Raw genomic sequence first — 144,179 nt, 5'->3', positions numbered from 1 at the left:
AAGAGACCCACGACATGACACAATAGGTCATCCCGGAGGATTATTGAGGCCCTTGTGTATCTTGGGAAGAAAATAGAGATAAAGTAAAGATGGTTCAGTAACCTTGAGATGATTAAGGGTTTGTTCATCAATAATGCCTTCACTCTTGGCAAGTTCCAAAAACCCATCCATCTCAGCCTTGAACTTACAGCTCAGATCTATAAAGAGATGCGTATAGAATCTAGCATCACAAAGCTGTCTTTTGCCCTCTTTCTCATAATCTGACCAATTCATCACAATTGAACCCCCTTTGTCTGCATGTACCATCACCAAATCTTTCCTACTTTTAAGTTGAAGGAAAGCTTCTTTTTCACCAGCCTCCAAATTATCTTACATAAAACCATGATCACTATTATTAACAGAATGTAGTTCCCGGAGCACACATTTTTAAAAAGTTTCTACATATTTATTCATTGGTGCCACAAACTTAGAAGCATGAAATTTAAAGCCACACTCTTCTGAAACATGCTGTGTTGTATTGTCCCCAAAGAAAATCTTAAGGTTCAAAAGTCTACAAAAAGATAATAGATTCTGGACAAAATCATACTCAGACACACAGAAGCTGGGTATATAGTTGAGAGCTTTATTAAGCACTTTATACTCATTCTCTGATAAAATAGCTGAAAAAATATTTACGACATTGTTTGTAACAATTTTGGTTCCAACAGTTGTAACATTGTCTCTATAGTAACCTCAGCATTTATGTTTTCTGCCCCCACCCCCCCATTTCCTGTTGTGCCTAAAGGGGCTTTCTTATTACAAACCATCTCATTAGAAATTTTTCATTTGTGAGCTGGTGACCTTTGAGAATGTTCACTCTCATTGTCAGTATGGGAAGGAAAATCTTCCCCAGGCCCGTCACTGCAAGGCTGCTTAAGAAAAGACTTTCTTTTCCTTTTTGATCTGAGCACCTGGTTTCTATTGGTAACAAACTTAACTTTTCTGGATTGTTCAAAAGGGTTCCCTGAGCTGTAGTCCTGTTGATCCCTTCTAAACTTATTGATTTTCTTGGACTTGAACTCATTTTCCATTGTTAATAAATCACTACTTAATTTACTCAAACATTCCTTATATTCAGGTTCATCCTCCCACTTTTTAGCATCCTGACACATTTGTAATACTTCCGTATTCAAAATATCAATTCTACGCTGATGGAAAGTTTGCAAGGCTCTAACAAACTCCATTATAGAGTTTTGTTGTATTTTAGACCATTCTTCCAACAATTCTGAATCAGGTTGGCCAACAAGGAGTTTAAGTCTAATCCTTAAACCCCCAGGTGTAATTTTTCCATGTATGCTGAAAACAGCCTACTATGCCAAACACTGGACCTCAACACCTTCATTTTTTTATAAATGTTATCAAACTGTAAACGACACTCTTCTTTAGTATTTTTAACTGTCCTATTATCCACTTGATTAATAGCTAAAGATGTAAATATGTGAGTGTCGTTTTTATCAATAGATAGTCCTGTAAGAATAGTGATAAGATCCATGTTGAATGTAGTCAATAAAATAAGTAACCCACTATATAGATCTCAACAGTTGTAAATAATAGAGAATTAAATATATATATATATATATATATATATATATATATATATATATATATATATATATATATGTGTGTGTGTGTGTGTGTGTGTGTGTGTGTGTGTGTGAGACCTATAGACTGTATATCAATAATGGTTGAAACTTGTCACCTAAAGGGTTTCCAATCTATTGAATCAACACTCAGACACCAAAGCTGGTATGAATGGAAACAAATATTGATGCCAACAAAGCAGTTATTATCACAATCTAAACAACCAAAACCTGAAAATTGAGTCAATTAAGACATATATAAATGGTTAAAAGAACAGTACAAGTCCTACTAGGAAAACAATATTTTAACTTGTTCAAATTAGTAACATGCACTCAAAGAACCCCAGTCCTTACCCAATGTTAATACAACTTAGTGTCATATAGTCATAAAGCTCCTCGAGGCCTTCACTTCAAATAGAAAAATGCACAAAACATATGTTGCACAACAATAGATAAAAGGTCACACATTTAAAAAACATATAGCCGATTTACAAATCGAAAATGAAAACAATGTGTGAGCTTACATTGCCCCAATATAGTCAACCAAAGTCAGTACCTCAAAGGCAATGCCCACTATTTTGTGCAACTTTGAAAAAAATCAGAAAGCAACAAAGTCTCAAAAAAGTCACCAAAAGAGCCCAATACAATTGAGCTGTTGTTGTATCCCAACTCCAGCTGACTAAATAAAGATATCCAAGTACACCAAATTTGAAAAATAGATAGTCTCAGCCAACCATATAACAGCGTATCGCTAACACACTAAATCTAAAATAAATTAACAAAAAGCTTGTTTATATGGTTGAAAATAGGCAAATCACATGTTGTGCATTAATATACATCAGACCCCAGGTTGAAGGAACGTATAACCAATGTCCCAGTATATCCGAACAGTAGTTGAAACAATATTGTAGTGCACGTTGCCCCAATCCCTTGGAACAAAGTCTCAAATCCAAACACTGATTATAATAGACCTTGAAACCGTTAAGGAAAGTTCCAAATTTATTCACTGATGTAATATTTTCACTCTCGCTGACTCACAAAAGTTGTGTTTAATAACTCAAAATAGAATAATTAAGGCCTCAGCCAACCATATATAATGCGTGTTGTCCACACACAAAATATAATACATATTGCCCACAAGCTGGAGATGTAATAAAAAACTGTACAAAATGGTCATGAATTCTTCAAAAAATATCCATAATTCCACCTTGAATAACCCATTAGTGTTAAGAGTCCCCACGATCACTTCTTGTTTCAAAATGTCAGACGATAATATCTTCCGTTGACAATGTTGGCAATGGCGATAAAACCAAAATCACAGTATGATATAATCCACAAAAGCAGCCTTATCAACAATATAAAGGCTACACAAAAAAGTCTCACATTATTAGCAACGGAATATGCCTGCACAGCCTTTTGGCCCGAAAATATTCGGCAATGAGAGCGAACTTCTCAAACGCCACCAGCGAGGAAGAAACTCAACCAAAACTACACAAAGACTCCTCGCACAGACAGCATCTGCAAGGATCCAAATATGAAAAAGCAACTCAAAAATGACCAGCAGAAAGGAGGAAATGCTCTTTATTGTCACAGACCTGTTTCGGTCACAATGACCTTTATCAATGTGAATAAATAACATATAAGTAATAGAAAAGCTGTTTATATAATCACAAGTTTTATAAACCACCAATCACAACCATACCTTGTTACCAGAAAAAAATGAAATATGCACACCATATCTACAAAAAACAAAATTAAGTGTAATTAATAAAACTGTGATGATTGCACATGTAAATATATACATACTATATCACTATATGTATATGTAAATCTATATATCTCTATATACATACACATAGCCATGAATAAAAGGAGTATACATATGTAAAATAAAAAATGAAAAATAAAAATATATAAACCACCATAACTCAAAGTGACTGGGAATTATATCATAGATGGTCATTCAAACCTGGGGGAAAAAGACCCCCTAAATGTATGAGCCACATTATTTCTTTCTTATTTAAAATTTCATGCCATTTATTCTTGGAAAATTTTAAACCTGCAACTTTGTCAATAATGATGAATGTAAGTGTAGCAGTTGTGTGGACTTGGGTATGTTTATATAAGGCATTGGTGATTACCTTGTTGCATATGTTACTCAAATGTTCAGAAATTCTAAGTTTAAAGGACCTAGAAGTCTGGCCTGTATAAAAGGCCGAACATTGAAACTCAGCAGGGTAAATCACCCAACTACTATTGCAATTTGATATAATACGAATATCAAAAACATTTGGTGTATTCTTACTTGAAAATTCTTTGGTTTTTAGAACATGTTTACAAAGTATACAGTTGCCACAAGGGAAACACCCATGTGGCCTAGTTGCCCCTATGGACATTTGTATTTTGTTGTTATGTAGTAACTAAAATGCCCCCTAAGGTAATTCCTTTCCTGTAGGAAAACCAAAAAATTTTCAAGTAATAATACACCAAAAGTTTTTGATATTTGTATTCTATCCAATTGCAATAGTAGTTGGGTGATTTACCTTGCTGAGTGTCATATGTTCGGCCTTTTATATAGGCCAAACTTTTAGGTCTTTAAACTTTGAATTTCTGAACATTTGAGTAACATACGAAACAAGGTAATCACCAGTGCCTTATATAAACATACCCAAGTCCACACAACTGCTAGATTTACATTCACCATTATTGACAAAGTTGCAGGTTTAAAATTTTTCAAGAATAAATGGCATGAAATTTTAAATAAGAAAGAAAAAAATGTGAATCATATGTTTAGGGGGTCCCCCCCCAAGTTTGAATGACCATCTATGATATAATTCCCAGTGACTTTGATTTATGGTGGTTTATATATTTTTCTTTTTCATTTTTTATTTTACATTTGTATACTCCTTTTATTCACGGCTATGTGCATGTATATATATATATATATATATATATATATATATATATATATATATTTACATGTACATATGGTGATATATTATGTATATATTTACATGTGCAATCATCACAGTTTTATTAATCACATATAATTTTGTTTTTTCTAGATATGGTGTGTATATTTCTTTAATTTTTTTCCGGTAACGGTATGGTTGTGATTGGTGGTTTTGTATATCTTGTGATTATATAAACAACGTTTCTATTAATTATAGGTTATTTATTTACATTGATAATTGTGACCAAAACCAGTCTGTGACAATAAAGAGTGTTTTCTCCTTTCTCTTCGTCATTTTTGGGTTGCTTCTTCATATTTGGAACCTTGCAGATGCCTGCCATCCATGCAAGGAGTCTTTGTCTAGTTTTGGTTGAGTTTCTTCCTCGCTGGTGGCGTTTGAGAAGTTCGCTCTCATTGCCAGATATTTTCGGGCCGAAAGGCTGTGCAGGCATATTCCCTTGCTAATAATGTGAGACTTTTTTGTGTAGACTTTATATTGTTGATAAGGCTGCTTTTGAGGATTATATCATACTGTGATTTTGGATTTATCACCATTGCCAACATTATCGACGGAGGATATTATCATCTGACATTTTGAAAGGAGAAGTGATCGTGGGGTCTCTTAACACTAACAGGTTATTCAAGGTGGAATTATGGATATTTTTTGAAGAATTCATGACCATTTTGTACAGTTTTTTATTACATCTCCAGCTTGTGGGCAATATGTATCATATTTAGTGTGTGGACAACACGCATTATATATGGTTGGCTGTGGTCTTAATCATTCTATTTTGTGTTACTAAACACTAATTTTGTGAGTCAGCAAGCGTGGAAGTATTAAATCAGTGAACAGATTTAGAACTTTCCTTTGTCTTTCATTTCTTCGAGCTGGGTACTTATAACGGTTCCAAGGTCTGTTATAATCAGTGTTTGGATTTGAGACTTTGTTCCAAGGGATTGGGGCAACATGGACTACAATATTGTTTCAACTATTGTTCAGATATATTGGGACATTTGTTATACGTTCCTTCAACCTGGGGTCAGATGTATATTAATGCGCAACATGTGATTTGCCTATTTTTCAACCATATAAACAAGCTGTTTGTTAATTTGTTTTAGATTTCGTGTGTGAGCGATATGCTATTATATGGTTGGCTGAGACTATCTATTTTTCAAATTTGGTGTACTTGGATATCTTCATTTAGACAGCTGGAGTTGGGATACAACAATAGCTCAATTGTATTGGGCTCTTTTGGTGACTTGGTTGCTTTCTGATTTTTCTCAAAGTCGCACAAACTAATGGGCATTGCCTTTGAGGTTCGGACTTTGGTTGACTATATTGGGGCAATGTAAGCTCACACGTTGTTTTCATTTTCGATTTGTAAATCGGCTATATGTTTTTTAAATGTGTGGCCTTTTATCTATTGTTGTGCAACATATGTTTTGTGCATTTTTCTATTTGAAGTGAAGGCCTCGAGGAGCTTTATGACTATATGACACTAAGTTGTATTAACATTGGGTAAGGGCTGGGGTTCTTTGAGTGCATGTTACTAATTTGAACAAGTTAAAATATTGTTTTCCTAGTAGGACTTGTACTGTTCTTTTAACCATTTATATATGTCTTAATTGACTCAATTTTCAGGTTTTGGTTGTTTAGATTGTGATAATAACTGCTTTGTTGGCATCAATATTTGTTTCCATTCATACCAGCTTTGGTGTGTGAGTGTTGATTCAATAGATTGGAAACCCTTTAGGTGACAAGTTTCAACCATTATTGATATACAGTCTATAGGCCTCACACACACACACAAACACACACACACACACACACATATATATATATATATATATATATATATATATATATATATTTAATTCTCTATTATTTACAACTGTTGAGATCTATATAGTGGGTTACTTATTTTATTGACTACATTCAACATGGATCTTATCACTATTCTTACAGGACTATCTATTGATAAAAACGACACTCACATATTTACATCTTTAGCTATTAATCAAGTGGATAATAGAACAGTTAAAAGTACTAAAGAAGAGTGTCGTTTACAGTTTGATAACATTTATAAAAAAATGAAGGTGTTGAGGTCCAGTGTTTGGCATAGTAGGCTGTTTTCAGCATACATGGAAAAAAAATTACACCTGGGGGTTTAAGGATTAGACTTAAACTCCTTGTTGGCCAACCTGATCCAGAATTGTTGGAAGAATGGTCTAAAATACAACAAAACTCTATAATGGAGTTTGTTAGAGCCTTGCAAACTGTCCATCAGCGTAGAATTGATATTTTGAATACGGAAGTATTACAAATGTGTCAGGATGCTAAAAAGTGGGAGGATGAACCTGAATATAAGGAATGTTTGAGTAAATTAAGTAGTGATTTATTAACAATGGAAAATGAGTTCAAGTCCAAGAAAATCAATAAGTTTAGAAGGGATCAACAGGACTACAGCTCAGGGAACCCTTTTGAACAATCCAGAAAAGTTAAGTTTGTTACCAATAGAAACCAGGTGCTCAGATCAAAAAGGAAAAGAAAGTCTTTTCTTAAGCAGCCTTGCAGTGACGGGCCTGGGGAAGATTTTCCTTCCCATACTGACAATGAGAGTAAAAATTCTCAAAGGTCACCAGCTCACAAATGAAAAATTTCTAATGAGATGGTTTGTAATAAGAAATCCCCTTTAGGCACAACAGGAAATGGGGGTGGGGGGTGGGGGCAGAAAACATAAATGCTGAGGTTACTATAGAGACAATGTTACAACTGTTGGAACCAAAATTGTTACAAACAATGTCGTAAATATTTTTTCAGCTATTTTATCAGAGAATGAGTATAAAGTGCTTAATAAAGCTCTCAACTATATACCCAGCTTTTGTGTGTCTGAGTATGATTTTGTCCAGAATCTATTATCTTTTTGTAGACTTTTGAACCTTAAGATTTTCTTTGGGGACAATACAACACAGCATGTTTCAGAAGAGTGTGGCTTTAAATTTCATGCTTCTAAGTTTGTGGCACCAATGAATAAATATGTAGAAACTTTTTAAAAATGTGTGGTCCAGGAACTACATTCTGTTAATAATAGTGATCATGGTTTTATGCAAGATAATTTGGAGGCTGGTGAAAAAGAAGCTTTCCTTCAACTTAAAAGTAGGAAAGATTTGGTGATAGTACATGCAGACAAAGGAGGTTCAATTATGATGACTTGGTCAGATTATGAGAAAGAGGGCAAATGACAGCTTTGTGCTGCTAGATTTTATACGCATCTCTTTATAGATCTGAGCTGTAAGTTCAAGGCTGAGATTGATGGGTTTTTGGACCTTGCCAAGAGTGAAGGCATTATTGATGAACAAACCCTTTATCATCTGAAGGTTACTGAACCATCTTTACTTTATCTCTATTTTCTTCCCAAGATACACGAAGGCCTCAATAATCCTCTCTGTGTCGGGTCGTGGGTCTCTTACTGAGCCCATCTCTATATATCTTACAAAATATCTTAAACCCTTATTACAAGGTGTTAGAGCTAGAATTAAAGACACAACTGAGTTTTTCAACATCATTGATAATTCCCAATTAGAGGATCATTGGCTCTTGTGTACATTGGATGTGACATCACTGTATACTAATATCCCCCATTTGGCTAGATGTATGGCATTGGAGTTCTGGCTTTTAGTATTGAAATTATATAAACCTGGTTTTAATACGTTCTTACTAGGTTTGGTAGAACATGTGTTAACTAAAAATGTTTTCCTCTTCAATGGCGAATTTTATTTGCAGATTAAAGGTACCGCAATGGCAGCTGCCTTTGCCCCTCTATACGTGACCATTTTTATGGGATACTTTGAGCATCATGTCATTTATGATAGGAATCATAACATCTTTATGGATGAGATAGATATTTGGCGTAGGTACCTGGATGACTGCTTGTTGGTTTGGAAATCTGATGTGACATACTTACACAAATTTGTCAACTACTTGAATGAAAGTAAATGGGGTAGCCATTTTACTGTTGAAACTAATAAAAAATCTATCCCCTTTTTGGATGTTTTGGTGACAAAACAACAAGATGGTTCTTTGGCTAGTACAGTATATAGGAAACCTTTTCATTCCAATTCGTTTTTGCACACCTCCAGCTGTCATCCAGGTCACATTACGCGCAATATCCCTAAATCCCAATATATGAGAAATAAGACAATATGTTCTTGATAAACTGATCTCACTATATGTAATAATGATCTTACCAACAGGTTTATTGAATGTGGATATTCAAACAGGCATTTATTCCAGACTAAGACCATTGTCGATGGTATGTCTAGGGATCATTTATTAACTTATTGTGAGTTCAGGTCTGGTCAGATCCCTAAAATTAGATTTATTACAACTTTTGGTAAAAATATTTCCTCTTTTACCAGGGTTATACATAAATACTGGGACATACTACATACTGATTAACATCTAGCTAAAATATTGGATAGTAGATGTTATTTTTACTACAGGAAAGGAATTACCTTAAGGGGGCATTTTAGATGTTATAAAAAACATCCATCCAGTGGATTATATAACAACAAAGTACAAATGTCCATAGGGGGAGCTAGGCCTCATGGGTGTTTCCCTTGTGGCAACTGTACACTTTGTAAACATGCTCTAAAAAACAAAGAATTTTCAAGTAAGAATACACCAAAAGTTTTTGATATTCATATTCTATCCAATTGCAATAGTAGCTGGGTGATTTACCTTGCTGAGTGTCAATGTTCAGCCTTTTATATAGGCCAGACTTCTAGGTCCTTTAAACTTAGAATTTCTGAACATTTGAGTAACATATGCAACAAGGTAATCACCAATGCCTTATATAAACTTACCCAAGTCCACACAACTGCTAGATTTACATTCACCATTATTGACAAAGTTGCAGGTTTAAAATTTTCCAAGAATAAATGGCATGAAATTTTAAATAAGAAAGAAAAAATGTAGATCATATGTTTAGGGGGTCTTTTTCCCCCAGGTTTGAATGGCCATCTATGATATAATTCCCAGTCACTTTGAGTTATGGTGGTTTATATATTTTTATTTTTCATTTTTTATTTTACATATGTATACTCCTTTTATTCATGGCTATGTGCATGTATATGTATATATATTTACTTATACATATAGTGATATATTATGTATATATTTGCATATGCAATGCCTTCACTCTTGGCAAGTTCCAGAAATCCATCAATCTCAGCCTTGAACGTAGAGCTCGGATCTATAAAGAGATGCGTATAAATGTTAAATATATAAACATTGACACTCAGCAAGGTAAATCACCCAACTACTATTGCAATTGGATAGAATACGAATATCTAAATCTTTTGGTGTATTCTTACTTGAAAATTCTTTGGTGTTTAGAACATGTTTACAAAGTGTACAGTTGTCACAAGGAAAACACCCATGTGGCCTAGTTCCCCCTATGGACATTTGTATTTTGTTGTTATATAATCCACCAGATGGATGTTTTTGTAGTAACTAAAATGCCCCCTAAGATAATTCCTTTCCTGTAGGAAAACCAAAGAAATTTCAAGTAAGAATACACCAAAAGTTTTTGATATTCAAGGTAATCACCAATACCTTATATAAACATACCCAAGTCCACACAACTGCTAGATTTACATTCACTATTACTGACAAAGTTGCAGGTTTAAAAATTTTCAAGAATAAATGGCATGAAATTTTAAAAAAAGAAAGAAAAAATGTGGATCATATGTTTAGGGGGTCTTTTCCCCCCAGGTTTGAATGACCATCTATGATATAATTCCCAGTCACTTTGAGTTATGGTGGTTTATATATTTTTCTTTTTTCATTTTTTTATTTTACATATGTATACTCCTTTTATTCATGGCTATGTGCATGTGTGTATATATATATATATATATATATATATATATATATATATATATATATATATATTTACATATACATATTGTGATATATTATGGGCCGGATTCATGAAGGCTTGCACGGATTTTAAGAGTAGAGTAAGACTCCAGACAGCCAATATGTCTGCCGAGTGATCCAGGAACAACCGGCAAAGGCGTGCATGAGAGCTCCTAAAACGACCCTTGCACGGACAGTGTTAGGTTATGCAAATTACCTCATTTGCTGCTGAAAGCTATGCAAATGAGGTAAATTTGTGATCCAGGAAACACTAACCTGTCCGAGTAAGAGTAGTGTTATTTGCAGAAATGTACTCCGTTGGTAACTGAGTGCCGTTCTGCAAATAGCAAAATGAAGCAATGACAGCTCCAAATAAAGGATGCATCCAGTTGAGGAAGCATGCCAATGGCCAAATATAAGGCCATTGGCATTTATATGCGTTGCAAAATAAAAAAAAAAATTTCCCCCCAATCTCCGATGTTTAAGCGTAGTGCAGCACCGCGATAACGTGCGGTGCTCTAAAAAACAAAAAAAAAATAAAAGCCAAAAATAGGCATTTTATTAAAAATATCCATCTGCCATGCAAGAGAATGGCAGGCTGAAGACAACATGGCTATTGAGTAGTGGTTGCTAAGGGGGAAGCTCAATCTGAGAGATGTAACCAAGCATTAGTAGGCAATCCTATGCAAATGAGTATAAGGATAGTGAATCCCAATTTTCCCTGCCATGTGGACCATGTCCCTAGAGTGTAAGAGTAGGATTAGGAGAGTAACAGAGTAGAAGATAGGTAACATCATGAGGGGGGTATGAATCAAAGACTGTAAACTTATTGGAGCAGAGTGGCATGTGTTTGCTGTGAGTTACCCAGGACTGGAAGAGGCGTGTCTACAGTTGTCTGAACTGAAACCCAGAAACCGAAGGCATACGCCGTGGCTACCACCAAATTTTCTTGCAAAGATGCTTACACTGTGTGCGCGCGTGTGCGTGCCTATAAACCCGTTTAAGCCTGTGTGCGCATGTGTGCGCCTGTGTAAGCCTGTGTAAGGCTGTCTAAGCCTGTGTGCACAGATGTGCACCCGCCTAAGCCTGTGTAAGCCTGTGTAAGGCTGTTTGCACGCATGTGCGCGTGTTTGCGCTTGTTTGCGCGGCACTGCTCCCTGTAGAAACAGAAAGGGAAAAGGAAGGAAAAGTAGTAGTATGAAGTTAACCAAGGAGAACTAGCAGAGCTGCCAGGTGAAATCAATCAGAATCAGCCAATTACACAGGCAGTACACTAGCCCAGCCCAGCCCAGCACTTAAAACTCTGCAAACAACATTACCCCATGTTTTACTCAGAAACACTGCAACACTGCAGTATACAAAGAGAAGTGAAAACTTAAAAAGCTTAACTGAGACAAAAAATGTTAGGGGCTGCCATTGCTATTATAAGGCAACATTTGCAAGATGCTGAGGGTGGTGCCATTGCGAATGTTGCTGAGCAACCCACAGTGAGGAGACGGAGAAGAGTGTACAGACCCAGGGTAACCTACCAGGGCCTATATGAGCTGGAGATAGTGGAGTGCTATACAGTGGACAGAGAGCTCCTGCAGCAAATTGTTGAGCTGTGCAGTCCATGCCTCACACACAGAACCAACAGAGGGGAACCCATCTCAGTAGAAACCAAGGTATGTGTTGGCCTAAGAATACTAACAACAGGTACCTTCCAGAGACCAACTGGTGATATGATGGGGATTTCACCGGCATCAGCATCCAGGGTACTGCACCAGTTCCTGAATGCCATGTCAGCACATGTCAGTGATCATGTATATTTCTCCAATTCCCGTGAGGTATTGGCCAGCAATATGTGTCCCTTCCAGCAATTAGCAGAATACCCTGAGGCAGTGGGTGCAATTGACTGCACGCACATACACATCAAAGCACCAGCCGATGAGCGGGGTAGGGCCTACATCAACCGCAAGGGCTTCCACTCTATCAACTGCCAGGTTGTGTGTGATGCCCAGGACATAATACTGAATGTGTGTGCTGGCTGCCCTGGAAGCTACCACGATCACTATATCTGGCATCTGATGCAGCTGTACCAGACATTTGCCAATGGGGATATCCCTGACGGTCAGGTAGTGGGGGATGCTGGATACGCACTGGAGCCATGGCTGATGACACCCATCAGAAATGCACACACACCTGAACAAGAACTCCATAATGAGGCACACGCACAAACACGAAATGTAATTGAGCGTGTGCTTGGGATGCTCAAGTCACGGTTCCGGTGCCTGGACACATCTGGTGGAGCCTTGCAGTACTCACCAACTACATGTACCCAAATTGTCATGGTATGTGCCATGCTACGCAATATGATCCTGCAAAAACAGCTGCAAGCATGAACAGCATGGGGCAGGGCCAAACAGCCCCACACCATTGCCAAGGCCTGCACAGGCACAGTGTGACTCGGAGGAGGAACAACCTGAGCCTGCCCCAGTAGGCAGAAGGAAGCATGCCCAGTATGCCTTGGCCTTGGCAATGAGGCAACGCATAGCACATGCACTGGCTCAGTAGGAACTCTGGAAATGATACCTCTCTCTGACTCGCACATAAAATAAAAGGGATGCCTAACTTGACACTACCTGTTTCCAAACATGTATAGGGAGTGTAGTATGTGCATCCGACATAGGCAGCCCTGCAGCACCACCGGAGGCATGATTGCCATGTTTTAAGCAATATAAAGCAGTTCTAAGCAGCATTTACCAATATTTAGTATATGTAAACAAAATTGCCCATGCCAACTAGCGCAATGTTGGGCAACGTTGAGCAATGTTGGGCAAGGTCGGACAAAGTTGAGCAAAGACAGGTAAACATGCTCATATTAGCTTTACTGTCCCTTAAGCAGTCTGGTCTGCCCAGCATGAAAATAAAAAGCAGTGACAGGGCTCGAGCCCAGGATACTGTGCACTATAGTCACAGTACTGAACCACTAAGTCATGATAGCATTTTGGTAGCATAGACACAGCAGGACAATTGTACAGTAATACAAACACAAAGAAATGCTGTAACATGCCCCTAAAGATGCATATGGGTAACCTCCCCCACAGGCCTATGCAGACAGAGAACATCAGGTCAGCCGGTGTGATGTGGGCTGTGTAGGCTATGAAGTTGCAATCTAATATATGTGGCATTGGACGCTAAGAAGTGTAGTACAGTAGTATGCCTCAAGCCAGTACAATAGGCAACAGTACAGACTGAAATGGTGTACCGTCCATAGCAGTGCAGGCATAGCAAATGTGTATGTGTCAGGTGAACCCCTCATCGTATGTACACCCATAGTAACAATCAAGTGTGCCCCTGGGTAGAAATGTACAAAGAATAGCTGTCCCCCCTGTATGTAGAAATGTTGATAAGTCTATGCAAAGTGTCTCATGGAAGCCCTGCAGGCACAGCATGATCCCTGTTGATCTATGACACAAAGGTGAGGCCTGCTGTAAAAATACAACTTGATTTTCCATACACATATAGTATAAATGTCTATACCGGGCGTGCTCACATACTCCAACAAATGTAATGGATTTCATTCAGCATCATACTAAAAGGTCAAACTGGGCATGCTCACACACTTAAAAAACGAAGCAAATGTCAGGCAACAACATACTGAAAGGTCGTACTGGGCATGCTCACACACTTATGCCATATACGGAGGTGATAATAAGGGATCTATGGACAAATGTGGATAGACATCTCTACTTCCAGAAACACATTCACAAAGTTGTCAGAAGATCATGCTATGTGTTCACACAAACTGCCAAGGTCTGTGCATGTAGGTCAAAGGAGGTTCCCAGTACTCATCAGTCAACAGACCTGTCAGAGAGTACCACAATACACTTGCAGTGAATCTGACTAGGCACGTTCAGCAGCCAGAAAGACCACTGAAGCACCCTAACAAGAGGATTACTGGCCTCAAACAGTTGCCCCATGCAACAAGACTGAATGTAACCCAATCTGTACTCTGTTGCATATGGTCTACTCAGGAGATCTCTGCCCAATAGACAGGTCCATGTCATGGCTACACTCAGATTTGTTCTGAGCTACAGCTCAATGGCACTAAATATACAGACCCAACTGATAATGCCAACATCCTGGCAGATAGGATCAGTGTTAACTGTACCCCCCTCTCACCCATGAAAGGGCACATCTCTATAATGGAAGACTGCAAAGTTGCTGTCATCATGGCTGTACAGGTAAAAAAACACTCTCCAAAGCCAGTATTACAGCAGCCATGGGACCAGATAACTTTACAGGCTGTGTTCCACACAAACCACAGAACGAACAGGCACCACACTGATGTACCATGTGCAGTCATAGCCTCACCTTATGCTTTCTGCCTGTTGAATGGTGCACAGTGACGGTTATCCCAATACACAAGGATGGAGACACCACAGACCCCAGGAACTAACGCCCCATTAGCCTGATGAGCCTGCTCTTCAAGGCCGTGTAATGCATCATCATACAACATATAAAAAATTACATTTGTAATCCCCAAACCCTGAACCACAACCATGTTGGGTTTGTAAAATGCAGATCATGTCACCTAAACCTGATAGATGACATTGAAGCAGTCAACAGAACCGTCGACAAGGGTAAGGTGTTTCACACAGCCTATGTTGATCCTGCCACAGCTTACAACACCACCCCATACTCTGGAAATATAGATAAACCCACTAAACTAGGTATACATTGCTATGTCACAAGATGTGCTGCCAACAGGCTTACTGACAGAACACACACTGTGAAAGTAGCATACTCCAAGTATGACTTTGGACCAGTGATGAGTGCAGTACCACAAGGTCCAGTCCTGTGTCTTTTCCTGTTTGGTATCTACTTCCCTGAAGTAAACTTTAACATGGAAGGTCTGTGGCTACTGAAGTTTCCAGAAGACTGCAAACTAGGAGCCATAATTGTAAACACTAAAGATGTGGACATCCAACAAAAGGGCCTCACTGAGACAGATGGCTGTTGTCAAAGCCATGGGCTCTAGCTCAATGCCAAAAAGTGCATTGTCATCCCCTTTGTTAAAAAAACTCTGTAGCAAAGAACGACAACATAGGCATTAGTATACTTAACACTGAAAGTGTGACAAGAGACCTTGGGTAACAAGTGGACACTGGACACAACTGTGATAATCACATCCCCACAGTAGTCAGAAAACCCTGCTATGTGACACACCTCCTCACAAAATGTGTCTCATGCAGAATAGAAGAGGACATTGTTCCCCATTACTCATCACTCACTAGAACTATAATAGAGTACAATGCCACTTTTACTATGTACCTCACAAGGCAACTACAACAACTGGAAAGCCTGCAACAATACCTCACAAAGAGCATTAGCAGCCTGAAATACATGCCATACACAGACCATCTCAAAATGCTCCATCAGTACTCCCTTGCATATCGCCTACTCAGATGTGTTCACTGCCTAACATACAAAGCTATGTCAAATGCAGAGCTGTTGGACATGCTCCACGTAAAACACTCACAATCCCTCTGACCTTTGGACCCAAAACCATGAGTGAAATACAAAAGGAAGGGGTGTACCCATTTACCTTATGGATACCTACACCTTCAGGTTAGTGGCACAGCATGAGGCCATGGAGACCATGCAAGTGCAACTAACATTGGGTAAAGCTGCTCATCAGATTGTAGCCTGCTACAGATCACCTACCTTGTCACAGGAACCTCATTCAGTATTCCTGAGAACAGTGGAAAATATAAAGGTCCTATCAAACACAATTATATGAGGTGATTACAACTACCCAAACATTGAGTGGGAGAATTACTTGTGTACAACGTCCTTTGCCCAATGTTTCCTAGAGTTTAAAAGCTCTAACACCCTGGAACAGCTGGTCACCATGTCCACTAGAGGCGACACCATACTGGACATGATCATCACCAACATGGGGTACCAGTGTTCCACAACAGAGATAAACCCTCGCTGGTAATATCAGATCATAACGTAATCACACTGGACATCCACTTCCCGCCCCCCCCGCCCCCCCAGTCAATGAAACCACCGTGAAAACATTTTCAAAAGCAAACTGCAGATGTCCCAAGACAAAAGTAGAAAGTTCCAAAGACCTCTTGCTATAGGATAATGGTATACAATCTGCCGAATCAGTTACAAGTGCATCCTATGAGCATCTACAGGGATGCATGGATCGAGACATCACAAATAAAACCAATATGCACTCCACCAAAAATAAGAAAACAATCTGGTGGTTGTTGCCCATAAATAAGCTAGACAACAGAAGGAGGAAACTAACACCTGATAGAGCCAACTTCACTAAAGGAAAGGCATCACTGATCATTATTAGGAAGAAGCAATGATTGCTCATAAAATAATTCAAGGACACTTTCAAAATACAAATTGCCAAGGACTGTAAGAACAACAACCACAAAGCCTGCGGTAGCTATACCAGACATGTAGGTGTCAACTTCCAAATATGCTGTCAGCTACTGACAAATGGCAAGGAATACACTGAACCAACTTTCATTGCCCACATCCTGGGGGACAAGTTCAGTGTAAACTTCCCCCCATCACCCCCAAAAGGGCCTGTGTCCATCACAGAAGGATGCAGAGCCCCAGACGTCATGGACATGCAGGTAAAGACAGCTCTCTCCAAAGCCAAGAACACAGCATCAATGGGACTGGATGGTGTCCCAGGCTGCGTCTTACACTAGGCCCAAAAGCAACTACACCCTCACCTATCATTCACTGCCCAGACTCAATCGTACCACAGGGTATGTACCCAAAGAATGGCATGCACTAACAGTCATCCAGCTCTACAAAGGGGGTGCCACAACAGAACCTGGAAACCATTGCCCTATATATCTACTCAGACTGGTCTACAAAGTTATTGAGCAAATTGTCATGTAACCCATAAACAGAGACATTGGGGACCTCCAGACACTGGACTCTACACAACCTCGCCTTGTTAAAGGTAGATCCTGCCTCCTAAACATAGTTGACTTACTTCAAACAGTTACCAAGGACATAGATGGAGGAGAAAGTAGTCCACTCAGCCCACCTGGACCTCACTAAGGACTTTTTACACCATTCCCCACTCTGTCATCATGGACACGCTTACCAGCCTGAACATCAACAGCTATGTCACAGGATGTGTTGCCAAGTGGCTCATAGATCAAACACACATGTTCAGAGTTGCGGGTGCTATGTCCGACTCTAAGACAGTCACAAATGACATCCCACATGTCTTGGCCCTGGGACCCCACCTGTTCAGTAGACACTGCTCAGAGGTACAGGCAAGCATGGGAGGAGTATGGCTGAACAGGTTTGCAGATGACTGCTAACTGTGGTCCATAATCGACTCTATGGCTGACACACATCCTCCAGAAGGGGCTAACAGAGACAGATACCTGGTGTCAAAACAATGCCCCAAGAAGAATGCCAAAGTATGCATAGTCATCCCCTTTGGCTAAAACAAAGTGCAAATAAATTACCACATAGGTGGTACTCCAGTATGTATGGAGAAAGTCATGAAGGCCCTGGGGACACAGTTAGATAGTAAACTCTCCTTTGATGATCACATGGCCAAAGTGTTTAGACATTCCTTCTATGTAGCCCACCCAATGTCACCTAATGTAACCCACTTTGTCTAGTCTGATGATGTCACCATCCTACAAATATAATTGTCGAAAGCAAAACTCCCAGTAATGTGTATAGCGCATCGTGTAAGTGCATGCACCTGTAGTATCATAAACCAGTTAGATAGGGGTTTGAGTCTTGCACTTGACAAGGGTGTGTTTGTGTGTGATCTCCTTGGAGAAGAGAAAACTTATTGGAGAGTACTCAAACACCTTAAAAGTGGTATACTAATCTTTGTCAGGTCTGATGATGTCACCATCCTACAAATATACCTGTGGAAAATAAAACTCACAGCAATGTGTATAGTGTCTCATGTAAATGCATACTCCCATAGTATCATAAACCAATTAGGTAGGGGTTTGAATCCTGTGCTTGACAAGTGTGTGTGTGTCTGTTTGTGTGTGATCTCCTTGGAGAGGAGCAACCTTTTTGGAGAGTACTCAAACACCTTAAAAGTGGTATACTAATCTTTGTCAGGTCTGATGATGTCATCATCCTACAAATATACCTGTGGAAAATAGAATTCACAGTAATGTGTATAGCATGTTGTGTAAATGCGTACTCTTGTAGTATCATAAACCAGTTAGGTAGGGGTTTGAATCCTGTACTTGACAAGTGTGTGTGATCTCTTTGGAGAGGAGCAAACTTTTTGGAGAGTACTCAAACACCTTAAAAGTGGTATACTAATTGTTGTCAGGTCTGATGATGTCACCATCCTGCAAATATACCTGTGGAAAAGAGAACTCACAGTAATGTGTATAGCGTGTTGTGTAAATATGTATTCCTGTAGTATTGTAAACCAGTTAGGTAGGGGTTTGAATCCTGCACTTGACAAGTGTGTTTGTGTGTGATCTCCTTGGAGAAGAGCAAACTTTTTGGAGAGTACTCAAACACCTTATAAGTGGTATACTAATTGTTGTCAGGTCTCATGATGTCACCATCCTACAAATATACCTGTGGAAAAGCAAACTCACAGTAGTGTATGTAGCGTGTCGTGTAAATGCATACTTCTGTAGTATCATAAACCAGTTAGGTAGGGGTTTGAATCCTGCACTTGACAAGTGTGTTTGTGTTTGATCTCCTTGGAGAGGAGCAAACTTTTTGGAGAGTACTCAAACACCTTAAAAGTGGTATACAAATCTTTGTCAGGTCTGATGATGTCACCATCCTACAAATATACCTGTGGAAAAGAGAACTCATAGTAATGTGTGTAGCGTGTTGTGTTAATACATACTCCTCTTGTATCATGAAGTAGTTAGTTAGGGGTTTGAATCCTGCACTTGGAGAATGTGTGTGCTCTATGTGTGTGACACTGTTGGTCAATGGGTTGTGGTTTTTGCTTTTACTACTGTATGATATATCAGTATGACATCAGTATGTGCATTGCACATGTGAGGTAGCTGTGTGGCAAATACATATATGTACATGTGACCTCAATTATTGCATGTGTGGGAACCCTGCTTTCTCCAAGAACACATCTGTCATCTTTTCAAGAGTGTGCTGCTGCTTTCCAGACCTTAGGTCACATCTGTATGCTCGTGACAAGGCCAGCCACTGCAGTGATCCCTGGCCTAGGTCAACTGTGTCACACACACTCATTATGGTTTTTATAGAATTGTGTGAGTGAGGGTTTATGGCTGAGGTATATGTCAGACCTGATTAAACTCAGCAGGGTCTATCAATGATGGCTATTCATTATAGGTGTACAATAACCTTTGTGGATATGCATGCAGACCCCTTATTGCTTATGTGATCCACCGAGGGATTTAAACATACCTTTGGAAATGTGATTATCAAAGGAGAGATGACGTACCACTTGGATGCATGTACACATCGGTACCTGTTCTTCATGTTGGTGGCTACTACCTATGTGGTATTGTGGGGATACTATGTTCTGTAAAGGTGGATGACTATGCTTTGGTTGGCTTATAGCTTTACAGCATGGGTTTGACAACAGGGATCTGTCTGTGTGATACCCTTGTGGAGGATGTGTGTGTCATCTGGAGAATGCATTATAGGACACAGTATGCATTACCACACATGGACGGACATATCCCTACTGTGATTGCTTGTACCTAAGAGAGCTATATGCCAAACAGGAATGGTTTCAGTAATGGGTGCAGGTGAATACCACTGGTTACTGGCATAGTATAGTACCTGAAGGATCCAAATGTTACTGTGTGTCCTACATCTGTGTATCAGTTGTCAAGACATCATCTAACGATTGGTTATGGTCAGGCTGTTGAAGTTGTGTGTACTACCAGAAAGCAAAACAATGACAGATAGTAACAGTATCACCCACAGCACAGTGTCAAACCATGTCATGCACACATGTATAGTCAAGTTCCAAAATGTGTGTAGTACAATGCATACTGGCCAGCAATCGAGACTATGGAGTGTTCCTGTGTAATACAGGGCATGTCACCCTGTCCATGTGTCCACTATGCACGTACATGCAGACAGTGTACCTCCAGCATGTTCACAAATGTACACCTGCAAATCTGTGCCACACACATCCCACACATACTGTCCACTCTCTAACACATGCTGCCAATACTACACACATCAGCCAAGTGTCACGTGGGTGGACAATACACTATTGGAACTAACCCTGGTGTAAACATTACTACATTGACAATCATAGTTTACATGCATCAAGCTTGCTCAGCTACACCTTCAAGCATATCATTACACTCTACTGCTGACAACATGTTAACATTGCTATACTGCTATAAAGTCACCCTGTGCATCAGCACCATGGTAACCTGTTCCTGCATCGATGTTACAGGTAACAGGAGGTGGCACAGGCTACTTCATATGCACAGGGTGCGTTGTTGGTTTGCCAGAGGCCTACAGTGAGCCATAAAATCGACATGTGTGTGTGTGTGTGTGTGTGTGTGTGTGTGTGTGTGTGTGTGTGTGTGTGTGTGTGTGTGAGGGCCAAGAGTACTGCTATGGGCCAATGTTGATGTAATGTGTGAGTGTATGTGGTAGCCTTAGGTGTCTTGTTTATGTGTGTGTGTGTGTCTGCATGCACACAGTTCCACCATGTGGCTGCCATATACAGGTATTTGTGGGACAGCCACAGACTGTACCAGCCAGGCTTTACAGATCACTGTCTCTGGCCACGGATACAGTACCTGTGCCCGGCAGGGGTGCTACTGACACTATCAGGTACTAAGCCTGACTGGGTACTATCCCCAGAGGTAGATGGATGTACACTGGACCCAGGTCCCTGCTGGGTCTGTCCAGAGCCACGTGCACATGTTCTTCTAGGATGGTCTATGGACAGCCCACCCTCAACATTGCTGGGGCTGGTACTGGCACTACGGGAGCAGCTGTGACTTGAGGGATATCCACGTCAACTGCCAGCTGCTGATGTTGCTGGCATATGTCCACGTCGACGACTCAACTGTCCCTCACTGTCCTGACACATGGACATGATATTGCGGAGAACATCTAATGTCTCACCCCAACGTCTATCAGTGACCTCAGTGTAATGACGGATGGCACCTGCTAGGTCATGGATACTGTCAATTACGGTGGTGTTCTGTGCCCTCTGTGCACTTAGTCCTTGTCTGGTATACCGTTCCATATGTGCCTGTGCCTCCATGACAGCCTGGAACATGCGTGAGGTTGTAAGACCTGTGGCACGTCTGCCAGTGGCATGATGAGCAGCAGTGCTCCGACGAGAACCCCTGGACATCTGCCTATGTGGGACCCTTCCAGACATCTGGGTATAGCTGCTGTGTTGGGGTGCATGTGCCATAGATACCACACTGTCCTGGCCAGTGCCAGCTGTACGCTGTCCCTCAGCTAAGGGCATTGGTGATGGATGTATTGGCAGTATGACTGTGTGCATGGATGGGGTGGACACTTGTGTACTGTCGATTGTTGGCCCAACGACAGACCCTGGCAAACATGCCTGTGCCTCAACACACCTATCATCATTATCACTATCATGCTCAGTGACATCAATTTCCCTGCTGCAGTGAACTAGCCCAAAATCAGCACCAGTGAGAGGGAGACAGGAAACACTTTACAACCTGTACATGATGTCTGCATACATGCACACATGAACACATGCACACATGCACACATGTACACATGCACCCATGCAAACATGTACACATGCACACATGAACATATGAATGCATGCACACATGCACAAATGCACACATGCACACATGAACACATGTACACATGAACACATGCCCACGTGAACACATGCACACATGCACACAAATACACTCCTCACTAAAACAGACACACACACATACACACACACACACACACACACACACACACACACACACACACACACACACACACCACTAGCAATCCAGAAAATACTCAATAGCATGTGATGGTGGGGTACAGTATCACAAGCCAAATATTTATATCAAACGTGACAGCATGTAGGACGTGTGTTGCTCAACAGCATGCAGTGTGAGTGTAGACAGACCTTGCTAATAACAGTATATATGGCTTTGATGCATGTGTGTTTTGTTCAGTGATTGGCCTCACCCTGGAACGCAATGTGTACATGGACACAACATTGCTGTGCAAGTATTAATGTCCTGTGCACCATCACTCACAGGTATACATACCATGGCTGGATGTGTATCAGTGTGTCACATAGATATCCATTTCTGATTAGAGCATCTGTGTCTTTAGAAGATAATTGTGGACACAGGTTTAGCACATGCATGCTATGTATACACACAGGATGAGTGGTGCATGTATACCTGATGGAATACCATTGCTCAACATAGCCATTGTACAGTAGTTATGGTGAGTGTAGGACATATTGTGGACATGCCAGTGCCAGCCATGACATGGCATTCTACCACACAACTGCAACATTAAACATCACATATACACAATATGTGTCATGTGACCTATACACTCAATAGCATTACAAGACATGTGTGCCACTTTGTACAAATGATGATTGCTATGCATATTGTGTATAGGTGGATAAGTTTGCACACACACAACATTGAGGTGCATAGCAATTAATGATATGTGTAGTACTGTGGCCACTGTAACTGGATGGGGTGTAGTACCATGAGACATCACCATGCAGTATCATGTGGTCGCTCAAGGTTACTAATGTGTGCCAGACTGGCACATAGTCTGCTGTACCTGAACTGCAGTACCATGGCTACATTCACCATTTCACGGCCAGTGTTACATGGGTTCATAAGGTGCCCAATAGGGGGCATTGCCTAATGTGTTATGTGTTGAAGAGTGTCGCACAACCAAATGAGAGGCCTCTACCCCTCAGGTATATTATGTGTGCTGTGTGGATGACATTTGGGATACTGAAGTGTGACCTTACAGTGGGTGTCTGAATACACCATGTGTAGCATGTTAATGTGTACTGCGTATGACACAGTTGTGTTTGTTGTGTGCATGTGTATCGACTCTGCTTATCCAACGTCCACTACAGTGTTGCCACAATTGTGTGGAATGCTCTGTGTATTGCATGTGTTTGAGGCAGCTACTCACGTTACCGAGATGTGCATAGTCTCACAGCAAACATGCACAGCATGCATTATGCACTGGTGTGTGACGTGTACATGGCCTACACCTCACCTATGACATGCACATTTAATTAGCAATATTAAATGTAGAACACACTCACCAGCATGGGTCTGCTGCTTTGCTGTCACACCAGAGGGATCTACAAGGATATGAGACAGTTTTTCAGTGGCAACAACTGTGGCATTGCTACTGTGTGTTTGCAATCTTACAGTAGTACGACTGTTGACAGTCACAGGCCTGCATATTATATTCCAAATTCTTATTATTGCACAACACTAGGCACCACATCTTGTAACTAAACAGTACACATCTCACATAAGCATTATCTACCATTAGAGGTAACAGTAGTGTACAGCTTTGCCATGTTACCTGCATGCTCCATGTCAACTTGCTGGGTGGCTCCGGTCGCCATGATGATGCATGTTAGTTGTTGTTGTTGTTGGCCAGGAGCCACCTGGCTCAGGAGCAGCTCCTACACTCTGGTGAGGGGGGGTGGATGGCTACCCCACCACCTGTGGCAAGCTGTTGTCTATGGATATCAGACGCATGCTGCCGGACATGTCTAATTAAATCACTGCAGTGATGGCATACCTTCTCATATGTCCGGTGTGCATGCCTATGTCATTTACCCTACGGACAAGATCTTGCCACAGTGCAGTCCACTCATGCTGGTCCTGGCTGGTTCTTGAGAACAGCAGGGCGTAGTGCTGAACCATGGTGGCTGTAATCACTTCCTCCTCTGCTGGGCTGTATGAGGGATTACGATGGTGGGCCATGACCCTGGAAGACAATGAAACAATATATGTGAGCAAGTCAAGTGGCACACTTAACATTCTAAAGTACAGATATCATTTAACTGCCATATATAGCAACCTATTGGCTGTCAAAGGATACACACTTTCAATACCACATATCAGTGCTCAACCGACAACTGCTTGACAGTGCCTGGCACACTCTATATATCAAACCATGTTTTGCACAGCAACAAAGATAAACCAGTATGTAAGACTATACAACAGTACATGGCACACTGTGTGCGACACAATGCACCACCTAGCCACAGGAGGTATATATCAAGCTAATGCATAAAGTAACATGTAATCCATTGCAATGATTGTAAAATCCAGTCACAGTATTACCAGTATACCACACTAGTCATTGATGGCAAACCCCTGCCTAACATATGTGCTCATTCGTCAATATAGGTGGCATACTGCTGTACTAGACTATACATGTTGCTAGATACGCATCTATATCCTGTAACACACATATGACCGAGGCCATGGTACAGGCATACACACACACATCAGACATACATACCAGACACAACGGTATGGCAACCCACATGACCTTTACCTGTGTACCATACAGTACTGTGTGTCAGTAGTTACAAGACCTTATGCCTGAGGTATGTCATCTGTGAGGACTACGGGGAACAAACATGTGGGTGTGTATCGGTTCATAGGTAGGTTATAGGCTATTAGCCCTAGGTCCTATAGATTTCTAGCCATATGCTACGCTAGCCTTTGACACACAGGTAATTTCATTTCACGTGGCCCAGTCAAGCAGAGCCACAGAGGTGATTCCCAGGGTGTATTTCCTATCTCACATGCAATCCTCGGCTTTATATATGACGACTGCTAATTAGGAGCTTTGTTTGCTATTGATAGGTGATTTGTTCCAGAGTATGGCATGTCTCTGAGATAGGGATCTATCCCTCCAGCATGTGCTGTTTATTGAGGTGACAAGGTTTAGGTCCCTAGAGTGTGTAGCTCGTAGGGATTGTGATCTGTTTACGTGGAGCATGTCCAACAGCTCTGGGTTTCACATAGCTTTGCATGTTAGGCAGAGGTCACCTCTGGGTAGTCGGTATGTGACACAGTCTAGCTGTGGTTTTGTGAGACGGTCTGCATAGGGCATCTGTTTGAAGCCGGTATTACTCTTTGCGAGGCATGTCTGTGTCATTTCCAGTTGCTGTAGATGTCTTGTGAGGTACATACCACATGGGGCATTGTACTCTATAATGGGTTTTATGTGTGTGGAGTTGAGGGGAACACTGACCTATATTTCCCTGGATGACACACCTTTTGTGATGATGTGTGCCACATAGACAGATTACATGACTAGTGTGGCACTGTGACTATCAAAGGGGAGACTACTGTCCACCTGTGTCCCATGGTCTCTTATCACACCTTCGGTGTTAAGTAGACTACCACCTATGTGGTAGTTAATGGATACTGAGTTTTTGCAAGAAGGGATGCCAATGCAGTGTCAACATTGAGTCTGAGTCCACGGCTTTGTCACCAGGCATCTGTTGAAGTAAATATGACCCTGTCTCTCTCTCTCACTCTCTCTCTCTCTCTATATATATATATGTAGAAATATATATATATATATATATATATATATATATATGTATATGTATATGTATATGTATATCTATATATATATATATATATATATATATATATATATATATATATATATATATATATATATATATATATATATATATATATATATATATATATATATATATATATATATACACACACACATACATATAAACATCCATTGGTGTACATATAGATATACATATAGGCAGATATACAGTCCACCTTTCATGGTGGGAATATCAAGTATGGGAAGGTTGTGAGGTATACAGTTATGTCATAATATTGCACAGTGTTGTGCGGAATGCATTGAAGGTGTTCTCAGCCCATGTAGCTTTAGCATGCCTCACTGGCTGCAACACTGCAAACCTGATGAATCATACCCACAGCATTCAACCACTACATGTCATATACCAGCACTGTATGCTGTCTGGTTTGCCAAACACTACAACCTACACAGAAATATGCACATAACAACCTTCAACAACATATATATATATATATATATATATATATATATATATATATATATATATATATATATATATATATCCACCTTTCACAAACAGTTGCAGTATGTCCCTTGCTCTATGCACATGTACAGATGCTAATATATCTGACACAGACAGATCTCTCCGTATGTGTGTGCCCTACACACACAAGGACCACACTGTTGTAAGTCCATGTACCTCACGGCTGACCTGTTGGGCCTTGCTGCAACATGAAAAGGTGTCACATAAGCCCGACTAGCTTGGTCTGCAAAGCTATGGAAAGGATCATCATGGACATCATAAGAAAAGATATTGGGGATCTACAGACACTGGATCCCACCCAGTTCGGCTTTGTTAAGGGCAGATCTTGCCTCTTAAACCTGATCGATTTCTTTGAAACAGTTACCAAGGTCATTGATGAGGGGAAGGTGGTCCACACAGCCTACCTGGACCTCACAAAAGCCTTCGATTCAATACCCCACTCGGGCATTATAGATAAGCTCACCAGCTTAAATATAAACCCCTATGTCACTAGATGGGTTCCAAACTGGCTCAAGGACAGAACCCACATGGTTAGAATTGCTGGAGCCATGTCAGACTCCAAGCCAGTTACAAGTGGCGTCCCACAAGGCTCAGTCCTGGGACCTCTCCTGTTTGGTATATATTTCTCGGAGGCACAGGCCAACATGGAAGGACTGTGGCTGACCAAGTTCGCAGATGACTGCAAACTGGGTGCTATAATCGACTCTCCAGCCGACCCAAGCATCCTCCAAAAGGGACTTATAGAAACAGACAACTGGTGCCAGAGCCATGGTCTCAAGCTAAACGCCAAGAAGTGTATAGTCATCCCCTTTGGCAAAAACAAAGTGCCCACAAATTACCACATAGGTGGTAATCCATTAAGTACGGAAGAAGTAATTAGGGACCTGGGGACCCAAGTTGATAGCAATCTCTCATTTGACAACCACGTGGCCAAAGTGGTTAGAAAAACATTTTATATAGCCCACCTAATCATGAAGGGATTCACATCTAGATCAGGGGAGGTCATCGTGCCTCTTTACTCATCCCCCATCAGGCCCATAATTGAGTACAATGCCCCTTTTGGGATGTACCTTACCAGACACCTGCAGCAACTGGAAAGACCCCAAATGTACCTTACCAAGAGGATCAAAGGGCTCAAACAGATGCCATATACTGCCCGGTTAAAGAAACACCAGCTCTACTCAGTGGCATACCGCCTGCTCAGAGGCGATCTGTGCCTGACGTATAAAGCCATGTCCAACCCGGAATTAATGGACATGCTGCACCTCAGAAAATCCAAATCCCATCGAGCTACGCGCTCGAGAGACTTGAACCTCAACACTGAAATAAATAGGACATGCTGGTGGGACAGATTCATAACCCAGAGGCTCCCTTCAATCTGGAATAAAATCCCAGTCCAGGTTAGGCAGAGTCCTTCATTGACTCTCTTCAAGAGGAATCTTGATGAGTGGATGGGAGATAGTAGGTTTACCCTGGGTATCACTTCTGTGTCACTGTTAGACAGAGGCACAGTATACTAACCTCGAAAAAGGGCATAGCAAAATTAATTTAAAATGGGTGGCGAAAGCCAAACACACTCTGGCTAGGCTTATAAATGCCCTAGGGCAGATAGCCTAGTATGAACCTATGAACCTATGAACCTATGTGAGCACACAGTAATATTAGAGGGTGTATATATAGCTGCAAATGCTAAATTACCATATTTGCCTGGTACAGCTGTTGCCGATGCTAAGCTACATGTTAATATGACTATCATGCATTTGTTACTCTGTCACATCCATGTTTACATAACTGTATGCGCTACTCCCCCAAACAGACATTGTACACACTACTGTACAGAACACAGATTACATGGATCAGATGTTTGACATTTAATGCTGAACTACATATGTCGCAGTCATATCCCACTGCACAAAGCTACACACTGATTTCTCCATGGCAGTAGTTATGCAGGGCATATGTGCATAGATACGTACTGCTGCCACATATGGATGATTCGAACTATGTAGAGTACTCTTCAAAAACATCTACTGCATGCCAGTAAATACATATCTGTTACATACCTTCCTTTGTATGTGTTTGTAGTAGTCAGTTCCATGTGTTTTGCACACTTGGTTTTGTTTATATCTTATTTTTTTTTCAAAATATTTTTTTTTCAATATATTATATTTTTCAATATATTATATGTTTTCTATATATATTTTTTTTCAATGAATATTTTTTTCTATATATTGTTTTTTTGCAATATATATTTTTTCAATATATTTTCTTTTTTTCAATATATTTTCTTTTTTTCAATATATTTTTGTTTTCAGTATATATTTTTTTCAATATATATTTTTTTTCAATTTATTTTTTTCAATATATTTTTTCAAGATATTTTTTTCAATATACTTTTTTTCAATATATATTTTTTCAAATATATTTTCTTTTATATCGTTTTTGTTTCCTGTTGCTGTTGCTGTGGTCTGTGTCTCTCTGTGTCACTCTGTAATGCTCTCTCTCTCTCTCCCTCTCTCTCCGTTCCTGCAATGAAATGATTGCATGTGTGGACAGCTAGTACAGCCTTCTTTTATAGGTATCTGCACATGTGCATGTGATGGCCTCTGTACCAATTGTTGGCCACCATTTGGCAATTGCATGCAGCCTGCTGTGTGGTACTTGCAGTACTCACTGTCATAGCAACCAAATGCTATAAATTGCTAGGTTAGGTAGGCATATCCCTTTCAGCTTTCCAAAGTGGGGAACATGCTTGTTTGCTGTGGACACCATTGTGTAAGTCAGAAGGTTGGTGTACTTCTTGTATCTGATGCTAGGGGTGTAGCCAGTGATTTGAATGTTGTACTCAGACCTGAATGTTGCTACTTCCAGTACACAGTTGTCAGTGTAGAATTGTACTCACCCTTACAAATGCTAACAAAAGATACATGGGAGTATGTAGTTTATTTTCTACTTATGCAATTAGCTGCCATACATATGTAGTTATTGAGATGTTTTCATTTGGCACATGAACTGTTTGTGAACTGCTATACTGTGGATATTAATGTACTCACTTCTGCACAGTTTGTGTTTTTTTTTGTTGACATTAGCACAGGATGCTCATGAAAACTGGACAATTCCAGTACTGAGTATGCCTACCTGCATCCTTGCTGGACCTTGAACACACAGGTATTTTGTACATTTGGGTGGGGTTTGTCCTGCTATGATACTGAGTGGGGGTTGTAAAGTGCTGCTGTAACATTATTTACTGCTAAAATGGCTGGTTCTGTTATCAAAGTCATGTAATGCTATTCCACAACAACTGCTGGTAAAGTTCCACAGAACAGGTTTTGTGTTATGGCATTCCTATCTTACTTTTACATTCACTCATTCTGATGCATGATATATATATATATTAGCAATGACCTGCTGTATATCTACTGTGGCTTAGTGGTACTTCATGCAGTCTAGTGTGTCCAGAATCCAGGGTTCGAGACTGACATTGGTGTTTTATTTTGCTGCTGAGCAGAACAAGACCCTTCACATGCAAGGTGACTAAGGCACTTTTAAGCAGTTGTAAGTGGGTTTGCGTGGGTTTGCGCGATGCTTAGCAATACTTAGCTAAGCGCACACAGGTGTACACTCGCGCAAACCCACTAACTACTGCTTAAAAGTGCTTACTCCCACTACCCCCCGCGCTCATTTCTTTGAAAGAAAAGAAAATGGGGAGATAGGAAAGTGGTGAAAAAGGGGCACAAAGAGGGTAAGAGAGTAGGGAAAATAGCTCGGGATATGCAGGATGGGTGTAGGGAATGTCCATAGCTGTCCATTTCTTTAACAGAAACAGCTGTGCATATACTAGCGATTTGAAGGGAAATTTGAAACCTTCCACCACTGAGACTGGGGTGAGGACAACAAAGTATGTTGTACTGTCAATTAAATTTCAGTTTATGTGACCAGCAGACATGTGTGCAAAATGGGCAGCTATGTATGTGGCGTAATTTTTTTGTGGGAGCAGATTGCCCATTTTTTTTTTCAGGTGAGAGTGGAATGTGCGGTAGGGGAAGTAGGTATATTTTGGGAGGTAGGTTGGGTAGGTAAACATTACAGACAAACAAGATGCATACAGGGGCAGAATATGACACATGGGGTGGGTGAACACCATTGAGGGGGAAGGGTGTTTGGAAATCGCATGCCCATGAGCCCACAGATGGCAACAGTGGAACTGAGATCCCCACCCATGGGCAGTCACCACTGCACCTTCACAGCCTGGAGGGTGGCTGTGCTGGGGGCTGCATAGGAGGGGCAGGCTCACCTGTGAGTTGCGTCACTCTTGCCTTGAGCTGGTGTAGAGGATCAGCGACTGAGCGCTCGATCTCCCTACGCACCACAGCCCGGACCGTTTGGAGGGTGATAGGTGGCCCTCCTCCAGCCACGCTTGCACGGGGGGGATGAGCCCCATCCCCTGCAGTGCTTCCACCTGAAGGTGGCACAGGACCAATGGAGGAGGAGGTCCTGGGCTGGGCACTGGACCTGCTGGTGCCAGGTGCCATCGCCAGCTGAGGTGGGACAGTTGGGTCCACTGGGACCGGCCTTCCCATACATTCTGTGTTTACGAGGATTTAATGACAATATGGGTTAGTAATAGCCAACAGCATTCCAATTTAGTTGTAACAGCATACAGTAGTATTCCCATTAACCCAACACACCAGAGTTCCAACAGCTGAACAGCAAGCATAACACATGCATATATAGAACAACAGTGGACATTCCAACAGCATGCAGGATTGATTGGTGGCAACAGGCTACCAAGATTGTGGTATGTGAACAGGGCACATGCATCAAAGTAAATGCAGATATTTATAAACCAATAGGACATGTGTCCCAACAAATGTTATGAGATTAGACATACCCATTGAGGTGTGGAATTGCATTGTTTATGCACATATAGTAGGGTGTAAAATGATACCTCCATTAACAACTTATATATACTTATAGTTTACACTACATTCCTATTGACTGCAGTTATATATCCCCTACATGTATTATTACACTAGGCAATGTCCGTTAAATTGTGAAATGGGTTTTTATAGTTCTTGATATACCTGTCCTGTATCTGACATACAAACTGTCCTGGATGCAGATGTTACTGCTACGTATTTATATATTTCATTTATATTTATATATCTACATATCTGGATGTGTTCAGGTGACATTATCAGGTATATGTTAACAGCCCCCTACATTTCTAGCAGCACACTGACATTTCTGGGGAACACAATAACAAGCTACTCATGTGCCAGATTAACCTGTACATGCCGGCCATGAACCAACAGTTGAGGACTGTATATATGCTTAACAGCTACTGGCACTCCCTTCATCCACTTTATATAGGCCTACCCATGTGTGGGTTGACTGCGCTTAATACAACGGTACTATTTCTATAATGCAAGGGTACAACAACATATCGAAGAAAGTGACACGGACACACTCCAGGAATTATACCTTTATTAATTACATTACACACTTTTCTAGTGGCTCTCTCATTTATTTGATATATCAGTGCATAAAGAGGTCTTTTATTCAAGACATATTATACCTTTATTAATGGGTTACAACACCTTTTCATGCTGTCTCACTTATTTTATATAACAGTACATGCAGAGAAGTTATTCAGCACTTATTATACCTTTATTAATGGGTTACAACACTCTTTTTCAGGCTCTCTCACTTCTTTTATAAGACAACACATGCAGAATAATTACTAACCTACCTGGTGGTGCAGCCTTAGCAGCATATCTGCATAGGCTTGCTGATTCGCAGTATGGACACCTGCAGCTGTGAAGTAAATGAAGGGATATTGAAACATACCTATCCATAATATAGACTACAATAGCAATTCTTACATACTTCATTCTATGGCTACATACTCAGTAGTGGGGCATTTTCCATTTCACGGGCCTCCTGTATCCACTGGTTCAGTCGGTCCTCCTTGCGTCTCTTCAGGTCTGAGTAGCGGTGTCTAACCTGCTCACCAGTCTGAGGTATGCCTGTGGCACTAGTGAGATCATGTGCTAGACAGTTCTAGGCTTTGGCTTTGTACTCAGTGCCCTGAAACCTGGTCCTGCAGGAGTCTTGCATCATGATGATGGACGAGGAGCCAAACCATTACTTTTGAATCCTCAATGCCCCACTGTTGCGCTTGAAAACGAGAGCCCTCTCCAACACCAGCTATACTGTCTGCAGATGGGAGCTACAACCAGTTACGGCAATTATTCCCGCCTATGGAGCTTAAATATGCCTCATTTCCAGCACTTATTTGTGAGTGGCCGGTTTTGAAAAATCTCAGCTAAAAGCAAACCTGCTTAGCAATGGGTAAACTTCCATTGATATATATGAGTGTGTTGGAAATGCATCCATATTTAAAGCTGTCATGGCTTATTGGTTTAGTACTGTGATTATGATGCACAGTATCCCAGGTTCGAGGCCTGCCATTGCTTTTTATTGTACTACTGGCCAGACCGGATAGGAGGTGTGGCTGTGGTTAGCTGACTTTGCTTAACTTTGCCCAACATTGCCTGACGTTGCTCTACATTGCTCTACGCTGCTCAACATTGCCTGACGTTGCCCAACGTTGTGCTAGTTAGCATGGTGCACAACTCCGCCCGAACATTTTATGTTTGCGCTAGTTGGGGCGATGTGCAGCTCTGTGCAAAACTATTGCACTAGTTAAAGCAGTGCTAAGCTATGAGCAATTATACTTCACTGTGCTTAATACTAGTAAACTTTGCTTAACAGTGCTTCACATTGCTTAAGATACATTACTTATGCATTTATCAGTATGCATGACCATTCCACCTTCTTATATATATATATATATATATATAAAATATCGTTCACTACCACATAGGCCATTTCAATGCATTTTATTGAAATTTAAAAGGTAAATGTCAGGAATTCTTTTTATGCACACATTTCCTACAGAAAATAGGTAGGGGAGTGGCAGGACTCGAAATGGGAATGCCTCCTCTTTTTGCAAGGGCTCAACCACTATGCTATTGCTATTTGGCTTACTTTGCATATAAGTAGTTTATTATCCTCTTTGATGTCTGCACTGCTAACTGTAGCTAAGCAATGGGCAAACCCGCGCATACACGCGCAAATACGGGCAGCTATATCGGGAATAATAAAAAAAAAGAAAAAAGGAAAGCTTTACATTTTAAACTTGTACAGGGATTTAGAATGTGGGGAGTGTAGTGTTGGGTATGTAGACATTTGAGCGGACTCGCTCATTTCAGTTGACATTTGCAGTTTAGGCACTTGCAGGGGTGTGGATATTTGGACTGGTCGGCAGTCTGAAACGCCCCCTTCACTCGTGCACGCTCCGTGTTAGCCTTAGAATTGAGTCAGCACACCCTCATGAATATGCATGATGTGCTGACATCATACTCTTAGACTGCTGTTTCCGTGTAAGACTTAGTTAGTCTTACACGGAGGATTAGTGAATCCTGGCCTATGTATATATTTACATGTGCAATCATCACAGTTTTATTAATCACATTTAATTTTGTTTTTTCTAGATATGGTGTGCATATTTCTTTAATTTTTTTCTAGTAACAGGGTATGGCTGTGATTGTTGGTTTTGTATATCTTGTGATTATATAAACAGCTTTTCTATTACTTATATGTCATTTATTCACATTGATAAAGGTCATTGTGACCGAAACCGTTCTGTGTCAATAAAGAGCATTTTCTCCTTTCTGATGGTCGTTTTTGGGTTGCTTCTTCTAGGAGGCAAACCTCCATATGAAATATTTCAAATTTTGCTCTTTTCAACTTAAATAAGTCTTTTTCTAAGGCTAGCATTTTTTTTAAGACCAGCCAAATCTATAGCAACTGCTTCAGTCTCACCTTCATTAATGGTACAGTCCAGCAAAGGATTGCAAACATAATTAATTGCCTTCATCAAAGGATTCACTTGAATAGTACTTTGTTGCAATCCACCTGGATTATAATCCAGTTCTATAACATCTTGTCCTTCAGCCATAATATCCAAAGCTAAGGTAGCACACAAAGTCAGAATTAAAAAGCAAAAACACAAGACTGCCACCAAAGTTTAGAAATCACTTGTCCTGCACAAAACAAATCCAGAATAAAAAGCAAAACACCAGGACTTTGAAACGGCTGTAGAATCCAGTATAAAAATCTTTATTCGACACAAGCATTTTCGTGGGTAACCCCACTTCTTCAGATGTCTAATATATTTTAAAAACAGCTCTTAGTTTAAATATCCTCTTGAGACACATGATTAAAACCAACCAATACATTGTTTTGGTATGAACAAGCACTTTCAATTTAAAGCAACATCCTATAAGGTACATGCCATTAACTGAACTAGAAATCTGAACGTATATGTATACACTTCTAAAAGCCTGTTTGTAAAGTATCTAGATTGTAATTCAAAATTCCCCATAGCATTTCAGTTTGCAATCACAAGCACAGAATATATCCGCACATATTTACATTTTTCACTTGTGTTCTCCAAAGCACATACAAACCTATAACAAGAAGTCAATAATTTACCATACAAACAACTCCACAGCACATCTTGCCTAAAATGCTGCCTAGGCTTTAGCTTAGGACATTTCAATTTGCAATCACAAACAAAGAATATATCTGCACATGTTTACATATTCCACTTATGTTCTCCAAAACACATACAAACCTGTAACAAGAAATCAGTTATTTATCATGAGAACAATTCCACAGCACATCTTATCTAAAAAGCTGCCTAGACTTTAACTTAGGATGCAGGGGTATATATAATCTGCAAAAGAATGAAGACATTGTTATAGGACCTGTTGATAAAGCCAGCCTTATAGTAGTATTGAATACAGTTGCATACAATAGAATGATGCATGAAATGTTGAATGACGATAATTTTAATGTGAAAATTAAAGTTTATCAAGTCAAACAGATGTCCAGTAAGGTAGTCACTAAATTAAAGGAGATATGACAGAATGGGTTGATTAGTAAAGATGTGTTAGATTATTTTCTTGTTGATCATCCCACCACCCTGGCCATACAAGGGTTACCAAAAATTCATAAAGGTGTAAGGTGTCCCCCTATGCGCCCAATAGCATCTGGAAGGAATTGGTGCACAGAACCAGTCTCAATATACTTAGAGAAATTCTTGAGACCTAAGATTAACAACATACAGCATATTCTAAGAGATACAGAACATTTTCTGACTGATTTGTTTAAGTATACACTAGACTTTGAGGTGATACAGGAGACATATATGGTAGCCCTTAATGTAGTGTCTTTATTTACAGTGATACCAAACAATGTAGGAAGAGAGAGCATCTGTACTTTTTTAAGGGAGATGTTCATGGTTGATTCACTTACCATAGATCAAGTTAGTCAGCTTTTAAGCATTGTATTAGAGAACAATGTCTTTTGTTTTCGGGGGAGATCATTATTGGCAGTCTAATGGCGTAGCTATGGGCATCTCATGTGCCAATAGCTATGCCAATGCCGTAATGGCAGTTTGGGAAACCAAGTTTATATTAAAGGATCCATATGCAGACAGAGTTTATTTTTTGAGGAGGTTTGTGAATGACCTCTTCATTTTGTGGAGAGGAAACAGTGAAGAACTGAAGGAGTTTGTACAATATATTAATCAAACCTCTACATTTCTGAAGTTTACACATACATATTCTATGAAGAGAGAAAATTTCTTAGACGTTAGTGTTGAAAAGAAAAATGATGGCATTGTGGTCACTCATTTGCACAAGAAAGTATGCCATGTAAACCATTTATTAGCTGAAGATAGTATGCACTCCCCATATATTTTTCGAAATGTCATTCAGAACCAGTCTTATAGAGCTTCAAGACTGAATGTGACAGATGAAGATTTTGTCCATCAAGTTGAGCAAACTAGTAGTGATTTATTAGAAAGGGGGAAGCATATTAAAGATATACAGAGTAGCATTACGGAAGTGAATACACAGAGATGCTTAAAGGCTAAACCCTACTTCTCTAGGAGTGAAGACTTTAAAAAAGTACACAGTGAAGGGCAGAAAGATAATATTAGAGAAAATAAACAAACCAAAATATCATTTTACCACTCTAAAGATGCTTGGATGTATAAGAATGTGATAGAGAAACATTGGAATATATTGAGGCTAGATAAAAACATTAGTAGTCTAATAGATGTGAAACCCAAGTATTCACTGAAGAACTATAAATATTTGAAGAGACACTTATGCCAACCTAAGATCAATGATTGGAAGTATGGCCCTATAAGGCCAGTCATTGAAAAAGGTACAAAAAATGTGGCAGATGTAATTTTTGTAACTATATAGACAGCACCTCTAAGTTTGAACATCCAGATCAGTTAAAGACATATGAGTTTGACATCAATGCCACCTGTGATGCAGAGCATTTAGTTTAATTAGCCCATTGCACAGTGTGCCATAGTTTTTATGTAGGGAAGACAGACAGTCTCTGAAGGAAAGAATACATGAACACATTTATGCCATTCATAAAAAGAACAATGTGAATGGCTTAGCCAGACACACTATTAATTAGGATATGGAACATGTCTTTAAATTTCTAGTTATAGAGAGAACATATTAGAGTATAAGAGGGAGTGATCTACAGAACATCACTGAAGAGCTTGAAGCCAAGTGGATGGTAAGATTAAGGGCTGATAGAGCTCATGGATTAAATTAATATATACCCCTGCGTCCTAAGTTAAAGTCTAGGCAGCTTTTTAGGTAAGATGTGCTGTGGAATTGTTCGTATGATAAATAACTGACTTCTTGTTATAGGTTTGTATGTGTTTTGGAGAACATAAGTGGAATATGTAAACATCTGCAGATATATTCTTTGTTTGTGATTGTAAATTGAAATGTCCTAAGCTGAAGTCTAGGCAGCTTTTTAGGCAAGATGTGATGTGTAGTTGTTTGTCTGATAAATTACTGACTTCTTGTTACAGGTTTGTATGTGCTTTGGAGTACACAAGTGGAAAATGTAAATATGTGCACATATATTCTGTGCTTGTGTTTGCAAACTGAAATGCTATAGGAATTTTGAATTATAATCTAGATACTTTATAAACAGACTTTTAGAAGTGTATACATATAAATTCAGATTTCTAGTTCAGTTAATGGCATGTACCTTGTAGGATGTTGCTTTAAATTGAAAGTGCTTGTTCATACCAGAACAATTTATTGGTTGGTTTTAATCATGTGTCTCAAGAGGATATTTAAACTAAGAGCTGTTTTTAAAATGTGTTAGACATCTGAAGAAGTGGGGTTACCCACAAAAGCGCTTATGTTGAATAAATATTTTTATACTGGATTCTACAGCCGTCTTCAAGTCCTGGTGTTTTGTTTGCTATTTAAAAGAACAAGTTTATTTAATCCACTTCTCCATCCTACCATCCTTGCTTATGAAAAACTCTATATAGCTGATATACATACTTTTATTAGTAAGAAGAAACATAGATATTTCAGTTTGACCATACAAGAGTTTGAGTTATTGAATCAAATTAGAACTAACGATACCCTCCGTATTATGAAACCCAATAAGGGTGGAGGAGTGGTCCTAGTTGATGAAGTTGACTATATTGGTCAAATGGAGATATTTTATAACACAGATAAATACTTAGAAATTTCACAAAATGAAATTATGATAGCACACAGAAAGATTCAACTCTTTCTTGAAGATGCATTGTATCAGATGATCATTTCAGAAGATTTATTTAGTTTTCTTAAGAATGAACATCCACTTATCCCACAAGCCTTTGGTATCCCAAAGGTTCATAAAAATGTATTGAAGCCCCCCTTATAGAGTTATAATAGTGGCACATGACAGTTCAATATACCCCTTAGGAATTTTTATTGATAGACTGTTGAAAAGACCATGGCCTCTATTGATTACTTGTTGAAAGATTTATGGGACTTTTCTTTCAAAACTGAAGCAAGAATGGTTTATTTCACTACTATGGATGTTATAGTTCTTTTTACTTCTATTCCTCATAAAGAAGGACTTAGTTTGTTCTCTGAGACTAATAGAAAATTGACCAACTTGAGTAACACCATGGTCAATTTTGTTTTGGAAGTTAAGGAAATAATTCTTGATAATAATTTTTTTCTCTTTTGAGGGAGAATTTTTCAAACAGACTAAGGGTGTTGCTATGGGGGCATATTGTGCCCCCATTTATGCAAATTTGTTGATGTATGCCTGGGAAGAAAGGTATGTTTTTAATTCTAAATTTCAGTAGGAATGGGTGGTGTATCTGTATTATTTGGACAATATATTTATTTTGTATAGAGACAAGACTTTGATTACTGAAAAATTTACCTCTTGTTTAAATAATATTTTTTTCATTTTTTTTTAAATTTACTAGTACCTATTCAGATGTTAGCATTGATTATTTGGATGTTACTCTGTACAAAGATTTGAGTAATGTGATATTTGTTTCTAACATTTATAGGAAGGAAACATTTTCTAATAATTATTTGGATTACCAAAGTAGTCACCCTGGGTATACTAAAATGAATATTTTTAAAGGTCAGTTGGTTCGGGCTGCTCGAATGTGCTCTAACTTGGATATTTTCAGGGTTTAACTTGTCAAAATAGCCCAAATATTTTTAAAAGAGGCTTTCCAAGTGATTTAATCAACAGAATTAGTCACAATGTGACACAAGGGTGGGGTTCCAAGTTCACACCCTTATTAGGCTTGGGTAGGGAGAACTTCAACTTCCCTAGACATTATGCATACCAGAATTTCACTAATAACATGGTCTTAACATATGGTGAAGGTTCTAGAGAAATTAAGGACATTATGATGAAAAATTGGGTTATTTTCAGAATGAATAGTGATCTTATGCCATTACTAGGAGATAGTCCTAAATTCATGCATAGAATGGGGAGGAATCTTAAGTTCTTATTTGAATACTTAATGCCAATACTTCCCCATAACATAAAGGGCACCACAAGATGTGGTACTTGTTCACAATGTACTTATATACTAGAAAGACAAACTTTAGAATTACAACAGGTGCCTTTTTTGATATTTTTAAAGAATGGGAATTGTGCCACCAGAGGTATTGTTTACATAGCTGTATGTAACACATGTGAATTTTATTATGTGGGCAAAACAGAATGGCAACTTAGAAAAAGATTTTATGAGCATTTGTATGCAATTAGTAACAAGAACATGAACAATGCACTGTATAAATAATTACTGCAATGTCAAGAGTTTGTTAAGTTTAGGTTTGGTATTCTTGAAGTAATTCTGAAGAACCCAAGGGTAGGATGGTGGTAATTACAGACAGAAAGAAATGAATTACAGTGGCAGTTAAGACTGAATGCCACAAAACAGCATGGCTTAAATGAGAACATTTCAATTCTGCCTGTTTTAAAGAGAAGAGCTCAAATATTATAATACTAGTTTTTTAACTATGTTTATTTCAAACTTGGTTTTAACAAGGTTCAATTAATTGTTTTACATGTTAAATTGTTTAATTGGTTGGCTTATTTATATACATTTCTTGTATGTGGTAATTATTCTGAAGAAGTCCCAGAACTGCAGGGATGAAAGTGTTTAATCTTAATAAACTTGTTTGGTGGTTGTTGATTTTTAACTTCGGACCTTTTTACAGTCTTTGGATTACCTTTCTTGCTGCCACTTCTAGCCTTGTTTTGTGCTTTACTAATTTTGATAAACTTATTTGGCAACATGTAAATATTTGCTCATGACATTTTTTTCATTGAGGACTGTTTCTGATGTACAGAAAAAGTCAGTTCTTCCCATAAATGTGGTTTTCTTAGGTCGCATTGGCTTTGAGTATAAGTAACAGACTCAATACCCATATTTGTTTAGCTACACTGAACTGGGATCACTGACTACTCAAACAATGTTCAAACATATAAACTCATACAAATAAACATTCAAATTCAGTGTGCAAGCTAGTTATACTGTATTAACTTTAACCTGCTTGACAAATTGCACAGATTTAGTGCTACAGAAAACAAAAGACATGCAGCAATCTTAAGTATTACAAAGTGCAAACCCCTTATGCATCCCCCTTCATAACATGTAACATAACAGTGGATGTTAACACTTCTGAACTGTAAGTTGAATAGGTAATGCATAAGATCTATATAATGGCATTTAGCAAAAAAACTTCAATCTGAGGCATGCAGTTCTAATCGACTCATTCTGTCTTGCAAAAGAGCTTTCAGTTGCACAATGAAATTAACACAGCAAAACCATTTTAAAGGATATTACTGACTGATTTGTTTTGACAAATTCCCTGAATTAGTGAGGCACCAATGTGCATACATGCACAAACATTCCAAGAAGTTACAATAAAAAAAAATAGATAAACTTGAAACTTTCTTGGTAAGAATGAAATTAAACTTTGTTACTAGAAAGATAAATAACTGTTTATCTGATAGCACAACAACAATTTGAGGTGAGCAACTGAGCCTGATACAAAATACATTTCCTTTTCATTTTCAGTACCATAGTAACAAGCTTTCAGTTATAAAATGAACACAGGGCAACAAAATCATTACAGAGGATATTATCAACTGACTTCTGACAAGGAGCATAATGCAGTGAGACACAAATATCAGACATATTGTTATATACACAAACATTACAAGACACAAAGTAACAATAATTTTTCATAGTATAAATCCCTCAGGCAATCCTTGAGGACTTAGTGGAGTATCTGCAAAATATGATTATCTACATGAAATTTATGAAGTAAATGTGGAAGCTGGTGTTTCTGTAGTCACTTGACTGATTTATTGAGGACTTTACTGTTCCCTCTGCTTAATCTATTGACTGATTAGTAGTGATAAGAGCAACGTGTTACTGTAATTTATACAACAACGCCCCATTAATATTCCAAAACATGCACGCTGATTGGTCAGCGTGCATGCTGTAAATCAGAGTTATAGTAATGGAAAACGGTCCGGTCGCCCGGACTTTTTCCATTAGTATAACTCTGTTTTTACAGCAACGGAGAGCACAAGATCTCCGTTGCTGTTTAGACACTGTCTCGCTATGTTAAAGGAGTTTAACATAGCGAGACAGCTTTAAAAAAGCAACGGAGAATCTTTGTTGCTTTTTTAAAGCTGTCTCGCTATCTTAAACTCCTTTAACATAGTGAGACACTTTGTAAAAAGCAACAGAGATCTTGCTTTCTCCGTTGCTTTTTTCAAAACTGTTTTGCTATGTTAAATGGGTTTAACATAGTGAGACAGTTTATAAAAAGCAACAGAGATCTTGCTTTCTCCATTGCTTTTGCCCACAGCTCTTATGTATTGCGTAAGCATATGCATGCACAGTACATCAGAACTGCCGCAGAATACCAGACAGCTGCGGAAGGGCAGTAAGGAGGCATTATACAATGCCACTATTTAAGAAAAATAATGATTTTTTTTCTTAAATAATGTCATTGTATAATAGCAATAACCCACTTCTGGGTGTGGATAATGTTGGATTTACCCACGGTTGTCTTTGTTTGGCCACTCGGGCTTCGCCCTCGTGACCAAACCACACCAACCATGGGTAAATCCAGCATTACCAACACCAGGCGTGGGTTATTGCTATGATATTACATTCTTAAGTAAACAACCGGTGTCAGACTTCAAAAAAATAACTGCTTAACACCACTGCATGTTCTCCTTTAAGGAAAATTGGTGTTATACCAGTAGCTTACAATTACTAAGCAGTGTATGCTTAACCAGCTGATTTTGAATATTTTAGAAACTATGTGAAATATATAAGAGCTTCCTTCTTCTGTTCCACTCTCCTTCGTATGTTGGGGCTGTGCCATTCCTGGTGGCTTACAACATACACTTAAAGCTCTGCCAATTTATATTGCTATGGTTTGTGAACATGCATAGTACTATTAAACTGTGAGCTTTGGCCAGCTAAGACCTGCATGCAATCAACTGAACGTATAAGTGAAGTTAAGTAAATCTTTATCTGCACTTTTTTCAAATAATACACAATTTAAATTAATTTGTTTGTGTTGCATTGAACAATATCTAGCTGGAAGTTGTGACTCTGTTTTTTCATTTAATGCTTGTTAAAAACCTGCATAGCCAGTGATAAGTGGGGGTAGTTCACTTCATTGTTATTCAGTTTCTGTCTTATATAAGTGGTACAGTGAATTATTTTCTGCTTAAACTGTGAGCTTTGGCCAGGTAAGACCTGCATGCAATCAATTGAATGTATAAGTGAAGTTGAGTAAATCTTTATCTGCACTTTTTTCAAATAATACACAATTTAAATTAATTTGTTTGTGTTGCATTGAGCAATATCTAGCTGGAAGTTGTGACTGTTTTTTCAGTAGGTCCCCACCCACCTTCCCTGTTTTTGTTTTGGTGTTAATCTTGTTGGCTTTGAAACTGCCCACCCCTCTTGTAAATTTGCACTTGGATACTCCTCCTGGGTCCATCTCATTTGCTCACTCAAAAAAAAAAATTGCTCTTCTTTTTTATCTGCTTTTACTGTATTTGTGTTTCTTCCTACTTTATTTTGCTTTTGCGTCATCTTAAAAGTACTCAATTGTATTTATTACTGCTTGGTGTAACTCATTCTAAGCCTTTTAGTTTAAGCACTTGGGCTTCAGACCAGTTGTTTTACATTAAGAAGATTTGTGGTCTGCACTGTAGTGGCAGAACAGGTAGCTTACATCCTTCTAAGTTGGGAACTGCTGATTGAGGGCTCAGTGTCTGTTATTCTAAAAGTGTATTAGTTCTGGTTTAAGCACTTGGGCTTCAGGCCAGTTATTTTACATTAAGAAGGTTCGTGGCCTGCACTCTTGTGGGAGGAGAGGCTGGATTCTGCCCTTCTGAGCTGGGAATGTCTGGTTAAAGGCTTATAGTGCCTGCATATTTGAACTGTTTCTTACTGAAATTGGTACACCTTGTTTGCTGTAGCATAGACTAGATACAGGCCTGCTGAATTTAGCTTTGCTTGTATGCTTGTTGTTTGTTTGCTTGTTATTTCCCTGAAACGCTAATTCCACCTAAAACCCAGCTTTTCAGCACTTCTGTGGATCCCTAGTGATATCTGAATTGCTTACTGCACTTATTTCCTTGTTTCACTTGAAAAAAAGTTACTGTTTGTCGTTTTTGCATTTAAGTTACCTGTAACACAGCCGCAGGCCACACACTCAAGTGAACTAACCTCCTCTGTGTATTTAAAGTAATTTAAGCTCGACATTTCTGTTTCTAAAAAAAAAAAAAAAAAACACAAAAAAAATTCCTTGTTTTCCCACCTTTCTGAACTAGTCTAGTCCAGTTTTCAGGCTTTGCTGAATCCAGGACTTAGGTAAAGGTTCCTGTGCTGCCCATATCACACTTGGATAGTTAGGTGGCTTCCTTGTTCACTGTGAGAGAGGGAACTTTGAGCAGCCTATCTGTCCCTGTAGGAGTGGTCCCAGCCCAGCAACTTGTAGCTCATTGGCCATTTTTGGCTAATTTCTATCCTTTTTGATCTCCCTGGTATAAAAACCACTTAGCGCAGTTTTGTGCTTGTATACAGCTCAGCAGGCTCCTTGTGGTGCCCTGCAGTGTCCTAAATGCGGTCGAGAGACAAAAGAGAGACTTTGGACTTATGTATTGTTTTTGCTTGTTGTTTCCCTGAAACGCAAATTCCGCCTAAAATGTGGCTTTTGATCGCTTCTGTGGATCCCTAGTGATATCTGCATTGCTTACTGTACTTATTTCTTTGTTGCACTTGAAAAAAGTTGCTGTTTGTCATTTTTGCATTTAAGTTACCTGTATCACAGTTGCAGGCTACACACTCAAGTGTGCTAGCCTCCTCTGTGTATTTAAAGTAATTTAAGCTCTGCATTTCTGCTGTTTCTGAAAAAAAAAAAAAAACACAAAAAAAAATTCTTTGTTTTTCTGCCTTTCTGAACTAGACTAGTCCAGTTTTCAGGCTTTGCTGAATCCAGGACTGTGGTAAAGGTTCCTGTGTTGCCCATATCATAAAAAATACTTGGATAATTAGGTGGCTTTCTTGTTCACTGTGAGAGAGGGAACTCTGAGCACCCTATCTGTCCCTGTAGGAGTGGTCCCAGCCCAGCAACTTGTAGCTCATTGGCCATTTTTGGCTAATTTCTATCCTTTTTGATCTCCCTGGTATAAAAACCGCTTAGCGCGGTTTTGCACGGGTTTGCACACCATGCAGCGCTGTTTAGCTGCAGTTAAACTATTCCAGGCTCCACAAAGTCTGCACTTCAGTTTTTCCCTTGAAACTTGAAACACTTCAAGCCAGCACTAGAAATAAGACAATTTAAGACTGACATTTACTAAAACTCACTAAAACTAGCACTAGATTGCAGCTTGCACTTCAGCACTATACTCAGGAAGTATAAGGCTCTTTACTCATCCAATCAGCAATACAGTCCCAACCATCTATTCAGGCATGTTCAAGGGACAGCTTCAGGTGTGCTCTCTGGTCCAGCTGGTGAATCTGGGCATCCTGAGGCAATGTTACAATTGCCTCATGTACACAGACAACCCCCTCCTCCTCCCAACCAGCACAAACATATGTGAGAGATGCAGCTACACAGCCAAATTGGAGGCTAAGCTCTCTCAACCCACGACTGCATCAACCAGTCACAAGGAGAAGGGAAACACTAGCACCACATTACCAGACTCACATAGACCAGCCATAGCTGCACCAGAAAACAACTCTCAGAAACACGCAAAAACATACTCAGAGGCTCTAAATAAGAACCTGCCTAAACAACAGAGACCTCCTAAGCATACACCCAAGCAACCCAGAAACCAGGTAACACATACGTCACAACGTCAGTGTGCCAAGCAAAAACAGCCCCTAAGGCTAAACAACACACCTAACACACTAGTAATCAGTGATTCTATCATCAGGCACACAGACATCCCACTCACTAGACTGAACAAGGAGAGGGTTACCGTAAGCTGCCTGTCAGGTGCCAGAATCCGCCACATAACACATGCACTCAGGTCACTCCACAACAAGTACAAATATGACTCTGTCATTGTACATGTTGGCATAAATGACCTGAGACGTACCTCCCTGGACTACATGAAAAGAGACATGGAGGAGCTCTCTGACCATGTAGCCCAGGCTTGTATGACTCTGACTCTGAGTAGCATCCTGCCCTCACCCAAAATGATGCCAGCATACGAAGAAAAAATGATCAGTTTCAACAACTGGTTAAACTACTGGTGTCATTCAAAGGGGATCCAGTACTTGTCAGCCTGGGACGACATGCTTGACAAGCCACATTGCTTCGCCAGAGACGGCTTTCACCTGTCGCCCCTGGGCTTTTGAATACTGGCCAAGACTCTTGCCGCCGCAATACTGCCTTTTTTAGGCAAGGCTCAAAAGACAAACCCGCCTCCATAAACAACAATCATAAACAAAAACTGAGGGTAATGCTGCTCAACGCCAGAAGTCTAAACCTCAAAATGCACGCATTCAAGGCTCTCCTTAGTATGGAAGAAATCGACATATGTGCAGTGACAGAAACCTGGTTCAAGGCTCCAGAGAGCACCCCAGCACTACCAGGCTATAACTCCTACCATACCTTTAGGTCCCAAAACCAGGACCGGAACACAAAAGGAGGGGGTGTGTCCATATTCATCAAGAACACCCACACCTCCAGGTTAGTAGTACAGCACGTGGAATCTGAGACCATCCAAGTGCAATTGACAGTGGGTAAATTGACTGTTCAATTTATAGCTTGCTACAGATCTCCCACCTTGTCTCAGGACCCTCACGCAGCATTCCTGAGAACATTAGAAAGTATGAAGATTCTACCCAACACCATGCTACTGGGTGACTTCAACTATCCAAACATTGACTGGGAAAACTACTCAAGCTCAAACACCCTAGCCCAATGATTCCTTGAGTTTATAAACTCAAACGCCCTTGAACAGCTGGTAACCACTCCCACAAGAGGTAACAACATACTGGACCTGGTCATCACCAACATGGGGAACCTATGTTACACACCTGAGGTAAACTCGTCATTGGTAAGATCAGATCACAAACTAATCACACTGGACATCCACATCCCGACCCCCCCCCCACAGTCAAGGAAATAAAGGTAAAAAACTTCTCAAAAGCCAACTTCACACTCCTCAGGACCGAGGTGGGAAGTATCAAAGCTCCCAATCAAATGGAAAATGATGACCCAACGGCAGAATCCTTTACAAGTGCATTCTATGAACACCTTCAAGAATGCATGGATCGAGCCATCCCAAGTAAAACCAAGACCAACTCATCAAAAAAGAGGAAGCCAGTCTGGTGGACCCCGGCCATAAATAAACTTTACAACAGAAGGAGGAAACTCCTGCAAGATAGAACAAAATCCCAAAATAAGAAGGCATCTCTGATTAACATCAGTAAAAAACTACACTCCCTCATTAAATCATCCAAGGCCAACTTCGAAAGAAAAATAGCCAATGACTCTAAGGATAACCACAAGGCCTTCTTTAACTATGTCAAGAGTCTAGGGACAAACTCTCAGATATGCTCCGAGCTAGTGGATAATGGCCATAAATACACTGAACCAACTGACATTGCCAACATCCTGGCTGACAAGTTCAGTGCAAACTTCACCCCCCCCTCTCCACCAAAGGGGCTAGCACCCATCCCAGAAGAATGTGGTGCTCCAGATATCTCAGACACACAAGTAAAGACAGCCCTTGCAAAGGCCAAAAACACAGCATCAGTGGGACCAGATGCTATCCCAGGTTGTGTCTTACACGAGCTTCAAAATGAACTAACCCCCCCATCTCAAATCAGTATTCAAACTCAGCCTCTCTACAGGCTATGTACCCAAAGAATGGCATACAGCAACAGTCGTACCACTCCACAAAGGTGGTGCCACAACTGACCCTGGGAACTATCGCCCTATAAGCTTGACTAGCTTGGTCTGCAAAGCCATGGAACACATTATCATGGAGCTCATTAAAAGGGACATTGGGAACCTCCAGACACTGGACCCCACCCAGTTCAGCTTTGTTAAAGGCAGATCTTGCCTCCTGAACTTGGTCGACTTCTTCGAAACAGTCACCAAGGCCATAGATGAAGGGAATGTGGTCCACACAGCATATCTGGACCTCGCTAAGGCGTTCTACACCATCCCACACTCAGGAATCATAGACAAACTCACCAGCTTAAATATCAACCCACATGTCACGAGATGGGTTGCCAATTGGCTCTCAGACAGAACCCACACGGTAAGAGTGGCAGGCGCCATGTCTGACTCTAAACCAGTCACAAGCGGAGTCCCACAGGGCTCAGTCCTGGGACCCCTCCTGTTTGGTATATATTCCTCCGAAGTACAGGCAAAGGCGGAGGGTCTGTGGCTAACCAAGTTCGCAGATGACTGTAAATTAGGTGCAATAATTGACTCTCCAGCTGACACAGACATCCCGCAAAAGGGTCTCACAGAGACAAACACCTGGTGTCAAAGTCACAGCCTCAAGCTAAATGCCAAAAAATGCATAGTAATCCCATTTGGGAAAAACAAAGTATCTACAAACTACCACATAGATGGGAATTCACTAAGTACAGAAGAAGTAATTATAGACTTGGGTGCCCAAGTAGATAGCATGCTCTCCTTTGATAACCACATAGCCAAAACAGTCAGGAAATCCTTCTATGTGGCACACCTGATCACAAAGGGTTTCTCATCCAAATCCAAGGAGGTGATTGTGCCCCTTTACTCCTCACTCATTAGGCCCATAATAGAGTACAATGCCCTATTTGGGATGTACGTCACTAGACACCTGCAACAACTAGAAAGACCACAGAAGTACCTCACTAAGAGGATTAAGGGCCTTAAACAATTACCCTATGAAGCACGACTAAAAAAACTCTAACTCTTCTCAGTCGCTTACCATCTGCTCAGAGGTGACCTATGCCTGACCTATAGGGCCATGTCAAACCCTGAACTAATGGACATGCTTCACCTCAAAAAAATGAGATCCCTCAGAACCACTCGTTCTAGCGACTTGAACCTATGTACAACAATAAACAGGACATACTGGAGGGATAGATTCCTGTCCCAGCGACTCCCCTCACTCTGGAATAGAATCCCAATCCATATTCGACAGAGCTCCTTTCTGACCCTCTTCAAGAGAAATCTTAATGAGTGGATGGGTAATCATAAGTTCTACCCTGGGATCACTTCAGGAGCCCTGTTGACAGAGGTCCAGGTTACTAATCTAATGGGGAGGCGAAAGACATCACTCTGTGGCTAGGCTTATAAATGCACATGGGCAGATAGCCTAGTACTTACCTATGAACCTATGAACCTATGAACAAGAAAGTTGTTTAACTTTTCCTGTTTCATGTTGGTAGTTCTGCTGTCATGCTTTATTTATTCAGTGTATGCAATGTTGTTAATTTTAATAGTTTTCTGTTGAGTTTCTGTCTTATTTCATGACTGTGTGGATCTCACATGTAAATTAAATACTGCAGTGCTTTCAGTGGAACAACAAAGTTGACACTTCATAAATAAATTAATTTATTTTACATTTGATGTAGATGAGTAATGAGGACAAATAGTCATAAATTGTAGGACAAAATAACGGTTATAGAAGATAATGATTTGGACATTATTCAAAGAATCTCACAGCAGAAGCTTAATGCAACAATATGTTTATGTAAAAAATGCATAAGTAACTGGTGTGAGGAATGAATGGACTAAATGGATTAGAAATGAGCATGTGAGAGGAAAGGGCCAATGGAAAACTTGTTTGCTTATTCAGTGCTTAGAATTTCATATCCTTGAAAGTTCAGGGATGAGTGATCTTGAGACCGGGGGGTAGAAAAAAATAAAATCTTAAAGTGGGAAAACAAGGAATGCAGTTGATAACTGACTTAATATATTCAGATGATAGCTAACTCAAAAGTCATAGTGAAGACTGAAGTGGATGGTAGTCGAGTTCCACAAGAGATGAATGGAAAATAACAGCTAATGGTCCAAAGACAAGGAGATGAGGATGAAAATGTGAGGTTTGTAAATAGACAGGAGGCTTTGGTCACTGGATCTCAATCACCGACTGGGAATATAGTTGCGTAAAAAGTGTTTTAGTCCTGGACAGGCAGAAGGATGCTGGATAATTTTATAGATGGTAAAAAGCTGTAAATATGTTAATTAATGAGGCAGTTATAACCAATTTAGACTTTTTAGTGCTGTACAGTGGTGGGTTCTCAGTGGGATATTTGCTGAAAATTTAGCAACTTTATTATTGCAATGTTCAAGTTTTAATTTTTTTGAAGCCTGGAGTTTAGTGAGGATGGGAGCACCATAAAGAAGTGTGGGGAGGGGATAAGTAGTGGCAAGTGTAGTTTTAGTTGTGTTGGTGAGAAAGCTTTTGGCTCTGTAAAGCATTCCTAGCTTTTGATGAGTTTGTTTATGCAATTTTGTATATACAGGTCAAATTTAAGATCATCATCCACTATCATTCCTAATAATTTGCTATGAGAAGTGACTTCAATAGTTGTATTATCATAAGAGAGAGGACTTTACATTTTAGTTTTTCATGACAGTGATTTGAGGAAAAAAAAGTAGTAGTTTGGTATTTTTTTGGTTGAGCTTGAGTTATGAGTTACAAATCCATGTTTCAGTGTCTGTTAAAGCTTCCTGAGTAATTTTTTGGAGGTGTACCATGTTTCAGATGTGTAAATGAGAGTGGAATCCTCTGCATATTGTATTTAAGTGGCCTGTTGTGTGGATATCCTCCACTGGCCAGATGCATAGGTTCATAGGTTCATAGGTTCATACTAGGCTATCTGCCCTAGGGCATTTATAAGCCTAGCCAGAGTTGTGTGGCTTTCACCACCCCTTAGGTTGAAGAATACTATACCGATTAGTTTGCTGTGCCTCTGTCCAGCAGTGATACAGAGATGATCCCCGGGGTAAACCTATGATCTCCCATCCACTGGTCAAGATTCCTCTTAAACAGAGCCAGCGAGGTGCTCTGTCTCACATGGACCGGGATTCTGTTCCACAGCATAGGGAGTCTCTGGGTGATGAATCTGTCCCTCCAGCATGTCCTATTTATATCCGTGTTGAGGTTTAAGTCTCTTGCTCTTGTGGCTCTGGTGGATTTGGATTTTTTGAGGTGGAGCATGTCCATTAATTCCGGGTTGGACATGGCCTTGTATGTCAGGCACAGGTCACCTCTGAGCAGACGGTATGCGACTGAATAGAGCTGGAGTTTCTTAGTCGGGCAGCATATGGCATATTTTTGAGCCCCTTTATCCTTTTGGTGAGGAACTTTTGGGGTCTTTCCAATTGCTGCAGGTGTCGGGTAAGATACATTCCGAATGGGGCATTGTACTCAATCATTGGTCTGAAAAGTGAAGAGTACAGGGGAACAATGACCTCCCTTGATCTGGATGTGAATCCCTTCAGAATCAGGTGGGCAATGTAGAAGGTCCTCCTAACCACTTTGGCAATGTGAGTGTCAAAAGAAAGGTTACTGTCAACTTGGGTCCCCAGGTCCCTGATAACCTCTTCTGTGCTTAATGGATTGCCACCTATGTGGTAACTTGGGGTTACCTTGTTTTTACCAAAGGGTATGACTATACATTTTTTGGCGTTTAGCTTAAGGCCATGGCTCTGGCACCAGTTATCCATTTCTATGAGACCTCTCTGAAGGATATCTGTGTCTGATGGATTTTCAACTATGGCGCCCAGTTTGTTGTCATCTGTCAGTCACAATCCTCCTATGTTTGCCTGCACTTCTGAAAAGTAGATGCCGAACAAGAGGGGGCCCAGGACTGAGCCCTGTGGGACACCGCTTGTGACCGGCTTGGAGTCTGACATGGCACCAGCAACTCTAACCCTGTGGGTTCTGTCCTTGAGCCAGTTTGCAATCCATCTTGTGACATATGGGTTTACATTTAAGCTGGTGAGCTTTTCTATGATACCCGAGTGGGGTATTGTGTCGAAAGCTTTTGCAAGGTCAAGTTAGGCCATGTGAACTGCCTTACCCTCATCAATGGCCTTGGTGACTGTTTCAAAAAAGTCGACCAAGTTCAAGATGCATGATCTGCCCTTGACAAAGCCGAATTGGGTAGGATCCAATGTCTGTAGGTCCCCTATGTCTTTATTTATGAGTTCCATTATGATCCTCTCCATAGCTTTGCAGACCAGGCTTGTTAAGCTTATGGGGTGGTAATTACCAGGGTCCGTAGAAGCACCGTCTTTGTGGAGTGGGACCATAGTTGCCGTACGCCACTCATTGGGTACGTATCCTGTGGTAAGGCTAAGATTAAACAGCAGCCTTATGTGTGGGTTTAGTTCCTCATTGAGTTTGTGTAGCACACAGCCGGGGACACCATCCAGTCCCATTGATGCTGCGTTTTTAGCTTTAGAGAGAGCAGCTCTCACCTGGGCATTTGAGATGATTGGGAGGCTACACTCTGCTGGGATAGATATTTCTCCTTTTGGGGGAGGGAGGGAGAAATTTTCACTGAACCTGTCTGCCAGTATGTTTGCAATGTCTGTGGGTTCAGTGATTTTTGTATCATTTTGGACTAATTCTGAGCATATCTGGGAGTTTCCACCCAGATTTCTAACATAGCTAAAGAAGGCCTTATGATTGTCTTTTGAGTCCTTGGCGATTTTTCTCTCAAAGTTGGCCTTGGATGATTTTATGAGTGATCGTAGTTTTTTACTAGTATTGATCAGAGATGTCTTCCCTTTTAGGGATTTTGCTCTATCTTGTAGTAGCTTTCTCCTCTTGTTTAAAAGTTTGTTTATGGCTGGGGTCCACCAGATCGGGCGCTTGCCTTTGGTGGAAAAGGTCTTGATTTTATTTGAGATTGCTTGATCCATGCAATCCTGGAGGTGCTCGTAGAAAGCATTTGTAAGGGATTCAGCAGCATGGGTTGTGGTTTCCAGTGGCTCAGGGGCCTTGAAGGATACCACACCAGTCTTAAGAAGTGTGAAGTTGGCTTTTGAGAAGTTCTTCGCTGTGGTCTTTTTTGTTGGGGGTGGGGGCGGGATGTGGATCTCCAGTGAGATTAGTTTATGGTCTGATCTCACCAATGAGGGATATACTTCCGGTGTGGAGCATTTTGGCCCCATGTTTGTGATGATCAGGTCTAGTATATTTTCACCTCTTGTGGGAATGGTGACAAGTTGTTCCATAGCATTTGAGTTTATGAACTCCAGGAACCTTTGGTCTAGGGTATTGGGGCTTGAGTAATGTTCCCAGTCTATGTTTGGGTAGTTGAAGTCACCCAGTATGATGGTGTTTGGAGAGACATTTATACTCTCCAGTGTCTTCAGGAAGGCTGTGTGGGGTTCCTGAGTTTGAGAGGGTGGCCTGTAACATGCTACAAACTGTAGAGCAGTTTTGCCTATGGTTAATTGCACCTGAATGGTCTCTGATGCTTCGTGAGTTGCCACCAGCCTGGAGGTGTGGGTATCCTTGATGAATATGGATACACCCTCCTTTTGTGGTACGGTCCGGGTTTTGGGGCGGAGCATGATATGAGGTAAAACCTGATAGTGCCGGGGTGCTCTCAGGAGCCTTGAACCAGGTTTCAGTCACAGCACAGACATCGATGTTCTCCATACTGAGGAGGGCTTGAGGGTGTGCATCTTGAGATTTAGACTTCTGGCATTGAGCAGCATTACCCTTAGTTTTTCCATTATTGTTTTCTAGGGCGGTGGGTTTAGAATTTGAGCCTTGTCTAAAAAGGCACTATGGGGTGGCAAGAGCCTTTGCCAATATCCGAAACCCAGGGGTGACAGGTGCAAGCCATCCCTTGCAAAGCAGCATGGCTTGTCAAGCATGTCATTCCAGGCAGACAGACATTGGATCCCCTTAGAATGACACCAGAAATTAAGCCAATTATTAAAACTGATCATTTTGTCTCTGTATTGTGGCATCATTCTTGGTGAAGGTAGGATACTGCTCAGGGTCAGGGTCATACCAGCCTGGGCTACATAATCTGAGAGCTCCTTTATGTCTCTTTTCATGTAGTCCAGGGAGGTACGTCTCAGGTCATTCACACCGGCATGGACAATGACTGAGTCATACTTGTACTTGCTGTGGAGTGACCTGAGTGCTTGTGTTATGTGGCGGATTCTATCGCCCGACAGGCAGCTTACTGTGACCCTCTCTTTGTTCAGTCTGGTGAGTGGGACGTCAGTGTGTCTGACTATGGAGTCACCTATGACAAGTGTGTCTGGCATTGTGTTTGGCCTTAAGAGCTGTGACTGATTTGCACACTGACTTTGTGATCTATGTGTTGCTTGTGTTATGTCATGAGGTGGCAGTTGTTTGGGTGTCTGCTTTGGAGGCCTCTGCTGTTTTGGTAGATTTTTGATCAGTGCCTCCGAGTATGTCTTTGTGTGTTTATGTGTTTGATTTGTAGTTGTGATATTTCTATGTGAGACTGGGTTTATGGTGTGTGTGGTTACCTTCTCCTCCTGTCTGGTTTTGCCAGTCCTGAGTTGAGAGAGCTCAGCCTCCAGTTTGGCTATATAGTTGCATCTCTCGCATGTATTTGTGTTTTGTGGGAGGAGGAGAGGGTTGTCTGTGTATATGAGGCAATTGAAACATTGCCTCAATATTCCCAGATTCACCACCTGAGCAGGAGAGGACGCTAGCAACTGACCCTTTGACATGCTAGAAGAAATGAAAAAGTTTGCTGTGTAACTGAGTCAGAAAGGACCTATAGGGAAGTGGGTACTCAAGGGGGTTTTAAGCTAGTGAAGTACTTTGTATAATATAGAAGTGCTTTACCTGACTAAAAAATGCTTTAGGAACAAGTGCTGAGCTTTACAGATAGAGAATAGACTGTTTAGATTACAAGTAGAGCAGTTCTAAGGGAAAAAATGAAGAGCAGACTTTACAGAGCCAGAAATAGTTTAACCTTGTTTAACCGGCACTGAATGCCAGTTTTAGTGCCATTTCAATGAATGTGAGTTTCAAGCACAAAGATATTTACTGATCATGCTAACTCTATTTTCACTGTGAGACTGTATTGCTTGTTTAGCAAATGGTTATCAGTATTTGTGCTTTATTTCAATATCTGTAATCATTGTAGAAGTAAGTAAGAATGCAGTATGCACACTGACAGGTTTGAACAGTGTTTATGGTAACTGGGGAGAAATAGCCAAGTAATGGAACACTGGGATTGCTGGGTTTGGGGCTGCATTGGGGAGTAGGTGGTTGCCCCAGGAGGGGCTGCTCTGCAGGGAATCTCGATGCCGATAGGCAATAATTGCTTTATATGGACCAATTAAAAGCTGTGTAGCAGAGCCAAAGCTGCTCAATATGGAAAAGCAGACCAGTGGATTCATTTAAGGTTGAATGGGGAGTGTTCCACATATGATAGGACTTCACTTTTTTTTTAAATAAAAGCTTATTCTTGCAGCGTTTAAGGTGATTATGCTATTCCATATACTATTTAGGTGTTTCAGATATAAAGGTGTTTTATTCAGCTATTAAAATAAACTTAGAAAATTCATTCACTGCTGGTTCATGTTTTCAAAAACAAAAGTTCTATACAGTTAACTTTAACTTTTTTTTTTTTGAATTTCTGGCGCTCCCTTTATTGTAAGCTTCAGCCAGTCAGAGCCACATTTTGACAGAGGCTTCAGTTAAGAAAGATTAAACGTAGTTTCCATTTGCAATATATAGATATATTCCAGGTGCAGCCATTTATTTTTCTGCTTAGTACTTTCACTTAGAAATGGAAAGTCAAAGTTCATTTGAATGATCTGTGTACACGGAATTCTTTGACCTAATTATGAATGATGAAAAGAACATTGATGTGAAATGTAAGCTATGTTCACTGACAAAGAAGCCCTTCAGAACTGTGGTAAACAGTACATCGAATTTAGAAAAGCATCTTCAGACATCACATCCTATCACAATTGGAAAGCTAAATAGTCTAAAGAGGAAAGCAGTTGATTTAGGTGCTGATAAGTTGGACAAGAAATCATTCACACGGTCGCCTATTGCTGCAGTCATTGGTTCTGGTCATGTCACACATCTTCATGGTGAATGGCATGTAGTGTTTCAGTGTTACTGAACAGTCATCCTTCATCAATTTTGTAACTGGCCTGCAGCCAGGAAAGGTGGTCATGAGCAAGAAACTCTCATTGAACGAGCAGAGAAACAGTTCCATGATATGAAAGAGAATCTGATGGAAACCTTAGCAAGCATTTCAACTGTTTTCACTACGCTGACATTTGGACCCATCAGAATCATAGATTCTTTGGCATCACCGCCCATTGGACCAACTGTGACACACTTCAAAGAAAGTCAACTGCTTTATCGTGGTGCAGGTTACAGGGGAGGCATACATACGATTTCATAGCATCAACTCTTGAAAGCATTCGCATCAAGTACAAGTTAGAGCAAAAAGTGTGTGCAACAATTACTGACAATGGCAGCAATTTTGTAAAGGCATTCACTGTCTTCTCAGAATGTGAGAGATCTGAGACTATAAGCATTCTGTCCCAAGATGATGATGATGATGATGGTGAAGTGATTTACAACAGCATGACAGCCATGTCAGTCAGGGCAAAGTGAGAACACCTATTCACTGCCTCCCCATCTGAGATGTGCAGCACACACATTGAAACTAGTTGCCGTGCATGATGCTGAATCTGCCTTTAATGATGCACAGGATAAAAAGATAATGTGAAGCACCATGGCCAAATGCTATACTGCTTGATACAAGATTAATTGCAGCACCCAAGCTGCTGAGGTCGTTCAAAATAAATGTGATCTGGCATTGATTATTCCCAATACGACACAATGGAATTCCACTTCCTACGCGATGGAGAGAATTCACCTCACTGCAACTCGGGGTGAAGGCTTGCTGAATGAGATATGTGAAAAGATTGGAATTGCCATCTTCAGGCCTGTAGAAATTACCTTTGTTGCTGAGTTTGTGCAAACAATGTAGCTTCTGGGAATGTCCCTGGACATCCTGCAGTCAGATTTGAAAAGCTAATGGGAATCTTGATCCCCACCATTATGTGTCTGAATAACAAGTTGTCCAAAGTCAGGCAGTCTGTGAAGTTTGTTGTGCCACTAGTTGTTGGTTTTCTTACAGACATTGAGGCTCGGTTAAATCACCTTCTGGAGTGTAGAGAGCTCATTCTGACTAGCATAGTGCATGCACTGTTCCATGCGATGGATGTACAGTCAAGAGCAGAAACTCAGAGGCAAGGCTCTGCTCCTTGATGCTGTGCAGAAACTAGATGAACCTGCATGTGGATCATGTGAAGCTTCAGCATTAACTGCTGAAGACAGCTTCTTCAGCTTCAAAGAGTCAACACCAGCCAGTGTCAGCATATCTTCGCAAATAGGCATGTATCTGACTGACCCTTGCAGAGAAATATCTTCTCTCAACAGTTACCCTAGAGTCACGAAGATATTTCAGAACACTAATACAGCTCTGCCATCTAGTGCACCCATTGAATGCCTATTCATTCTTAGTGGACAAGTGCTGACTGCAAAAAGAAATAGACTCACCAACGAACACTGAAAAGTTGCTCCTTCTTCGAGCAAACAGAAATGTGCAGTCGTGAATAGTTATATAAAGTGATATTTCGGTTGACTTTGTTGTGTTAACAGTCTTGTTAGACCTATATGACATTTTCTGTAAACATTTTTGCATCCTCAGCATTACTTTTAGCAGATTAGCTTAATGTACGCTGTTGAAAATTGGATGGGTTGTAACTTATTATTGGTCTTGTGTTGCTGGCTGTGTGTACATTGGTTTAAGTATTAAATTGTGACTCTCTGACTATAAAGATTAGTCTGTGGAACTTTTTAAACTGTAAAATGCTATTCATCATTATTGTAACACTGTGCATACAACTTTAATACATTCATACTCATTTGCAGTAAGCATGTATTCCTCACACACGAGTACTGAGTAAATCTGAATATGAGAATTGATAAACTATACTTATATAAAATCAACTGAACAGTAACTAGTTACTTTAGTTAGTAACTAGTAATAGTAATATATTACTTTTTTAGAAAAGTAATAAGTAATAGTAATATGTTACTTTCACTTAAAAGTAACTATTAATAGTAATGTATTACTTTTATAAGTAACTAGCACAACACTGTATAATAGGTAGCTGAACCACTTATCAGCACTTTAAATGGAATTTCCTGTGGAGCAGGCAACTCTGCTAACAAAATCATGTATGACCCTGCCTGTGGACAGCGATATTAATGGGCTCCCACCAGTGGGAGCTGACACAGTACTGAATTCCCACATTACCCTATGACACTAGCTCCACCTTCTGACACTAGCTCTGCCATCATGCAGAAAGAGTAAAGCATTTTTATGAATCGCTCTTAGGCATCATGAAAGGAGCCCAATACAGCAGGGAGAACTATGTACTAAGGTATTTAAAGCGTATGATGGTACCGTTGTTCCCTGGTGTGCTGTGATGCCATGCAATGCAGGATAGTACAGTAGCAGCTATAATGCAGATGAGCTAGTTGATAATGTGGGCAGTCAGCATTAAGCACACTACTTTATATTATGTGTTCCTGTATGCAACTCATAAAGAGCAGGGGTCTTGCAATGCATATGGATTGTCATTTACATCTATGAGTAACAATCCTGAATGGTGGTGTTATTAAAAGTAGTATATATGGTGCTGGTACACCTCTTATCATTATGCTGTTAAATATCAGGGTTTGTGTTTCTATGGGAGCAAGCCTCCTGCAACCTCTGATTTGGGGAACTGAATTCTTCAAAACATTGCTGAACCATATAATAATCATTGAGCTCATCTGAGAATGGAGAAAGGGAAATATTTGTTTATTAACAAAACTCATATATTTTTCTTTATCTATTTTTTTTTTGTTAATTTACACAAGGCAAATAGCAATTTCTAAGTGTGATGCTCAAAACTGTCAGAAATGAACAGCTGTATTTTAAAAAAAAGTCTTCATATGTCATTCATTTTTTTATGAATTAGATCCAACATCTGCAGCAAAATATATGATAATCTATTTCCTGAAGTTGCTGTAGTTTTTTTGACTCACACCCCACACCAATGTCTTGAGCAGTAGTAAAGGCAGACAACAAACAGAATCTGTCAAGCTGTAAGAAATGCCACAAAACATCTTTGAATATATTACTTTTTTGTACAATCTAATTTTAGTGAACATGATGAGAGTGGAAATGGAGGGTAGTCCAGATAAAACAAAAGAACTGTGTTTTATGTGGCTTTCTGTGTTTAGTACAGACTGCTGATTATCCGAACTGTTAAAAGAGTTTTCTGCACTAATAAATGCATATAGCAGTACTAGTTACAAAGTACAGCTGACATAGGTCACATATGTGGCAATGATAATGCTTCTCCAGTTCCAGACAATAAGTTCATACATCAGTAACTGACATCTGGCTTCCTGTCTAAACTTCACATATGGTTCTTATGACTTGTAAACATGCTAGCCTTTAAAACAGCCAAAACGAAATGCAGTCACTAAAAACCAAAGAGAAGAAGATGCAGATGAAGTGGCAATTTCTAACACTTTTATTTCAATGGAATATAAGCACTTTCGTCCCAATATTGTCTAAATGGAACTTCATCAGATACGCACGCCTCCCTAGGCAAGCTGTTTAAACATTCCTGTTCCTCATAAAAGCGCCAACCATTTAAAAGGCACAAGATAAAATGTTATAACAATATATATATATATATATATATATATATATATATATATATATATATATACACTAAGCCCAGCAACTCATAATATCCTACATAAAATCCATATCCTAACCCATACCATGTAAATGTTTATATGTAAAAATAATAGTAATACAATACACCAAAATATATGTAATATACAAAAAACACAATATGATTCCTTATATATAAAAATATCTATCTTATGTGTTAAATTTGCTAAATTAAGTATGTTTTTTAATTTTAGTTGTTATTAAATATGTGCCTATATATGACTAGTTAATTCATAAAACTGTATTACAGATTAGTTTAATCTCTTTAAATCATTCAGTTTTAAAAGGCTGCTAATGGACACGTTGTCATTTAATCCCGGCCAGTATAATGAATTTAACTGTAACTGCCAGGTTAATTCTGCTTTCTCTAATAAATAAGGCCAAGCTCCACCCTATCAGGTAAATGTAATGTCTCCAAAACAATGAACTTGAATTGGTGTCCTATATACATTAACGTGTGCTTTTCCAAATCATTAACTTGACAACCATCTCTGATATTCCTAAGGTGTTCACCAATTCTATTTTTAAGTTTATGTTCAGTTTTGCCGACATAGAAACAAGGGCAATTACAGCATAATGCACAATATACCACTTTCTCAGTTGTACAGCAAAATCACCCAGCTATTTTAATTTGTACATTCCAAGTTATTAACTAAGTATATAAAGGCAAAACTTGAATGTCCTTCATTTGTACATATGTCCATTCATTTGCTGTAATCCCTTTTGTTCTAACAAATTTTTCAAATTTGAGCTGTTTCTAAATACGCAAATAGGTCTTTCACCCACAGACTCCCTTATTTCTTTATCCCCCCCAACAAATCCCAGTTTTTTTGTAAGGTGTTTTTTTTCATAAAAATTGCATCTTTAGAAAAAACTGTTAAAAAGCTGGATCAATAAATAAATCCTGTACATATGTCCATTCATTTGCTGTAATCCCTTTTGTTCTAACAAATTTTTCCAATTTGAGCCATTTCTAAATACGCAAATAGGTCTTTCACCCACAGACTCCCTTATTTCTTTATCCCCCCCCCCTTAACAAATCCCAGTTTTTTTTGTAAGATGTTTTTTCATAAAAATTGCATCTTTAGAAAAAACTGTTGAAAAGCTGGATCAATAAATAAATCCTGTAGAAAACGTTTTATCCTTATGTATGTTCCATTCATTTCATTCAAGGAACTTCTTGTACAAGTTTCTGTTTCCAAGATCTCCTTCATTTTACTAATGTAATCTGTTTTATTCATTATAACTACCCCACCCCCCTCATCCGGTTTCATTATTCTGATAGTATTACTCTGTTTCAAAAATTGTAGCCCCCCCTTCTTGAATAATATTAATAGTAGAACTAACTTTTTGAAATTTACCCATCATTTTAAAGAAGATGAGATCTCATATTTGGATATTTTATTGACAAAGGACAAACTAAATAAAAGATTCTTAGCCAAGATCTTTCATAAAGAAACATATTCGAACAGTCTCCTTCATTATAAATGTTGCCATCCCTTTGCACAAAAACGTGGAGTGTTGAAAGGCCAGTTTGTATGGGCTGCATGGATGGTAACTTTATGGGATAGTTTCATTAATTAATGTCAAACATTGAAATATATGTTTTTGAAAAGAGGATAGCCAACCACACTCATAAATGAAATGATGAATGAGGTAATAAATAAAAGAAGAACAGGTCATTTTTCACCCATTCTGAAACCTAAAAAACATGTAAGGCAGGGAAATGATACACCCTTGGTATTTTGAGATGCTGAAGAGGACCTAAATTATTCCCTAACACCAACTATTTATACCACCTCAAATAATGAGATAGATATAAATCATAGAGAAACTACTTCTTACCAATCCAGTTTTTCAATGTTTTTTTTTTTTCTAAAGATGTAATTTTTGTGAAAAACATCTTACAGAAAAGCTGGGATTTGTTAAAGGGGTGGATGAAGATATAAGGAAGTCTGTGGGTGAAAGACCTATTTGCATATTTTGAAAGGGCTGGAATTTGAAAAATTTGTTAGAACTTAAGGGATTACAGCAAATGAATGGACATATCTACAAATGTAGGACATGCAACTTTTGCCCTTATATACTTGAAGTTAATAACTTGGAAATTATTGGCGTAAAAATTAAAATAGCTGGGTGATTTTGCTGTACAACTGAGAAAGTGGTATATTGTGCATTATGCTGTAATTGCCCTTGTTTCTACATCAGCAAAACTGAATGTAAACTTAAAAATAGAATTGGTGAACACCTTAGGAATATCAGAGATGGATGTCAATTTAATGCTTTTGCAAAACACACGTTAATGTATATAGGACACCAATTCAAATTCATTGTTTTGGAGACATAACATTTACCTGATAGGGGTGGAGCTTGGCCTTATTTATTACAGAAAGCAGAATTAACCTGGCAATGATGGTTAAATTTATTATACTGGCCAGGGTTAAATGACAACTTGCCCATTAGCAGCCTTTTAAAATTGAAGGTTTTAAAAAGATGATGAACTAATCTGTAATTTAGTTTTATGAATTAACTAGTCATATATAGACACATATTTAATAACAACTAAAATTAAAAAAACATACTTTTTTATCAAATTTAACACATAAGATAGATATTTTTATATATAAGGAATCATATATGTGTTTTTTGTATAATATTACATATATTTTGGTGTATTATACTACTGTTATTTTTACATATAAACATTTATATGGTATGTTTTATGATATGGGTATTATGAGTTGCTGGGCTTGTTGTATATATATTGCTATAAAATGTTATTTTGTGCTGTTTAAATGGTGGGCACTTTTACGAGGAACAGGAAATGATGTCATGCATATTATAATGTTTAAACAGCTTGCCTAGGGTGGCATGTGTATCTGAAGAAGCTCCTTTTAGACAATATTGGGACGAAAGTGCTTATATACCATTGAAATAAAATGCTAGGCTTTAAGCAAACATTCTGAAAGTCAGATACTTCTATAATAATGTTACATTTTTTAAATTACAATTGCACAACTCAAAAGTAACCTTCTAGTAAGACATTGTGAAACATTTAAGCAATCAGTCTTACACATTATAATCATATAGCCACATGAAGGCATGGATCATTGTTTGTGTGTGTGTGTGTGTGTGTGTGTGTGTGTGTGTGTGTGTGTGTGTGTGTGTATTATTAGTTGCTGATGTCCCCTTACATTCACCCTCCTTTCATAAGAGGTAGAACATCAACTTCATCCAAATCTATGCAGAATTCCATAAATGCCAGTTCATTGCAAAACAAAAACAAGTAATTTTCTTTTGCAAGTGGTCACAGTTAAAAACACACTACTAATATCAGCAACAGAATTATAATTCTCCAAAACATAAAATACGCAATAATGCATACTTTATATGGGGACTTCACCCACCCAACCCCGAAGAGGGAGCTCAGACCTAAGCCTCTCTTACTTTAATATACTAAATAAACTCTTACACAACTGCAACCACAGTGGGTTTTTAGTATGCTGTTATAGTCAACAAAGCACAAATCAACGATAATAGTATTTACTTACCGGTATGTTCGAGAGGTCTCTGCACACACACACTGGTTGTTGACATGCCGTGTAACTAACAAATATCATGGCTGAATATGTCATCTGTCATCAATCTCCCACTGCATCATGACACATTTCATCAATGTCAGAATGCTGACTTTGCTTGTAAATGATGAAGAAACTGTGCACATGCCAACTCATTTTGAAAGGAAAATATAAGCTTCCTTTTTGGATCAGTCAGACAAATTCCAACCGCTAGTACCACAACACAGCTGGAATTCTCAAAAACATAAAACACACAATAATACATGGTTTATGGCAGTGGAGCTGGCTTATCCTTTAGGACTCCATGGTTGGTATTGCAGTCCTCTTTTTAGCTACAGAAACATTCAAGCAGCTTGCAGTTGACCTCCTCTGCATATTCTCAGTTGTCTGCATTACATGTTCTTGATATTGTCCTGTCCTGCTTGCTGTTGCATGTGGGGAATGCATAACATTCCCTAGTATCCAAAAAGAATGATTAATTGCCATGCATGCATTCCAAAGTGTGCTAGATGTGTCATAAAGTGCATCCATGATCTATATACATCTTACCAGGCACTGAGGAATGACATATATATTTCAGAAAGGAGTTTTCTCATTCACCTGCTAGGTGGCCTCAACCTGCACGGCATGATCACAAATGTTTACTGCAAGTAGTTAGATGACACTCATAATGCATGCATATGGCAGATAAGTAGCCTATGTGAGTTTTTTGCTCAGGGATATATGTAACAAGGATATCACATTGGTAACTATGTGCCCAGAAAACAGTGATAACATAGTTTATGATGCCATAGAGAATGAGCTACAGGTAGAATACTTCCTTATCCGGTGCTGATCTGTACCCACTGCATCCTTAGATGATGACTCCTGTCTGATGTACTCAGTGTTTTACTGAGGAGAGTTATAAGTGGCAACATCACCACCGAACACTAGCAGTAGTAAAGCATAGTTTTGCCATCCATAAAGTGTAGTACTGGTGCTTGGAAGCTTACTATGATGTAATTCAGAGCTCATCAGGAAAGGCACAGTGGATGCTCCTGGCCTGTGTCATGCTGCTGAATGTGTGACTGTAGTGCAGGCTCCTAGATGGAGTAGATTCTCCCAGTGTGGTCATCAATGGGATGAAGAAGAATATGATTCACAGGATGCACTACCACAAAACGGGAACATGTGACAGGTCACTAGCGTCTGGTACATCTATTGTCAATGCCACACATGGCAGTTATCTATGCAGTGTGTGTGTGTGTGTGTGTGTGTGTGTGTGTGTGTGTGTGTGTGTGTGTGTGTGTGTGTGTGTGTGTGTGTGTCTTATACACATATACCCTGATGTACCAAAAACCATCATGCAAAGAGTAAAATGATACACAAGACTGCCCTGTTACCAAACCTATGTATAAACATTGTGGATGCTCTTCAGTTCACATGTTATGAAGAACTACATCAGACAAAACATCCTTTTTTTAAAAAAGTGCCAGATGCTGAAAATATCTCAATTTGTACAGAATGCATAGCCACACAGTTGCACAGAAGTCCACACACAGCACATGCTACATTAACTATGGTCAAGAACACACCAAGGTTAACAATGCCAGTTGTTGCCATAAGCATGAAGTATGCTTAATAGAGGCATTACCACATGACTATACTTGAGTTCCAGCCTGCTGGAGAGTGCCATTATGGTCGATTCAAGGTTGATGGCTGCAGAGCTGACATTAAAAAAGTAAATAATTGAGCCAGCCTACTGGGTACGCTGTCCTCTTTCAGGGACAATGCAAGAGAAACATCTGGTTAAATGACTTGCTCAGTCACATATTAAGCAAATGGAGATTGTAGGAATGGAACTCAGGACTGCTGTAGGGTGTACATCCAGCAGCACATAGTCTTAAACCCCTTGCACCAAGTTGCATTATTAAGACATTCCCATCACGGCCCTCTGAGTAGAAGTCACTACAGCTATGGATGCTCTTATAGCCTCTGAGAGCTACATGATGGTAACAGAGAAATATGACAGACATGCAATCTACATCTATTCTGCCATTGCACATGTCAGCTGCTGTACTGCCTATGTCGATGTCAGCACAACTTTTATTTGTTCCTTAATGACCTGAGTGAATTCCACAAAGACATCTGAACCTCCTTGAAACCTGACTGACATGCAGAGCTTGTGACTGAGCCATGAAAGTGATGACAATGGCATACAGCTGTCCCATGTCTGTGTGTTCTTCATTAAGTATCATGCTGAGTTCTGCTAAAAAAAAAAAAAAAAAAAAAAAAAAAAACACACTACATCTCCAGACTCATTAGCCAGGATAATTGTAGATCACATAGAGTATTGTTCCTAGTCAGTCACTATAGCTAGATAGCACATGCATATAAGTACTGAGCATGTGCAAGATCAGTGCCATTTTGTATAGTCAGTCAGAGTGAATGCAGACATGAATGGAGATGCACATGTGAGAGTGGTTGAAGCAATAAGTGAGTCTGTTAGCTTAAGTACATGTTCCAGTTACTGTTCCTGATGTGTTCATGTACAATAAATATCTTGAATCTATACACTGCTTCATCATCTTATTCGAACACACAAGACATGCGACATGGTGCCAGAATGGTATCCGAAGTTAAAGCAGCCTAGAAACCATGAGGCACGAAGTTAGAAGTGGAGAAGTATACAGGAGCACACTCACAGCAACTCTCAAACAGGTCAGCAGTTATTCAAAGGTACTTAATCTCATTTAAATAATTTTTCAGTCACACACTAAGCTGCAAAGCATTCAAATTATTTGAAATTATTACCGAGATAAACAAAATGTCCGAAATTGTGACATATTGGCAAAAGTGTTCCAAATAGTTACAGAAATGTTTGAAATAATTTCAGAAGTGTTTGAGATGTACAGAAAAGTTAAAATGACCAAATTTCTTCATAATGTGCTACTTTTTTGCATTAACTAAAACTATTCAAAGTATCAGAAGTTTCTGGAATGTTTGCAGTATTCACAGTGTTTACAATAAAGCTCTTTCAGAGACATTGTTGTGTTTTTGTACGTAATTACAAGTACCTGGTCTATGCTTATATTTAAATGAATTCCATTGTTATGGCAGAGAGATTTTGTAGACCTGGACCACTGGTGTTTGATAATAATATTGCTGAGAATTAGAGAGTGTTTGAGCAATAATATGATATTTTCATACAGGTTGCATTTTCTGATAAAGACGCATATACGAGAGCATTTATACTTCTTAATTTAGCTGGCTCAGAAGACATTGAGAGGGAAAATTCATTTGTGTATGCATCTGCTATGTATGCAGGGGAGGGGGAGAACTGCCATATTGTGATACAGGCTGAAACATGAGAAGACCCTGAGTGCTTGAAATGTAAATTTAGAGAAATGTGTAACCCTCAAATGAATATTACATTGGAAAGGCACATATTTCACAGAAGAAATCAAAAGCCTGGTGAAACTATAGCAGCATATATTACTGACTTGAGAAATAAAGTTAAAATGTGCAGTGCTGATTATTTACAAGATGAGCTGATAAAAGACAGGCTTGTGCGTGGTGCTAATAATGATGCAGTGAGAAAGATTTTGCTTTGAGATAGTGATTTAACATTAAGCAAAGCCATAGAGATTTGTCAGATACATGAGCTTACAGAAAAGCTTTCATACATTGATAATAGTGTCTTGTATACATGAGGTAGCTGCTGTACTGCATCAGGATGTCTACGTGGATTATGCTGATGAAAGAAACAGAATTGCTAATTTGTAGTCCCATTGTTTGCCAATGGATATTAAGAATGAGGCACTGTCTGAAAAGGCTAGATGTAGTGGTGGCAACAGAAAGTGAGCCACTTTGGTTCTGCAAAACTGAAACGAATGGAATATTTTAAGAGGCCTATAATAAAAGAAGTGTAAGGTAGTTTAATTTTGATTATTCACTTATTTTTTATTTAAGAAGGAAAGAAAAAAGTTTCCAAAACCAACTGTTTGCATAGTTTTTAATATTAATGTCTGAAAAAGGTAGGAAGAAGATGAGCATGTGAATATGGTAGTAGACAATGAAAGTACTGTGACAGAATTGCATATATAGAACTTTAAAGAAATGTATAACATAATTTGATAACCTAATGATCTTCTAATATAAATTTACAGGAAAATATATAATAGAGTGGCAGCTTCGAATATTAAAATTAAACCAAACATTGCCTTTGACTACTGTGAAATGTACTGAACTTAGCTTTCTTAGGAGTATTTAGCTAAGTATAATTCAGTTAGATGGGGAGGAAATAAAGCACACATAAGCTGAAGGTAAAGCTTTAGAGATGCTATTTACTAAACATGAAACTGTCTGTTTTTAAAGAACTAATTCATACATTAAATGCAATTGCACCTAGTATTCTTATTCCATCATATACCAAAGCTAGCTTTTTAGACCCAAGTCAGTTCTTTATGTTATGCATACTAAGGTAAGAGAAGAAACAGACTTCTTCTTTTCCTGTGGTTGCCATAGCAGATCACCTGTCCGCTCATGACTGGCAGTGGAGTTTTACAGTGTCAAGTTGCCAGGCTGGCACCCAACCTTCCACACAAGGCACACACACACACACACTCACACCTAGGGCCAATTTAGAGTGTCCAATCCACCTACAGCATGTCTTTGGGAGGAAACTGGAGCACCTGGAGGAAACCCACACGACCACAGGGAGGACATGCAGACTCCGCACAGAAGGCACCCCAGCCAAGGATAGAACCGGAGAACCTCTTGTTGTGAGGCGGCAACGCTAACTGCTGCACCACCGTGGCTACCCTAAGAGAACAAGCAGACTACTAAAAGAAAAAGAAAAAAGAAAAAATAATATTTTTTTAAAATACAAATAGACTTCTAAATGAAAAAAAAAGAAAAAAACATTTTTTTTTTAAATACAAATAGCTAAAAGAAAAAATAACCCTATATAATCTGTAGAAAATTCTACTGAGATGGACATGCCCATTTAAGTACTGATGTTAGCTGTTATGGACAACACCCATCTTTATACTGAATATACTATACATGGCAAGCAAAACTAAAATAGTGCTTTTACAATTGATCCTTAGAAATGCAAACATATTTGGACAGATTTAATAAACTCTACATGGTCAGTTTGCACCATTTGCATGTCGTGATTAGCACACTGTTTGGATTCAGTAAGTGGCTCTACCTGCTGTGTAGAGCCGTAGAAACAAGATACACACTGTGGCATCTAATTACAGCATACACAGCTGAACTGTATGCTAATCAACCAATCCAAGATGGAGGAGCTATTCAACAAACTATAAAGCAACCGGGTAGACTCAGTGCTGATTTTCCCTGCTTATTCCAAAAAGCTATTGGAAAACAGTCATGGGAAGGAGTCTACACAGAAACAATGTTAGGGGCTGCTTTTGCTTTAATTCTTGTGTATGTGCAACAGGCTAAAGTCTATGCTGCCACTGTTAATAACAGACCAAGGCCAAGAAGGAGAAGCATTTTCAGACCCTGTTTAACTTATCACAATCTGCATGAGATGGAAAATGTAGAGCACTACAGGGTGTATGGAGACACACTACAGGAACTCTGCAACCTCTGTCATCCTCAACTCAGAGCCAGGGCGAACTGAGGGGAACCCATACCAGTGGAGACAAAGGTATGTCTAGCCCTTTGAATTTTAGCTACAGGTACCTTTCAGACACCACCAGGGGGCATGCTGGCAGCATCACAGGCATCAGCATCCAGGATCCTTCATCAATTCCTGAATGCTATGCTCCAACATGCCAGTGACCACATATATTTTCCCTGTACTCCTGAGGAGAGGACCTGAAATATGCAGGAGTTCCACCCTATAGCACACTATCCTGAAGTACTGGGTGCCATAGATTATAGACATATAGAAATTAAGGCACCACCCAGGGAATAGAGAAGGGTCTACATAAATAGGAAGTGCCTCCACTCTATTAACTGCCAAGTTGTGTGTAATGCCAAGGAAATCAACTTGAATGTGTGTGTGCTGGCAACCCAGGCAGTTACCATGATTCACATATCTAGCACAACTTCCGACTGTATCAAATGTTCATTGGGGGATATTCTATAGGGCCATTTACTGGGGGATGCAGGTTATGCACTGGAACCATGGCTGATAATGTCCATCAGAAATGCACATACACCCACTGAAGAATGCCATAATGAGGCACACACTCAAACCAGAAATGTCACAGACTGTGTGCTTGGGCTGCTGAAGTCATGGTTCCGGTGCCTAGATACAGCTGGGGGAGCCCTGCAGTACAATCCATGTACATGCACCGAAATATTCACAGTCTATGACAACATCAACCTGAGAAAGTAGCTTCACCAGGATCAACAAGGGGAAGGGGCACACATCCCACCACCACCAATGGCAAGGTCACCACAGCCACACATAGGTGAGGAGGCAGAGGGGGAACCAGCAGCTGATGTGGGTATAGGCAGATGTAGCTATGCTAAATATGCCCTTGATTTAGCTAAGAGGCAATGCATAGCACAGTCACTAACCACCTAAGGGGCTAAAACCTTCATTCTACACACATACATATAGATATAGTAACATTGATACCAGGCAACACTCTCAACCTTTACCTACCCATGTAATGACTGTGTACTGCTAGCATCAGACAGAGTCAGTCTTGTATTTAAACTATTGCAGCTGCTGGATTTACAAGGTAAGTATTGAACCTGGAGTGTATTGTGTAATAGTATGAATGAATGGCATATCCTTGCATGTTGTTACTTGGTATTGTAAGCAAGTGAAATATGAGTGATTTGTACAGAAATTACTTTAACATGTGACAGCAGAGACATATGTGACTACACGTGTTGTCTATCAAGGTGTAGGCCTCAGGCATCAAAGATTTACACAGTCATACTTCTCAAAAGTACTGATGGTCACCGAATGTCCTCAGTTTAGCATCATACTTTTGCACTGGAAAATTATTAAAGAGAGAAGTTAGAAAGTTACGAGACACATATTTCAGTTTCAGACTTCACAATCCTCACACGATCATTAACAATACTGATGCAAAAAATGTTTGATTCTATCAACTAATTTTCCAAGACCAAAATATGCCAAAGGTATAATTAGCAAAAAAAATCACAAACACACACTAAGCACTAAGTTAGTTATGCACCCTGGGCATCAGACACAAATGTTATGTTTCCCTGAATCCAAAATATAGAAAACAAGGATATGGCACAGTTATCATCACTTGGATAGGGTGTTGTGGGGGGGGGGGGGCAGGAAGCCTAGGCTTACACAAATGGTTGGTGAGTGTGTGACTAAGAAAGAGAAGTAGGCAGACATTTGGATAATGTAGCAAATGGCCAGTGCAACAAAATAAGCTTTAATCTTCATAGTTGAACCATGTAACTGTTGCATGTGTGTGTGTCTGTATGACAGGTGAAATTGGTGTGTGAATGTATGCATGAAAACAGTCCAGCTCTGTGCTAGTTCTATGCCTTGGTTGTCAGACAGGTGTGATCCATGCATGGTAGAGGTGGTAGCTCATCGTTGTCATACCCGACAGTGAAAACTGTCTCTGCCAGGAGGTGCACTGGCACATCCACCAACATGCTCAGATTCACTGTTGCTATCTGAATGTGACTGATGTTAGCAACAGATAATGGGGCTGACCTATGCCCATCCCCCTACCAGCAGACATTCCATCACAGACACTGCTCATTCCAATGTGTCATTCATCCAATCCATTGAATCTGCAACATGGTGGAGGCAGTCATGCATGTCAGCCTATGCAACATCTACAACCCTAAGCATTTCTCTGGCGGAACTATGGGAATGTGTCTGTGCCTCTATGATGGCCCTAAACATATGTCGAGTGGCACAAGATGACTTACCTGGATCTGGTGGAGGATGAACAGCAAGCCTCCTCCAAGCACCCCTAACAACTCTCCTGCATGGCACCTTGCCCACACTTTGGCTATGGCCAGAGTCAACAGACACTGAAGTCACAATAACCACACTTCCCTGATCAAGTGTCTCACCTTCCACCTGTCCAATGAGGGATCACTGGAATGGGTTGGCATAGGCCTAAGGCCTGTGTCTGATGGAATTGTAGGGGATGGCTGAATGTCAACCTCAGTGTCGGATTCAACCTCTGCACTTCCCAGTTGTGCCTTTGTTTGGCCACCATCATCAACAGAGTCTGCTGATATATTGACATCAGGTGGTAAGAGTCGTACACTTCCACTGTCAGGATCACCTGTGATAATAAGAAACAAACACAGGAAAGAAATGAATAACTATACTACTACTGTCAAATGTTTGCTAAAAACTAACAATGGCGCCACTACTACAGGCAATAAAACAATACACATAACACCCACATCACACATATGGAAAAAAATATATATATTGTTTGAATTGTTCATCACTACTGACAAAAAAGATATTGGGCTTACCGTAAGCTATGCTTCCCATGGATGATGGTCCTGGAAAAAGTTAAGCAAAAAGGTAAGGACAACATCATCACAATTAACAGTAAGACAGGGGCTTAAAACTTTTTGCCCTTTATATGTCTATTAATGATAATTTTAAAAATAACTTGGATGACAAGTTCAGCCTAAGCCCATGTCTAATCAATCAGAATATGTTGTTAACTGTAGCAATCTACAACTCCCCCCATAACAAATTTATTGTTAAACAGAACTTACATATTGCTGTCAATATTTTACTATACTGGATTATTTAACAATTTAGATACCACACAAGCATACCTCAAAGCTCCTCTTGGGATATACTTATTCTCCCTGAAACAGAAGCACCAATGTCAAGGACATGCTTTTCTGTACTTTCCTGGGAGCTGTCTGGATCCCTGACAGTGGACAGGAACAGTGGCTCTGTAGCAGCCTCCCCCAGGTACCCATCTGATTATGGGCTACTCTCTGTGCAGATGAAATCATGTCAGTGACCCTATGGTGCACATGATCATATGTCTTGCTGTGGCTGTCTACTGCATTCACATCAGCAGCTATCTGCTGCCAAATCTGCATTCTGCTTGACATATCTCCATGTTCCCTCTCAAGCGGAAAGGCACCATGTGGCCTAAAAGCTTCCACAATGACCTGATTCTCAGGGTCACTGAAGGGTGTTTTCTGGGGATTGGGCCATCTGGGTGCCATAGTTCTAGGTGATCTAAAACACAACAGAAGGATAATATATATAAGTATCCCATAACTAAAAGTCCTGTTTCCAGATAACACATGAAAGGTAGCATTTCACTATTACCCACTGAAGAAACAGAAAACAGTCAAAATACTGACATACAAAAAAGGAATTGTGTGGTTGTGACATATTGCATTCACACTCAAAGCAAGGTTGGATGCAAAATAAGTAGAGTAACAATAGCAACATATCCTGTGCCAAAATAGACATGCAACTTTGTTCCACTATCTCCAAAAAGAATAGACAAATGACACATTTTACTAACAAAGCATCAGTGAAATGCTAAAAGTGCTATCAGATGAACTGCCCCTAAAACATGTCCATAGATTTTACACAGAACATTCCATTTTAAGCTATTGCCAATCATGTGAACCTGTGGCTAGCACTCCCCTAGAGGTATGTATCGTCCATTCCAGAAGGCTAACACCCCTGTGTCATTGAGAATATAGGACATTTACCATTTCACAGAAATAACAATAGACAACTGTACACAGAAAAACAGTTGTAACATTAGCAATTGTGATGACAGTTAATAATGCTGTGCATCTGAGAAAGTGAAATGCCCTGACAAACACGGCCATGCCATCAGTACATGTCTAAGAAATGCATACAGATAAAAGTAGCATTTGCTAATGCAAATATATATTAACAGATTTTTCTTAATGACATTTCAGCATATGCAGTATATAGCTGAAAAATGCAAGCATACCTCATCAAGGTTAGTAGTCTTCTGTGCAGATATATCCCAAAGTAATATCCTGTTCTGTGTTATCCACGTAAACAAGCCTCCTCACCTTCATGGTTCCCTTTTTATGATGTAGATTCAGGGCTGTAGCTGTGTGTGTGTGTTTCTGCCCTTGCTTGGCCTTACAGAGTGCATTTTACACAAGCATGTGGAACACTGCTATTAGCATTTTCTCCTCACCAGACTCTGCTGATGTCATCTGCGATAGCTGATTTGTGTATGTGCAATATTCCTACTAGGGCAGGGTCAGAGACTGGCCTGATTGCCAGGCACAAGTCACCTCATCCTATATGATACATATTACAGTGACAGGGCTTTATTCTATCCACATATGTCATGGCATGGTTTGCAGGCCCCATATTTTCTTGATGGGAAACCCCTGTGGTCACTCCAGCTGCTGCAGGTGTCTGGTAAGGTACATGCAAAAGGAAGCATTATACAATATTAGTGTTCTGATGATGTTCAAGTACAATGCTGTTATATAACCCTCAGATCTGAATATGATGGTCTAACATATGAGCTGCACAACAGAGCCTTTCCATACGACTGTAAACACTTGGTGGTTGAAGTTCATATTGCTATCTATGTGTGTTCCCGGGTCTTGCACCACAAGGTTTCAGCATAGGGAAATTGTTTTGTTGTAATTATCAGGGAATTCTACTTTGGAGAAATCCAAAATAAACACACATTTTTTGCATTCATTTGTAGACCATGTGGCTTTGGCACTAATCATTTATCTGAGTTTTCCCAGACTGTAGTATATTGTCATCATCGGTGGACTCAATGACTGCACTCAATGTGCAAGAATCAGAAAACGTGGTAAGCCAAAGGCATTATACTTTAGCCTGGACTGTCAAGAAATACATTGCAAACAGTAAAGGGGAAAGCGGAGATCTCTGGGGTACACCAGTGGTGACAGCTGTACTGGCAGAGGTTGATTGACCAACTTTCACAGTATGTGTTCTGTCTGTAAACCAACTGGTTAACCATCTAGAGACGTAAGGCTTAATCCCCAGCTGGGAGAGTTTCCCAATGATACCTGAATGGGGGATTGTGTAAAAACACCTAGGCCAGATCAAGATAGGCAATATTCCCTGTCTTACCTTCATCCAGGCCTATCACACAGAATCAGTGGGCTAGGACAACACCATAGAGTGCCTATAGCATGACTCAGCACATACACATTCCTGACACAGTTGAATACAGACTTCAACATGCCCTCTGCATGGACTGTGTGCTGAATACAGATTTCAACACACCTTCCACACAGACTATGTTCTTGTAGAATGGTGTACATCAATATGCATTCATCTGAGTTGGGGTGGGAGGGACAGCACCTGATGCATACATATATACAGACATCCTGACTCTCCTCATCTGTGAGGCAGACCAATATGTTATCACTGACATTTTTAAATGGACACTAATAATATCCCAACTGTGTGCAGCAGACCTGTATGAGTTGTTAATTCTACATGCATGTCTATTACATCTGTTAGATGTCCTCAAAGAGGTAATAAAGGACATGCATGATGATAATACTATCATCCCGTAGAATGTGTCCAGGCCAAGGCATCTGTCACAAATCTGCACTGAGATATTCATTCAGATGTGGCCATAAACACCTATATCACAAAGCGGGTACACTAGTGGATCACATATGTGGCATCTAAATATGTTGAAATGTGTGAAGTGACGTATATGTCAGGTCCAGTGATCAGGTCTGTACATTAGGGCTGTCTGCTAAGCCATTTTCTGTCCATTATTTAAGTCACAGACATCATGAATGACATACACATCCCATGTCCAAACATCTGTATGAAGGACTACAGATTGTGGGCAATCATTGACTCCATCTGTGATATTAGTATAATGCAAAACATACACCACAGATTGTGGCCACAGCCATGACAACACATGTGATTAAACAAAAACATAGGGGGATTTGTTATGTTATGAAAACAAACACACAGTTCAAGGATAATGTAAACATCACACCCTATAAGCAGACCAACTGGTTTGTGACCTGTGTCTTTGGGTAGATGGTATATGGGACATCCACCAGCATATAGCCACAGTACTGACTACTCCCTTGCATGTAACACAACTACTGAGTATGTGAAGGACTTCCACATCAAAGCCATAATACTTCCATAGTTTACAGCCTTTGTCACACCAATAACTGAGTACAATGCATGCACCCTTCTTCATGTACCTATCTACACATCTTCCAGTGATGTGTAACTGATGTCTACCACCTTTGCCACAGTGAGCTGTCACACATCTTATTGGACATACCTAGGTATTCATTTTTTTGCATAAACATTACTGTCTTATGATGTGGAACACCCATCAAGGTGTTACACCAGATGCATGTGTGATACCTGTTTTGGTGATGCACACAGTACATGCATAGTGTCTGATAACATTGATAGCATGGTTATGTTCATGACAGTCTGGATCATGCCATATATATTTGCCGTGCACACCAGTCAACTAGCCTGTAGTGATCCTAATGTCACATACAGGTAAAGTAGTGTCCCTCCTAACACCTCCAGCAGATGTCACAGTGTCAGGATGGTGTGCTTGATTACCCTTTAGATTTCTGACATGTTATAATAGTCATACAAGCTTGTTTGTGCGGAACCATTTATGATCACTCAGAATCACATATGATGTGTCACAGACATGGGATTATTGGTGGTATTATTCTGATATTGTCCTTGATTGTGCATGCTTCTTTTACTGTTGTCCATGAGCCTGTAACTGTGTCTCACTTGTTGGAGATCTTCTGCTGACATTACACTCATATTCTGGCAAATCAGTTTGCACAGCGTCATAACATACACCCAGCCCCAATTGTATATAACATCCCTGATAGATGTCCTCTGCATTGTTCATGTAAGGATGCTTATATAACAAAGACATCTTTTCCATTGTTATGTCACCATGTCTGACAGTCACATAATATACATTTTCACTGTACAGTCTGTACTATACCATATTGATATGTGATTAGTGTACTTGCTACAACTGTCTTCCATTGACATGCCCTCATCTGCTATACGTTGGGATCTTTCACCTGTCCTGTTGCCCTGTGTTTATTCCTACAATTCATCTGTGTGTCCCTATTCAACACACACAATTGCCTTGACTGTTTATTTTAAATAGGTTCATAGGTTCATAGGTGTGTACTAGGCCAACGGCCCTGGAGCCTTCCCTGGCATCATGCCACCATTAGTTCCTGGTGCCTCGATCAAGTAGAGCCAATGGAGTAATTCGCGGGGTGAACTTTCTATTTCCCATCCACTCATCAAGATTTCTCTTGAAAAGGGCCAATGAGGTGCTCTGCCTGACATGTATGGGAAGTCTATTCCAGAGCATGGGCAGTCACTGGGTTATGAACCTGTCCCTCCAGCATGTTCTGTTGATTGTGGTAATGAGGTTGAGGTCCCTGGAGCATGTGGTGTGGAGGGATTGGGATTTATTTAGGTGTAACATTTCTAACAGGGCTGGGTCAGACATGGCTTTGTAAGTCAAGCAGAGATTGCCTCTTAATAGATGATATGAAACAGAGAAAAGCTGGAGTTGTTTGAGTCTGTCCATGTAGGGCATGTGTTTAAGGCCTAGGATCCTCTTTGTGAGTTACTTTTGTGGCCTTTCCAGCTGTTGCAGGTGTTTAGTGAGGTACATGCCAAATGGGGCATTATACTCGATGACTGGTCTAATGAGGAAGTGTAGAGAGAGATGATGACCTCTTTCTTTCTGGATGCAAAACCCTTGGTAATAAGATGTGCCACATAGAAGGACTTTCTGTCCACAGTGGCAATGTGGCGGTTGAAGGAGAGGTTGCTGTCAACCTGTGTCCCCTGATCACTTATAACTCCTTCAGTGTTCAATGGGCTACCATCAATATGGTAATTAGTGGGAACTGAGTTTTTCCCAAAGGGTATAACAACACATTTTTTGGCATTAAGCTTAAGGCCATGGTTTCGACACCAGTCGCTGGTCTCAGTGAGGCCTTTATGTAGGGAGTCTACATCACTTGGGGAGTTAATAATGGCTCCCAGCTTGCAATTGTCAACAAAATTGATCAGCCAGAGTCCCTCCGTGTTGCCCTGGACTTCTGAGAAGTAGATGCCAAACAGGAGAGGACCCAGGAATGATCCCTGTGGGATTCCACTCGTGACTGGTTGGCAGTCTGACTTGGAGTCTGCTACTTTTACAATGTGGGTTCTATCTATGAGTCAGTTTGCAACCCACCTAGTGATATAGGGGATGATGTCTAGTTTGGTGAGTCTAGCAATAATTCTTGAGCGGGGAATGGTATGAAAGGCCTTCGACAGATCAAGGTAGGCTGTATGAACTGCCTTGCCCTCATCCACAGCTCTGTTGACTGACTCAAAGAAGTCAACCAGGTTGAGCAGGCATGATCTACCCTTCACAAAACCAAATTGTGTGGGATCCAGAGTTTGGAGATTCCCTATATCCTTGTTAATTAGGTCCATGATTATGCACTCTATAGCCTTACATATCAGACTTGTCAGCCTAATGGGGTGATAATTCCCAGGGTCTGTAGTTGCTCCGCCTTTATGGAGAGGGATGACTGTGGCAGTGTGCCATTCTGTAGGGACAAAGCCTGAGGTGAGGCTGTGATTAAACAGGGCACACAGGTGTGGTGCCAGTTCACTTTGTAGTTCATGTAGAACACAGCCAGGGATATTGTCAGGTCCCATGGAAGCTGTATTCTTGGTCTTGGACAATGCAGCTTTAACCTGTGCTGCAGTAATGCTGGGTGCCTGGCATTCTTCCGGTATTGTGATTGGTCCTTTACCCTTCTCTCCCCCATAAAGAACCAATCACAATACTGGAAGAATGCCAGTCACTGAGTTTTAACCTGTGCTGCAGTAATGCTGTGTGTCTGGCATACTTCTGATATTGTGATTGGTCCTTGGGCGGGGTGAAGGGTAAAGTTGGCACTGAATCTGTCAGCCAATATGTTGGCAATATCTGTTGGCTCAGTAGAGGAGGTACCATTGTGCAGTAACTCAGAGCAAATCTGGTTATTGCAGTGGAGATTCTTGATATAACTGTAGAAGGCTTTGCGGTTGTTTTTAGTGTCTGCCATAATTCTGCCTTCATAGCTGAATACAAACATAAATTAACGAAAATGTTTGTGACTCGCTGTGGTTTGAAAATGTTGGTATAATTCAAAGTGCTTCAAAGTATACATCTAAGAACTAAAGAATCAAAATTAAATTAGCTTTTTTATTCTAATAAATTCATTATATTATAGTACTTGTTTTTTAAAATGGTATTAAAAATATGGTATTGGTTTTAATTAGGGCTGGAAGCAACCAATTGAATAATTGTTTTAATTGATTAATTTAACTTGATTAAATAATTGTGTTATTTGTGGTGAATATTTATACCCTGGATGTAGGTGCAATAACTTGTCTGAAGAAGTGTATGTATACCACTACACGAAAGCGTTAACAAGTTTATAGTAAAGTAATTTTGGATTCTACATCGACTTCTGTGTTTCGTTGGACTCACCTTTTTGTTTTGTTGGTTTGTTTAACTTTTTAAGTTAATTTTTTGGTTTCATGCCTTCATAGCTAGCTTTAGATGTTTTGATGAGGGATCTCAGCTTTTTGTTGAGGCTAATAAGGGAGTTTTTCCAGTCTTAGGATTTCACCTTTTTCTGCAACAGTTTCTTCCTTCTGTTGTAGTGTTTGTTAATGGCAGGGGACCACCTGATTGGCTTCCTTTTTTGGAGGAGAACATGTTGGTTCTGCTGGGTATGGCTAGTTCTATGCATTTATGTATGTCTTCATACAGTGCATTGCTGTATGATTCGGCAGTCATGCACCTATCTTCCATTTGCACGGGTGCCATGAAGCTAGCCACCTCTGTTTTTAGTAGCCCAAAGTCAGCTTTGGAGAAGTTTTTCATGGTGGTTACATTTGCTGGTGGTGTGGGTGAGATGTGGATTTCCATGGTAATTAGTTTGCAGTCGGATCTAACCAGAGAGGAATTGACTACTGGTGTTGAGCTATGGTTGCCCATGTTAGTAAAAACCAGGTCAAGGATGTTGCTTTTTCTAGTGGAGGTAAGAATGAGCTGGTCCAATGTATTGGAATTGATGAATTCCAGGAAGAGTTGGGCAAGTGTATTGGTGCATGAGTAGTTTTCCCAGTTGATGGAGGGATAGTTGAAGTCAACCAGTTTGAGAGTGTTGGATTGGACCATAATAGTTTCCAGGGTGCTTAGGAACATGAAATGAGAGTCTTGGGACATGTTTGTGGACCTATAGCAGGCTATGACCTGAATTGCCATCTTACCCACTGTTAGTTGTACCTGAAGTATCTCCAATGAGTTATGCTGGGCTGCTAGTCTGGAGGTGTGCATATCCTTTATGAATTTGGAGACACCACGACCTTTGGAGCTTTGGTCCATTTTCTGGGGCTGAAAGGTGTGGAATGAGCTATAGCCTGGTAGTGCGGGGATGCTTTCTGCTGCTTTAAACCAGGTCTCTGTTACAGCACAAATGTCGATGTTCTCCATTTTGAGGAGTACTTCAAGCAAGTGCATCTTGAGATTTAGACTTCTAGTGTTGAGCAACATGACCCTCAGATTGCATTTATTCATAGCTGTTATAGTGGTAATTTGGTCTTTGGAACACTGCCCAAAAAGGCACTATAGGGGTGGCAAGAGCCTTAGCCAGTATCTGGAAACCTAGGAGTGACAGATGCAGGCCATCTCTGGCAAAGCATTGAGGTCTGTCAATCATGTCATCCCAAGCAGACAGATGCTGGATCCCCTTAGAATGACACCAGAAACTTAGCCAGTTGTTGAAGTTAGTCATTTTCTGCTTGTACTGCGGTATCATTCTGGGTGATGGTAGGATGCGGCTCAGGGCTAGGATCATAGCTGCCTGGGCCACATGATCTGAAAGCTCCTCCATGTCTCTTCATGTAGTGCAGGGAGGTACGTCTCAGGTCATTCACACCTACATGGACAATGACAGAGTCATAATTGCACTTGTTGTGGAGTGACCTGAGTGCATGTGTTATGTGTTGGATCCTAGCACCTGACAGACGGCTGACTGTTACCTTCTCCTTATTCAACTTAGTGAGTGGGACATCAGTATGTCTCACTAGTGAGTCACCTATGATTAGTGTATTGGCAAGCTGTTTTGCCTTAGGGGCTTAGGTTGAGGGGCACACTGTGTAGGTGAACTATGTGTCTTGTGATTTATGCTGTGTTGTGGTGGTCGAGTGTGTTTCTGATTTGGATGTCTCTGCTGTTTGGGTAGATTTCTATTGAGAGCCTCTGCAAAGGTGGGTGTGTGGTTTGTGTTTTTATGTGAGCGCTGTGATGGTGGGTGTTCTGGAGGACTATGTGTTTCATGTGATGTGGTGCATGTGTTGACCTTCTCCTCTTGACCAGCTATTCCGATCTTGGCTGGAAAGTGCATGTCTTCCAGTTTGGATATGTAAGTGTATCTCTCACAAGTCTGAGTGTTGGGAGATAAGAAGAGAGAGTTGTCTGTGTACATGAGGCAGTTGCTACACCACGTTAATAGGAGAAAGCACAGGCAACTGACCTTTAGACATACCAGGAGGGATGGTCATTATTAATAAGTACTGGAGCTGTTTCCTTATAGGACATTTAGTACTGTTAGCACTTATGTGTGCTACAATAATTGCTACAAGAAACCAGATGAAGTGCTAGGTGAATAAGATAGTTAAATGCAAGAGAGAAGAGAACTAGCAAGATCTAAGGGAAAATTTGAAGAGCAGACTTTCTGGCACTGGTAATAGTTTACCCTAGCTTAGTGGTGCTGCACAGCATGCAAACCCATGCAAACATGGGCTTTTAAAGCAGAAAGTTGAAAGGGAGCTAGACACCACTCCTCTTGTGGTAGCTAGGCTACCTAGTGCTTACCACTCCCACTGATAAGCTGAGAGGCTTCCCTCTAAAACAGAAAGGTCTGCGGAACTCAGAAAGTACAATACAGTCATGAATACAGCAAATCTGTATCTGGTCTACTCTACTAACAGGAAAGGCAGGAAAACAAGCTATAACTTTTTTTTAAATATAACAGTAGCAAACTATCAAACTGATTTAAACAAATTAACCAATTAACCAGTCAGAAAGCTCAAAATTGAGCCCTGTTCCAACAGTCTTCAATCAGACAAGTTCTAACTGCACACTCCTGCCACTAGGGTGCAGGGGAACCTTCACCCAAAAAATATGGCCTGGATTAGTGCTCAAGTTATACAAACAAAGCTAAATTCGGCATATCTGAATCTAGTCTATGCTACAGCAAACAAGGTGCACCAATTTCACAAAGAAACAGTTCAAATAAGCAGGCACAATAAGCATTTAACCAGAAATTCCCAGCTCAGAAGGACAGAATCTACCCTTTCCTCCCACAAGAGTACAGATCACAAAACGTTTTAATGTAAAATAACTGACCTGAAGCCCAAGTGCTTAAACCAGAACTAAGGCACTTTTAAAATAGCAGACACTAAGCCTTCAATCAGCAACTCCTGACTTAGAAGGATGTAAGCCATCTGTCCTGCCACAAGAGTGCAGACCACAAACCTTCTTAATGTAAAACAACTGGCCTGAAACCCAAGTGCTTAAACCAAAAGGCTTAGAATAACAGTTACAATTTAATCAGGCTACTAACAAGCAGTAATAAATGCAGCAGAATAAATGCAAATGAGTACATTTTAGAACAGGCAGCAAAAGCAAAATAAAGTAATAAATTAGAAAGAAAGACAAATATAGTAAAAGCAGATGAATAAAGTGCAATATATATATATATATATATATATATATATATATATATATATATATATATATATATATAAACCAGTAGCAAACGATTTAAACAAATTATCCAATCAACCAGTAAAAAAGCTCAAAACTAAGCCCTGTTACAACAGTCTTCAATCAGACAAGTTCTAACTGCACACTCCTGCCACTAGGGTCTAGGGGAAACTTCTCCAAAAAAAGATGGCCGGGATTAGTGCTCAAGTTATACAAATAAAGCTAGATTCAGCAGGTCTGAATCTAGTCTATGCTACAGAAAACAAGGTGCACCAATTTCAGAAGGAAACAGTTCAAATAAGCAGTCACAATAAGCCTTTAACCAGAAATTCCCAGCTCACAAGGGCAGAATCTACCCTCTCCACCCACAAGAGTGCAGACCACAAACCTTCTTAATGCAAAATAACTGGCCTAAAGCCCAAGTGCTTAAACCAGAACTAATACAGTTTTAGAATAACAGACACTAAGCCTTCAATCAGTAACTCCCAACTTAGAAGGTTGTAAGCTACCTGTCCTGCCACAAGAGTGCAGACCACAAACCTCCTTAATGTAAAACAACTGGTCTGAAGCCCAAATGCTTCAGATAACAGTTGCAATTTAATCAGGCAACTAACAAGCAGTCATAAATGAAGCGTAATAAATGCAACTGAGCACTTTTAAGAACAGGCAGCAAAAGAAACACAAATACAGTAAAAGCAGATGAATAAAGTGCATTTTTTTCTTTAGTACATGTACCCTCACATATCATTTACACAGCTTTGTACACAATGCCTGGAATGGGATTTCACAATACTCTGCACTGCATACACTGCCCTGTACGTTGTATAAACCCTGGTAATCATTGTGGCATTCCATGCAATCCTGCTAATCTAGTTTGCTCTGAGGTACACAGGATTGTTATCTATGTTGCTTTGTATGATTTCCTGGCCGGCAACACTGTTACCAGCCATAAAACCTCTCTTGTTTATGATTAAATGCATGTGTAGCATGAATATGTAATTAGCACTGCAGCTCACCTCTCATCACCGTGCAAACATGTAAACTCTGTGTAGGCTTTGTGCGAAGCCTACACAGAGTTTATTGAATCCCAGGGATTAGTTTTCTTAATATGTTCTATATTCCTGCAAATTTGAAAACAAAGACAAGAAATGAGTCTGAAAATCATGCAATAATAGCTCATATGTGGACTTTAACAAGCATATTTTCATTTTGTGATGTAGTTTACTTATTAGTGGTAATAGGTGTTCAGTTCTTTAATGGCTACTGTAAATGTGCACCGAGAACGCAGTGAAGTTTCATAACTTTGAATGGGCATGCGGAAATGCACTTTACTTGTGAATTTAAATGTGGGTGTGACCTATCGATTTTGCAGGGTTGTGCTGTACCAGATGGACAAGCAGATATCTGCTGGATTCAAAGGTTTAATACAGGTGTGCATTAAAGGTGCAGTATGGTCCCACACTGTATTGCATGACTATGCAAATGCACAGTGGATTCAAGGAATTCCATAGTAGTGTGCTATGTGGCACTATGGTTTCTCATTTCATTGCATGGGCAAGCACATGAGCAGCAAACTCAAAGGTTTTCATGTAAGTGTAAATGTGCACCAAGAACGCGGTGAGATTTCATAACTTTGAATGGGCATGCGGAAATGCACTTTACTTGTGAATTTAAATGTGGGTGTGACCTATCGATTTTGCAGGGTTGTGCTGTACCAGATGGACAAGCAGATATCTGCTGGATTCAAAGGTTTAATACAGGTGTGCATTAAAGGTGCAGTATGGTCCCACACTGTATTGCATGACTATGCAAATGCACAGTGGATTCAAGGAATTCCATAGTAGTGTGCTATGTGGCACTATGGTTTCTCATTTCATTGCATGGGCAAGCACATGAGCAGCAAACTCAAAGGTTTTCATGTAAGTGTAAATGTGCACCAAGAACGCGGTGAGATTTCATAACTTTGAATGGGCATGCGGAAATGCACTTTACTTGTGAATTTAAATGTGGGTGTGACCTATCGATTTTGCAGGGTTGTGCTGTACCAGATGGACAAGCAGATATCTGCTGGATTCAAATGTTTAATACAGGTGTGCATTAAAGGTGCAGTATGGTCCCACACTGCATTGCATGACTATGCAAATGCACAGTGGATTCAAGGAATTCCATAGTGTGCTATATGGCACAGTGGTTTCTCATTTCATTGCACGGGCAAGCACATGAGCAGCAAACTCAAAGGTTTTCATGTAAGTATGCATCAGGGGTGCAATGAGGTCCAACAGCATTACATGGGCATGCAGATGCACATTAGACTCCAAATATTACATGGAGGTATGTACTGTGTGCACAGCAGGTTCCAATTATTTGAGTAAAGAAACAGATATGCAATACAATTGAGAGTTTCTACATAATATGCCTATGTAACTCCAGGTAAGGTGATGTCCTATAGATCATCATAAATTGGTGTATGCACCCTGACACCACTGAGTACTTAGCACTGCTTTGCTGTTTATATGTTGTGCAGCACCTGTTTGTGTTTGTATAGCATGTAGTGCAACAATCTGGGTAGGAATTTCTTTACTATCTGTTGAAAGAGTGACTGTATGCTAACTCAGTGAACTTCGCATAAGATACTTTTTGAACAATATATTACATTGTAACCACTACATCTTCCTTTGAGTCATGGATTGTAAAAAATATATCATCAGGCCTGAGTGTGAGGCTTGCAATTTAAGTAATGCTTTTTTAAGGTTTGTTGTGTGAGGTAGCAAAAAATATATAAATAAATCGATATGGCCAGAAGTATATAGTCATGTATAAAACAAGGATAGGATAGCTGGTACTTGAGTGGGAAGTTTAAACAGGATACTTTCAAATTATATTGTACACATGTATGGCTAAATGCCTGCAGTGGTCAGTGATACATGCAGACTTTCTTTACAAAACGTGTGACTGCTTACTATATTGTAAACACAGATGTGGCTATACTATACACAACAGTCTAGGTCCAGATATATATATATATATATATACATATACACATATATATATATATATATATATACATATACACATATATATATATATATATATATATATATATATATATATATATATATATATAGATCATATATGCAGTATATAATGATAGAAATATATATGTTAGCTTCTCTACATATAGCCATGTGATTAGTCTTTCTATACATTGCATATAATTGTGCACAAAAGTATTTTTGTACATTTGCATTATATTTCTTCATGTGTATGTATATGACTTACATGGTGTAAACCAGGCATATTGCACTGACAATGTTAACATTACAGAGCAGAATTTGTGCCCAATTGACAGGTCTGTCTGTCTGCTTATCTGTCTATCCATGTAGCTATCTAGCTATGTTTGGGAGGCATTTAGTAATACAACATGTAACAATATTGCACATATTATATCTGGCATCAGAGCTGGATCCAGCACTAGATGATCAAGTCAGTCACCTAAGGCCCACTGGCTGGAAGCGGTCCTCCACTGGCTGAGAGAGGGCTCACTGGTTGGGGGATTCATTTGTTTAATTTAAAAAAAAAAAAAAAAAAAAAGAAAAAATTATGTAATTTTTAAGGGTGTTCTTCTTTAAGAACACCCTTTGCTTCTGTTCACACATGCCTGTTGCATCTGTGTGACTGCTTACACCTTCATTTTCCACGCATGTAGAATTTGACATTTGGACTGCAGACAATGGAATGACAAGTAAGAGATGTGTGTGTGTGTGTGTGTGTGTGTGTGTGTGTGTGTGTGTGTGTGTGTGTGTGTGTGTGTGTGTGTGTGTGTGTGTGTGTTAAGATGTAGGTAGGTAGTATAACTTTCAACTGTCCAGATTTTTGCAGAATGTCCATATCTTTGATCTGTTCCTCATAACATTTGTAATTTTCTTTTTGAGGATTGAAGTTACTAAATAATGACAGACATTTGAGTTCCAGACTTCATATCACTTAGAAAAGTGCATACTAACATAAATCCTGTTATTCTAGCAATTTTCTAAGGTCACAAGAGCAATATTTAAAATCTGTCTGCAGTTTTGGGCCTTTGTCCCCCATAATTTTAGGTTTTGTCCAGATTTCTTGCACTAGGAGGTTAAGAGGTGTGTGTATGTGTGTGTGTGTGTGTGTGTGTGTGTGTGTGTGTGTGTGTGTGTGTGTGTGTGTGCCCTAGTTAAGGATAGCAGGTGGTTAGTTATTTGCTCAGGCTCAAATTATGTACTTTAATTACAGGAACCAATAGCCTGAATCCTCTACCCCAACTACCAAGTTGCATTTTTCAAGGAATTGAGTTTCAGGTGCATTTTTTTGGACTTGAGTTTTATGTGCATTTTCGAGGAATTGTGAGCTTTGAGGGAAGAGAATTTTACTGATGCTCATACTAAGTCTGTTTATAATGTGCAAGTGTTTTTTTTTTACAAAACAGTATCACTATTGTGCTATAAAATTGGAAAATGCTGTTAGTAGCACAATAGTTAGCATACATGCTTTTGATGCAGAAGGCTGTGTGTTCTACTCCCACAGCATATAGATGTATTGCTGATATTGTGTCGTACTTTATGGGGAGGTGGGGTGCTGTAGGCCTGAGTATGTTCGCCTTTGGATGAGATGCCTAGTAGCTATGAACTTGTTATCAGTTTGCCATCCATTCCCTATTGCAATATTGCCAGCTTACCATTTTTTTAATGTAACATAGGCAATTTATTCTTCAAGGGTATCAGGCCCTGAATTTGTAGATGAAACAGTTATAAAGTTGTTTGCTAGCAGCAATCTCTTCATTAGTTACAGATCTCTTTAATGTGGAATTATTCAGATGACTTTTACTTCTGCAGAGATTGTGCATATTGATTAATATTGGTGGATTGTAGTGACAAGTTTAAATGGACTTTTATGGTTAAAATGTTTTGAATTGCGCAGTTTTCTCATTATTGCTTCATAAGCTTTGCTTCATTGCTTACCAGAAAAAATGTTCACAACTAAATTTAAAACACGTTCTAACAAGTGGTGCTGTATTATACAAGGAATATAATTTAATACAGTCAGGAAGGTGAATCAAAGACCTTGTGCATGTTTACATGGTCCTAAAAATGTGTTGGGTCTTTAATTTGATTTGAAAACAGCCCGGCGGTAAACTTTATCCGCCACTGGCCAGATGCATTTTCTTTGAATGTGGGTTTCAATGTTATTTCAAAGAATGTAAGTTTCAAGGGCAAAGAAGCTTTAATGCTAAGTCTGTTTTCATTGTGAGATGGTATTGCTTTGGTTAGCAAATGTCTATAAGTGTTTGCACTATAAAATCTGAAATAAAATTTTAAATTAAATCCAAATATATGTAATAACTGTAGAAGAAAGCAGAAAACAGTATGCACACTGAGAAGTAAGAACAGTGTTTATGGTAACTGGGGGAGAAATAGTCAAATAATGGGACATTGTAATGGCTGTGGGGAGCTGTGTATGGGGGGGGGGGTCCTGATCCATTACCCTGCTAGGACTCCATTTGACCATGATCTAGCTTTGTCTGGCTCTGACATACTTTAAGACTGACTTTGTACCCCTGCCCATCCTTAGTTGTGTGCTAACCCTAACCCTGTCCCTGCCCCAACCCTAATTCTGCACATTATTTTAAGAAAAACCTTTTTCTAACAATTCAACTATTTCTATCAACAGCTCAAGCTCATAATGCAGTTTGATTATACACTTTAGTACCAGAAAGTAGCTGTCAATAAGCTCAAAATTAGAATAGCCCACCATCTTTGAGACATAAACTTAAGAGTGACAAAAAATGCCTCAAAACACAATAGGGGCTTTTCTAGTCATGGCAATTTTTTTTTCTCCATCATGGAAACAGAGTAGACTGGGAGCAACTAAAAGGCAACAAAAATGCCATCCTTGAAAAGAATTTGGAATGACATTTAAAAATAAATACCTACAATGCCCCAAGTTTAAATTTTAGCTGCTTGATTAAACATGTCTTGGCTCTCTGAAAATTAAACAATAGAATGTTCTACAGAAAATAATTTTACAAAGTCAGCCCTAAGACCATTCTTTCCCTCGATATTCCGGTACCTTTATATGTCAGTCCTATGTGATTCACTCCTTCATCCCATTACAGGATTATGACAAGCATTTCCACTGTTGTTAATAACATTTTTAAGCACAGACATTATTTTTGCTTCTCCCAGTTCAAGTGACCTAATGATTCTCAATGTATTTGTATATTTGTTTCCCATTTTTTTATTTCCAAACACATGTTCATTTGTACAAATATCTTTTGTGTACCAAAACGACTTTGAAAAAGTAGAGTAAGGTAAAACCACTTTATTTTCTACTAGAGAGTGTGACTCCAAATACTAAATGTTTTTTCACTAAAGTTGGTATATAAACCTTTTAGGAAAACAAGAAAGCCTTGTAAAAGTGGGCTATAGATTTAATATTTTATACTGCAAAACACAATTCTTATTTTATTTATTTATTTATTTATTTATTTGCAGTTGGTTTACCAGGATAGTCCATTGGGCCTGAAAGAACCCGTTTTCAATGGAGTCCTGGGGAGAAAAGCTCCAAAAACAGACATACAGAATAGGTACACACAATTTAAAAAGCCCTTAAAGCAATCCAGAGGACAGGAATAAACAATAGATAGCTTAGATACTTATACAAATGTAAAATAGGATACAGTCATTGATTTTGCATTTGAGGTACATTCATATAATGCAGTGTAATAGAAATAGGTAAAATAAATGTGAGATGTGTAATGACTTTAGAGAGGTAGAGTTGTTTTGTTATAAGTGTATTTAGTTATGAAGGGAATGATAAGTTATGTAGGCTTTGTTGAATAGGTTAAGAATGGATGAAGGATTAAGAGTTCCATATTTTTATGATGGATGAGAACAGGAACATTCCCATTGGGACTTGAGATGTGTGTGTAGAGATTTTTTGAACGTATAAAGATTAGAGGTGGTACGAATGGATGGTGGGAGTGAGTTCCAAAGACGGGCTAGGTTAGAGGATAGAAGGTTTTTGCCTGGGGGACGTGTTGGTTTATGTACTTCTAGTAGGTTTTGGTTGTTAGACCTTAAGACTCTGTCTGGTAGATGTAACTTAAAAGCAGAAGACAGGGAGGGACAAAGAGAGGGGTTATTTATGAGCTTATGGGCTAGGGTAAGCTGAATGTAGTTGAGCTGATGTGGAAGTTCAAGCCAGTTTAGTTTTTGGAGAGAGGAACATTGGTGGGTTGATGACCTGTGGCCGCTAGCGAACTTGGCGATCTTATTGTAGCAAGAGGAAAGTTGTTTCTTTAGAGAGGACTGAAGATTTGTTAGGAGAGGTGAGCCACAGAGCAGGGAGGGAATAAGAAAGGAAGAGGAGAGAGCGATTTTAGAGGTCTTTGTGAGGTAATGATTTTGACGGTAGAGCATACCCAGCTTTTGATACTTAATTTGATGGACTTGTTGAAGCTTTACCTCAATGAAAGTATTTTTTATTTTTTAATTCTTTAGTGCTTTATAACATATGATTAGTATCTGTGTGCCTTACAATACTGATGATTATTTTTGAAATGTATAATTTTCAGCTATTTCTTATGTAATATGTTTGAATTTGTTTTTATTTTTTTCTGTTAAGCGTAGCTTTCTTCCCTGGGCCTCCACTGAAAATGTACTGCTGTGACCCAGTCAGACTTTTGTAGTAAACATGTTTTCTTTAATTTATTTTAATGAATGATCCATACTATGTGCATTTGTAAGCCTTGGAAAAGCAGATGATTGCTACTTGAATGGTATGCTCTAGGTAAAGAAACACAAAAACTCTGTGGCAGGACTGACAAATAACCACCAAACAATAAATATGGTATGTGATTTCGTTCTTTAACCGTATATCCAAGAACTTCATCAGACCAAACAGGGACTTTTATTGCATTAATTATTTAAAAGACCGAATACACATCACATGACCCAAATCAACCACTCACAAAACACTAATTACAACTTAAAGGTCAATGAATGCAAATATAACTTAAAAGATAATCAATGACAACAATAAATATATAATCATAAATAAGACAACTTTAAAAAACATTTAATATTAATCATCTCATTCAAGCCTCAGGGCTTATCGGCATTCAAATAAATTTGCCAAAGTAGTTCATGACATTCTAACAAGCTATAAAGATCACTTCTACAGGATGTATCCAATAAAGAGTCTAATACAAAAAATATTTTTTTAAATCACAGCATAATGCAAAATGCTTAGCCAATGCATTATTACTATCTTTATTTTTATAGCCAAGGTATGCTCATCAATTCTTTGTGAAAGCATTCTGTTGGTCTTAACAGCACAGAAACTTTCATAATTGCTGCAGACTGCTAAATAAAGCACATGGTGTGATTTACAAGTAAATCTCTTTTTAGCAACTATTCATTTATTCATATGCTTCAAAAACATCTAGGCTATTCAATAAATATCTACAGTAAATACAAGACTGACAACAATAAGTACCGTCGGGTGCACTACTAATGGTACACTTATCAATATAGATGTTGTTAAAATAATTAGACAAATTATATGCTTTTGTATATATATAATGGCTGGATTATCTCCAGTAGCATCAGCTAAATCCCTATTTCCATGAATAATTTTCCAATTATTATTCACAATAGCCTCCATACATTCCATATCAACACTAATACCCATGAAGTGGTAAAGGACTGGGATCACAAGTTGACTGACACCTTAACTTCAACCACTATGTTCTACTGTAGTAAGGAAGGGGCTTTCTACATAGCACACTTGATTAGTAAAGGCATTGCCTCAAGAGCAAAAGAGGTTATAACCCTTCTCTACCTGGCACTTATCTAGTGCATAATTGAGTATAACTCCCCATTTGGCATGTACCGTACAAAGCACCTGCAGCAATTGGAGAGACCTCAGAGGTTTCTAACAAAGAAGATCAAGGGGCTCCAGCATGTGCCTTACACAGACCAACAAAATTGCTGTCACTATACACTGTATTGTATAGATTTCTTAGGAGAGACTTATGCCTGGCCTACAGAGCAATCCAAGACCCAAACCTAATGAACTTGATGCATATATGTAAATAAACGGGAGTAGGGCTATTGGTTCCAGGGACCTAAATATGGCCTGTGACTTAAATAACACATGCTGGTGGGACGGATTTATCTCCCAGTGACTGCCACATCATTGGAATAGGCTACCAATTCATGTGAAACAGAGCACCTCTATGACACTGATCAAGAGGAACCTGGACGAATGGATGGGGCACCGTAAATTTTTACCGGGGATCAGGGTTCTCACCTACAACCCTCCTGGACATGGGCAGTCATTACTAAATGCAATCTTGGGTATTGAATAACATTTCTATGATATTACATTGGGATGAAATGGCTAGGCTTAAAATGACCTCTGGGTCGATAGCCTAGTAATCTCCTTTGATCCTGTTATCCTATGACTAAAAGATAATGCTAAGGATTTAGTAAAGCTGCCAACCACTAATTTTTGTTTAGCTGTATATCCTACATGAGGTATAGGTTGAAATTTAGTGGGCTGACTACTAATAACTTTGTCTATAGTATTAGTAAGCTTAGCTGACAAATAACCTATCTCTAAAAATAAGCACTTTAATACATTTACTGCTTGCAAAAACACAACATAATTACTAATTAATCTACTCAATCCAATGAATTGCTCTTATAACATTCCATTTCATAGCTAGATAAATGGATAGATAGAAAGACAGACAAAGAGACAGATAGATGATACTATATGTGTGTGTGTGTGAGCATATTAGCACAATAAACTGTTGTCCACTGATGCGCTGATCCACTGATGTATAATGGTAAAATGGCTGATAAAAAAGTGACTATGACAAGATCTTGTAATGTGGACAGTTTGTTGACATTATATTGATAATGTTTACATCATCCTGCAAAGTCCATTAATACATATCAGCAATTCATGTCTCTGCCAATAACAAGGCAAGCCAGGAGAAGTCATATCACATCACACAAATGATAATCAGTAAAACTTTATTGTTTTCTACAAGTAAACAGAGATATGTGTTTCAAGATAAGTGGTTATGATTCTAATAAATGAATTTCTCACATGATGTACTTTGTGTTTCACTGTTGCAGTCATTACATTTGGGTTATCTACCTGCAGGTATCCCTCAGCCAGCCTGAATACCAGAGTCTTAGATTCCTGCGTCGGATGCTTTCTCTTCTTCCATGACATCAGGTTGTTAGGGGTATAAAACATGCAGCCTACACCATTACATCAGTCTTTCTTGCTGCGTGGTGCCCAAAGCAGAAGCAGTTTGCAAGTGCCAGTCAGCCAACTCCTGAAATTTTCATTTTCGAGTTTCAGAACCGGAGTTTTCAAAAAAGCTAAGTAACCTGTTGGGGATCCTTTTTTTGGTCTTAACCGATGGCAGTAAAAGTTAACAATTGTCTTACCTGTGGAAAGCAAATACCTCATAAAGATTTTCATTCTTACTGCATTCCTTGCTTAGGCCCAGACCAAGACGTCCCTCACTGTCAGTTTTGTGCCTTTTTCAACCCCCAAACTATCCGTCGTCGGTCTATTTTTGCAGCAAATTATTTTGGTACTCGGTATAACTATCCAGAAATAGCTTTGGTAAGCCATCCGACTACCGATATACCAAAAAAAGTAAGGATAAAGACAGAGACAGACCGCATAGGTCCAAAACTGCCGATGATGCTTCTGTTAAGCTAGTTGCCAGTTCCCCGGTACTCATTGAGGCACTTTCGCAGCCCCTGATACCCGCTACTTCAGATTCGCAGGCCTCTACTGAGACCCATTCGGAGTCCAGTATGCCACAAGATGCTTCTTCGACTATGGAACCTATGGATGTCTCTACCTTGGATGGGTCCGGAGCCACTGTGCAGGCACCAGCTTCTGAGGGTGTATTCAGGCCTACAGACTTGCATTTTAAACTGACGCCATCTTCTTTATCCAGGCCAAAAACTCGACCCACGCCTAGAAAACCAACGTCCAAACTGCATGGTCAGGCCCATATGCCTAAAAAACAAATGCTTAAAATGGCTGAAGACCTTATTACTTTAATTCAGGGAAGCCAGCCTTCCCCCTCTAAGAGACCTATTTCTTCTTATACCTGGATTTGCCCTTATCTACCTATGAGGATTTTCTAGTGCAGAGGATTCCATTCCCTCTGCTTCCCCTCCAGAAGAATTTTCCTTTGGTGAAACCTTGCACACTCTTAGGGAGCATTTCCGCTGGGAAAGTCAGGATTATTATGACTCCAAAAAGAGGCTTATTGAATTTTTACTCCTTCCTCAACACAGGCCTTTAGCTATCCCTCCTGTTCTGGACATTGTAGAGGATGCTTTCTTGAAATCTAGCCTGTCCCCAGACACTTTACCTCCAGCTCCCAGAAAACCTGACAGGTATTACAGAGTACCTGACTCTCATAAGTTCCTCTTCAAGAATCCTACTACGGATCCAGAGACCATTTCCCAAGGTCCAAAGGGCATTAAGGCTACTACTGCCAAAAATCCTACCCCTTCTGATAGAGATTCTAGGGCCTTGGACAGATGAGGTAAAACGGTATACACTTCTGCTACTTTGGCCATTAAGGCTTTAAATTGCCAGTTTCATATGTTAAAGTACCAGCAGCAAATTATGGGACTACTTAAACAGAAAATGATGTTGATTCCTGACTGTGCTGAACACAAAGAATTACAGGATTTAATGCATTCTGCTGAACTAGTTGGTAAACATACTTTGCAATGTGGTTTTTGAGTCTTTAGAAGCATCTTGCAGGGCTGCTGTCACTGGATCTGTACTTAGAAGGCATGCTTGGCTTAAGGAGCAAAACTTGCCAGATCATGCTAAAGCTAAATTACTGGATGCTCCCTTAAACTAAGACTGCCTGTTTGGCAATAAAGCAGAAGAAGTCCTCAAAAAGATGGAGGAAAAAGCTAAATCTATGCAAACTGTTAAATATTTCCTGCAAGCACAGCCTCCCAGATTTAGTAGGCATTGGCCTTCTCAAAGAATTGGTCCTTTCCAGTCTCTTCCAGGCCTTCTCAGTCCAAATCCAGGAACAGCAGACCACCTAGGTTACAGTCTCAGGCTATGCACAGGCCTAAGCAGTGGGGAGCTCCCACTTCAAAGCAGGAAGTAGTAAGACACCCCCCCTATGGAAAATTTCACAATGACTTAACCTTAATCCTTCCAAGCCCTGCTCAACTGCCTGCTCCCTTAGGAGGAAAGCTCACCCTGCATGCAAAAACTGGGAATTCATAACCCAGGACAAATGGATTTTAAATATAGTTTTCCAAGGATACAGATTTCACTTCCACACCCTATCAACCCCAAATGGTTGGCCAGACCTTCCCCGAAATCAGTAGGCAGAGGCTCAACAGCAGGTTCTCTCTCTTCTAAGTATCAGGGCTATTCAACCTGTGCCAGCAGAAGAAAGGGGACAAGGTTTTTATTCAAGACTTTTTCTGGTACCTAGAAAAGACAGCTCCTGGTGTCCTGTCCTGGACCTCTCTATTCTAAACACCTTTTTAGTAATTACAAAATTCAGAATGCTAACACTTCAACAGCTGCTTCCTATGCTAGGCAAAGATGCCTGGTTGGCAACCTTAGACTTAAAGGAAGCTTACCTGCACATTCCAGTAAGGGAATCTTGCAGAAAATACCTACGCTTCAGGGCAGGCTCCATGAACTATCAGTCCTCTGCACTTCCCTTTGGTTTATCTACTGTGCCCAGGGTATTCACAAAGTGTCTAGCTCCAGCCATTGCATTTTGCAGGCAGAGAAGTATTCAAATATACCCATACCTGGATGATTGTCTGATTCAGGCAGAAAGCCAAGACTTGCTATTAAAATATCTGGCATTCATAAAGAAGCTTCTAATCTCACTGGGGTACACCATAAACGAAAATAAATCTCACCTAGTACCCTGCCAACAGATTGTATTCCTGGGAGCAAGCTTGAACATAACTTCCCAGATGGTTTCCTCACTCCAGAGAAACAAGTTTATTTGACAGCCTACTTCAAACTACTGGCCACAAAGACCCAGCTATCTACAAGGACTATTCTGCAAGCCCTGGGGTTCATGGCCTCTTGCATTCTACTATTTCCATATGCAAGACTGCATATGAGGAAACTACAATGGTATCTAAAACGTCTATGGTGCCAACATTCTCAGGACCTGGAATTAATGATTCCTATCATTCCCTGTATATAGACAGAGTTCCTTTGGTGGGCAGAGGCCTGCTACCACAACAAGGGGCTCCCTTTCACTCTACTCCCTGCCGCCAAGACCCTAACAACAGATGCATCAGACTATGCATGGGGGGCTCACATGGCAGGGCAGTGCATTCAGGGCAAATGGAACCCGAGACAGATGCACCTGCATAACAACCAAAAAGAAATGTTAGCTGTACAGAATTCCCTGACAGCCTTCAAAGACCAGATCCTTCCAGGATAATTATTGGTAAAGACAGACAACACCACAGTTATGTGGTACATAAACAAGCAGAGGGGAACCCACTCGTATCCTTGCTGCAGACTAGCCATGGCTCTGTGGAATACAGCCTTGAGCTGCCAAGTGCACCTACAAGCTCAATTCCTACCAGGTAAGCTAAATTCACTGGCAGATGACCTAAGCAGAAATCTCATGGACCCACATGAAAGGAAACTGGAACCAAAAATATTCAACCTCTTGAAGAACAAATGGGGGACTCCAGAGATAGACCTGTTTGCCTCCCCTCAAAACTACCAATTGGACAAATTCTGCACAAGGACTCCCATCAGTCAAGTTTGGAAAGTGGATGCCCTGTCCTTTACCTGGGAAAGCTTCTCAGTGTATGCCTTTCCCCCTCTGCCTCTCCTCTCAAAGGTTCTGCTAAAGATCAAACAGGACAAGCCTAGGACAAATACTGATTGCACCAGAACGGCCACTCCAGAATTGGTACCCCCTCTTGTGCAGTATGATACTGCTGGAACCATGGCACCTACCTCAGACACCTTCCCTGCTGTCCCAGCAGGTGGGCCAGATTCTGCATCCTCAGCTTCAAACTCTGATCCTTGCAGCCTGGCTAATTCCTTGAGCTCCCCAATAGCATCCCTCAGTAAGCAGGTGCTATATGTCATTCTGGAAGCAAAGAGGCCTAGTACTGGAAAATCTTATGCTGAAAAGTGGAAAAGATACTGTTCCTGGTGCCAGAGTCAGGGGATGGGCACAACAATGCCCAGCTTACCTCATATTCTTAAGTACTTAATAGAAATGCTCCACAAGGGCCTATTCTTCTTGTCAATTAAAATGTATGCCTCTGCCATTTCAGCACATTATAATACTGAACCAACCCTCTTCTCTCACCCCCTGCTAAAGCAATTTCTCAGAGGGGCCACAAATTTAAGACCCCCCCAGGCGAGCTGCTACTCCAGCCTGGGACCTTAACTTTGTGTTGGAAAAGCTCACTCTCCCTCCATTTGAATCAGCTGCAACTGCAGAATTGTAATTCCTTTCTTGGAAATCAGCCTTCCTTCTAGCCAGCACTTCAGCAAGAAGAGTGTCTGAATTACAGGCCCTCATGGCAGTGGAGCCCTTCATTATCTTTCATGCAGACAGGGTTTCCCTCAGGACCAATACTTCTTTTATGCCCAAGGTGATGTCTAGTGTTGCCCTAAATCAGTCCATTCATTTGCCTACCTTTTTCCCGACTCCACAAAACAAAGGGGAGCGAATACTGCACTCTTTAGACATGCACAGACAGCTTAGATTTTATTTGGACAGGATAAGATTCTCAGAAAATCTGAACAGCTGCTAGTTGGCTTTGCTGCAGAGGGGAAGGCCATTTCAAAGCAAACCATTTCTAAATAGATAGTCCATTGCATTCATTACTGCTATAAGCACCATGGAAAACCTACTCCACAGAGGATAAGATCACATTCCACCAGGGCTGCATCTACCTCTACAGCCTTCCTCAGAGGAGTCCCTACCAGGGACATCCTAAGAAGCTGCTACCTGGAGCTCTGTACATATCTTCACCAAGCATTACCACATGACTATTTTTTCTAAATCCAGAGCTGGTTTTGCCACTGTAGTCTTGCAGGGCTTATTAGATGGCCCTAATACTCTCTGACTTCCTCCTCCCTTCCTTAGCTTTGGGAATCAATCCCAATGTAATGACTGTAACAGTGAAACACGAAGAACATAGTACAGTTGTGTACACTTACCATAAATGTAGATGTTCGTGTGTATTCACTGTTGCAGTCCTGGTTACCCTCCCTCCAGCCCCCTGACTTCTCTTGGCTCTACCTTTCCTTTTTGTTTGGTGTATTTAAGCTTTCTGGTGTATTTGCTTTTTGATGGAGGTGTAACATAACATATAATTGCTTCCCATTATGGGGGCACTTGACATCTGGGGCAAGAAAAATTGATGTAATGGTGTCAGCTGCATGTTTTATACCCCTGACGACCTGACATCATGGAAGAAGAGACAGCATCGGACGCAGGAATCCAAGACTCTGGTATTCAGGCCAGCTGAGGGCTACCTGCAGGCACATAACCCAAATGTAATGACTGCAACAGTGAATACACTTGAACATCTACATTTATGGAAAGTGTACACAACTGTACTTTCTTGCATTATGCCCAGTAGGAAATTATTTATCACTAATAAGAATTCTGATTTATTACAGTCATTGCTTTTCACAAAAAATGACAATTCATAGAAAATGTTCTGAAAGATGTTTTTTTTATAGCTTAAATTATATAAAAATAATTTCAACATACTCCTTCAACAATCACTTCTGAATCATGAAATTAAACCCGAAACAAATAACTTAGAAGCATTTACACAAACACTTTGACTAAATATATATTTCAGTTGTTATTTAGTATACATCATCCATCACTTTATCTGCTATGAAATGCAAATGTTTTTAACAACAGAGAAATTGCTACATTTTTAAGATGTTAAGTTGAATATGACTGTCAGTTGCAGGTGGTGTGTTTGTATTATCATCCACCCATGGCTGAACACCATTTCATTGGGTGGGCTTGATGCTAGTACCAGAGGTGCTCTCAGTACTATTTTGAATAGTGAAAGAAGACAAATTTTTCATGGCTCATAACAAAAGGCTGTTCTGCTCCTCACAGATATCCAGGTAATGTTTTGGTTCTTGAAGACTGCAGTGCAATACTTTCTTGTTTATTGCAGTATAATGAAAACACAGCTGACTTTTATGGGATAAGACAAAGTTAGGTGTACCCTACATTCTGTTGTCTAGACAGTCTTACCTTCCTCAATTCACAGAAAGAGGGGACTATTCAGTATTTAATGTTACAGACTTCACACACTGTGCAAGATATTTTGGTTTTCCAAATGGTGCAAGAATATCAAAAGGTTCCTTAACCTGATTATACTTTTTCACTCCGTATATAGCCTTATTGTGCCCACTAACCTTATAAGTGTTGCACACCATTTGGTAGTCACAGATAAACAAGCTTTAAGCTATCTCGATGTTAAGGATGGCAATTGTTGCGCTTCTATCATCATCGTCATCATCATCATCATCCTGTTCTACCTCATTTTTCCCCATTTTCTGCATAGGGTCAGGGTGTTGTGCCAACTATCATCACCTTTCTCGATTGAATATCACTCTCCTAGCTTTTATAGTGGCTATGACTGATTGTTGCAGGTCTTTTCACACACAATCCATTCACCTCTTTGCTGGATGCCCTCATTTTCTCTTGCCTTTTCCTGTCTCTCCCAAATCATCTTCCCCAGATTATCTGCTGCTTTTGTACACCATATGTCCACTATCATCTGTTTTCATTGACTTTTCTGCAAACAGAGCTACTTTTGCTTTTGCTCTGATTTCCTAATTTCTTCATCTGGACCATAGTGGGCATCCTACCACCCACCCCAGGCACTTAATATCCACCAAATCTAATTTCTTCAATTTCTCTGCCTTCTCTGCCCAGGTTTCTGTACCATACAGTAGCATTGATCGCACTACTGTTTTATACGCCATACTTATCCTCTTCTTTAACATTTTCTGTCACACACTACTCATGATGCTCTATACTGCAGCCCTGATGAGTCTAGCTTTAACCTTCTAATTCAGGCTTCCTTCTACTTAACCATCCCACAAAATACTTGACGCTGTTAATGTATTCTATTACTTTCCCTTCTGTTTTCAGTTTTTCTGACTTCCTCCCATTTGCTGCCATGGCAGCTGTATTGTCTGTACTCAGTTTCATCCCATTACCTTTCAGATCTACATTCCATTCCCCTAACATTTGTTACAGTCCTTGTTCGGAGTTTGCTTGAGATGTCACATCATCTGCATGCAGCAACAGCTGTGTTGATCTGTCCTCTCTGACCTGTTTACTAATGTAGTCCATCACAAGTATGAACAGCAGTGGGATCAGAGTTGAACCTGAAACACACCCAGTCCCACTAGGAACCTGTCTGTGAGTCTGAACACTGACTGTACTTGTCATTGGGCCCATCTACATAGCCTACACTAATCCTACCAATTCTTCTGGGACTTCACGCCATCACCAGGCTGCCCAAATCAGCTTACTTGGGACCATGTCATATGAGTTATTCAGGTTAGGAATGCCCAGGAGGAGTTTTTCCTCAGTTCTAAATTCTTCTCAACTATTCATCTCAGTGGAAACATCAAATCGGTTTGTACTGCATCCTGATTTTAATCAGAACTGATCATCTCCCATCTTGCTTTCTACTACTCTGCATATTCATTTATCAGTTACATACAAGCATACATACAAATATTTTAAGCACGGGCATTAATGCCCTTCTAGCCTGCCAATATACCAAAACAGTTATTCCCGTAATAACTGTTCAGGATATTCTTAAACATATGTAAACTAGTGTTTGCTTTAATATAATTTGATAGTCTATTCCATGTACCAGTTGCTCTCTCAGAGTATCAATTAATACATTTCTCATTCCTACAGAATGTTCTGCATAGGTTATCTCCTACAGTTTGTGCATTGCAACTGAAGTTTGAAACCTCTATACTGCCCACACTTCTGAAAGTCCTCTTTGTTCTTGTGCACTGGCCCGATAATGCTTATTCTCCAGTCATCTGGGAATGCACCTTTCCCTCTAGAGTGCTATGAATACACTCAGGAGCCATTTCTCCTCTAAATCGCTCAACATCCTGCTCTATCTGCTATAACCTTTATTTTGTGTTATTTGCTGTTTGTTAATCAGATGAGTTAACTGGTTTAAATACCCTTTCCAGTCAAAACTCAGCCCCTAGGACAGAATACAGAGATTATAATGTACAATTTCAGATAGGCACTTCTTCATGTTTACATATGAATGTCGAAATTATACAGTCAGAGTCTGCTATGCTTGATGACAAATCTTACTGAAATGGAATTGGAGACGCAACAAAATCTGTTAATGTTAGCAATACTTAATACAGATGATGGAGAAACCTTGATTTAAACTTAGGAGCAGGAAAATAACATTGAGATGTGGTTCTGCAATCTAAGTTGAAATTTGCTGTGTAGTACAGGTTGCAAAGTTTATGTAGAATTGCTAACAAGCCAAAAGATGAGATGATTGGCTCCAAAAATTAATTTCACTGTCTTGAAAAAGATGTGATGATTGCATATAAGTAGGTTATTCCTTGAGCACTGATTAAAGTATGTAGACTATATACAATACACACACTGTATATACACTATTTACATAGATAAAAGAAGTGTCATCACTTCAGAATACAAATCAGTTTGAAATATTGTTCATGTTCCTGGGTAGGGTTTAGACTAAGTTATTGACTGGGAGTCTTGTTAATCCTTATCCTTGAGTTATTTACAGATTGTTTCACTGTGAAGATGTTTATCAGGTGAGGATTCAAAGCCTTGAAGAGAATGCTGGCCTTTTATCTCAGGTGGGAGTTTGTCTCATCAGATAAGTTCCAGTCTGGTAAGGCTTGCTCTTCTGTGACTGTTTTGAAAGGGGACCTACGCAAGGAAATAACATTTTCTTGAATAGATTTTAATGTGTATGACTTGTCTGTTAGTGGGAGTTTCCTCCTTAGTGGAGGACAGTAACCTTCCTTTAGCACCTTATATTTGTCAGCGTACCTAGGAGAAAGGTGTCCTTTCAGTAACTAGTAGCCAAATGAGTTTCTTAAGTATGGTACAAATGTGGGTAGGGGGATCTGGAAGCAGTACGAATCTGTAGATTTTATTTTTCGTTGTTTGAAGCCTTTGAGTGTTAGAAGAGGAATGAAGGACAAGTAATGGTAGGCCATACTCTAGTTTTAGAAGAAGCATGTTTTTACAAAGGGATATGCATGCAGCAGGGGACAGAAGATGTGAAATTCTCTAGCATAATATTAGTTGTGCCAGGAGCTTCTTCACAGTATTGTCAGTGCATGCATTGAAGGAGATGGAATGGTTAAGGGTGAGGCCTAAGTGTTTATATTCTGACACACAGAATATTATTGTTGTGGTTATCAGTTATTATAAGGTGTTCATAGGTTCATAGGTAGGTGCTAGGCTATTGGCCCTAGGGCCTATATAAGACTAGCCAAAAAGGTACTCTGGCTTTCGCCAACCAAGAAGGTTATTTTCCTGTGCCCCTACTGAGCAGAGACCCAGAGGTGATCTCCAGGGTGAATTTCCTATTTCCCATCCAATCATCAAGATTTTTTTTGAAGAGTGCTAATGAGGAGCTTTGTTTGATATAGATAGGTAGTCTATTCCAGAGTATGGGAAGTCTCTGGAACAGGAATCTATCCCTTCAGCATGTTCTGTTTATTGTGGTGACAAGGTTTAGGTCCCTAGAGCATATAGCTCAGAGGGATTGGGATTTCTTTAAGTGGAGCATGTCCAATTATCAGTCATGAAAGTTTTTGAGAAGTCGAAAACAGCATTACATTGGTCTTTTTATGGTTAATGTGGAAGTTGTTGTTTCCTGCCCAGATAAAAAGGTTAGAAAAGGATTGGTATAGTTTGTTTTGTAAGCTAGAGGGACAGTTGCGTGATTCTAGAATAGTAATATGTCATTGGCGCACATGGTAGCATTTCACGATGGACAATTGTCACTGAGGTCATTAATAAATAGAAATGATCCCTATGGGAATTCTGTACTAAGGATGCAATTTCTTGAAATCTGGGTTTTGGAGAGGACTTGAAATGTTCTGTTTTCAAGATAGCTTTGGAACCATATAGCATTGAAATTTAAGTTAAATTTATACAACTGGGAGCTAAGCAGGATGTGGTTTGCAGTTTCAAATAATCTAGTCATATCAACAAATATGGCAGCTGTTATAAAACCATTGTTTGTAGTACTGTAGACTGTGTCAGTTGTTCACTGCTCTTCTTCGTCCTTCGGCTTTTCCTGTTGTGAGATACAGCGGTACTGAAAGCATTTCTGAAACCATACTGTTTGTCACAGTGTGGGCTATAGCCTACTGATGTGCTTAAGCATTCATTTCTACACAATCATTTCCATGGTTTTGGCTAGGGGGACTAGACTGGTCTAGAATCCTTTTGGGTTTTGAGACTGTACACCTTTGGGAGAGGGATAATCATATGTACTTTAGCACTGGGGAGACAATTCTGTGGTTAGGGATAGACCGAATACAAATGTATGGGATTTGGAAATGTTATCAGCAGTTCTCCTATGAAAGGTAGGTTGTAATGAGCTGAAGTTGGAAGATGTTGGTTTACAGAGATCAGTGAGAAGTAGAAAGCAGCTAAATAATCTGATAAAGGGTAGAAACCTGGAGGTTTAAGTTATAATTTGAGAGAGAGAGAGAATGAGAGAGGAGTAATTTGTGTGTGTGTGGGGGGCTGCTGTTTTCCTTGATTTAATGGGTCTGCCTGCTGCTTTCCCTGACCTTGTTTTCCTTAGCATTGCTTTTATGCCTTCTAGGGTAGGTTTTTCTTCCTCTTTCATCATAGGCCAGGTCTAAGAACAATACAGCTTCTGGGAGGTTTTCTTTAGTCAAAAGTTGCTGAAAGTACTCCTTCCATCTGCCTTTGATGTTTTGTGGACTGATGAGCAGGTTTTTACTGGAATCCCTCATGAAAGGTGTCTAATAACTGTATTTTTGTTTCTCTGTCTTTGCCTTGCAACCTGATATAGTTTCTTTATGCCATCTGATCAGTCACTTTCCAGGAGCTGGAAAGGTACGTCTGATGCCTTGTACTTCGCTTTTGCAACTTGTTGCTTAGCCTTTTTGTTCGTCAACCAATATTCTTTCTTTGCTTGTGTGGACATTCTTTTCCATTTCCCTCTTGTTTCCTGCACTCCTACTTGCCTTGGTAACTTCCTGCAAAATGGCTGCAATTCCATGTTACCTCAAATCCCTGTCAAAGTTTTTCTTGAAAGCATTCTTCTGTAGTGCAAGTAGCTTATTTGAGATGCCTTTGAAAGAGATAGTTGGCTGTCTTGGTTACTTTAAATCCATTTTTTAAAACCAAGTGCAGCCAGTTAAAAAATACTTTGGCTGAGGCGATTTTCCTTTCATGTCCCCTTCATTTTCTCTTGCTTTACCATTTACACATCATCAGAAATGTCAGTATCATCAGCTAGGCCATTATAACCATCATTATCATCATCATTGTTATTGTCTTCATTTCTGCGCAGTGATCTGAGAAGCATGTGACAAGTACCTCCTTCCTGTTGACAGTGTGGCCCCAAATGATGTGATTCACTTTTTCTTGTCTGATCATGTTCTTGTTCATCTCTTTGTAAATTCATTTTGGCAGTATGTGCCAAATGGGCGGCGCAGTGGTGCAGCAGTTAATGCTGTCACCTCACAGCAAGAGGTTCTCCGGTTCGATTCTCAGCTGGGGTGTCTTCTGTGTGGAGTTTGCATGTTCTCCCTTTGCTCCTGTGGGTTTCCTCTGGGTACTCCGGTTTCCTCCCACATTCTAAAGACATGCTTCTGGAGCATTTCTCCCCAGGCCTCCGCTGAAAACAGGATCTGTGGAACCTAATTGGACTTTCCCAGTCAACAAATGTTAAATAAAATAAATGTGAGACACTGAATCCATTACATGCAAGGAACTATGTCCAGAATGAGCTGTGAACTCGAGATAGCCTTTCTTCCTTCTATCTGTTCAGATGCCCACTGTGTGTAAGTAGGTCTTCTGCATTTTTCAGCATAACTTTTAATTTGGCCTGTCCTTCAGCTATCAATTTGACAATCTTCTCAGTGATGGCTCTCCAGCTGACAGCTGAGTGCATGTACCCATGAATGGCCGAAAATGGAGAAAGTGATTGTTTTCTGGGATGGAGAGTGGCATGTTGCAATGTCACCAAAAGAGTCAAAGAAAAACCTGCCCAAAAGAAATGAAATGCTTGAAGAGTTGGTGATATCTGGAGAAAAGTATAAAAAGATTAAGTAGGATCAATCACAAAATAAAACATATCAAGGGAAAAAGTAATGTGAAAGAGAATTAAAGAAACTGATCAAAATGGTTGAATATGTTCATACTTTCATAGAGAGAGACCTCAAGAACTGGTAATCTATTAAGAATCCAAAGCAGAAGATAATTGAAATGTGAAATGTGACTCAAGGCAACAACATCAATATAATGCAGCATGTATGGATGCACTAATATCTTAAAGAGAATAAGAGAAACAAGGGAATGCTAAATGCAATATACAAAGACAGGATGGAAGACTCAATTGTTCAGCATGTTTTTTGGAGGTGAGAGAAAACAAAATTACCCAGAAAAAAAATTGCCCAGATACAGGGAGGGCTACTAAGCTCTAGGCAAGGAGTAAATTCTGCGAGAGCAGTGACACAAAAACACCAATGGGACACTATCTAACCAACATTTCCTGCATACTGGTCATGTGACAGAGAAATGAGTGACTAAATCAATACTCATCGCATGAACTGAAAAGTTCATTAGTATGGGGGTTTGGTTAAGAGCAACATTAAAAATCTATAAACATCTGGAGGAATAATTCCAGAATGAGTGTTACACTTCAGTAGGTAACAATGACAATCATTCTCTTTAACAAATGGAAAGCAACTGTTCATTGTTCAAACACAGCCACAGCAACCTGCCATGGTTACTTATGCCCTCTCAGCTCTTCAAATGAGGGGGGAAAAAGCACTTCACTGTAGTAAGCTGCAAGTGATTGGATTATTACAGTGGGATCTATAGACCTCCCCGCACATCAAAAAAAAAAAAAAAAAAGGATGCTCTTTCTGCTGGCAAACCAACTAGGAGGCCAGATGCATCACACACACACACACACACACACACACACACACACACACACACACACACACACACACACACACACACACACCCTCCCATCAACCCCAGCCATTCCAGTCCTATTTTTGTGCCCTGTCCTCAACCCTCCTTTAACATATTTTATTAAAAAAAGTATTCTTTTAGACTGTAGCAAACTGTTTACTACATATGAGTTCTTTTAGTCTGTAGCAAACTGTTTACTACATATGGGGCAAAGAATTGCTACAGTTTATACCCTGCCCGCATGGAGACCTACAGCACTCAGGTATTAGTTTAAAAAAAGGCTTTTTTTAACTTTTAAACTGTAGCAAACTGTTTGCTACAATGTAGCGAGTAGTTGTCACAGTTTAGAACACACATGGAACGCTACAGTGCTCAGGTTTGACCGCAAATACAATATTGGGTTTTAAAAGCTGCTAGAACATTAAAGATTGATCAGGATTGTCTGATTATGCCCCCCAACAGTTTGCATCTAGAGAAATTGCTTCTCTTGCACACCCCAGCTACACTACTGTGGCACAGTGGCTAACATTGTTACCACACATCATTTGATTTTCCTAATTGATTCCTCGCCGGGGTGTCTCCTTTGTAGAGTCTGTATGTCATTTTTGTGTCTGCGTAAGTATTTTGCTGGTATTTTACCTTCTTCTCACATCCTAAAGACAGGTTTATTTTAGTTTATTCAAATTTTAATTTATCAAAATTCATAATATGGTTGAGACCTTACAAACGACAACTTAATATATCTAAAAGTAACTAAAAAATAAAAACAGAAATGGGGTTTCTGCAGGGGTCAACCCCCCTGCACCCCCCACATTCCCTGCTAATTTTATGTAGTAACGCTGAGATTGCACCTTAGTGGGGAAAATGGCACATTGTCCAATCCCCAATGTACTGTGACCTCCATGCAATTCCATTTCCATTTATTAGTTAGTTTTCAATAGTTTAAATTGTCAGTCCACCCCTAAAGACAGTCTGCAGGTAAATTATAGTGTGCAGTGTCCTGGGTTCAAGCAAGGGCTGATTATTTTCACCTATGAACCTATACTCACCCCGTGGATCACTCTAGTGGCTCTACTCGACAGAGGCACTGGGAACTAAGGTCGGGTGGCATGATGTCAGGGTAATCCTATGGGTTAGGTTTGTAAAGGCTCCAGGGCCATTAGTCTAGTGTACACCTATGAACCTATAAATTGACAGTCTTTTTATTCTTGATGCAGCAGCCATATGATGTGACTGCATGAGGGAGTAGGTAAGGGAGAGTTTGTGTGTGTGTGTGTGTGTGTGTGTGTGTGTGTGTGTGTGTGTGTGTGTGTGTGTGTGTGTGTGTGTGTGTGTGTGTGTGTGTGTGTGTGTGTGCATCTTGTTCTAGACAGGATTTCTACTCTGGATTAGGATATTTGCCTTGTGCATACTGATTGCAAAGGAAATGCCCCAGTTCCCCTGTGACTCTCATTTTGATCCAGAAAATATTGTCGAATGAAGGAATGAACATTTCCTTTGCTCTGTGCCTCAGTTTCCTCCTGCATCCAAAGGTAAAATGCCAATCTTCCAAATTGTATGTAGGTGTTCAAACCCTGCACAAGTGAGTATCTGAATTTGGGGGTGTGGGGTGGAGAGAGGCATACTCCTTAACTGTCCAGGTTTTCACAGAATGTCCACATTTTTGCCTAATATTTTTTGTTTATTCCTTGTAAAAGGTGTGTTTTTTTGGCAAATCAAATGAGGAATGAGGTCACTAAATAATGACACATTTGTGTTTCAGATTTCATATCCTTTAGGAAATGCATGCTAACATGAATCCTGTTATTCTTACAACTTTCTTTATGAGAGCAATATATAAAATCTGTCCCTATTTTTGGACTTTTGTTTCCCATTATTTCAGCCTTTATTCAGATTTCTTGCACTAAGACGTTGAGAGGTATGGTGTGTGTGTGCGCGTGTGTGTGTGCGTGTGTGTGCGTGCGTGTGCGTGTGTGCATGTGTGTGCATGTGTGCGTGTGTGTGTGTGTGTGCATGTGTGCGCGTGCGCGTGCATGTGCGTGCGTGTGCGTGTGCGTGCGTGTGCGTGTGTGTGTGTGTGTGTGTGTGTGTGTGTGTGTGTGTGTGTGTGTGTGTGTGTGTGTGTGTGTGTGAATCATAGGGCAGGCTCCAGTTTCCACTGTGACCCTGACTTTGATAAAATGGGTGTCAGTGAATGAGTGGATAAGCATTTTCTTTTTTTCTCTTCCTAGAAGACAATATAAGAGTACTATGTAGAATGTGTTTTCTGTTTCATTTCACAGACTAATATTTCCTTCCATTTTTATTTAATACTATAAAAACTTGGAAAAGTACTGACACCACTGTCTTTTTATAAGCAGCATTGCAGGCTGTTTTGAACACATAAGCATTGCTATCCTGATACTATAATAAATGTTATTTTCACACATTTTCCTTCTTTTTCCTAGAGTTTGTTTTCCATTGAGACCATATTAAGTTGACATTTGTGACACCATCCAGTAGTTAGGCAACAAATGGATAATACATCAGTAATTCCACCAAGATATGGGAAATAGCCCCTTGTGTTTTTTCCTGATGACTGGCTTATCACATATTGTTAGAACAAATATATCTACATGCAGGAAATTCATTTTTCACTGTCACAAGTGTTTGACAGTTGTGTTATAGTTCTGTGATTTATTTTAAGGATTAAAACAACATCTGCTTGGATCTATAGTGCTTATAGCTACAAGCATTTTAGATTCATTTTATGCATTTTTGCATTTAGTGAGAAAGTAAGGAAAGAAAATTAAAAAAAAAATAAAAACAGAATGATAGGTTCTGGCACTTGGTCACATGCAAAGCAAAAATTAAAGGGTTTCTTTATTGTATTTTTCCTTTTATGCATCTGATAACTTTTGGTTTATATTTTTTCATTATTGGCATACACTAGTTTTTTTTCTTCTCATGTCCATCCATAGTTCCCAATGTGCATTGTGCACCTTCCTTTCTGTACAACATAGTGGTTATAGGAATCATGCTTGCATCCAGGGTAGTGGTGCCTAATCTTATTAAACACATGGGGAGGTCAAACTTCACCTGCAACATCTTTTCACTTCCTCTGCATCTCATGGAAAGACAGCAGTAGAAGTTAACATCTGATGCTCTCATGTGTGACTCTGAATGCATTTGATGTACCTGAAATGAAGGTGACAAACTGCTATCTTAACTCTTCTCTGATGGCAGCTATCAGACACCTGAAATGGATTCCCATGTATTTCCAGCTGGAGTGATAGACATGTAACCTGCTTACACTGCTTAAACCATTTCAGCTGCCAGCTTGATAAACCAGTGAAACGAGTGAGTGCATTCCTGACGGCAGGGTAATGAATCAAGTGCTCTGCTTCTGTGATTCTTGGCAGCTATCTATCTATCTATCTATCTATCTATCTATCTATCTATCTATCTATCTATCTCTATCTATCTATCTATCTATCTATCTATCTATCTATCTATCCATCTATCTATCTATCTATCTATCTATCTATCTATCTATCTATCTATCTATCTAATCTAGCTATCTAGCTATCTAATCTAATTACGTATCTATCTATCTATCTATCTATCTATCTATCTATCTATCTATCTATCTATCTATCTATCTATCTATATGTGCAAACCTGTGGAGGAGGTCACTTCTTGACAAAAACAACAAGGGGAACCCCATCAATTTTGCTTTATTCTTAATAGTTGCATTTCCAGAATGTCAAGCTTGTTTGCCATTATTTATAATTTTGTTAGTTCTCTGTAGGCTTCATTAATGTGTGAATGTTATGCTACTGCATATTCATACCTTGTACTTGGACTATTGCTGTAGCATCACTTGGTGATGTCTGTGTTGTATATGTAAGCTGCTATCATTTTAATGATGATGTACAACAAATGCTGTTATGATTGTGACACCCTTTCAAACAGCCAAGATTTCCAATTTCTCCCCTGCTAACAGTTACCATCTTCTAGTTCAAAGTTTCACCTCCATTCTGGTTCTGAACATCAGTGAGTTGCATGCTTATACCACCATTCTCATTCGCTATTACTATCCTAAGTATACACAAAACATATTACACTATAGTGCTTGGTTAATAAAGGACAACAGCACAGAGCAAATGTCAGTGGCCCTGTACCACCAGGTAATCTGATGGATTTGGCACAGGAGACACGATTAGGGCAAGTAACAGCTGCCATATTATGTTGTCAATGTGAAAACAATGCATGCTACTCCACTTCTCAGCTGTGTGTTAGCAATCCAAATACCACAGACTCAACTGTACATCTAGTAACATCACATAGATTCACTCCCGGTAAATTATATTGGGTAGTTTGGCAAGAAGCTGTCTTCAGATCTGTCTGAATAGCTTTATATGTGTATTGCTTGGAGCATTACAAGAAGAATAATTTGCACACTTTTTTGAGATACTTGAAGCATGCAATGGCAGTAAGTCTATTTTAATGATGCAGATGCTGTATTTCTGGATTATGATCAGTCATTTTTGTCATTAATGCCTGGCACAAGGCATCTGGTCCAAGTATATCTCACTTCTGAACATGTCTGAATCTCACCTTGTTAGTTAAATGCAACCAGGTCAGAGAATGCTGCAGACATAAACATTCAGCATGAAAATATATTCAGAGAAATCATGATTTGTCTGGCAGTCAGCATACAGGACTGAGGCTCTGTGCTATTAATTATCTGCTTCCTGTATTCAGGGATACAGGGTTTGTTTTTTCCCACCTTTATTTGCCTACTGTTTGACTGTAAACAACTCCTGGCTTGCTTCTAGAAAAGGATTCATGTGCCCACCAAGCCTTCCCAATTAACAAATTGAAAAATAAAAGTCACTTGAATGAATATTTCATGCTTTAATGCTGCATTTTATGTTAGTATATTTATATGTATGCTTATCTGCGGTGTTGGTGCTGCGGTAGTGTTGTCGCCTCACAGTAAGACATTGTCCTGTTCTATTCTCAGCTAGAATTTCTTCTGTGTGGAGACATGCGTGAATGGGTGTACCTTCATTGAAGGTTGTGCGTCAGGGCTGGAAACTCGGCACGTAAAAATCTACTGCCAATCATTAGCAGACTGGAGTTCCGCTGTGGCGACCCCTAACCGGGAAAAGCCGAAAGACACAACATATTTATATGTATGCTTGTAGACAGATTAATGTTAGAAACTTGATCCGGAAAATGCTGATCCACACAATCTTTAAAAAGAAAGCTATAATATTATGAGACAGAATCAGAAAAACCCAAAACTGTTTTAGAACTTAACATACAATGCTTGCTTGTTCAGTGTGAATTTGTTTCTCACAGTACATTTTTGCTCTAAAGTTTATAACCTTTTTATGCATTTGTTCAAGAGCATTGTAGCACTTTCTGTCCAGTGACTTACTCAGACTCAGACTGTAGGCAAATGGAGTGGAAGAAATCACACCCTGTACCCCTGACTGCAGGAAGTTACTCATTAATAGCTCAGAATCCTAATCCTCCCCTGTATCGGCCAGACTAACATTGTATAAGGTTAGTAAAGCTGCTTAGTTCCTTCTCTAATCTTTTTGAGTAACACTAAAGGCTCCTTTAAAAGATAAAACCTGAATCTAATTCCTCTCAGTTCCTTCAGAGTATATGACTTCCATAGAATTTGTGTTATTAAGTACTAGATACAGAGGATTATAATTGGGTCTCAGATTATAATCCATTTATTATGTGTTCAAAACTTCGATGCCAATAAATTCACCTTTAAAACAAAGCTGAAGAAGTGAATCTTGGATTCATGTCAAGAACACATAAAGATGGTAATGAATGGAGACCTTATCATAATTCTTTGTAGTGCATGGAGATTTATCTGTTCCATGCACTGCCAGTTACAGAAAAAAAAGTGTAGTACTATAAAGTGTTTACCGACTTTCAAAGCCTTTGAAAGCCAGAAGCACACTCCTGTGCCAAATCCATCCGATAACCTGGGTTGTATAGGACCACTGGTATGTACTCTGCTGTTGTCATCAGCTATCCCATACTATAATGAGATACAGCTCATTTATAATGAAAAGAAAGACAGCTATTGACAAAGATGGTATGAGCATTCAGCTCACTGCTGTTTAGCACCAGACTGGAAGAGAAACTCTGAACTAGACAAACATCAGACATAAACAAACCTCATGATTCAATAAATTCCATGTAGGCTTCATGCAGAGCCTACCTAGAGTGCATCTGTTACCATGATGGTGCTCATCGTATAGCATTGTGCATTGCATATTAATGAGGTGCATTGCATCTAAGCAGGGTTTTGCTGCTCGCAACAGTGTTGCTGGCCACAAAACCTTGCAGGTGGGCACAGATAGCAATTCTATATAAGTCAAAGCACCAACAGTCTGTGGATTTGCACAAAATGCCACAATGACCACCAGAGCTATACAGATAACACTGATTCTGCACAATGTTTCTCCACAAAGACCGACATAATACAAGGATATTATGTAAACAAAAAGAGGGGCATAAAATGTCACATAGACATGTGCTACTATGAAACAGAACCATCCCTATCAGCCCCTTTGAGCAAGGCCAAAGCCATACATAATAGGGGGGGGGGCAGCAGCCCATAAAATATGTACAGATATGTAATATTGCATTTCCACACCTAGAAAGTTGATAGGCTAAATAGGGTGTACATTAGCATGAACTGTCTGAATAGCATATACATACACTTGGATTCAAACCCAGTACCATCTGGCCCCAAAAAGGAATGGATTTAAAACATTAATAGATGATGCCACAGAGTCAGTTAAGTAGCACATATACTTAGTGCAATCAATAGTAACTGTCACAGTTTAGTAAAGATTACTTTTTGTACTCCCCAGTGCTCACCACTGTCCTATCTTCCCCATTTCTTTTATATAAAGCATTATTGCATGATGATGCACAATGCTCACCATCGCTAAGCAATGGTAAATGACACCTGTATATAAATGTATGTCAATGTATCACAGACACCTCTAAAAGTACTACATATACCTGTAATGGAACCCAGTGCCATATGGCCAAAACAACAAGGATTATATCAATACATTAACATGTGCTGCCACAGAGTCAGTTTTGCAGAACATGTATTTCATGCAATTAATCCTGTCACAGTTTAACAGGGAATCCCTGTTGTTCTTCTCCCTGCTTGCTCCTTATGTCACCACTGTTCTATGTTCCCCATTTATATCCTCTAAAGCATTATTGCACAATGCTGTGCATCATGTACCAAGGTGCAGCAGCGCTGATACAAAAGCAATTAAACTTAATAGATACAACTGTATTCAGACCCAGTACCATCTGGCTCCAAAAAGGAACATATCACTGCATTAAGTACATCAATACCTGCTGCTACAGAGTCAGTTAAGTAGCAGGTGTTTGCAACAGCAGTTAAGTCTGCATGATGGCAATCATCGCAAAACACTTTCAAACAGTGTGTGCACTCCCAGTAAACATGATAACTGCAATTAGTTGGAAAACTTCATTCTACATTGGTCTTGATCCTTGACAGGCATGGCAGGTATGTGGAGAGGGGGTGAGATTTCATGCTCAAAGATGGGGTGTCCAGGAATCAAAAGTGTTTTTGGACTCCTGGTGAAGGATCACGAGCCCAGAATATTGCAGAGGGACTATTCCAGCTCAGAGTACAAGTCAGAAGCATGGGATAGTCTGTGACCAGTGTTACTGGTATTTCCCACACTGGTGAGCAATGTAGACACCACTACAATGACCTCCAGAGGAGGAAAAGAGATACCCTTGGATGTTAGATTAAAGAATGTATGACTGGGGATGCCCCACAGATGTGTAAGTATCAATTACAGACTATTTGCAAGAGTTAAAAGCTGAATATAGTCAAGACTGGTATAAATAATGGTATTCTGTTCTGTTCTTTTTTATCCACAGCTGCCACAGAGTGAGAACTGAATGTAAGAATCCATGGGGCTAGACTGCTCCAGATGAGTGAAGCATATAGCTGCCTTACCTTTACTGGTTGTGTCAGTTTAGAGCTAGACGTGTCTCTGGAGAGATCACAGGTCATTCTCATCAATATAATACAGAGGTTACAAATGATGCCATGATGTATGTGGGTAGATTAAATGCCATTTCACTGTAATCTGTCTATTATAGGATGAGGTTATGTCTATCTGGCCTCCAGACCACTGCCTGACCATGCCCCGGTGGGATTACTGCATATCCAAAACTATCATATAGATGGCATCAGCAGAGTTTGTTGAGGTCAGAATAAGTGTCGCAAATGCTGGTGTGAAATGCTCTTGGTATTGACAAGAAACAGCTCACAGATGCATTACACAAGCAGCACAGTTCAACTCTGACTTGCAGTGTGTCAGTCAACACTTTATAGCTGATGATATCAGCAATGTCTGGTGAAGAGAATATGGTGATAATAGTGTCCCACATGTTGGTGCAAAAGGCTCTCTGTAATGTCAAGCATGAGCACAGAAAGACTCCTGCCCAGTTGATGGCAGTGAGAATAGAACCCGTACTTATCTAATTCCACAGACTGCAGAACACAGTACTTTACACAAGTGCCACAGCTTAAGTCTGATTTGGTGTGTGTCAGACAACACTTTACTGCTGATGACATCAGCATTGTCTGCTGAGGAGACTATGGTAATAACAGTGTTCAACATGCTGGTATAAAAGGCTCTCTGTAAGGTCAAGCTAGAGCACAAACAAATGCACACACACAGTTGATTGCAGTGAGACTAGAAACCATACTTAAGTACACAGACTAAAGGTTCATAGGTTCATAGGTAAGTACTAGGCTATTGGCCCTAGGGCCTATATAAGCCTAGCCAAAGGTATCCTGGCTTTTGCCACCCAAGAAAATTATTTTCCTGTGCCACTGTCAAGCAGAGCCACAGAAGTGATCCCCGGGGTGAATTTCCTATCTCCCATCCAATCATCAAGATTTTTCTTGAAGAGTGCTAATGAGGAGCTTTGTTTGATATAGATAGGTAGTTTGTTCCAGAGTATGGGAAGTCTCTGGGACAGGAATCTATCCCTCCAGCATGTTCTGTTTATTGTGGTGATGAGGTTTAGGTCCCTAGAGCATGTAGCTCATAGGGATTGGGATTTCTTTAAGCGGAGCATGTCTAAAAGCTCTGGGTTTGACATAGCTTTGTGTGTTAGGCAGAGATCGCCTCTGAGTAGGCGATATGCAACGGACTAAAGCTGCAGCTTTTTGAGATGGTCAGCATAGGGCATCTCTTTGAGGCTAGTAATCTTCTTTGTGAGGTATTTCTGTGGCCTTTCCAGTTGTTGTAGATATCTTGTTAGGTACATACCAAATGGGGCTTTGTACTATAATGGGTATAATGAGTGATGAGTAGAGGGGAACAATGACCTCCTTTTTCCTGGATGAGAAACCTTTTGTGTTGAGGTGTGCCACATAGAAGGATTTCCTGACTACTGTGGCAATGTGATTATCAAAGGAGAGACTACTGTCCACCTGTGTCCCAAGGTCTCTTTTCACACTTTCGGTGTTAAGTAGACTACCACCTATGTGGTAGTTCATGGGTACTGAGTTTTTACCAAAAGGAATGACAATGCATTTTTTGGCATTGAGCTTGAGGCCATGGCTTTGACACCAGGCATCTGTCTCAGCAAGGCCTTTTTGTAGGATGTCCACATCTTTTGGAGTTTTGATTATGGCTCCTAGTTTGCAGTCATCTGTGAATTTAGTTAGCCAAAGACCTTCTGTGTTGGCCTGTACTTCAGAGAAGTAGATACCAAACAGGAGAGGACCCAGGACTGAACCCTGTGGTACACCACTTGTCAGTGGTCTGAAGCTGGATTTGGAGTCTGCTACTTTCACAGTGTGGGTTCTGTCAGTGAGCCAGTTGGCAACCCATCTTGTGACATAGGGATTTATACCTAGTTTAGTGAGTTTATCTATAATTTCAGAGGGGGGATGGTATCAAAAGCCTTGCCGAGATCTAGATAGGCTGTGTGAACCACCTTACCCTCATCTATGGCTTTGGTGATTGCTTCAAAGAAGTCTATCAGGTTTAGGAGACATGATCTGCCTTTTACAAACCCAAATTGGGTGGGGTCCTGAGTTTGGAGATTACCAATCTCATTGTTTATAAGTTCCATGATGATACGCTCCATAGCCTTGCAGACCAGGCTCATTAGGCTAATGGGGCAGTAGTTTCTGGGGTCTGTGGTGGCTCCCCCTTTGTGGAGTGGGATAACTGTCACTGTGCACCATTCAGTGGGCACATAGCCTGAGGTGAGGCTATGATTGAACATGGTACTTAGGTAGGGTGCCAGTTCGTTCTGTAGTTCATGTAGAACACAGCCTGGGATGTCGTCAGGTCCCATGGATGCTGTGTTCATGGCTTTGGATAGTGTGTTTTTTACCTGTGCAGCCATGATTACAGGAACTTTGCATTCTTCTGGTATAGAGATGGGCCCTTTAGCGGATGACAGAGGGGTAAAGTTAGCACTGAAGTTATCTGCCAGGATGTTGGCAATATCCGTTGGTTCTGTATATTTAGTGCCATTGTGCTGTAACTCAAAGCAGATCTGAGTGTTGCCATTGAGATTCTTGACATAGCTATAGAATGCTTTGTGGTTGTCTTTAGAGTCAGTGGCGATTTTGTTTTCATAACTAGCTTTGGAGGATTTTATGAGGGATCTCAGTTTCTTACTGAAGCTGACCAGGGAGTTTCTCCAATCATGGGATTTTACTCTTTTTTGCAACAGTTTCTTTCTTCTGTTGTAGAGTTTGCTTATGGCAGGGGACTACCAGATTGGCTTCCTTTATTTGGAGGATAGCATCTTGGTTCTGTTAGGGATTGCATGATCCATGCACTCATGTAAGTGCTTATAAAGTGCATTTGTGTAGGATTCAGCAGTCATACCGCTATTGTCCGTCAGCATGGGTGTCGTGAAGTTTGCCACTTCTGTCTTAAGAAGCGTGAAGTTGGCTTTGGAGAATTTTTTTACTGTGGTTTCCCTAATGGGGGGTGGGGGAGGGATGTGGATGTCTAGGGTGATTAGCTTATGTTCGGATCTGACCAACGAGGAATTGACCTCTGGTGTGGAGCACCAGTTGCCCATGTTGGTAATAACCAGGTCTAGGATATTGCTGCTCCTGGTGGGGGTGTGGATATGTTGATCCATGGCATTGGAATGTATGAATTCCAGAAAACATTGAGCACAAGAGTTGGTACATAAATAGTTTTCCCAGTTAAAGTTAGGGTAGTTGAAACTGCCCATTATTAGGGTGTTAGGTTGTACCCTAATATTTTCCAGTGTATTAAGAAATGAGGAGTGGGAATCCTGGGGCATGGTGGGGGATCTGTAGCAAGCTACAATTTGGATTGCGGTCTTGCCCAGAGTTAGTTGCACTTGGATAATCTCGGATGCATTATGCTGAGCAACTAGCCTGGAGATGTGGATATCCTTAATGAATATGGACACGCCTCTGCCTTTAGTGTTTCGTTCCAGGTTAGGTGGCCGAAAGGTGTGGTATGAATTATAGCCTGATAATGCAGGGGTACTCTATGGAGCCTTGAACCAGGTCTCTGTCACTGCACAGATGTCGATGTTCTCCATTTTAAGGAGTGCCTCGAGAGAGTGCATTTTGAGGTTTAGACTTCTAGCATTGAGTAGCAATACCCTCAGATTCTTCTTGCCTGTACCTGTTAGGGTGGTGAATTTGTCATTTGAACCTTGCCTAAAAAATGCACTATATGGGTGGCTAGAGCCTTAGCCAGTATCCAGAATCCCAGGGGTGACATGTGCAGGCCATCTCTGGCAAAGCATTGTGGCTTGTCGATCATGTCATCCCAGGCAGACAGATACTGGATCCCCTTAGAATGACACCAGAAGCTTAGCCAATTGTTGAAGTCAGACAGGACAGAATACTACATGCAAGTGCCACAGCTCTGTCTGACTTGGAGTGTGTCTGACAACACTTACCTGCTGATGAAATCAGCAGTGTCTGGTGAGGAGAATATGGTAATAATAGTGCTCCACATGCTGATGTAATGTCAGGTAGGAGCACAAACACACACATACAAACCTCATTGACTGCAGTGAGAATAGAACTCCTATCTATCTAAGTGTCTAGACTACTGAACATAGTACTTAACATGTGTACCACAGCACAAGTATGATTTATACAGGAGTGCAGGTAAACTTATAGTAGATGACATCAGCAGGTCATATGGGAGGCAACAGGTTGAGAGGGCTGCATGAAATGGATGTGTAGACTTGTGCAAGTATCAAACTACTGACAATCCATGCCATTGAAGAAGTAACTGTAAAATACCATGTCTACTCTGCTGACTAGACACACACAGTCAACTGCAATGAGAACAGAATCCCTTCCTATCTTAGGTGCACATACTACAGGATGCAGTACTTTACGCAAGCACCACAGCTCAAATCTGACTTAGAGTGTGTCAGGCAACACTTTATAGCTGATGACATTAGCAGTGCCTGGTGAGGAGAATATAGTAATAACAGTGTTCAACATGCTGGTTTAAAAGGCTGTTGGTAATGTCAAGCAAGAGCACACATACACACACACACACACACACACACACACACACACACACACACACACACACACACACACACACACACACACACACACACACACACACACACACACACACACACACACACACACACACATACTTGACTGCAGTGAGACTAAGTGCACACATTACAGGACACAGTACTTAACATAAGAGTGTAGGTGAACTTATAGTAGATAACATCAGCAGGCCATACAGGAGATAACAGGGTGCATGAAATGGATGCATAGTCTTGTGCAAGTATCAAAATACTGGCAATCCATGCCATTGGAAAAGTAATTGTAGGATACTACATCTACTCTGCTGGCTAGACACCCAGAGTTGACTGCAGTGAGAATAGAACCCCTACCTATCTAAGTGCACAGACTACAGGATACAGTACTTAATGCAAGAGCCATGACACAAGTCAGATTTATACAGGAGTCCAGGTGAACTTATAGTAGATGGCATCAGCAGGCCATGTGGTGAACAATGGCTTGGGAGGCCAGCATAGGCACATAGCTTCATAGAGTCATATGAGGCTACTAGCCTAATAGCACTAGGCTGTTTAGAAGCCTAGCTGTGTAACAACACAAGTAACCTAATTAAGGATAGTTGGATGTTTTGAGTTTAACAATCTGAGGTTGTGAGCACCTCCAACTGGCCTGTCCATGTGGGAGTAAACAACATTGTTTATTACACTTTCTAGTGTGGTTGATATATATGTGGAAAAAGTACTGAGACTCCAGGGTTGTAGTATTTTGCGGTGGTGGTGGTGGTGGGGGCAACACATGGATGTACTGTAAATATGTGACATATAGTTAGATCTGACCCTTAGTTTGCAATGTGTCCCACATGTAATTTTATTGCATACAAAGGAAATGGACAATAAACACTAATAATAAAGGATCATATATACAGTTCCATAGTGCAGAGAGCAGCAGGTTTTCATGATGGTTAACAAAGTGTACATGCATGTGAGATACAGCTGTTTGTATGGAGGTATGCAGTGCACAAATGCAAGCCACATAGCTAACATCTGACAGTATTGAGTATCTAACATATACCTGCTCGTTATCAGCACCACATTTGCACAATGGTAAGAAGAGTGCAACAGTAGCAAGCAATGCAATTTCAGGGTTATTGCATGTACAGGCAGTTGTGTATATGTTGCTGGCAAATGTGAAGGCCATGACAGTCCAGATGGCAGGAATACATTTAAAGGACTATAGCACACAGTATACCTGCAGTCATACATTTGATAATAAATGAGATAATACATAGATTACTAAATTAATAAAAGTAATAGTGTATGAAATACGCAGCATTTGAGCCCAGGACCATGTGAATGGCAGTCCTACACTTACACATGTTGCCACAAGAAGGCTGAGGAAACAGTTGTATATATTACACTTCGTTGCTATAAACTGCAATGCCACAGCAGTAAAACAAAGGTTGCACTTTCTGTACTAGAACCCAGTACCATCTGTACTCCAGAATGGGCTTTCACAATGGCCAAGAACATTAATTGAATGTATCTGGTTTCTGTTTTGGCTGTCTGCTTCCTAGGCAGTCCATTTGTTTCTGTTTCCACAATGCTGCGCTTTGCAAAAACAGATATAAGTACAGCCAAACCTGAAATGTATTTATATATATTTATATATTCTCTGGTTCCACTGTTTGTGCTATGTGGAACATTGCACAAAAAGTGGAATTAAAAACAAGAAAAATAAGACAAGAAAAAAAGGGATACATTAGTGAAATGAGGAAAAGCAATGTATGACATACACAGTAGAAAATGATAGTACATATTAGATATTTCTGCATAGTTTGGGATTTGAACTCTTACAATGCAGCTTCAGAAAAGAGGATGGATGCCTCATTCCTGTTTGCCACACAAAACTGCTTTGCAGAAAACAACTGAAGTGATTATTCACATAACCAACTGCAACAGAATGGGCACTGCTATCAAACCATCAGCTGTTATTTGTACATTTAATTATCTTTACTGTATTGAATGTAGTGCACTTAGTGATCACACAAGCTGTTATGATTATGCTTGCAAATATACAGCTCTGTCTTACATTTCTGTGTTTTTTGGTAATTCATCGCTAATCTGACCAGTAGTGTGAGACATGCAGTGTGTAAGCCATTCCATATCATTGGCTTTAAAATGTGTGAGGATATTAACTGGGAGTAGTATGATATGCAGTTACCAGCAACTGAAGGCCAGGATGGATGGCACAAATAACCATATACTGTTCTTTTGGATGGAGTATAGGTGACTTACTGTTATGGCACGAGCAAGGGTACACTGTTCTTTTGGTGGGGGAAAACAAAGCTCAGTTACTGTTATAGCACAGACAAGTATAGGATGTTCTTTTGGAGGTGAGAAAAGGTGAGGTACAGCTATTGCACAAACAAGGATAGGATGCTGTTGTTACTCTCCTTGTTCTGCATCCTGCCTGGTGTTTGATCTAGGGAAGGGTTGTGAAGTAAGAAACTGGAATGTGCATCATTACTTTCTAACTTCTTTCTTTAACTCATTCACTCCAATTTTGGTCAGGAAGTTTGCACTGTAACTTCCAATGGGCAGAGCCTAAGTCTTTTGAGAGAATCAAATTATGCCCTCCATTTCAAACACACGTTCATATCTTTGTAACCATAGGGGTTATAAAAGAAGTATAAATGGCAAACACTTCAGGACAAACTATTTTTATAGTGGTAGTATTCTTTAGGTTCCAGGTATTAAATGGAATTTTATAAGTCACAGTAAACACAGTAACTATTATGTTTGCAATATTTTGTAAACAACTTACAATATCTCAACAACCACTGAAGTTACACACATAATGTCTGCAACATTTTAGTCATCTCACTGAGAACTTTCATATGATGCTAAGGAGTTCTGTCTGTGTTACTTCGTTGTTGAGTTATTTAGAAAAGATTGAAAATTATATCTATATAAATTAATATCATAAAAACAACAGTTAAGATATCTTTACCTTCACTAGACAGGAGTCAAATATTAGTGCAGTTAAGTTTGCCATTGTGTAAGCTTTAAGATGACATTTTATAAAACCTTGTACATAGCATAGTTTTGGAGTTATTGATGCAAATATGAAAAGGCAATATTTGATGCTTAGAGGCATCAGTAGGAGTTAACTGCAGATGCACATGGAGACTTCACTTGGATGTAATGAGTTAATGATTTACCAGTACAGACATATGATGTTAAACTGAGGGCATGCAGTGATCATCAGTACTTTTGAGAATTATCACTGACAGGGTGCAGCTTGGAAGTGGATGACATGACGATACAGAGGAGGCTGGACATCCTATGTATCCAGGAGCTGAGATGGAAGGGTAGTGTGGCAAAGCCACTTGGCTTGGAATCCAGACTGTACTAGTCAGGTGGTGGGCAGGCTAGAAATGGAGTAGGAATTGTGGTGAGCGAGAGATTTCAGAAGGCAGTAAGGGATATCATCAGAATTAATGACAGACTCATGGCAGTCAGACTCCAGTGTAATGATAGGGCAGTATTCATAATCTCACCCTATGCCCCACAGCAGGGTTGAGATAGTGAGGAAAAGAGTGCATTCAGACAGCAGTTGCAGGTCCTACTAGATAAAGCAGGATGACATGAATTGGTGTTGATAATGGGTGACTTGAATGCACATATCGGGACAGACAGAACATGATATGAGGAGTGCCTGGGTCCACATGGGTGGGGCAACAGGAATAAAGAAGGAGAAGCCATTCTAGACTTCTGTCTGGCAAATGGCTTGATAATAGCCAACATATGGTTCAGAAAGAGAGACAGTCACATGATCACATACAAGAGTAGTCAACATGCAACTCAGGTAGACTTCCTCCTAGTAAGGAAAAGGCACTGGGGCAGAATCTATGATTGCAAAGCCATCCCCAGTGAAACAGTTGGCCCACAGCATAAACCACTAGTTGCCACAATCAGCTGCAAGCAGTGGTCAGAGAAAGGTTTAAGGTTAACAGAGACCAAGCTGAAGACCTGAAAGTTGACTGGAGAGAAAGTACAATAGTTCAAGGAATTTCTCGGGACTCAAGCACCACAAATAGAGGAGGAAATACGTGGAGATGAATAAGAATGGCAGCACCTAAAAACAGCATGTATTAGGACTACAGAAAAGATATGTGGCTGAGCCAGGTATGGAAATAAGGTACATAAGGAAAGCTGGTGGTGGAATGCAGAAGCCTAGGAAGTCATCAAAAGAAAAAAGGAGTGCATGAAAAAGTGGGAGACAGAAAAGACTGACTAGGCTAAGAAGGACTACTGGTTGGCTAACAAAGAAGCTAAGAAAGAAGTTGCAATAGCAAACAATAGGGCATCGGAGGCACTGTACCAACTTCTGAAAAATAACTCAGTAAGGGGCACAAAGAAGCTATATCAGGTTGCAAGGCAAAGACAAAATTATAAAGAAGATGGTCAGACACCCTTCATAAGGCATGCCAGCAACAACCTGCTCACCAGCCCAGAGGACATCAAAGGCAGATGGAAAGAGTATTTCCAGCAGCTTCTGAATGAAGAAAACCCTACAGAAGCTGTACTGCCCCAGAAACAGCCTATGATGAGAAAAGAAGAGGTGCCCACCCTAGAAGAAGTAAGAACAGCACTAAGGAAGATGAAGTCAGGGAAAGCAGCAGGCCTAGATGAGGTCACAGCAGATATGATAAAGATGCTGGGTGAGATAGGGGAGAAATGGCCTTGAGTGTACTAATAGCAGTGTGGAGAGAAAGGCGTATCCCAGATGACTGGAGAATAAGCATACTCATGCCAGTGTACAAGAACAAAGAGGACATCCACAACTGTGAGCAGTATAGAGGCATCAAACTCCTATCACATTGCATGAAAGTTCTGGAGAGGATAATTGATAAACGTATACACAGAGTAGTAGAATGTAAGATGGGAGATGAGCAGTTTAGATTCAGATCAGAACGCAGCAAAACTGACCTGATGTTTGCATTGAGATAGATACTTGAGAAGAAGCTAGTGATGAGGAGAGAGTCCAACTGGCCATTCCTAGACCTGGAGAAAGCATATGACAAGGTCCCAAGAAAGCAGATCTGGGCAGTACTGCAGTGGTTTGAAGTCCCAGAAACATTGGTAGAATTAGTGCAGGCTATGTACAAGGACCCAATGACTCAAGTAAGAACAGTGTTTGGCCTCACAGAGGGGTTCCCAGTGAGTGTGGGTGCACATCAGGGTTCAGCTCTCTACCCACTGCTGTTCATACTGGTGATGGACTACATTAGCAAACAAGTTGGAGAGGATGGATGAAAAAAGCTGCTGTATGTAAACGATGTGGCAGTACAGGCAGACTCTGAGCTAGAATTTCAGCAAAGGATAGGAGAATGGAATGCAAATCTTAAGACACATGGGATGAAACTAAGCACAGATAAGATGGTAATGGCAACAAATTGGGGAAATCAGAAGAAACTGAGAACAGAGATAGAAGGGAAGATAGTGGAACAGGTAAACAGCTTTAAGTATCTGGGAAGAGTTGTTGAGGAGAAGGGTAGTCTAAATGAATAGATCAAAGCTAGAATCAGAGGGGCTTCAGTCACCTGGCATAGAGTAGCAGGTGTAGTCTATGACAGAAGAATGCCAAAGAAGCTGAAAAGTAAGGTGTACAAGACAGTGGTACGACCAGTACTACTGTATGGTACAGAAACCTGGGCAGTAAAGGTAGAACAGTTGAAGAAGCTAGAGGTGATGGAAATGAAGTGCCTGAGAAAGGGGATAGGATGCACACTGTGGGACAGATGAAGAATTGAGCACATAAGAGCAGAAGCCAAAGTAGCTCCAATTACAGAAAATATCAAAGAGAACAGATTACACTTTTTTGGGCACATGTGTAGAAAAGCAGAAGATAATCTGGTGAGGAAGATTTGGGACAGACAGGAAGAAGGTAAGAGGAAGTGAGGACATCCAGCAAATAGGTGGATGGATTGTGTGAAAGAAGATCTGTGACAGTCAGGCATGAGTGTTGAAGAAGGCAGGAGTGTGACACTGAATCGAGAGAGTTGGCGACAGTTAACACGATACCCTGAACCCATGTAGAAAAATGGGGAAAAAGGGGGGTTGATGATGATGATGATGACTGTGTGAATCTTTGATGCCTGGGAACTACAACTTACTAATGGACACATATAATTTAAATAACTTTCTGCTCACATGTTAAGATACTTTCTGCACAAATCCATCACTATTTACTTGATTAGTGTACCAAGTTAAGCAATACAAAGGTATGCCATAATATTATTAAGGTATACACTCTAGGTTCAGGACTTACATTCTATATGTAGCAGTTGACATAGTTTTAGTTCAGGGCTGACTCTTCTAATGCAAACGGTACATAGCCAATACATGGAGAGGTAAAGGTTGTGTGAGTTGCATGTCACAATTTTGCTATATGAATGTAAGTAGGGGAAAGGTATTAAGCACCTGGGTGGTCAGTGAATGTGCTATGTACTGTCTCTTAGATAAAGCAAGGGCATACTGAGCACAGTTACATCTGCCTCCAGCCATAGAAGCTGGTGGTTTCCCCCTCCAAGTCCTCTGATTGTGGCTGCAGTGAGCTAGGCATTGGTTGGGGGATGTATGTCCCTTCCCCTTGCTGATCCTGCTGCAGGTGTTTCCCCAGGATCAGACTGTGTAGCGCAGGACATACTATGAAGATGTGTGTACATTTGTGTGGATTATACTGCAGGGCTCCACCAGATGTATCTAGGCACTGGAGCCATGACTTTAGCAGCCCAAACACATGCTCTATGTTGTATCTGGTGGAGCCCTGCAGTACCTCGTTATGGTGTTCATCCATGGCTGTGTGTGCACTTCTGATGGATGTCTTCAGCCATGGTTTCAGTGCATAGGCAGCACCCCCCCAGTAAATGGCCCTGTCCCTCCCTAGCAAACCTATGGTTCATTTGTGATGTGTGCCAGATATGGGAGTCATGAAAACTGCCAAGTTGCTAGCACACTCATTCAAGATAATTCCCTGGGCATTGCACATGACTTGATAGTTGATGGAGTAGTATCTCTTGTGGTTAATGTAGATTCTACCCTGCTCACCAGGTGGTGCCTTAATGTGTACATGATTGTAATCTATGGCACCCAGTACTTCAGGGTAGTGCACTACACAGTGGAGCTATTGCATATTTCTGGCCCTCTCCTCAGAACTATGTGGAAAACATACTGGCTCACTGACATGTATGAGCATAGCATCCAGGAATTGGTGGAGGATCCTGGATGCTGATGCCTGTGACACACCCATCATTTCCCCAGATAGTCTTTGAAAGGTACCTGTAGCTAAAATTCTAAGAGCTATATATGCCTTAGTTTCCACTGGAATGGGTTCCCCTTGATTGCCTCTGGGTCTGAGCTAAGGGCGGCAGAGGCCACAGAGTTCTTGTAGTGTGTCCCTGTCCACCCTGCAGCACTCTATAATCCCCAGGTTAGGTCGCATCTGAAAAGTTGCCCAGGGCCTGAAAACCCTTCTCCTTCTTGGACTAGGCCTATTGGCACCAGTATAAGCATTGCCTTCAACCTCTAACACACACAGATAGATCAAAGCAGCAGCAGCCCATAGCATTGTGTCCCCATAGATCTTCTGTGTCTCTTCTCCAGTAGTATTGAAGTATGAAGGAAAAAACAGTACGGAGTTTACATGGATGCTTTATAGCTTGTTAAAAGCTCCATCATGTTGGATTGGTTCATTAACATGCAATTCACCCACTTATGTTATAATTAGCATCTATTAGACACTCCTGCTGCTTGCTCATTAGTGCACTGTGCACACCTCCGTGCACCTTCATGCACAGGCAAAATTGGTATTACTTTCCTTTGTTCACATGATATTGCACAAACATGTAGCACAAAAAGTGAAGGAAAGATTGCACACCCTATACTAGAACCCAGGACCATCTATACTCCAGCCCTAAATATACACATGTGGCTACAGGAATAGTTATATGACAAGCACCAGCAAACCTGCCATTCATTCCTCCATTTGCTGTGATTGTGCTAGGCTCATCAGTATTGATCAATGTCCAAAACAATAAAAAAGTACTTAAAGTGGTCAGAGATGGCACATTTTTCCAACAATTGAAGATGAGGTTGCATTTTAATGAAACAGAACTTGTGAACTGTGCACTGCTTACATGTATTTTCACCCTTCACAGACCTACATGTATACCTTTATAAGTCTAACCTGACACCCCCGCTGTTGTCATCATTTACTGTTGCCATCCATTAAAAAAATACTGAGGGTATGCCTACACAATGTGAACATCCCTACATGGTTCCAATTTATTGGGATTCAGCAATTCTAATGAGTTCAGACCTCATTTACATCTTCACCGTGCTGACAGCTTTGACTACATGATTGGTAATCATGTAGCCAGGGAAACTAAAGGGGACCTGAATGTTGAACACACAAGTATATCAGCACAGAGGAGTACTGTTTTTAGAAATTATGTCTGCATTTCATCAGCTACATACTGCATATGCTAACGTGCCACTACGAATAGTCTATTTCATGGAGTTTACACTTGTAGCTGTCTGCATTACTGATGTTTATTCTTCATTTGGAGGTGAGGGAGTAAAGCTGCATTTATGTCATGGGACTTAAAAATTATATGTTGCTATTATTAGTTTCCTTTTGTTACATCCACCCTGTATAGAACTGGAATTATGTGTCTGCTGTCACATGTAAAGGACAGTTCTATACAAATCTAACAACTTTTACTTGTTCTTCTGTCCATGTAGACTTGTTTCTGTGGCTGTATAAGAAAAGTTTTCGAATACATGAGGAACACCAGCAAGGAGTGTACATGGTTGCTTTAGAGCTTGTTGGATCATTCCACCATGTTGGTTTGCTTGATTAGCATATAATTCAGCTACTTATGTTGTAATTAGCATGCCACTGTATTTACCTTGTTTGCGCATGAATGAGCACTGCTACATGGAGTTTACTGAATCTAGAAGTATTCATGCCCGTGTGTGCGTTGCAGTGAAAAATGACAGTGTTTGCTTTATCACATCCTCCCCTGAAGTGACCCTCTATAGAACTAACTGCTTAAATCTATTAAGACACTTCATTCTATGATACTTTTTGTTTATATGTGTGATGGAGTAAAGCAACTAGCAGCTTTCAAAAACTGTTTTACCTTCTTCTGCTGTTCTTTGACAGCAGACCTGTCTACTTTTAGTGCCTAATGCAAGACCCAATTTTTATTTTTGCAAAACCAAATTTTGTTACAACAGTAAAGTCAGACTTAAAACCAGTAATACACCTTAAAAGGCCAAATACTAGAAGATCATTTAACAATAACATGGTTCAAAGCCACTACTCAGTACAGCAGATGATCCTATGCATACAGAAAGATATACCAGTATCATTTGAAGACAACATTGTCAGGGTATTTACCCAAATCTTTACAAAATTGATTGCAATAAGTATGCAAATCAACAGACATCTAAAAGTATTTATTCCACTTCTTGAAGACAATGATGGATGTGATAGCAATTGCATGTACAGCCACCTCTTATCCTGGCTGTTGGTGACCCTGTCTAGGCAGGATTCCTAACAATCAAACCTGAGAATCTTCTAAAGGGCATAAAGGCCTCTGCAGCAACAAGGAAGTGGCTGAGTGTATTTTTGCCATGTTTTCTTCACAGGAGGGCATTCCCTAAGTATGTGTAAATAATTAGCACCAGTGCTCCCACAGCACCAAAATTTGCAATCCCCACACCCTATTTTCTCCTGCAATTGATTGATATACCATAAATGCAATTTCTTGAAATGTGCAAAGAAAAGGGAGTGTAGTGTCATCCAGTCTTTGGTCTTTAGTAACGATTTTTTTGAAGCTACATAACCAATCTGGTTGTGCAATAGCTTCTTCCAGTAGAATCTTAGTCAGAGGTGCTATAATTATCAAGTGCTTTGTAGATGACTGACAGCTTATGTGGTATCAAATCTTTGCCACCTTTCCCCATCCCTGTAATCACAGGAATTAAATATTTTCTTGTATCTATGGACTTCCTTATACTTGAAATCTGCAGGTACTACATTCACTGGATTAATTTCCCCTTATTATGCGCCTTGCAATCAAGTAGTAAAAGCAAACCTGAGTGACTGTTAGAAAATAAATCAGTCCAACAGATGAAACCTTTGCCAGCTACTTTTTCCAGAACAGTAGTTGATTGTCAACACAAATTCCATTATTAGCCCAAATTTGATTCTAAACCCCTTTCTGACTTATATAATAACACTGTTCTTAACGAAGGGACTCTATCAGCATTATCTCCCAGCCCCCAGTGTCCCACACTTTTCTACATTCTCTGGGAATACTAGCTTTGCTAAGACTGAGAGAACATTGAGCTCAGGGAGAATCCATGCCAGCCTTGGATGGGCTATAGCTAGAACAAAATGTACTGTATCTGCTACCTGGGCATATCTGGCTAGGTCCAGGACCAAAGTCCTCCATGTTTAGTAGATACCATTTGTTTTTTCCTCACTAATCTAGAGTGGTTGTTATCCCAGGTAAATCTCATAAAAAGCATCTGGAGTTTCATGGTTAAAGGTTTGGATGCCAATATTAACTTTGGAAGCAGACACACCCGTACAACTGATAGCCTTGCTGGAAAGGGTAGGTGCCATTTTGCTCAGGACTTATGTGTGCTCTAATACAAACCTAAGACCATGTTGTGCACAGATGTTTTTGAGTCTATCAAACTATAATTTACGGGATTCAAGACTGCTTTCCAGTTTATTAACCATCAGACTGGTGAAACTAGGAAAGGCATGAAGTCTCTGCAATATTTCAGATAAATATGTCTGTGGATTTGTCATCATTATGGCAAAATCATCTGTGAACCATGCATCATTGAGGGTGTCCCCATCTCTGATCTAGGTACCCCAATCTGAGCAGTTTTTCCCTGTGAACAGGCTAAGATGATCTACTGCTAACATAAACAGAAGAAGGGACAAAGGATAGCCCTGCTGAGTCCCTAGAAAAAATATGAGTTTATGAGTTGGACGAGAACAATGGTTATTTGTGACCACTTGAGCCATGGGTTCTGGGTATAACAGCTTGCTCCAGTCCAGGAACTGTCTTCTTATTCAAAAGCATTCCAAAAATAACCATGTATAATGTTCTTCATGTTTCACTGCTGCAGCCATCACACTTGGGGTTATCTGCCTGCAGGTAGCCCTCAGTTGGCTCGAATACCAGAGTCTTGGGATTTCTGCGTCAGATGCTGTCACCTCTTCCATGATGTCAGGTCGTCAGGGGTATAAAACATGCAGCCAATGCCATTACATCAGTCTTTCTTGCCAAGAAGGAGCCTGAAGCAGAAGCAGTTCACAAGTGCTGGTCTGCCGCTACATGAAATTTTAATTTTTTCGAGTTTCAGACCTGATGTTTTCTAAAGATAAGTACCCCGTTGGGGATTCTTTTTTCTTGCTCTAACCGATGTCAGAAAAAATTAACAATTTTCTTGCCTGTGAAAAGCAAATACCTCACAGAGATTTTCATTCTTACTGCATCACCTGTTTAAGTCCAGACCACGATGTCCCTAGCTGTCGGTTTTGTGCCTTGTTTAACGCCCAAACCATTCATTGTCGGGCCATTTTTGTAGATAAATTCTTTCGCTCTCATTCTTCATATTCTGAAATGGCTTCAGTAAGCCATCTGACTACCGATCTTCTGAAAAAGCACAACGACAAAGACAGAGACAGACCGCATAGGTCAAAAACTGCCATCGACACTTCCGTTAAGCTTGTCGCCAGTCTGCCGGTACTCAGTGAGGCACCTTTGCAGCATCTGATGCTCACTTCTACAGATTCGCAGGCCTCTGCTGAGACCCATTCAGAGTCCAGTATGTCACGAGATGCTTCTTCGACTATGGAACTTGTGGATGTCTCTACCTTGGATGGGTCCAGAGCCCCTGTGCAGGCACCAACTTCTGAGGGTGTATTCCGACCTACCAATATTCATATTAAACCAACAACTTTTTTTCCTACTAAAACTACAGAGTTTCTCAGGCACAGAGTTCGTACTATGCCTAGAAAACTGACATCCAAAGCACATCCTCATCCTCCCATAACACAAAAATGAATGCTTAGAATGGCTGAAGACCTTATTACTCTAATTAGGGGAAGCCAGCCTACCCCTGCCAAAAGACAAATAATTGAATTTCCTTCTGATTCTGATGACTCTGACCCTTCTGATTACCAGGACATACCCTTATCTACCTATGAGGATTCAGATGCAGATTAATCCATTCCCTCTGCCTCCTCTGCAGAGGATTTCTCTTTTGGTGAAACCTTGCATACCTTAAGAGAGCATTTCCACTGGGAATGCCAGGACTATTCTCAGTCCAAAAATAGACTCAGAGATTTTTCAGATTTGCCTCAGCACAGGCCTCTAGCTATATTCCCTGCCCTGGATATTGTAGACAATGTCTTCTTGGAGTCCAGTCTTACTCCTGACACCTTACCACCAACTCCTAGAAAATCTGACAGGTACTACAGAGTACCTGATTCTCACAAATTTCTCTTTAAGAATCCCACTGTGGATCCAGAGACCATTTCCCAGGGACCTAAAGGCATTAAGGCTACTATAGCCAAAAACCCTACCCCTTCAGACAGGGATTCTAGAGCTTTAGACAGCTGGGGTAAGAAAGTATATACCTCTGCAACTCTTTCCATCAGGGCTTTGAATTGCCAGTTTCACATGTTGAAGTACCAGCAGCATATTGTGGAACTAATTAAACAAAAATGGTGTTACTTCCAGATTGTGCAGAAAATAAAGATTTACAAGAGTTAATGCATTCTGCAAAACAAGTTAGTAAACATACTTTGCAATGTGGGTTTGATGCCTTAGAAGCATTTTGCATGGCTGCTGTCACTGGATCTGTACTGAGAAGGCATGCTTGGTTAAAAGAACAAATCTTGCCTGACCATGTCAAAGCAAAATTATTAGATGCTCATTTAAATCAGGAGTGTTTGGCACAAAAGCAGAAGAAGTTCTTAAAAATATGGAAAAAAAGCTAAATTTATGCAAACAGTCAAATATTTCATACAGGTGCAGCCACCTAGATTCAGTAGGCATTGGTCTTCAAAAAACTGGTCCTTTCCAGTCCCTCTCAGGCCTTCTAAGTCCAAACCCAGGGGGAACAGACCACCAAGACTACAGTGTCACGGTATGCAGAGATCTAAACAATGTGTTTAGTGTTTAGTATTTCCACCTCAAAACCAGGGAGTGGTAAGCCACCCCCTTATGGAAAAAGTTCACAATGACTTTCCAATTATCCTTCCCAGCCATGCCCAAGTACTTGCGGTCCTAGGAGGAAAACTCACCCTTCATACAAAAAACTGGATGTCCATTACTCAGGACTGATGGGTTCTAAACATATCCCAGGGATACATATTCTACTTCCACTCACTGCCAACACTAAGTGGGTTGCCAGACCTTCCTCCAAACCAGTGGGCAGAAGCTCAAAAGCAAGTACTTTCTCTTCTCCATATCAGGGCTATTCAACCTGTTCCAGTAGAACAAAGGGGACAGGGTTTCTACTACAGACTGTTCCTGGTGCCCAGAAAATAGAGCTGTTGGCACCCTATTCTGGATCTATCAATTCTTAACACCTTTCTGGTGGTCCCAAAATTCAAAATGCTTAACTGCAACAGCTTCGTCCTATGCTAGCCAAGGATGCCTGATTAGTCACCCTAGACTTAAAAGAAGCTTATCTGCACATTCCCATAAGGGAGTCCTGCAGGAAATATCTAAGTTTCAGGGCAGGCTCTATGCAATTCCCTTTGGCTTATCTACTGTGCCCAGAGTATTTACAAAATGCCTTGCTCCAGCCATTGCATACTGCAGGCAGAGAAATATTCAAATCTACCCATACTTGGATGATTGCTTGATTCAGCCGAACAGTCAGGAATTGCTATGTCAGCACCTGGCATTTGTAAAAAGACTTCTAACTTCACTGGGATGCACCATCAACGAAAATAAATCACAACTGGTGCCCAGCCAACAAATTGTATTCCTGGGAGCAAGCTTGAACACAACTTCCCAGATGGCATTCCTCACTCCAGAAAAGCAGGTCCATTTGACAAACTATTGCAAACTAATGGCCAACAAAACCCAGCTATCTGCAAGGAAAATACTGCAAGCCCTAGGGTTCATGGCCTCTTGCATTCTGCTAATTCCATATGCAAGACTGCATATGAGGAAACTTCAATGGTTCTTAAAAAGTCACTGGTGTCAACATTCTCAGGACCTGAAAACAGTGATTCCTATCATACCTTGTCTAAGAGCAGAGTTCCTTTGGTGGGCAGAAGCATGCAACCACAAGGGACTTCCTTTCACTCAACCCCTCGCTGCCCAAACCCTGACAACAGATGCATCAGACTATGTATGGGGGCTCACATGACAGGCAAATGCATTCAAGGCAAATGGAGCCCAGAACAAATTCCACTGCATCTCATTCAAAAAGAGATGCTAGCTGTACAGAATGCTCTGACAGTCTTCAAATACCTTATCCTTCCAGGACAGCTCCTGATAAAGACAGACAACACCACAATTATGTGGTACATAAACAAGCAGGGCAGAACTCATTCTTACTCACTCTGCAGGTTAGCCATGGCTCTGTGGAACACAACCTTGAGCATCCAAGTGCACCTACAAGCTCAATTTCTGCCAGGTAAGCAAAATTCACAGGCAGACAACTTAAGCAGAAATCTACTGGACCCTCATGAGTCGAAACTGGAACACACCTCATTCAAACTTCTAACACAGAGGTGGGGAACTCTGGAGGTGGACCTTTTTGCCTCCCCCAAAACCAGCAATTGAACAAATTTTGCACCAGGAACCCTCACAACAGAGCCTGGAAGGTGGACACTATATCCTTTACATGGGAATACATTTCAATTTATGCCTTTCCTACTCTGCCCCTCCCCTCAAAAGTACTACTCAAGATCAAACAGGACAGGCCAAGGGCAATTCTTATTGCACCAGACTGGCCATGGGAGCACTAGTACCCACTCCTATGCAGTCTGACAGCAGTGCCACACTGGCATCTACATCAGACACCGTTCCTGCTGTCTCAGCAGGAGGGGCAGATTTTGCATCCACAGCTGCAAACCCTAAACCTTGCAGCTTGGCTTATCCCATGAATACACCACCAGCATCCCTCAGCAAACAGGTGCTGGATGTCATCATTGAGGCCAGAAGGCCTAGTACTAGGAAATCCTATGCTGAAAAGTGGAAAAGATATTGTTCTTGAAGTCCGTCTCAAGGAAAGGACACAGCTGTGCCCAACTTACCTCAAATGCTTGATTACCTAGCAGAGCTGCTCCACAGTGGCCTATCCTTCTCATCCATTAAAATTCATGCCACTGCCATCTCAGCTCATTATAATACTAAGCCTCCTCTCTTTTCTCACCCTCTCATCAAGCAGTTCCTGAGAGGAGCTAAAAATTTAAAGCCCCCTAGGAGAGCTCCCACCACAGCCTGGGACCTTACCTTTGTACTGGAAAAGCCCCTTCAACAGAGTTAAAATTCCTCTCTTGGAAAATAGCCTTACTTCTAGCTATTACTTCGGCAAGAAGAGTGAGTTACATGCATTAATGGTGGTGGAGCCCTTCATTATTTTCCATGTTGACAGGGATTCCTCAGGACTAACCCTTCCTTTATGCTCAAGGTGGTATCCAGTGTGGCTTTAAACCAGTCCATCCATTTGCCAACCTTTTTCCCTAATCCTCAGAATAGAGGGGAAAGGATCATGCACTCCTTGGATGTGCACAGACAGCTCAGGTTATACCTTGACAGGACAAAGCCTTTCAGAAAATCTGACCAGCTACTAGTCAGCTTTGCTACAGGGGCAGAGGGCAAGGCCATTTCAAAGCAAACCATTTCCAAATGGATAGCACACTGCATCCATTTCTGCTACAAGCACCATGCAAAACCTACCCATCTGGGATCAGAACTCATTCCACTAGAGCTATTTCAACCTCTACAGCATTTCTCAGGGGGGTCCCCACCAGGGACATCCTGGAAGCTGCAACCTGGAGTTCTGTACACATCTTCACCAAGCATTACCACTTACCTATTTTCTCTAAATCCAGTGCTGGATTTTCTACAGTAGTCTTACAAGGCCTGCTAGCCAGCCGCAACTCTTCTTGACTGCCTCCACCCTTCCTCAGCTTTGGGCATCAACCCAAGTGTGATAACTGCAACAGTAAAACACAAAGAACATAGTACAGTTGTGTACACTTACCATAAATGTACATGTTTGAGTGTATTCACTGTTGCAGTCCTGGTTTCCCTCCCTCCAGCCCCCTGGCTTTCTCTATCCTTTTTGCCTATCTTCTTTATGGTCATCTTTTATCGCAGGGGTATTTACTTTTTACTGGAGGTGTTCCACACCATGTAATAGGGGGATCCTGACATCTAAGGCAAGAAAAAACGATGTAATGGTGTCGGCTGCATGTTTTATACCCCTGACGCCCTGATGTTATGGAAGAGGTGACAGCATCTGATGCAGAAATCCCAAGACTCTGGTATTTGGGCCAACAGAGGGCTACCTGCAGGCAGATAATCCCAAGTGCGATGACTGCAACAGTGAATAAACTCGATCATCTACATTTATGGTAAGTGTACACAACTGTACTTTCCCAGTGCAGTGTACTGAAGGCTTTATTAAAATCCACAAATAGTGCTACTATGAGCATGTTGGATAGTTTGCCAATCTTCTGCAAATTAAAAAAAACAAATTTAACAACCCAGGACTGTGCTGCCTACCTAAAATGAAGCCATCTTCCTTGCTACTACTAACTTGTGAATGACCCTACTACACCTGTGACACCATTTTTGACAGATTTTTGTTTACATTGCAATTAATGAGATTGGTCTGTATTTCTGGGGTTCAGCCAGGTCCTTGCCCTTCTTAGGAAAAGTGATAAAATTAGCTATTCTGGACTATAACATACATATTCCCTTCGTTCTCTGAATTGATAAGGTATTGAAGGAGCTTCCCCATGTCCACTCCAAGTACTCTGTAAACATCTACCAGCAGGCCATAGCTCCTGGACTTTTACCAGTTTTTATGGAGGAAATAGTTTAGTTTATTTCAACAATAGAAATTGATGCATTCATACCCTCACTTTGGGCCCTTTGCAGCTTAGACCAATCAGTTTTGCAATGAAATTCCCTTCATTTGTCCATATTGAGGCCATCACAGCAGTGGAACACTGCCACTATTTTGGAGTCTCCTTAGGGCATCTTTCACTGAAGGGATGGAACACAATTGTTTTCTTTCTCTCATCCACAGTACCAATAGTCTAGGTGAAGTAATTTGTCTTGTCCAGTACAGCTCTCTTAGCCTTTCCCATTTCTGGTGTTGTATCACATACATAATCTTTTTTGCCTTTGCCTTTAATCTGTTCAACGTCTGACATGTTTGTTGATCTTCACTCCTTCTGTGTGTGTATCTACCGGTTAGCCTTATATATTTTTAGACTCTTAGACAGGCAAGACTGCAGCAAGAATGCCTTTCTGTAAATGTCCCTTGTGGTTGGCTAAGATGAGTATATTAAGTATGAACTTGCCCCAGTTTTCCCAAACATCTTTATCCTCTCTGGCTACTTCTGACCACTAGTGCTTTGCCCACTGTTTCAAGTACATTGTCAAAATAATGTTGTTTAAGAGAAGAGGATCAATCCTTTTTATTGACATTCTGTCAAAGTATAAAGAAACCAGACTAATATATATATATATATATATATATATATATATATATATATATATATATATATATATACATTCAGAATTATTTGGGATGACCCCACCACCTATTCCACATGACTTATAATGAAAAAATCTAACCTTGCTGATCAAAGCTGCAAAATATGTAGACCCCTATCCCTTCCAGATTTAAAGACCTGCAGATATTGACCAAATAATGATTATTCATCCACTTCCAGACCATCTCCCTGTGCTTAACCAACCCCAGTTTTGAAACAGGATGTCTTTCATGCTTAAAGTCCAAAACCTGGCTGTAATCTCAACCTGTAATTACAGTTAGGTAGTCTACCTCCAGCTCTAATATTACAGAGTGGGAAACCAGAAAAGGATCTTGGTCTAACTGATTTGCACCATTAAAACTGCCTACAGTAAAGATCCCTTAGGTTGTTCTGATCTTAACTACAAGCCATCTACCTTCCTTAGTAATCCTAGTGTCCAGCTTTGATCATCCCATCAACTGACTTGCTAGGGTAACTACTCATCTAGAGGATGCAGCACTATAACAACTTTCAAATGACACAGCCCATTTTTAAACCTTTTCTGGGCTTTCTTTAGAGAAAACATCATTTCCTGTAACAACACCATGCCCACTACCATCTTCTCAAATTCCAAGTGCTTAGTTTTAGTCCATGCCCCAACTTGCCATGTTGTCATTTCTCTAAAGGGTTGAGTGTTGGGAATTAGTTGCTTGTGAAGATTCAAAATTCATTGGGTCTGAGTACATACTTTGAGTGGTAAGCAACTCACATACCCTAGTAACTAAATGAGCTTTATCGTCCCAGTGTGTATGTGGTAGAAACTCTTTATCTATGTGAGCAACTGAGCACTCCTTTGCCCAGGATTGATGGACACAGATAATCTCCTCTGTTTGCAGCTTATATGGAAAGACAGCACATCGGTACCAATGCGATGCTCCCCAAACAGGTTCACCAACTTGCCTGCCCTACCATTCTCCCATCATCCAACACTGAAGCATGTCTTATTTCCTCTATGTCATATGATCTCCCAGTGAGTAACTCTCTGTTGCAATTGCATGCAGAAATTTCTCACTGCAAACTGCTGATGGTACTTGAATTTAGCTCTCCCTGCTCAATAAGGAATACTAGTGTAACTGGCCTTATGCCTATATGACACCATGCCCTCATAATTCACCCAGGTCCTATCGCTTAAAGATTTAACAAGAAGACAAACAACAATATTAAATTGAAACTGCACTGACAAATAACAAAGTAACTACTACTTGAAGAAAGGAGGAGGTTTTTCCCTTTTAAGCATTGCAGATAACCCCAAGCTAATAAAGGAATCAGACATTCTTCTTCTACTCCGTCCAGCGATCTGATTGGCATAAGGTTATACCACTGGGATCGGTTTTCCCGGTCATACACGTTTAGGTCTGATCTCTTATTCTAGTCCATGAGCTCCTTAATTTGATGCGAGTGTACATTTAGTATATGTCAATGTTCAAGGAGATCTCTGTGCTGTAGTTCAAGTTTTTGGCTTAAGGCTGAGATTTCAGCATTCACCTTCTCCCCTGTAGTTTCTAGCTTTTTTTATATCCATCTTCACGTCTTGCAGTAGAGTCCCTAAAGTTGACAGTGTGCATTCTAACTCACTACTATTTGTGCCACCTTTCCCTCCACTTTTCTTTTGACTGAAGGCCCACACCCCCTGGCATGTTCACTATGTGTTGCAGACAAAACAACTTAAAAGGACATTGATAATCAGCTGTACGTGCTGCTTAACAAAGATAGACCTGGAGTGTAGAGCATATTTAGGATACTGGACATAATCCAATCAACCTGACAAACATGAACATGCTACACGCATTGTATGCTCACTGACAGGATGCAGACTGGAAGTGGATGACATGATGGTAAGGAGGAGGCTGGACAGCCTATGTATCCAACAGACTGATGCATAAGATGGCAGTTAAGGCTATGAGCCATTGCTATACATCCCACATATGTTTACTATGCTGAGCAGTAACACTATGAGAGTTTTAAGCAGAAATACTGAAGTAAAAGGATGATATTCCCAGGCAGGCTGGGCTCATAACTACATGTGCATGGTCCTGAGCACACCATGCACCTGATCTTAACAGTGCTAAAGTGGCCTTATGGTCTTATGCCGTATTGTGGTTAGCACCAATAAACATTATTAAGATTTGGGTTTCCTGATTTTGGAGTATTATCATGGTGCTGTAAGCACTACATAGGTTCATAGGTAAGTACTAGGCTATTTGCCCATGGGCATTTATAAGCCTAGCCACAGAGTGATGGCTTTCGCCTCCCCATTAGATTAGTAACCTGGGCCTCTGTCAACAGGGCTCCTGAAGTGATCCCAGGGTAAAACTTACTATTACCCATCCACTCATCAAGATTTCTCTTGAAGAGTGTCATAGAGGAGCTCTGTCGAATATGGATTGAGATTCTATTCCAGAGTGAGGGGAGTCGCTGCGACAGGAATCTATCCCTCTAGCATGTCCTGTTTATTGTTGTACATAGGTTCAAGTCGCTAGAATGAGTGGTTCTGAGGGATCTTGTTTTTTTGAGGTGAAGCATGTCCATTAGTTCAGGGTTTGACATGGCCCTATAGGTCAGACATAGGTCGCAAAGAGATAAAATGAGGGATCCAGAAACAGCTGCAGCTGCACATAAAGTTGTTCTGATCCAGAGTGTATGCAAATGTAGAATTTAATTAATGAAATACTAGAAATCATATTATTACAAAAAGTAATCGAGTGCTATTAAAGAGTATGATGTTTAGGTTCTACCAGTTTCTTGTAATGCCAAAAAACAACAAGAAAAACAAAACAAATAATAATAAGATTAGAGTCAGAGAGTACACATGTGATGAATCCATCATGCTGGAGGTAGAGAGCTATTCACAAAGGAGAAATAATGCTTACTAATGTCATTATTAATATAACGCTTCATGTCGCAGTACTAGATAAAACCCAGCAGTATATACAGATGCAAAAAAATGGCAATTAAGGATAACAGCCATTGATATAGCTCCCAGATATCTGGAAATCTTGAATGTGTACAAGGTCGATAAGAAAAATGAATCTAAGCATTTCAGATATGCAGACCATGTATAATTCTCTCAAATGATCACAGATGATTCATCTCACTGGAGACTGAATTGTCCACAGCATTGAGTATCTTAGTGTCAGACACCATCCTAAGTCCAGATCATGACAGTATAGGAATATTACAGTCATCTGCATCTGAGATTGTTTACATCATCTTGAATGATGCCATGGTAAAAAACAAGAAGATGCACATCATGTTGTAAGACACACATGTGGAGTTCAGCCAAATAAATCCATTCATAGCATTAGCAGAATGCCTTAAGTAATTGACTCCAGAGACTATTCACATGTGCACATCTGAGTACTCACAGGCTAATGTTAAATCCAATGCAGGTGAGAGCAGATAGCCTGCTGCCAGTTCATGCTCGGTGCTATGAGGCAGATTAGAAATGTCACTCCTCACAGTTCAGTGTGCATGATAATGGCTTGTTCCATTTATTAGTGAATGGCCACATTCATAGTGGACACCTGGCAAGTGTATATATCATAACCATTCAATTAAATAGATGAGTAAAACCGATGCACAAGAACTCATACTACAGTAAACACTGACAGGAATCTCCTGCATTAACTTTACAGGAAGATTTGATTTCTGCCTGTACAGATGACTGATTACACTCATTAGGAATCCACAAACAACAGGGGAAGAGGAATGAAACATTGTTAACATAAAGACTTGTAACATCATTAAGTATGTGTGTGGTATGATGAAGTAATGTCTTTGGTCTTTCAATTCCTGATACAGTCCACTTCTGTACATTCTTAGTAAAGCTGACATCCTCACTCATCAGAAAGGACCATTATCAGATCTACAGCCTCAGATGGCAATAGCACTGCCTATACAGCATGGCAAACCAATGGCTGATGAGAAAAACCCAACCATACATTCACTACCACATGCCACCCAGCAGTAGGGATGGCCACGGCCTACCTGTGCAAATGATCGCTAATGCAGCAACTCTCCAGTTGTAAAGTGATGAACAGGACAGACACAGCACCATAACATTTCCATACAGTCCATGTTAAACTATGGGATCAGCTCTAAAATCCATATTGCATGCCATGACAGGACTAGTCACTTGACAGTTCAAACACTGACTTTAGGTGATGTGGTCATTTTGACTATTGTTGCCAAATGGGCATAGGTATTTGCTAGTGATAAATAGGTTGAGGACCCAGCCTACTCCAACCTATGCCAGGGACCCATACTACTAGTGAGAAGTGTGTAGATGTCCTCAATGGCTAGTGTATGCCCACCGTATATCCCAGCAGCTCTGGCTCAGTAAGCTACTGGCTGGCCGGTGTTCAGCTGCTTAGCTTGGGTTACCTGGGTTAGCTATGTGGAGGGAAAGCTGGAGATAAACCAATCAACCTGCCAAACATGATCTAAGAATTGCTACATTCAATGCATGCACATTGACAGGATGCAGACTGCAAGTGGATGACATAATGATAAGGAGGAGGCTGCACATCCTGTGGATCCAAGAGACAAGATGGAAGAGCAATGCAGCGAAGCCACTTAGCTTGGTATCCAGAGTCTACTACTTAGGGGGAGGACAGGCTAGAAATGGTGTGAGAATTGTGATGAAGATACATAAGACACAGAGGATATCATCAGAATTAGTGGAAAACTCTTGGAAATCAATCTCCTCTACAAGGATAGAGCATCATTCATAATCTCAGCATGTGCCCCACAGCAGAGTTGTGATATTGAAGAAAAAAATAAATTCAGACCATAGTTGTAGAACCTACTAGATAAAGCAGGACAACGTGAATTGGTGTTGATAATGAGTGACTTGAATGCATATAATAGGATAGAGACAACAGGATATGAGGACTGCCTGGACACACATGGATGGGGCAACAAGAATAAAGAAGGAGAGGTCATTCTAGACTTCTGTCTGCCAAATGGCTTGATGCTAGCAGACACATGGTTAAATAAGAGAGACCGTCACAAGATCACAAGTGGTCAACATGTAACTCAGGTAGACTTCCTCCTAGTAAGGAAAGAGCACTTGGGTACAATCAGCTGTAAGAAATGGTCAGAAATGACTGAAGTGAACAGAGACTAGGCTGAAGACCTGGAAGTTGACTGGAGAGAAAGCACAAGAGTTCAAAGAATTACACAGGACACTAGTACATCAGGAAGAAGTGGAAATAGGTGGAGTTGAAGATAAATGGCAGTGCCACAAAACAGAGTGTGTGAGGACTATGGAACAGATATGTGTCTGTGCCAGGTATGGAAATAAGATAGACAAGAAAAGCTGCTGGTGGAATACAGAAATCCAGGAAGTCATCAAAAGAAAGAAAGAGCGCAGGAAAAAAGTGTGAGATAGAAAAGATGGACCCGACTTAGAAGGATAGCTGGCAACAAACAGGCTAAGACAGGAATAGCAATAGCAAAGATTAAGACATTGGAGGCGCTGTACCAACTCTGGAAAGTGACTTGGTAGATGGCTTAAAGTAACTTTATCAAGTTGGAAGGCAAAGACAGAAAGATAGAGAAGGTAGTCGGATACCTTTCATAAGGCATACCAGCAACAACCTGCTCACCAGTATACAGGACATCAAAGTACTTCCAGCAACTTCTAAATGAAGAGAACCCCACAGAAGCTGCTGTACCCCAGACACAGCCTACATTGAAAGAAGAGGAGGAGCCCACCATAGAAGTAGTACGAACAGCACTAAGGAGAATGAAGTCAGGGAAAGCAGCAGGCTCATGTGAAGGCACAGCAGGTATGATCAAGATGCTGGAAAGGATGGGGAGGAATGGATCCTGAGGGTACTTGTAGCAGTATGGAGAGAAAAGCATATCACAGATGACCAGAGAATAAGCATACAAGTGCCAGTATATAGGAACAAAGAGAACATTCACAACTGTGGGCATTATGGGGGTATCAGACTCCTGTCACACTGAGTGAAAGTTCTGGAGAGGGTGCATGATAAAAGAATAACCAGATTAATAGAAAGTATGATGGAGATGAGAAGTTTAGATTCATATCAGGATACAGCACAACACAATCTTTGTGGTGAGACAGAGAGTTGAGAAGAAGCTAGAGAAGAGAAAATAGTTCAACTGGACATTCTTACAAATAGAGAAAGCATATGACATGGCCCCAGGAAAGCTGATTTGTGCAGTCCTGCTGTATTTCAAAGCCCAGAAACATTGGTGGAAGTAGTTCAGGCTATGTACAAGGACATAATGACTCAAGTTTGACTTCTAAGGGGGAGTGGGTGTGCATCAGGGTTCAGCTCAGAACCCACTCTTGTTCATGCTTGTGATGGACTACATTAGCATACACGTCAGATGGGATAGATCAATAAAATTTCTGTACTCAGATGAGAGACTCTGAGCAAGAACTTCAGCAAAGGATAGGAGAATGGAATGCAAAAGTGAAGCCACATGGGTTGAAACTGAGTACAGATAAAACAGCTGTAATGGTGGGGGGTCTATGTCAGAACAACGAAAACGCACACTCTCAAGCGTTCACATAAGCGAATAATCAGAAACTCAAAATTGGTATTGTGAGGGGCTGCACCCCCCCACACCCCCCGGTAAATATATGTTCCTACTCCGAGATCACACTACAGTGAGGAAATGGCAAATATTCCGATCTTCACTGTACTGCGATCCCAAAATACCAATTTTGAGTTTCTGATTATTCGCTCATGTGAGCATTCAAGAGTTTGCGTTTTCATTGTTCTGAAGTAGACCTTAATGGTGGCAAATGGGGAAATCAGAAGATGCTGATAATTGAGATAGCAGGGAAAATAGTGAACAGGTTAACGGCTTCAAGTATCTCGGAGGGGTGGTTAAGGAGAAGGGAAGTCTAAAAGAGGATGTCAATGCTAGAATCATAGGGGCTACAGCCAACTAGCACAGAATTTCAGGGTTTGTGTATGATAGAGGAATGCCAAAGGAGTTGAAGGTTAAGGTGTACAAAATAGTGGTGCAGCTAATACTACTGTATTGAACTGAGACCTGGGTAGCAAATGCAGTGCTGTTAATTAAGCTACAGGTGATGGATATAAAGTGCCTTAGATAGGTGGTTGGATATACACTGTGGGACAGACAAAGAAATGAGGACATCAGAGCAAAATAAAAGTAGCTCCAATTGCAGAGAAGGTAAAAGAGAACAGATTACAGTGGTATGGGCAGATTTGAAGAGAAGTAGAAGACTTGGAACTGATAGGAAGAGGGCAAGAGGAAACAAGGGCATCCAGCAAAGAGGTGGATGGATTGTACAAGAGAAGACCTAATGACTATCAAAGAAGATGGTGGGAGTAGTTTTGGCATGGCACCCCAATCACATGCAAAAATTGGGGAAAAGGAGGTTAAAGATGGTGATGACCCAAGTACTAACCCCTCAAATCTAAAGAAATAAAGAGGTAACTTGCAGTGTTAGAGCATGATCACATTTATCCTACACAGTACTTATGGGTATCACAAAGTAGTATTTGCACAGGACTGTGTGGTGTATCACATAGGTGGGGTAAAAATTGTCATGCTAGAACAAAGTGAGAACATTAACTGACAGACATCTTTCTACACCCACAAACAAATGCAGAAGATGATGAAGCTATCTGATTTAGTCTGACATATATATATATATATATATATATATATATATATATATATATATCTATATATATATATATATATATATATATATATATATATAAAACAATTGCACATAATGATGGAAGACACAAGTCACACATAAAAGCAATTCACACATCATTAAGCTGAATGTGTAGATCAGATGGATTATGGCATGTAGGGAACACACAGTCAGTGATACAGGTACACTGAAAATGAAATCGACAGATAACACTTGGCTGAAGATATGTCTATTCATGGCTATGACCACAGTATTGACATATGCCTCACAGCGCAATGCAAACTCGATGGCCACTGTGCCATAAGTTCATGCAAATTAGCCACAGGCACTTACTCCAAAGCACACTTACCTGGAATGTGTTTGAAAAGACAATTGCCTAAGGACAACCACCTCGTACTGTAGAAATGTATGTTCTAGAGTACCTTCTGTAGGCATGATGGGAAACACATCCTTTCAACATGAAGCTAGTACTACTGCATGGCACAAAAACTTGGACAGAAAAGGCAGAACAGTTGAGGAAGCTACAGGTCATGGACATGAAGTGTTTGAGAAGGGTAATAGGATGCACATTGTGTGTCAGGCAACTAAATGAGGACATCTGAACAGAAGCCAAAGTAGCTGCAATTGCAGAGAACATGTGTTGTTGCAGCAGTTTGTTGTACTCTGGGCACAACCACAAGCACAGGTATTGGAGAAGCTGGTGGTTATGGAACTGCCACACGAGATGTTCTGGAGGCTTCTTGAGATAGTCTGTCAGATATAACACAAGGGCACCTAAGTGACAAGACAGACTTGTTCAGCCATAAAAGGATAATTTTACCCATACATGCCATGGTATGCATGTACTCCAGAAGTGCACTTGCCAGCTACTTGCTTCTAT

Source organism: Protopterus annectens, chromosome 1.part2 (assembly GCF_019279795.1).
Source record: "Protopterus annectens isolate FY-2018-M chromosome 1.part2, PAN1.0, whole genome shotgun sequence".
NCBI classification, from domain to species: domain Eukaryota; kingdom Metazoa; phylum Chordata; order Ceratodontiformes; family Protopteridae; genus Protopterus; species Protopterus annectens.
Note: the sequence above shows the minus strand (reverse complement) of the source record.